This window comes from Capra hircus, chromosome 6 (genome assembly GCF_001704415.2).
Source record: "Capra hircus breed San Clemente chromosome 6, ASM170441v1, whole genome shotgun sequence".
Taxonomy (NCBI): domain Eukaryota; kingdom Metazoa; phylum Chordata; class Mammalia; order Artiodactyla; family Bovidae; genus Capra; species Capra hircus.
Genome location: NC_030813.1, coordinates 82,755,917 through 82,900,095, shown reverse-complemented (window position 1 = coordinate 82,900,095; position 144,179 = coordinate 82,755,917).

The following is a 144,179-nucleotide window of genomic DNA, read 5'->3' as shown; positions in this document are numbered from 1 at the left end:
ATAAAGAAAAATTTTAGGACATTAGCACATTGACTAAGACACCATAAAAGCTATTCCCTAGAGAGTTATCTAAACTGGGCTACAGTGATAGCTGTAGCTTCTCTTTGAATGTTAGAAAATACAGGTATTCAAAATGTTAGTTCATGAAGTTAATTAATAGAATATCATTCTGACATATAATCCTTTAAATGTCAATGACTTATCATTATATCTTTCTGGGTCAGTTAATTCAAATATAGGTGGAGGTAAAGCTATTTATAGAAATATAATGTGATAGTCAAAAACTATTGTCTCATCCCAGGTTGAGAGAGTGAAGAGAATGCCATTTCACCTCTTATTCCGCTAGTAGGTAAATCAGCCTCTTCAAGATTTTAGAAGTTTTTGGATAGTGACCCATTTATTGTACCTTTTCATTTAAATATAAGACTTGTTAACTTGTCTCATTTTTGTATATTTCCTAGTTCTGAAAACATTGTTGAGGGTTTCTAACAATCTTATGCCCTGTTTTGGAGACTGGAAAACTGAAGTGTATATGAGATTTGCTTTCAGGGATCCTTGAGTCCGTTAAGATGGAAGAGGTATAGACATTGTTAAATTTGTATTAAAAATAATAAAAAAAAATAAAAATACAAATCAGGCAGAGTTACATTTCATGAGAAATTTTAGAGATTCACAGGAGAAAGGATTAACACTCTAAACACTCTAACAAGCAACAAAAAGGGTCAGAATGTAAATGCCTATGAGAACAAATAGGTAAGGTAAAGTAGTCTAGGTGGAAAATAAGGGGATACACTGTATGTAAAACACAGGCACTTTCTTTTATTTTTTTCTTAGAATAGCTAGATATTACCTTTATTTTTTATAAAAACAGGTAAATATGCAACAATCTTTTTTCTTTCCTAAGGGAAATGTAGGCTGTTTATATTAATAATGGTCAATCTATCTTTTTGTATTGCTAAAGCACATTTGTCAAGGTTTTTCCACCTAGTGAGAAACTTGAGGAACTTGTGATTTTTAGTTTCAATAACAATTTAAATCAAGATTGGCAAAGAATTTGGGGCCCATAATCATCATTATTATTACTTAAATCCTTAACCATTACAATATATTTAAAATAAATGATTTTCTGTAATTCTGTGGATAAATTATAGGAAAATATACAAAACATACTATTATATAATGTTATTTATAATAAAAGTATTATATATATGCTTTTATTATTACATATTTAACTATTATTCTTTCCTATCTTATGTGTATTTATAAATAAGTATTAGTGATGTGGGTTTCACAGGTGGTGCAGTGATAAAGAATCCACCTGCCAAGCAGGAGACACAAGAAAGTCAGGTTTGATCCCTGGGTCAGGAAAATCCCCCAGACCTAGGAAATGGCAACCTGCTCCAGTATTTTTGCCTGGAAAATTCCATAGGCAGAGGAACCTACTAGGCTCACAAAGAGTAGGACATGAATGAGCATGTACATGCACACACACACACACACACACACACACACACATTATAGCTGTGTATTATATACATTATATATGCATATTAATGTTTATAATGACTATGACTCTTCCATATATTTCCCTTTTTATATTGTTCCACTGAAATTTTCTTTTTACTAGATTGACTCTAATATCAAAAAAAAAAAAAAAAAAGGAAAGGCACTTGAGAGGAGAAATTAGCAGTTAAATGTAGTCCCTCATTTAATGATTTGGGCTTCCTAATTGATTTTAGGGTCCAGTTCCTCACTGCCATCGCCACAGCCCTCATGTGAGATTTCCCACAAAGTGAGATACATAGCAAGGGGGCAATGTCATTTTGTTGTTGTCATTTTTTGGTCACCAAGTTGTGTCTGACTCTTTGCAACCCCATGGACTGCAGCACTCCAGGCCTCCCTGTCCCTTACCCTCTCCCAGAGTTTTCCCAAGTTCATGTCCATTGAATCAGTGATACCATCCCGATATTTCATTCTCTGTCACCCTTTTCTCCTTCTCCCTTCAATATTTCCCAGTATCAGAATCTTTTCCAATGAGTCAGTTGTTTGAAATAGGTGGTCAAATTTAAGTCCAAGGGACTCTCAAGAGTCTTGTTCAACACCACAGTTCAAAAGCATCCATTTTTTGGCACTCAGGCTTCTTTACGGTCCAACTCTCACATCTATACTTGACTACTGGAAAGACCATAGCCTTGACTATACGGACCTTTGTTGACAAAGTGACATCTTTGCGTTTTAATACACTGCCTAGGTTTGTCATAGCTTTCCTTCCAAGATGCAATCATCTTCTAATTTCATGGTTACACTCACCATCTTCAGTGATTTTAGAGCTCCAAAGGAGGAAATCTGTCACTACTTTCACTTTTTCCCCTTCTGTTTGCCATCCCTTTTCCAGGAGATCTTCCCAACCCAGGGACCAAACCCGTGTCTCCTGCTTTGCAGGTTGACTCTTTACTGTCTGAGTCACCAGAGAAGCCCTAAGTTCTTTTTAAGTACTTACTTATCTGACATGATTTTAAGTGATATTGACCCATGCACAAAAAGTTCTTCAGTTTTTAATTCTCTTTCAATCCTTCTTATTATATATAAAAAAGTCTCAGAGAAGAGCTAACATATACCTAGAACTGTCCTTTTCAACCAAGTGTGGGTAACCTTAGGCTGAAAGCTTTAGATGGCAAAGATACCTATGTAGCTAGGATTCAAGAATGTGATTCTGTTTCCTTGAATTCAGTTTCTATTTCTGACAAGTAATTCTATCATGCCATTTATAATGGTAGTAATTTAAGTTTCCTTTTAAAATGAGTCACTGAAAAGAAAAAAAAAAGTTAAGTAAATGCCAGTATTTATTATGTGTACAACACCTATAAAAATGAGAGCTGATTATTCAAGTTTAGGGAGCATAACCCTACTTCACACCTTATTTTCCCTCATAGATTGCTGTAATAGCTTCTTAAGTGTTCTTCCTACCTTTTTTTTTTTCCTCTTTACTGTATTACAATTTCATCACCTTAAACATGAACGTAATAAAGACACCTTGCTTTAATGGTTGCCTCATTGCCGGTGGAAATATCTAAACTTTTTGGCATAGTATGTATACAAGGGTGTTCAATATCTGAGCCTTAGGTCTTGTCATCACTTTCTCCTGTGTACTCTATATCTGCCATACCAAATCACCTGAAGTCCTTAATCATGATATCACAGGCACATTCTTCATGCTTGAAAATATGCATTCTTCTATTCCCTTGAATTATAAACTTCTCTAACTTTATACACATTTTCTAGTTTTTGATAGTGACAATGATACAGAGAAACATAATTTAAATATTTAAAAACAAGAGGCAAAGAATATTTGTCTTATGCTCATGAGCCCACAGGGAAGATGGAGGTAGTTGCGGTTTAGAGAAGGCTAGCCACAGGGTCTAATCGTGCTAACTGATAATGTGTACCAGATCCTGCCATATCTTCTGATATTCAAGAGAAGCTGCAACTCAGATACTGAATGTAAAACACATCAGTTTGTAAATGTTGGATCAGACACAGAGTACTATATATAAAACAGATAGCCAAGTCCCACTGTATTGCACAGGGAACTATATTTAATATCTTATAACAACCTATAAAAGAAAATAATCTGAAAAAATATATATATATATATGTATAAAACTAAGTCATCTGACTGTATACCAGAAACTGACATGACATTGTATATCCAACTTTACTTCAATTAAAAAAAGAAAGAAAGTGGGATCAAGTTATTAAAAATTGAAGAAGAATGTGTCTGGGCCACAAAAATGCATATGTTGGCTGAATTCAGGTAGAGGAAGAAGTTATTTGCAAATGTTCCCTAAGGTAATATTTTTGTTACGGTTTGAACGAATAGTAGGAATTTTTTACCTGAGTGACAATCATTTCTAACAGTCTATATTCAGCTTAGGTTCTCACTTAATACAATATATGACAAGAACCATCAAGATGACATGCACTTATATAATCTATTTCCACCTTAAAACTTTTCTTGCTATGGACATAAGAGAGAACAATGACATAGATGCCTTTGCAAAGGTGAAAACACATGCTTCTAAATTTGTGTTCTCATACCTTGACCAAAACATCAGCCCCTTCTACAGCAAATATTATTAATCAGTTAGTGGGTACCATTGCCTCCGAGAAAGAATTTCTATGAGTTATTATATATAAAATTTTACAGCTGCCAAAAAGTGATAAAACACTTTGTAAACCATGATGTTAGTTTATTCACGATAAGCTGAAGCACATTGTGATCCAGAAGCATTAACTCTACTGTAAGTTGCATTGTTTCCTTAATAGACTCCTTTCCATAAGCCTTTGGTTAAAATCCTTCAAATAACTGAACAGCCAATCAACAATAAAGCCCAGGGGGTTTCCAATAATGGTTTTCATTTTTGATTCTTATTATTTTCAAATGTTCTCTGATTGAAAAGATAAATTATTCCCATTAATTAAAGAAATCAAATTTTCTTAGTCTCGAGAAAGAAGCATGGAAATAAATGTAAACACAATTTTGAAATCATTGCCTGAGAATATATAATTGACAGAAGGAAAAATTCTCTTTTATAAAATGTCCTTTCTCTGGAGGCATTCTGTTATGAGTTCTTTTTATATAAAATGATTTTCTAAAGAATATTTTTATGAGAAATCATGGTAATACTGTTTCAGTGCTTCAGCCTCATTTCAATTGCTGTCTGACTGATACAAAATGTAATCATGATTTTACTTAATTTTGCTGGATCTTGCTTATTCCATTTCCTAGAAGGAATTTTTTTTTTCCTTCTTTCTTCCACCTCTTGTCTGCTGTCTCTGTCCCCTCCTTCTTTTTACTGAAGCACCCTTACCTTAATTTCAGTAAACCCTTGAACTTAATAGATTCTCCCAGCAACCTCCCCCTTTTACTTCTAGCTCTCTTGAGACTGTATTTCATGGCAGAACCCGATTAGCTTATTTTGATGTTTTTATCTTTCTGTGATTAGGAACCAGTCCATGCAGCCAAAACAGACAATTTTCTGAGGGCATTAAGTGGGTTTTCAGATCTCCTGTGAGGAGGGATGAGCTTCAATAAAACATTAGGGCATACCAAAGTTGACTGCCTTGAGTGATGTAACATCTTATGTGGTTCCTGCCTTTTACTGTAAGTTTACACTCCCATGAACATTAACTCTGCCTGTCTGCAGTGCCTTAAGTGAAGGTTTGCACGCAAATATGGCCTCCATGAAAGTTACCTCGGGCTAAAGTACTTCCATCATCTACAAAATTAAGCGTCACAGTAAGTCTCTGGTGGTTTAGTTGGCCTCAGATTCAGTTGTGGCTCATGTTTTATTAATGTGGTGAGATTGTCCTTTATTTTCAGCCTCCCACAGCAGGTGAGCTTGTCATATTCACTAAAAGAGAACGAGAGAAGATTGCCAACCACTTGCGCGAATTGTTTCCACTGTTCTTAATTTCTGCTGAGAGGCACGCAATATAAACAAAGTTTTACTTAACTGCTGGAACATTTGTCAAGGATTTGATACACGCAAACCTCCATTTCTATGCTATGCTATAAAAAATAGTGCAGTGGGCTTCCCTGGGTAACCCTGTGCATGCCAAGAGCAATCTCAGAATGAAGACCTTTGGCTACTTCCTCTGGCTTTAGCCTAGTGGAAAGAAATCTACCTACCCAGAAAACTAGATGGGTGGCCTGAAAATAAGTTAAAAATTCACAGTCAGCTAGAGTAGAAAGGTTCTGAGCTCTACTCATGTTTAACTTTACCCCAGCTGAGTTTCCTATGGCGGACATTTTTTTTTTTTTCTTTTCAGTATAGAAAATGCTAAATCCCTTAAAGTTATACCAGATGTTAAAAGCTAAGTCCTTGAAGTTCTAACATGCTAGAAAAACGTTAAACTTTATTCTGTTCTCTGTACCCAATACACCATTTAATACAAAGAATATCTTTCTTTTGAATTATCCGAAATAAGAAATCATGTATATTACAGTAAAAAAGATAGCTCTTACTGTGTTTAATCTCTATTAATATAAACATTCATCTTTTTTAGAAAACAATTACTTGCTATAATTATAGATTGTCTTCTCTGAAATAAAACCTACAGATTAAAAGATAAGGGGAACAAATTCTATACTGCAAATAATGATACATAACATCCTGATAAATGGATTCTATATATTAATTATATTTCTTGAGTCTTGAGAAATGAGCAAACTTATATCATTGCTTTTTGTAGACTGTTTTTCAGTTGCTAAATTGTATCCAACACATTGCGACCCCATGAACTGCAGCATGCCAGGCTTCCATGTTTTTTACTATCTTCCAGAGTTTGCTCAACTCATGTTCATTGAGTCAGTGATGCCATCCAACTATCTCATCATCTATTGCCCCCTTCTCCTCTTGCCCTCAATGTTTCCCAGCATCAGGGTCTATTATGAATATACATTCATAATCCATAATACAAATCACGGACTGCTTTCTCCAGTATATTAATATATTCATTGAATAATAGGGAAAAATACACTATTAATGTCTTAAGAAATTTTGGTCTGAAATTATCTAGTTTGATCACATCTGCCAGTATGTTTGCAAATCTGATAATTTGACTGTTAGTTAAATGTGCATGCCAAACATTCCTTCTTGTCAGTTTGTACTTTGGGGATACTTAACTGTGAAAATCATCATGCTGTTTTGATTTACTTATATCTAATCAAAATTTCTAGAATAAACACATGATATGTAGAAGCTGAAGTTCATAGTTGATGCTATTATAAACCTAAAATTGCTTTAAAATTTGCTTAATTAGCTTTAGTGATCTAAAATTACTGTTAAAAATGTCACTCCTTTACATCATTAAAATTTTTGCTTATCTAATTGTTACTAGATTATTAAAAAAAAAAAAATATGCCTTTCGGAGGGCTTTCCTGGTGGCTTGGTGGTAAGGACTCTGCCTGCAATATGGGAGATGCAAGAGATGTGGGTTTCATCCCGGGATCAGGAAGATACCCTGGAGGAGGAAATGGCAACCCACTCCAGTATTCTTGCCTGGAGAATCCCATGGACAGAGGAATCTGGTGGGCTATAGTTCATAGGGTCACACAGAGTCAGACACAACTGTGCAACTGAGCACACACATGCCTTTTGGACAATCATGATGTAATTCTAGTATTGGCAAGCACATATTTTGTTTTTTTTTTTTAATTAAATACTTAGAAACATTTTGTTTCTATATAAATGTAATATATTTTAAAAATTTCTTTTGAATGGAGAGCTGGTTTTTTTATCTAAGTAGAAAAAAGAATATTATATTTTTAAAAGGATCAGTGGTAATTTCAAATGCAATGCATTTCAATGTGGAAGACTAATATTTCCTGTTCCTGAGAGGAGTGGTTCAGGTACCTTATCTATAATCTGAATTCAAATCTGAACTTAAATTGCTTAATTAAGGTTAATTTGAGACTTCACAGGTGGCTCAGTGGCAAATAGTCTACCTGCAATGCAGTACACTCAGGAAATGCAGATTCAATCCCTGAGTCAAAAGATCCTCTGGAGGAGGAAATGGAAACCCACTCCAGTATTCTTGCCTGCAGAATTCCATGGGCAGAGGAGCTTGGCAGCCTACAGCTCATGGAGTGAAAGAGTCTGAGCACAAGGTTAATTTTGAATAACTACCTTAACTTCTGCTTATCTATGGATGACATCACCTGACATTTCAATGCATGTCATTATATGAGAAGAATCATGTAGTCTGGAATCATGCAGACCCATTGAATTTCTCCACCTGTAACACAAAGATGATAATAGTCCTTGGACTTTCCTGGTGGCTCAGATGGTAAAGCATCTGCCTACAATGTGGGAGACCTGGGTTCTATCCTTGTGTTGGGAAGATCCTCTGGAGAAGAAATGGCAACCCACTCCAGTACTCTTGCCTGGAAAATCCCATGGACGGAGGAGCGTGGTAGGCTATAGTCCATGAGGTCGCAAAGAATCGGACATTACTGAGCGACTTCACTATCACTATCACTTACTTTCTAAAAGTATGAGTAAGTAGCTGTATTTTTTTTAATGACAGCACATGCTGACATAATGTTTGAGCACTTCATGGTAGACAGTATTCTAAAAATGTTCCCCCACAATTCCTGCCCCTTGGCTAATAAACACTAACCTAGGTGCTACTGCGAAGGAACTTTGCAGCTGAAAACAAAACTACTAATCATCTAACCTTACAATAGGGAGATTATCTTAAATTGTCTGTGTAGACTCAACCTAAATACTTGAGTCCTTAAAAGTTGAAACCCCATTCTCTATGTTGGGTCAAGAAATGGAACACATGAGGGGATCATAGGTGTCAAGAAAGGTGAAGATGAAGGGAGGGCAGAGATTCAGAGTGTGTGCATTAGACCTGCTGTTGCTAGAAAGCCTACTTGTAAACCATGAGGAGGAGTGGAGACAGCCACTAAGAGCAAAGCCAGGTCCCTGAACTGACAGTCAGCAGTGACACAGGGACCCTCTCCTCTAGCTGCAAGAACAAAATTTAGCCAACAAAATTTAACCAAGCTAAATGAGCTTGACAGCAGATTCACTCTCAGAGCCTTGAGAAAAGAAAGTAGCACTGTTGACACCTTAACTTCAGCCTTGTGAGATGCTAAGCAGAGAACCAGCTGAATTGCTCATTGCCTAGACTTCTGACCACATCCCCGCTCCCCTCCTCCCCCCCACCGCAATGTGAGATAAACAGGTTTTGCCTTAAGCCACCAAGTTTGGAGTGGTTTGTTACAAAGCAGTAGAAAACTAATACAGACTTATTTTCTAAGCAGGAGTAATGGCAAGTGTGCAGTTACTGGGATGAAAGGATACATTTATTGTTATGAATAACACACAGTAAAGAAATGAATGTATTATCAGATAATACACAAATATTAAAGAAACTAATGTAGATGGAAAACGGGTAAACTCAGTTTCCAGAGAAAATGGGTAAATTCTTATCTTAAACCTGCAATGGTTACACAAACAAAAAACAGGAAGTGATGACAATGCAATTGTTCAGTCTATTTGATGTAGTGAAGAAGATTGCATTGAGGGCCTGGTTATGAAAGACAAGATGAGAGAGAAAGCCAGCTCAGAAAAGAAGTGAAGGGAATGATAAATGAGGATGAAGATGGCAAATTTTGTGCTGTATTGAATAAAGCTTTCAAGGATTTAATGACTCAAAAAAGAATTCTGCCAGACAGTGCTGCTTATGTAGCTTTAGCTGATTTTGACTTAACATAAAACTAGAATGAAAATGTTGCTGATTGTTCTCCCTAGTGATCCATGTGGTTCACTCTGTCACTTCCCCTTCGTTTCTGTTCAAATATCACATTATCAATGGGACTTTTCTAACACTCTATAAAAATGGTAAAATAACTCCCACACCCCATTTGCAACCTCTCTTTGTAAGCTTCATTTTTCTCTGCAAAACTCATGAAGAAAATGCTTACTTATTTATTTTTAATTATCTCTTTTTCCCACTTGATTCATGAGTACCGGAAGCATGTCTTTTCACTGCTCTATTTCCAACACCTAGAAAGTTATATGAGATGCTCAATAGTTGTTCGCTAAATGGATGAAAGGAAAGCCCAAACATTTGACCCCTGTTTGGAACACTGTACTCCATGTTGCCCTTCCCCTCCATCATTATTCTTTAAGCATTCCAAAATGTGAATGGAACTATTGAATCTGTGTCAGACAAACTGAAATCAAAATTAGTTTAAAATACTTTTCATTTCGAGAAATTCTAACAACCTAGTCAGTGAGAATTTATCCATTAATCTTCTTTATGTTAGTAATTTTGGCTATTTATTTTGAGTGCTTTTCTTTATTTCATCTATTATAAATTGAAGTCTAAGAAAAGGATGAATATGTATATCATAATACACTAAAGTCAAGCCTCACTTTATCATCAATGGCATTCCTAAGAATTTGTAACTTTCAGGATTTTTACTCAAATTCTAATCCAAATGAGGCATTGGTAACTCTGGATTAATACTTTAATTAAAAAAAAGAGTTTATTTAGGAACAACAGAGTTTAAAAACCTGCTTAGCATCATGCAGTAGGATTAGTATTTAGTCCACCATTCTAAGGAAATAGCAAGGCACCAATGTGTGCTGAGTAATGAGAAGGCAGATAGATTGAAGAAACTTCTCCTGAAAGAGCTGGCCCACAGATTCCATTTTTATCCTGTAGTATTGTTTTTTAGCACCTTGTATCGTTTCTGATTGCTATGTGGTCTCTTCCAGAATACCAAGCCAGAGAGAATTCAGATGCTGATGTGTCTATGTTCTTTGAAGGTTATTCCTGCGTCATTTTTTGAATCTTAATTTTGGTTTCCTTTTCTACATAGTTTCACATTTTCTTTGAAATATAAAGCTAAATGGCAGCAAGAATAATTTATGTAAAATGAATTCCCAACGTGCAGTTTCATCCCATAAACAATGCCTATGGTTCAATAAGGCAAGTAGAAAATCAGAATCACATTTTAAAATAACTGCAGAGTAACATAGACTAAAGTCAGTTCCTACTACTTAATTAGATTTATCTGTATGAGAAGATGTTCAGGATTATTTCACTGGAGATATTATTTTAGACTTTCTCCTACAGTGCAATAATTATTGACACTATTTTCAGCTAACCACAGCATTTTGACTGAGAAGTAATTCTACCATCACTCTTCTGTCACATGGTATAACTAATAGGCTAAATTTTTCCAGCGAAGTGCATTAGATATGTGAAAACAATTCAAAGCCAGTAAATGCAGTTACTTTGGAAACATTATGAGGAAATGTCACACCATAACATTTACCTACGATGTTTTATTCTTTAACCCTCAAGCGCTTTTGTTGTTTCCTGAGTCGAGATTAGTACCTTAAAAAGCTTTTATTAAACATGTACAATCTAAATGAAGCACTCAACCAACTGTAAATTCTTTCAATTAGACTTCCTGCAAACGACATATGAGTGTGAATGTTCAATAAACCTCTGAATACTAGTGATTTAGGGCTAAGCAGAGCTAGAGGATTTCTAGCAACAGATTGAATGCAATTGATTGTGTGGTAAAAGGTGAGCAAAGTATGTGGTTGTTCCTTGTTTGCCCTTTCATTTCCTTAAGTCAAGGGAGGATACTTGCAATGCAGAATTTATATTAATGTGCTTTGAGCAATAACTCAGGGCACAGAAAAGACACAACAACTCCTAGATTAACAATTGCATTATTTCAAGGCACCAGACCTCAGCTTCTTTTGAGCAATATAAGAATTACTTGCAGATAAGAAAAAAATTCACCCAGAGTGTCATTTATTTGCTTTTGTTTGTATGGAAGAACAATTTCTGTTATTTCTTTACAGACCATAATTGACTTGCTTTATACTCTCTGATGGAAGCTTAGTGTATGTAATGGAATTGCTTTGGGTCACATTAGCGATTTTAAAATCTGACGGTGACAGCCAAACATATCTACCTAAATAGGACATTTGACATTTATATTTATTTTCTGGAGTTGTATATTTAATCTCCTATGGAGTAAATTTTAGGCCCTGTAAAATTTCTGGATTAATGATATGGTCATGAAAAGTAAACAGTATTTGCTTTTTAAATAGGAGGACCATAATATTAACTTTTAAACTTGTTATATTTTATTTGGTTATATATACAGGCATACCTCAGATTATTGGACTTTGCTTTATGGTGTTTGCATATACTGCATCTTTTACAAACTGTGGGATTATAGCAACCCTCCCTTGTCAGATGATGGCTAGGACTTTTAGCCATCATATGATAAGGGAGGGTTTAGAGTATTTTAGTGGAGAAGGCAATGACACCCCAGTCCAATACTCTTGCTTGGAAAATCCCATGGACAGAGGAGCCTGGTGGGCTATACAATCCATGGGGTTGCTGAGGGTCAGACACGACTGAGCGACTTCACTTTCACTTTTCACTTTCATGCATTGGAGAAGGAAATGGCAACCCACTCCAGTTTTCTTGCCTGGAGAATCCCAGGGATGGGGGAGCCTGGTGGGCTGCTGTCTATGCGGTCACACAGAGTCGGACACGACTGAAGCGACTTAACAGCAGCAGCAGCAGCAGAGTATTTTAGAGTAATTCTAGAGTATTTTTTAATTAAAGTATATACATTTTGTAGACATAATACTATTGCACACTTAATAGACTACAGTGTAGTTTAAACAGCTCTTATATTCACTAGGAAATAAAAAACTTCAAGTGCCTTGCTTTATTGTGTTATTTGTTTTATTTTGGTGATCTGGATCCAAACCCACAGTATCTCTGAGTTATGACTATGTTCATCTTTGAAATTAAATAAAGGCCTGGAAGTCAAATCTTGATCATTTATATATACACACATTGTGTCAAGGTATGTTGTGATAGGAAGCAACTCTATATCTATGTCACTAATCAAGTTTAATTCTTATTAAAAAATAAACTGCTTCCCTTGTGATTCACCTGGTAAAGAATCTGCCTGCAAGGCAGGAGATCTGGGTTTAATCCCTGGGTTGGGAAGATTCCCTGGAGAAGGGAAAAGCTACCCACTCCAGGATTCTGGCCTAGAGAAACCCGTGGACTCAATAGTCCATGGGTTCACAGAGTCAGACATGACTAAGTGACTTTCACTTTTCATGAAAGATAAACTAAGGTACAGTAAAAATTTAAGAATCTGAGTAAAAATTGATTCTAGTCTAGCAGCACCAAACTGAAAGTTTTTAGTAGATTTCCACTGATAGGAACCAAGGGAAAGACTTTTGTAGAGAAGATGCTTAAGTAAAGCCAGGGAATTATTTGATTGGCAATAGTTTAAGCATTTGCTCTATTTGGAAAAACCTAGTTGGCTATCCACTGCAGATGGTGACTGCAGCCATGAAATTAATCGACGCTTACTCCTTGGAAGAAAAGTTATGACCAACCTAGATAGCATATTCAAAAGCAGAGACATTACTTTGCCAACAAAGGTCCATCTAGTTAAGGCTATGGGTTTTCCAGTGGTCATGTATGGATGTGAGAGTTGGACTATGAAGAAAGCTGATCACTGAACAATCGATGCTTTTGAACTGTGGTGTTGGAGAAGACTCTTGAGAGTCCCTTGGACTGCAAGGTGATCCAACCAGTCCATTCTGAAGGAGATCAGCCCTGGGATTTCTTTGGAAGGAATGATGCTCAAGCTGAAACTCCAGTACTTTGGCCACCTCATGCGAAGAGTTGACTCACTGGTAAAGACTCCGATGCTGGGAATCATTGGGGGCAGGAGGAGAAGGGGAGGACAGAGGATGAGATAGCTGGATGGCATCACTGATTCAATGGATGTGAGTCTGAGTGAACTCTGGGAGTTGGTGATGGACAGGGAGGCCTGGTGTTCTCCAATTCATGTGGTCGCAAAGAGTCGGACATGACTGAGCGACTGAACTGAACTCAACTGAGTTGGCTATCTGTGATTGGTTAAGTATCAGTTTCTCAACCTTGAGGCATTTATGGGCTTAGGTTTTCGTTTGCTTCTGTGGGCTGCTATGGCACTAAATCCACCTCACTCTAACGGCCTCACTGTTTAGTTAATTTATCAGTTCTCATTCATGTTACTTGTCCATTATATGTTAGTTGCCCAGTCCTGTCCAATTCTTTGCAACCCCAGGACTATAGCCCTCCAGGCTTCTCTGTCCATGAATTTATCCAGGCAAGAATACTGGAGTGGGTTACCATTTCCTACTCCAGGGGATCTTCCCAACCCAGGGATAGAACCTGGATCCTCCACTTTGCAGACAGATTCTTTAACATCTGAGCCACTAGGGAAGTTCTACTTGTCCATTAAGAGATCGCAATGGAGATATCAAACATTGTCACTTATGGAGTCAGGCCCACTGAGCTGTCACTACCTGACAAGTTGGTTATTACTTCAGAAGAAAGAAATAAACTTTGGTATTTCTCAGTGCACTGGTGGTACATGTTATGTTCACTTACAATTTACAAAGTAGCTAGTTTTATTTGCAGTTTCCAGAAAGCAAGTGGATGCCACCTGATTTTATAGTTCTTTCTTAGCACAATTTTAAAATAAATTATAATTGATATGGCAGAGATAAAGTGTTGCCAAAATTGAATACAGGTCGCTGAGGATCGGACACGACTGAGCAACTTCACTTTCACTCTTCACTTTCATGCATTGGAGAAGGAAATGGCAACCCACTCCAGTTTTCTTGCCTGGAGAATCCCTGGGATGGGGGAGCCTGGTGGGCTGCCGTCTCTGGGGTCACGCAGAGTCGGACATGACTGAAGCGACTTAGCAGCAGTAGCAGTTAATTATACACATGTAGGAAATGCAAGTTCCATCCTTGTGTGGCGAACATCCCCTGGAAAAGGGCATGGCATCAACTCCAGTATTCCTTTCTGGAGAACCCATGGACAGAGGAGCCTGGCTACAATCCACTGTTTGCAAAGAATCACACACAACTTAACTGACTTTGCGTGCGTGCATGCATGCATGCTTATACAGTGATGGTGTTGGACCATTCCGGACTGACGTTGTATCAGTTTGCTGCCACAAAAATAACACAAAGCTACGAAAATTTACCTCAATGGTATTTAAAAATAAAGAGCAAGTTAATACAGGGGTCAGTAAACTACAGCTTGATGGTCCAATGAGATCTTCAACCTATTTTTGCACATCTCATGTGTTAAGAATAGTTTCTATAGTTTTAAATGGTTGATAGAAATTTAAATATTTTATGACACATGAAAATAATATGAAATTCAGATTTCAGTCTCCAGGAGTAAAGTTTCATTAGAACAAAACCATGACTATTGGTTTACTTTATCTACGGCTGCTTTTGTGGTACAGTGGGAGAGTTGATAACTGGTACAGAGACTATCTGGCTCCAAAGCTGAAAACATTTATTGTCTCTTCCTTTATGAAAAAATGTTCTCTGGTACCTGAACTGAAACACTGACTGATTTAGCTTGAGTTTGCCTGGAATGGCTCTACTCATGTCTCTCATCTTTCCTTTGGAATTAGTGATCATAATCCTCTCCTGGCAATGATGACAAGTAAGAAGATGACAGATAAATATTTGTATGGAGTGAAGATATTCTGGAATACCCATACAGTGAATATTTTGGCACCAGAAAAATCTGAAATCACTTATGCTTAATAGAATTTAAATCAAAGATGCCAAAAAGAAATCTCTTGAAATAGCTACAAACCCCTGGAGGAGGGCACAGCAACCCAGTCCAGTATTATGACCTGGACACTTACATGGACAGAGGAGCCTGGCAGGCTATAGTCCATAGGTCGCAAAGAGTCAGACACAACTGAAGCAGCTTAACACACATGCACACATGCATGTACATGCTTGAATGGTTAATACATAACAGGCATCTTGAATATATTTATTTTAATTCTAGGTATTACAATTTATCTTTTATAAATGAGAAAACTAAGATGCTAGATATATTAGATAATTTCCACAATTTTTTGTAACTAATAAAGTGATAAGGATTAGAGATTCAGATATATCTGCAGTAGGCATGACAATGTTTTGGTAGACATGAAGGGTTCTAGTTTTTGTGTATTGCCAGCCTAATGATCAATAATTCCTCTTTTATCCTTAAAATTGTTTGGTTTAGATAATTAATTAGATGGTCACTATAGTCTGAAACAAACTCTTTCAACTGCATCTCTTTGAATTAAAGTAGTGTGTTGTGTGCTAAGTCACTTCAATTGTGGCCAACTCTTTGTGACCCTATGGACTTGGCCCGTCAGGCTCCTCTGTTCATGTGATTCTCCAGGTAAGAATACTGGAGTGGGTTGCCATGCCCTCCTCCAAGGGAACTTTCTGACCCAGGGATTGAACCCAGTTAAAGTAGAATAGGTAACTAAATATAAAAGCCCTGTATACCTACTAACCTGCCTTTGTCCTTAGTTAAAATATATTTATAAAAGGCTAATTTCTAGAAATGAAATATCTGCTGTTCAGGACTTAATCCCTTTATCTCCATTATTATAAGTGAGGAAAGTTTCACCACACTGATCTCAGCATTATGAGAATCATCTCTGAGTTTCCTAACATGTTGAAACATTTTTCCCACTTCCATTTTTTATATATGATCAATCCTGTATTTCTTGTATTCTGAAACACATTTTTTATATACCTTGTGTGTGTTTTGACATTTTAAAAGTTTATTACATGGCATATATATATATATATATATATATATATATATATATATACTCAGTAGTAGGAAATAATTTTGGGAGATTTTCATACTAAAGCCAATTATGACTGTTTCCTGCATTGTGAGAATTGCTCTCTTATTTCTCTAAATGAATCAAAAATGATATGTATAACTGGACAGATTTGTTATACCCAAACATTGTTAAATGGGAGGCTGTGAAAAATAAGGTTTTATTTACTTGACTTTTAGTATTATAAGGAGGGCTTCCCTGGTGGCTCAGACAGTAAAGCATCAGCCTGCAATACAGGAGACCCAGTTTCAGTCCCTGAAGCAGGAAGACTCCCTGAGGAGGGCATGGCTATCCATGCCAGTATTCTTGCCTGGAAAATCCCATGGATAGAGGAGACTGATGGACTATAGTCCATGGGGTCACAAAGAGCCGGACACAACTGAGCAACTAACATTTTCACTTTCACAATAAGATAGAGTTGAATTATTCACCAATTTAAAATCTTTGATTAATTAGTCCTTCAGTTTAACAGTTTACAATTAGAATAGCTGTAGAAATTTCTCCACTTAATTGTATTCTTGAATGTATTGTTAGTGTTAGTTTTTCTGGCCCTAAACCTTATCCTGTGCAGAGTCAGGTATTCAATTAGCGTTTATTGACTAACTGACTGACTGACTGATTGACTTAATGTACTAAATCAGTGCACTTAAAAGGTAAATTTGAGCTCTTTTATTTGATTAGAAGTCAGTGATAAATCTCTTTGTATATAACATTTGTTCCAACTTTTGGAGAAGGAAGTTTTACTAATAAAACCATAGTGATCATATGAATTAACTTAAGCAGAGAACATTGTCAGTGAATGCTGGCAGTAATATTTCTTTATTAAAAAAAATTCTCTACTAGATGCTACACAGAAAAATACCAAACCCTATTATTTTTAATAATATACTTATATTTAAGAAAGTTTGGGGCTTAGTAATCATGGCTAATAAAGGATGAAAATTTGGGAACTTAGCCAACCATGACTTTGAGAAAACGACTTCCCCCTTCGAATTATGTATTAGAATAGCCACTTGACAATTATGGGACTCAGATGCTAAAAACTCCCATGGTTGGAAAATCTTCATTTGAAAATATTTTATGTTAAAAATAGGAGTGAGAATTAAGATAAACCTATGTACATGTATGCACTTTTCTTAAGACACACAGTAGAAAAGATAAGGGAGGAAAAGCTAGCTTTGTGTATTTATTAGATTGTTTTTTCATGATTACAGGACAGTGTGTTCTCCAATATCTTATATTTTTTCTTAACCAGAGAGCAATGATGGGGAAGAATATATTAGGTTATTTTTGATGAAAGATATCGGAGGTGAAAACAGATTCCCACTGGGTGAAACATACATGTGATATAGTATATAACAAGTAGGATTCTGCTAACAGCCACATTCTAGTTGTGGCAGTTATTGGTGTTTATTTTTTTTATTTTTTATTTTTTGTGACTGTCATTTTATTTATTTAAATTTTAATTTTTACTTTATTTTACTTTACAGTACTGTATTGGTTTTGCCATTCATTGACATGAATCCACCACGGGTGTACATGTGTTCCCAAACATGAACCCCCCTCCCACCTCCCTCCCCGTAACATCTCTCTGGGTCATCCCCATGCACCAGCCCCAAGCATGCTGTATCCTGCATTGGACATAGACTGATGATTCATTTCTTACATTGATAGCATACATGTTTCAATGCCATTCTCCCAAATCATCCCACCCTCTCCCTCTGAGTCCAAAAGTCCGCTCTACACATCTGTGTCACTTTTGCTGTCTCACATACAGGGTCATCATTGCCATCTTTCTAAATTCCATATATATGTGTTAGTATACTGTATTGGTGCTTTTCTTTCTGGCTTACTTCACTCTGTATAATCGGCTACAGTTTCATCCATCTCATTAGAACTGATTCAACTGTATCCTTTTTAATGGCTGAGTAATACTCCATTGTGTATATGTACCACAGCTTTCTTATCCATTCATCTGCTGATGGACATCTAGGTTGTTTCCATGTCCTGGCTATTATAAACAGTGCTGCGATGAACATTGGTGTTTAGATTATAACCTTCAACATCATGTAGACAACAATTGGAAGACCTGTATACTGGGTCATTCAGAAAAGATAAAATCAATGCCCCTACTTACTGGAATGAGACTAGGACAGAGGTAATGGTCTTTATGGTTCATTGCTATCTTCAGGTTATTTTGTCTTTTCTTTTTTGAGCAGCTGGTAGAAATCAATTGTCAAAATAGCTACATATAAGGATATTCATATCCTTTAAAGGATTAATTTTATCATATTTTACTGTATGCCAGGCTTGGAGGCAGTACTTGTTTAAAGCTACCTTAGCAATCACAGTGTCAAAGCAGCGTGGTGAATCACTGGGTTAGAGCTCTGATGGAGAACATTATTTTCCTCAGACTCTTACTTTCCTTCCCAACAGGATGATAGGACTAAATTTTAAATGAACGTCTTTGAGAGAGGTACAGTTAAGGGGAGAGTGATGACTGCATGGATGCCTACAGGCTTCCTGTCTTCTTGTCTTCTGTCTTCCACCTTTGATGCAGCTGTCTGACGGTTCCCTTTAGCAAAGATGTGACAGGGAAGAACACGTGAGTGAGGACACTTGAATCATGGCTTGCTTCCTGTGCAAGACCTGAGCCATGACAAGACGAGTTAGTGCCAGATAGAGAGGAAATGGGAAGAGCACAAATGAAGAGAAGTATTGAGAGGGAGGATATATTTTTGTTTTCCCAGTTCAGAAATAATTGAACTAGAGAAAAAGAAAAACAGAATTTGAGGATACATGCTGCTGCTGGTGCTAAGTCACTTCAGTCATGTCCAATTCTTTGAGACCCCATAGATGGCAGCCCACCAGGCTCCATCCACAGGATTCTCCAGGCAAGGATACTGGAGTGGGTTGCCATTTCCTTCTCCATGAAGATACATGAGAGAAGTGTATTTTTTTAAACTTACCCTGAAAAAGATGAAAGTGATATCAAATTAATTATATCTCTCATTAAATATGCATTTAGTGACTGTCACTAGGGCTGTGCAAACTAAAGACATGAAGAGACACTTATGCTTTTGGGGAAGATATAAGGAATAAACAAATACCTTTAAGCCAGAAAGAAACAGTTTGTTATCAAAGGATTACTTATATTTTTCTGCTTTCTCTAAGTGCCATTAATATTTTCCTAATGATCTATTGTTACGGTCTTTGCAGACCGGGACCTAGGGACTGGAGTCAACGAAAAGAGGGACGTGGGGAACCCAAGCCTCTAGTGAAACAAAGGTACTTTATTTGTGGCAGCATGTGTTTATATATCTTTATACAAGGAAGCTTTAGGCAGCAAAAATAAAGTTGAGCAAAAACAGAAACAGGTGAATAACAATCATCACACAGTCGTCACAGGGCCAGAAGACAATCCATATCCTGAGTAATAGGGACGTGACTGAGTAATTTATAATAAAGTAAAAGGTCACTGAAGGGAATCCACGCATGCGTTCTGTTCATGACTTCAGTCCTGAGAACTGCATGCAGCTCTGCTCTTTCCTGTTTACCAGGAACTGATAAGGAACAGAGGGCCCTTGAGAAACAGCACACAAAGGAAGAAAACAACCTGTTGGATTCCTTAAAGTTGAACGTCCCCTGACGATCTATATTTGAAAACATGTAGACCTGTCCCAGCCATATTCTCCAATATCAATTTCAAACAAAAAGAGAACAGAAATAATGATATCAATTTTCTATAAAGAAATAACAGAAGAAAATCCTACCCCAACACTTTGATACCTGATATAAAAAAAGACGTATTTTGAGTCCTTCATAGAATAATCACAACAAAAGTCTGGAAAGCAAGTAAATTAATTGATAAGTAATTATTGTAATATTTAAATTGGCATCTCATTCTTGTCATATTCACTGAGCATAGTGTAGAGAATTAACATAAAGGAAATTATAACTTTCTAGAACTATAACCTTTCCCCCAAATTTAGAAAATATCTAGTCAAACTTTCGTTTTTAATTTGCAGAAATTGAAACCCTGAGAAATTAACTTTTCTGATATTAAAATTTCTGACACGGTACTAAAAGCACTGTGTTTTAACATTCAATTTTCTGTTTTGAAAGTTATTTCAAATAAACTATGAGAAAAGTCAACTAGATTATTATCTCAATATTTTTATATATTGATAACAAATATTAGAAACATGTTTCTCAAAATCTCAACATAAAAACATATATTCAAAAAAGTAAATGCACATAAAGTGAAATTCTAGAATGTGAAATAAGTATTTTTATAAAAGTTTCTCTAAAAAAAGACTGAAATCCATTAATAATTTATTAGAGTTTAGGAATTTAGGAATAATCTGTTTAAATATTTTAACCATAAAGAACACTACTGCTATAATAGATTGGAAATATAGCACTGTGCCTCATAAAACCTTCATAGTAATAAATATAGCTATATAAATAAGCATTTAAAAATCTTAACATATTTTTAGTTAACTTAAATCCTTGGGGAGTTTTTATAAGCATGTTTTATAAAATAAGAAAAAATAGTAGGTGATATTGCAACCTACTACATTAATGGAAATAATATAGCAAGACAAAAATAGAAATTCCAAAAGATCACACACAAAAAAGCAAATCTCCTTAATAATATTAAGACTAAGTATATTTTGTGATAAAAAATTGATTAGTTTTTAATATAGGTACTATGTGGTTTAGTATAGTTTGAAATTTCCTGATTTCTGTGAGACACAACTTGGAAAAATGTTGATAAAGGTTTTTGGAGAGTCTTAGACAAAGAAAAATTAATCATTGCTTTTCAAGTCTAGCAGATGATACATTGAAAAATTATGTCCAAATTAACCTTCATAGATTTGTAGTAATTATAATATGCAGATTTTTATGTTTACTTGACTAAAAGTCTGTAGTAAGGTGAGATTAACATTGATTCTAGTGCATATTATGTTTCTCAATTTGGAAAGATATATGAGAGAAGAGAAACTATTTCATAAAACAAAAAGACTTTTTCTATTTAGAAATGAAGTAAAGTAAATTTATGTTGTGTCAAGTCATTTTAGACAAAATGTACTGGAGAAAGAAAGAAAGCAAAATGATTGCTTCACAGATGCCTACAGTTCACATGAAGTGCTAAGATTGTGTGAGAGATAGACTGAAAATCACTCTGGGTTCTGTTAAATGCTTTTGCTGACATATTAAAAGAAAATAAAAACCTGTCAAAAATGCTTGAATTGATGTAGAACTTTGATAGTCACATTATTCCAGGCAAGAATACTGGAGTGGGGTGCCATTTCCTACTCCAGGGGATCTTCCCGACTAAGGGATTGAACGCCCCCTACCCCCCACCAATCCCCGCCAGCTCTTGCATCTCCTGCATTGGCAGGTGGATTCATAACCACTAGCACCACCAGGGAGGCCCCTAACAGGCCTCCAGCTGAATTTAAATATCACTCTGTATTTCTGAGGTGTTCAGTTATTATATGAGCAAAACATAATAAAAATATATCATTTCTTCAACCATGTTTTACCCATAATATTATACTTTTTTATCTTAAAGAAAATAGCATTTTAGGAGTAAAGACCAAAGATTATTTCCAAATTAAGATAAACATAATAGTATATCCATGATGCCTGTATTATCACAACATACAAAATGACACCATATAAATATATAGGTTTTTCAAAATTCCCTTTAATCCTTATTTTCAGGAAAAGAAAGCTTGATGTTATATATTTCTTGAAAAAATAAAATAAAATAACAGACTAAACCAGAACTCTAAAAAGCATTGAGAATAAATATTTAACTCTTTTGTTCCTTTCTGTGAATGAAAGAAAGGTCAAATGAATTGGTCACCATATAGGCCAGAATCTTTCTTTCTCCTCTCACTTCATCTCCATCAGTTTTTTTCTAAATTCGGTGCTTGGCTTTCTGCTTCTCTTCATGGATCAGTTCAGTTCAGTTCAGTCGCTCAGTCATGTCCGATTCTTTGCAACCCCATGAACCGCAGCACTCCAGGCCTCCCTGTCCATTACCAACTCCCAAAGTCCACGCAAACCCATGTCCATTGAGTGGGTGATGCCATCCAGCCATCTCATCCTTTGTCATCCCCTTCTCCTCCTGCCCTCAATCTTTCCCAGCATCAGGGACTTTTCCAATGAGTTAGCTCTTCACATCAGGTGGCCAAAGTATTGGAGTTTCAGCTTCAACATCAGTCCCTCCAATGAACACCCAGGACTGATCTTTAGGATGGACTGGTTGGATCTCCTTGCAGTCCAAGGGACTCTCAAGAGTCTTCTCCAGCACCACAGTTCAAAAGCATCAATTCTTCGGTGCTCAGCTTTCTTTATACTCCAACTTGCACATCCATACATGGTCACTGGAAAAATCATAGCCTTCACTAGACGGACCTTTGTTGACAAAGTAATGTCTCTGCTTTTTAACATGCTGTCTAGGTTGGTCATAACTTTCCTTCAAAGGAGTAGTGAAGTGAAAGTGAAAGTGAAGTCGCTCAGTCGTGTCCGACTCTTTGCGACCCCATGGAATGTAGCTCACTAGGCTCCTCTGTCCATGGGATTCTCCAGGCAAGAATACTAGAGTGAGTTGCCATTTCCTTCTCCAGGGGATCTTCCCAACCCAGTGGTCGAACCCAGGTCTCCTGCATTGCAGGCAGACGCTTTAACCTCTGAGCCACCAGTGAAGCCCAGTTCTCAAGGAGTAAGTGTCTTTTAATTTCATGGATGCAATCACCATCTGCCGTGATTTTGGAACCCAGAACAATAAAGTCAGCCACTCTTTCCCCTGTTTCCCCAGTTATTTGCCATGAAGTGATGGGACCAGATGCCATGATCTTAGTTTTCTGAATGTTGAGTTTTAAGCCAACTTTTTCACTCTCCACTTTCACTTTCATCAAGAGGCTCTTTAGTTCTTCTGCACTTTCTGCCATAATGGTGGTGTCATCTGTTATTGATATTTCTCCCGGCAATCTTGATTCTAGCTTGCGCTTCTTCCAGCCCAGTGTTTCTCATGATGTACTCTGCATATAAGTTAAATAAACAGGGTGACAATATAAAGTCTTGACGTACTCCTTTTCCTAGTTGGAACCAGTCTGTTGTTTCATGTCCAATTCTAACTATTGCTTACTGACCTGCATACATATTTCTCAAAAGACAAGTCAGGTGGTTTGGTATTCCCATCTCTTTCAGAATTTTCCAGTTTGTGGTGACCCACACAGTCAAAGGCTTTGGCATAGTCAATAAAGCAGAAATAAATGTTTTTCTGGAACCCTCTTGTTTTTTCAATGATCCAGCAGATGTTGGCAACTTGATCGCTAGTTCCTCTTCCTTTATTAGAACCAGCTTGAACACCTGGAAGTTCACGGTTCACGTATTGCTGAAGCCTGGCTTGGAGAATTTTAAGCATCACTTTACTAGCATGTGAGATGAGTGGAATTGTCCAGAAGTTTGAGCATTCTTTGGCATTTCTTCTCTTTGGGATTGGAATGAAAATTGACCTTTTCCAGTCCTGTGGCCACTGCTGAGTTTTCCAAATTTGCTGGCATATAGAGTATAGCACTTTCACAGGATCATCTTTCAGGATTTCAAATAGCTCAGCTGGAATTCTATTGATCTCCACTGGCTTTGTTCATCAGAGAAGGCAATGGCGCCCCACTCCAGTACTCTTGCCTGGAAAATCCCATGGTCAGAGGACCCTGGTAGGCTGCAGTCCGTGGGATCATGAAGAGTCAGACACAACTGAGCAACTTCACTTTCACTTTTCACTTTCATGCATTGGAGAAGGAAATGGCAATCCACTCCAGTGTTCTTGCCTGGAGAATCCCAGGGATGGGGGAGCCTGGTGGGCTGCTGTCTATGAGGTCACACAGATTCAGACACGACTGAAGCGACTTTGCAGCAGCAGCAACAGCAGCAGCTTTGTTCATAGTGATGCTTCCTAAATCCCACTTGACTTCACATTCCAGGATGTCTGGCTAGAGATTAGTGATCACATCATCGTGATTATCTGGGTCATGAAGATCTTTTTTGTATAATTCTTTTATGAATTCCGGCCACCTCTTCTGAATATCTCTGTTTCTGTTTGGTCCCTACCATTTCTGTCCTTTATTGAGCCTATCTTTGCCTGAAGTGTTCCCTTGGTATCTCTAATTTTCTTGAAGACATCGCTAGTCTTTCCCATTCTATTGTTTTCCTCTGTTTCTTTGCTTTGATCACTGAGGAAGGCTTTTTATCTCTCCTTGCTCTTTTTTGGAACGCTGCATTCAAATGGGTATATCTTTCCTTTTCTCCTTTGCTTTTTGCTTCCCTTCTTTTCCCAGCTATTTGTAAGGCCTCCTCAGACAGCCATTTTGTTTTTTTGCATTTCTTTTCCTTTGGAATTTTCTTGATTCCTGTCTCCTGTACAATGTCATGAACCTCCATTCATAGTTCATCAGGCACTCTATCTATCAGATCTAGTCCTTAAATCTATTTCTCACTTCCACTGTGTAGTCATAAGGAATTTGATTTAGGTCATACCTGAATGGTCTAATGGTTTTCTCTACTTTCCTCAATTTCATCTGAATTTGGCAGTAAGGAGTTAATGATCCAAGCCACAGTCAACTCCCAGTCTTGTTTTTGCTGACATTATAGAGCTTCTCCATCTTTGGCTGCAAAGAATATATCAATCTGATTTTGATGTTGACCACCTAGTGATGTCCATGTATAGAGTCTTCTCTTGTGTTGTTGGAAGATGGTATTTGCTATGACCAGTGTGTTCTCTTCACAGAACTCTACTAGCCTTTTCCCTGCTTCATTCTGCATTCCAAGGCCTAATTTGCCTGTTACTCCAGGTGTATCTTGACTTCCTACTTTTGCATTCCAGTCCCCTATAATGAAAAGGACATCTTTTTGGGTGTTAGTTCTAGAAGGTCTTGTAGGTCTTCATAGAACTGTTCAACTTCAGCTTCTTCAGCATTACTGATTGGGGCATAGACTTGGGTTACCGTGATATTGAATGGTTTGCCTTGGAAATGAACAAAGATCATTCTGTCGTTTTTGAGATTGCATCCAAATACTGCATTTCAGACTCTTTTTTTTTTTTTTTTTTTTTTTGCCTATGATGGCTATTCCATTTCTTCTAAGGGATACCTGCCTGCAGTCTTAGATTTAACGGTTGTCTGAGTTAAATTCACCCATTCCAGTCCATCTTAGTTCACTGATTCCTAGAATGTTGATGTTCACTCTTGTCGTCTCCTGTTTGACCACTTGCAATTTGCCTTGATTCATGGACCTAACATTCCAGGTTCCTATGCAATATTGCTCTTTACAGCATTGAACCTTGCTTCTATCACCAGTCCCATTCACAGCTGGGTATTGTTTTTGCTTTGGCTCCTTCCCTTCATTTTTTCTAGAGTTATTTCTCCATTAATCTCTAGCAGCATATTGGGCTCCTACCGACCTGGGAAGTTCATCTTTCACTGTCCTATCTTTTTTCCTTTTCATACTGTTCATGGGGTTCTCAAGGCAAGAATACTAAAGTTATTTGCCATTCCCTTCTCCAGTGGACCACATTCTGTCATACCTCTCCAATATAACTTGCCCATCTTGGGTGGCCCCATAGAGCATGGTTTAGTTTCATTGAGTTAGACAAGGCTGTGCTCCATGTGATCAGACTGGCTAGTTGTCTGTGATTGTAGTTTCAGTTTGTCTGCCCTCTGATCCCCTCTCTCAGTGCCTACCATCTAACTTGGGTTCTTCCTGGATACTAGTTGCTTATTCTGAAAGGTGCTCACATTGTTTCTTTTGCAGATGAAGTTCATAAGAAAGGACACTTTTTTTTTTTTTTTTAATATTTTGTCAACTGCTTCCTGATCTTGTATTGTTATATCTGAAAAACCAAAGGTTTAAACTATGGACCATCAATTTGTAACTTGTGTATTTCTTGAATTTTAGTTTCCCCAGATAAAATATAATTGTTGATTCATTTGAAGCAAGGGATGCTGTCAAGAAAATGGTATTCCTTTGCATTTTATTTAATTTTTTATTGTGGTAAATATCACATAATATAAGATGACACATACACACACAGACAATGGTTATCATAATGTATTTTTAAGGTTAACTTAATATATGCCCTCAGTTCAGTTCAGTCACTCAGTTGTGTCTGACTCTTTGTGATCCCATGAATCGCAGCATGCCAGGCCTCCCTGTCCATCACCATCTCCTGGAGTTCACTCAGACTCATGTCCATTGAGTCAGTATTGCCATCAAGCCATCTCATCCTCTGTCGTCCCCTTCTCCTCCTGCCCCCAATCCCTCCCAGCATCAGTCTTTTCCAATGAGTCAACTCCGCATGAGGTGGCCAAAGTACTGGAGTTTCAGCTTGAGCATCATTCCTTCCAAAGAAATCCCAGGGCTGATCTCCTTCAGAATGGACTGGTTGGATCTCCTTGAAGTCCAAGGGATCTCAAGAGTCTTCTCCAACATCACAGTTCAAAAGCATCAATTCTTCGGTGCTCAGCCTTCTTCACAGTCCAGCTCTCACATTCATACATGACCACAGGAAAAACCATAGCCCTGACTAGATTGACCTTCGTTGGCAAAGTAATGTCTCTGCTGTTGAATATGCTATCTAGGTTGATCATAACTTCCCTTCCAAGGAGTAAGCGTCAATTAATTTCATGGCTGCAGTCACCATCTGCAGTGATTTTGGAGCCCCAAAAAATAAAGTCTGACTGTTTCCATTGTTTCCCCATCTATTTCCCATGAAGTGATGGGACCGGATGCCATGATCTTCATTTTCTGAATGTTGAACTTTAAGCCAACTTTTTCACTCTCCTCTTTCACTTTCATCAAGAGGCTTTTTAGTTCCTCTTCACTTTCTGCCATAAGGGTGGTGTCATCTGCATATCTGAGGTTATTGATATTTCTCCCGGCAATCTTGATTCCAGACCTACAAACAGATTGTAACTTTTTCCCCCCATGCTATACAGTAGCTTCTCATTAGTTATCTGTTTTATACACAGTAGTTAATATATGTAAATCCCAATCTCCAACTTATTCCACTCCCCCTCAGTCCCAAAATGTGCATGCATTTGTTCTCTACATCTGTGTCTCTATTTCTGCTTTGTTAATAGGTTTATCTGTACTGTTTTGCTAGATTCCACATATGTGTCAATATATGATATTTGTTTTTCTAACTTCACTCTGTGTGGTACTCTCTGGGTTCGTCCAGGTCTCTGCAAATGGCACAACTCCATTCCACTTTAATAGCTGACTAATATTCCACTGCATATATGTTCTATGTCTTGTTTATGCATTCCTCTGTTGATGGACATTTAGGTTGTGTCCATGTTGTGACTATTGTAAGTAGTGCTTCAATGAACACTGGGAGGCATATATCTCTTTGAATTATGGGTTTCTGCAGGTGTGCCCATGAAGGGGATTGCAGGTCATATGGTAGCTCTATTTTTAGGTATTCAGGAACCTCTATATTGTTCTATATAGTCGCTATATCAGTTTACAATCCCATCAGCAGTGTATAAGGGTTCCTTTTCTCCACATCCTTGACAGCATTTATTGTTTGTAGATAATTTTGATGATGGCCATTGTGACTGGTGTGAGGTGATACTTCACTGTAATTTTGATTTGCATTTCTCTAATGATTAGTGATGTTGAGCATCTTTTCATGGGCTTCTTGGCCCTATGTATGTCTTCTTTGGAGAACTGTTGACTTAGATCTTCTGCACATCCTATTATTCAATTGTTAGTTTTTGGGTATTGAGTTGCATGAGTTGCTTGTATATTTTGTAGAGTAATCACCTGTCAGTTGCTTCATTTGCAATATTTTTTTTAAATTTTTACATCTTTATTATTATTATTTAATTTTTTCAATTTTAAAATCTTTAATTGTTACATGCGTTCCCAAACATGAACCCCCCTCCCACCTCCCTCCCCATAACATCTCTCTGGGTCATCCCCATGCACCAGCCCCAAGCATGCTGTATCCTACGTCAGACATAGACTGGCGATTTGATTCTTACATGATAGTATACATGTTAGAATGCCATTCTCCCAAATCATCCCACCCTCTCCCTCTCCCTCTGAGTCCAAAAGTCCGTTATACACATCTGTGTCTTTTTTGCTGTCTTGCATACAGGGTCGTCATTGCCATCTTCCTAAATTCCATATATATGTGTTAGTATACTGTATTGGTGTTTTTCTTTCTGGCTATTTCACTCTGTATAATGGGCTCCAGTTTCATCCATCTCATCAGAACTGATTCAAATGAATTCTTTTTAATGGCTGAGTAATACTCCATTGTGTATATGTACCACAGCTTTCTTATCCATTCATCTGCTGATGGACATCTAGGTTGTTTCCATGTCCTGGCTATTATAAACAGTGCTGTGATGAACATTGGGGTACATGTGTCTCTTTCAATTCTGGTTTCCTCGGTGTGTATGCCCAGAAGTGGGATTGCTGGGTCATACGGTAGTTCTATTTGCAATTTTTAAGGAATCTCCACACTGTTCTCCATAGTGGCTGTACTAGTTTGCATTCCCACCAACAGTGTAGGAGGGTTCCCTTTTCTCCACACCCTCTCCAGCATTTATTGCTTGCAGATTTTTGGATCGCAGCCATTCTGACTGGTGTGAAGTGGTACCTCATTGTGGTTTTGATTTGCATTTCTCTAATAATGAGTGATGTTGAGCATCTTTTCATGTGTTTGTTATCCATCCATATGTCTTCTTTGGAGAAATGTCTATTTAGTTCTTTGGCCCATTTTTTGATTGGGTCGTTTATTTTTCTGGAATTGAGCTGCATAAGTTGCTTGTATACTTTTGAGATTAGTTGTTTGTCAGTTGCTTCATTTGCTATTATTTTCTCCCATTCAGAAGGCTGTCTTTTCACCTTGCTTATATTTTCCTTTGTTGTGCAGAAGCTTTTAGTTTTAATTAGATCCCATTTGTTTATTTTTGCTTTTATATCCAGAATTCTGGGAGGTGGATCATAGAGGATCCTGCTCATTTGCAATATTTTTTCCTATTCTGAAAGTCTTCTTTTCATCTTGTTTATGGTTTCCTTTGCTGTGCAAAAGTTTTTAAGTTTAATTAGGTCCCAGTTGTTTATTTTTGTTTTTATTTATTCCTTTGACAGGGATCATGGCATAATAAAATATTTACATGATCCCACTTACCATGTGTGTTCAACCCCATGAATTGGACTTCACCTTTCTGTTCTCCTCATCATTTATCATGATGGTACCTTATAGCCAAATTTCTCTTAGTTTATGAGTTAGTCAGGGCTCTCCAGAGAAGTAGCATCAATAGGAGAGAGATCTGAAAGAGATTTATTATGAGGAATTGGCTCATGCTTTTATGGAGGCTGAGAAGTTCCATGATCTGTCATCTGTAAGACATAGACCGAGGAAAGCCAGCAGTATAATTTCAGTCCAATTCCAAAGGCCTAAAAGCAGGGAGCTGATAGTGTAAATCTCAGTCCAAGGGCAGAAGACTGATATCCCAGCTCTAACAGGAAGACAGCAAAAAGGTGTGAATTCCTTCTCCCTTTACCCTTTCATTTTATTCACACCCTCCAAGATTGGAAGATGCCCACACACATTGAGAAGGGTGACCTATTTTACTCATTCCACTCATTTAAATGCTAATCTTGTCCCTGCTTATTTAACTTATATGCAGAGTACATCATGAGAAATGCTGAGCTGGAGGAAGCACAAAATGGAATCAAGATTGCTGGGAGAAATATCAATAACCTCAGATATGCAGATGACACCACCCTTATGGCAGAAAGTGAAGAAGAACTAAAGAGCCTCCTGATGAAAGTGAAAGAAGAGAGTGAAAAAGTTGGCTTAGAGCTCAACATTCAGAAAACGAAGATCATGGCATCCGGTCCCATCACTTCATGGGAAATAGATGGGGAAACAGTGGAAATAGCAGCTGACTTTATTTTTCTGGGCTCCAAAATCACTGCAGATGGTGATTGCAGCCATGAAATTAATAGACACTTACTCCTTGGAAGGAAAGTTATGACCAACCTAGATAGCATATTGAAAAGCAGAAACATTACTTTGTCAACAAAGGTCCATCTAGTCAAGGCTCTGGTTTTTCCAATGATCATGTATGGATGTGAGATTTGGACTATAAAAAAGGCTGAGCACTGAAGAATTGATGCTTCTGAACTGTGGTGTTTGGAGAAGACTCTTGAGAGTCCCTTGGACTGCAAGGAGATCCAACCAGTCCATCCTAAAGATAAGTCCTGGGTGTTCATTGGAGGGACTGATGTTGAAGCTGAAACTCCAATCCTTTAGCCACCTGATGTGAAGAGCTGACTCATTTGAAAAGACCCTGATGCTGGGAAAGATTGAAGACAGGAGGAGAAGGCAATGGCAGAGAATGAGATGGTTGGATGGCATCACCAACTCAATGGACATGGGTTTGCATGGACTTTGGGAGTTGGTGATGGACAGCGAGGCCTGGCGTGCTAAGGTTCATGGGGTTGCAAAAAGTCGACATGACTGAGCAACTGAATTGAACTGAACTGAACTTGTCCAGAAACACATTCTCAAACATAGTCAGAAATATCATTTAATCTGGCCACCCCCTTGTTCAATCAAATTGACATATAAAATTAATTATTTCAATTTGTCAGCTTCCCCACTGAAAACTCCACTTCATTAATTGTTGTTCAGTCACTCAGTCATGTCCAGCTCTTTTCAATTCCATGGACTGCAGCATGCCAGGCTCCCCTGTCCTCCACTATTTCCCAGAGTTTGCTCAAATTCATATCTGTTAAGTTGGTGATGCTTGAATGCAGAGACCATATTCAGTAGGTTCCTAGTTTCATCCCTAGCACCTAGCCACACTGCCCCAGCCATTCTTTTTTGTACAGTGAGCTCCTTCCCACTCAAATTCAGCTGCTTTCTCAGGAGTGAGGAGCGGTTTCATATACAAACTCTTTAAGAAGAGGAGTGAACATATGCCGGGGTCCAGCCCCGGTGGATCCAGGGTGATTCAAAGGTGGGGGAATGGAGTAGGCGTCTTTGGAAAAATACATATTTAATCACAGATATAGAGAGATTAGAAATGGATAGTGTAGTAGGAAGATTAGTGGAGAAAAAGAGGCTGAATAACTTGGATTACGTGGAATAGCATCCATGCTCCAGATGGGAATTCAGCCAGAAAAACGGGAGCAAGAAAGAAGCGACATGGGGGAATCAGTCTTTCTGGAAACTGATCCATTTTCTTTATTTTTAGGTTTGCGTATATACCTTTTGTTACACATAGGGATGAATACAGAGTCATGGGGGGGCGGGGTCAGCAGTCCTGACCTTTATCAAAATCAGGTGCTTCACATAAAAAGGTCTTAGGGATTTTATGATCCTTTCTTTCTGATAACCAAAAAACTTATTTTTTCCAAGGGTGTTTTTTCTTAAACCAGGCACCACCCTCCAAATAAAGTTACATTCCTATAGGGTGAGGGTGTAGTGAGTTACAATCAAGAAAGGAATTTATTTAACCCAAGGTTAACATGATTAGTCTTAAAGGTTAATACTTATTTCTCCTATATGCTTAAAGGTTAATACTTATTTCTCCTATATGTTAGTTATATTCATTATAAGGGTAGGGAACATGGATATTTAGCAGCAAACATCAGCCCAACAAATGAAAATCCTTTCACCAGTGTTCCCCTTAAGATCTATTTGGTCTTAAGATAGTGATAAAGTTACATTTTTACATAACAAGGACACAGTGATTTATAACAAAGTACAGTGATCTATTACAAAAGAGAAAATCCATTAACTCAGAAAGTCTAGTATTGCTAACATCAAAACCTACTATATTTCCTTTTCTATAGTCCAAATATATTGATTAATATATTCCCAGGTGCCTAAGGATATGGAGGCCTGGCGGCAATCATTGACTCAACAAGAAAAAGCCCTATGCTAATTAAGACTCTCAAAATACCCCAAAACTCTCTGTGCTGTTTATGGTTAAGAGGTAGTAAACAATCATGTGACAGGAGTATGGATAATCCTGTCACACAAGCTAGTCTGTCAGCAGAGAGGTTTGACCTGAGACATCCTTGTCCCACCCAGAGCAGGGAATTAGCACAATTATTGACACAACAAATGAAGAACCCTTCATCAATATAATTCCTAACCAACCCACTATACTAATAATTTCTAATTCCCCAAAAGAATTTGCCTTTAGTAAGTCTAAAAAATCTCATGCCTCTCAGATTGGGAGGCTGTAAACAATCACATGTGGCCGGACGAACCTATACTGGTGGGCTAGATAACCTTCAGAGGAGTCCGTAAGCTGAAACACTCTTGTCACGCCCAAGAATTTTTATTGCCTTGGAGCTGCACATTTACTCCTTCTCCAAGAGAAACGGTTATGGGGGAGAGCCCCCCGTAAAGTCAGAGGCATAGGTGAGAGCATAAAACAGACTCTGGTTTTGGGGTTAGATGCTCGGGAACAGGGGGTTTCCTGAGGCTTGATCATGCCTTTGTGTATGCCAAGCCTCCTTCCTCATGACCTTTGCCATGGGTGGAGTTCCTCACGCTGGCTCCCAGCAAACATAGATGAGGTGAACTTTACAGCAAAAATACAAGAGAAAATGTTACTTACAAATGCAGCTTTTTATCTTATATACCCAACACATCCACATACTCTTGGCAACATGGGTGCTCAGTCATGTCCAACTCTTTGGTATCCCATGGACTGTAGCCCGCCAGGCTCCTCTGTCTCTGGAACTTTCCAAGCAAGAATATTGGAGTTAGTTGCCATTTCCTTCTCCAGGGGATCTTCCTGACTCAGGGATCAAACCTGTGTCTCTTGTGTCTCTTGAATTAGCAGGTGGATTCTTTACTACTGTGCCACCTGGGAAGCTCCCTCTTGACAACAACTTGCTATTATAAAACTTCCTCAGCTCATTTCTCTTCTACAAACCTGTTCCCTTCCTCAGTTTTTAAACTTTTAGGTAATAGAATCATGAATTTCTCAAACTACAGACATAGAAACCTGCATTCAGTGTTTTACGAAATGATATCCAATTTCAGGTTTATGTCTTCAATTCAGTCATTTTTTTTTAATGTACTTGCTTCCCCTGACTTAGCCAACACCTATTTTCTTTTGCCTGATTACTTTCAACAGCGTTTTTCTTTTTTTCAATCTCCCTATAGTTGGCCTTTCCTTTTATTATTTTCTCCACCTTAAGAAGTTTGAATTTCTTTGTATAAATGATATCTTTCATATTATTATTTGGTTTAAAAAATATGGTTTTTGACATATAGGATTCTGTCTAATTTCTCTAATTTGGAAATACAATCCTTCAGAATTTTTCTATACCTACCGATTAATTTATTTTCTATTTTGTGACTTATGTTGCAGAGTTAGTAAAATTTCTTTTATCTATGGTGTTCTTACATGATTCTTTGCCGCTCAATATACATTTGTATTTAAAAAACCCTATCTTCCTCTCTGCCTGAAAGACGCCTACTTATTTTCAAAGCAAAGATAAATTATCATATTTCATTTTGATAATGTCAGATTCTCCAGAGAATTATTTGCTTCATTTTCTCTAACAATGATATCAACAAGAATAATCACAGACTTTTATGTGCCATTTACTTCCCATCATGTCATGATTCTCTTTCAGGTGATAAAGCTGAGGTTCTGAAATACTATTTAATTCAACCAAGATAATATAAGCTGAGGCCTTACTCCTTAATCAGTCCTTTGAAAAGCTCTTTGAATGAATGAGTCCTTGAGTGAGTAGATTTGCAAAGAATTCTTTCATACTTTTATGCACATACTCACTGTACAGTGTTCATTTAGCCCTTCTGTTTCTCATGCATTTGCTTATCCCGCTATTGATTTAAAAATACATTTTCACTATTAATACATATTTTTATCCTAATTTCACCCAGATTTCTCTGAGGTATCTTGAAAAGAAGTTGACTTTCTAAAATTCTCTGTTTCATATTCTTCTTACCCATACCCCAAATATGCTGTATCCATAAGCAATGTGTAGCTTCCAGTCTCTGGTACTCATTGATACTTTATTTTCCCTACCAAATTTTTAATCTTTTACTTGCCATCTACTTCTTTTGGCTTCCAGGATCTCAATTTTGATCTTTTGCTTTAAGTTACGTACCCTCTGTCTCTCTTGATTTCTTTATTACTGTATTAGTTAGCATAATGGCTATGTATGGTTATGTATATAGTAACAATGGACATTCAGTGGCTGAAATAGATGTTAGATGATGCTTGCCTATCTTTTGCATACACCTAAGACTTTGTTGGGAGAAGGCAATGGCACCCCACTCCAGTACTCTTGCCTGGAAAATCCCATGTACGGAGGAGCCTGGTAGGCTGCAGTCCATGGGATCGCGAAGAGTCGGACACGACTGAGCGACTTCACTTTGACTTTTCACTCTCATGCATTGGAGAAGGAAATGGCAACCCACTCCAGTATTCTTGCCTGGAGGATCCCAGGGATGGTGGGCTGCCGTCTATGGGGTCGCACAGAGTCAGACATGACTGGAGCAACTTAGCAGCAGCAAGACTTTGTTGGCTTAACTCTAGGGCATTATTCATGAATTAAAACCTCTTAAAAATCTGCCATTCCTAAGGTTGTCCTGGTCTGAATGGTCCAAGATAAAGTACTAACAGGTCTGTGTTCTAACCTTTTGTTTGGGAGGAAACAGAGTGCAATGTAATGAGATGTTAAAAGTTGCACCTCCCACCTCTGTTCACATCCCATTGGTGTGGATACAGTCATAAGACCTTACCAAACTGCAAGCAAAATTCTGAAATCAAGTCACTAACTAGAACTTTTGAAGGGGAGAAAGAGAATAGAAACTAATATAAGTAGAAGTGTTCATTATAATTACTGATTATTCCAAAACCATGCTAATTTATTCTATATTAATAGTTATCCAGTTATTTAGTAGGAAATTCCCCACTTGAACTAGAAAGTTCTGAGCCATTTAAAAACATTGGATGTTGGATATGAAATTTTCTGAACCTCAGTTTTCAAACTGAAACTTGAATTTGTGGAAATGCTATCAATGTATACCTTGAGTAATTTGAAGTAGTAACCATTGTATATTTCAGGAACATCATGCATGATGACAGGAAAACTTGTTTTATATGTTTTAAGAGCATATGTTTTATGCTCTTTCATTTAACCAACTCATTTTTGTTATAGAGATCCCTATGATCAAAGGGCAGTGATTTGAAATATTGTGCAATATTCTATTACTAAAAGGAAAAGAGAGAGGATGGATATTGGGCTAATTAATATTTGAAGAAAAAAATTTAAATTACCAGTATCCTCATGACTTTTTTCCCCCATATTTTTATAAAATTTTATTTTATATATATACTCTTTCATACACTTTTGTGTTTGAAATTTTTCCCACAAAATTATATGTCTTTGCAGTTTAAACATCATTAAATCTTTTTAATGAAAGGAATATAAATTCTATACTTATGAAAATATTTGCAAATAAGACACACTAGATTTTCATAGTTGCTTTATATGTTACCAACTAGTTTATAATCTGTGACATCAGAGATATAGTTTTTTTTTTTTTTTTTACTTTACAATATTGTATTGGTTTTGTCATACATTGACTTTTTAATATCTACCATAGGTTTCTTTTTTTTTTTTTCACAATCTTAAGCATTCGATTGTCTCTTGGCCTCAACTTTATTTTTTACTAACTGAGATGGTTAGGCGAGATGATCCCTAAGTGTATTCCCTTATCTAATGTTTCTATTGCCTCATTAAAAAATTTATTAAAAGTTTCATTAAAGAATGGCATTCTTATTGCATGGCCGTTTGCTGTATATAGCTTTAAGTCTGATTGAACAAATCAGACTTAAACTAATATAATATTGTAAGTCAACTATACTTCAATAAAAAACAAAAACATGACCAAGAATCCTCTGTTAAGGAGCTTACCTTTTAATGAGAAGCTTGGTAATGATAATCAGGGAAAAATAATAATTAGGTAATTAATACCTGAAGGCATCAAAGTCACACTTAGAAGAAAAGAGAAATTAATATTTACATGAATCTGTGAGTTTCAGTAACATAAAGTATTACATTATGTATGTGGTTTCTTAAACACTTAGGTCTTTGAAAAATATATCCCTACTGGGTTTACTCATATGTTCTTCCGTATCCCATCTCTATCCCTCCCCCACCTATAAAAAATAAAACACAGCATATAAATGCATATAGAATGCTGTCAAAGAAGAACTCATTTATAATATTCTGTACCTTCCTCTGGAAGGTTTTCTGTTAAGAGTGTGCAGTGATACCAGACAGCTGTTACATTGAAGTCTACCAATGATTCATTATTAATAAGTCTCTCATACTGAATGACACTAGAAATAAAAGAATTATTTTTTATTTAATCCAAATACTGCCATAAAATATTCTATTTGTGTTAACACTTTGCCTCAAATAATCATTATAGGACATTAGTAAAACATGCCAATAAAAACATTATAGCACAATAAATTTTAAATATACATATTAAGTATAATTTGACATGGCTCAGTATTTTAAAATATGCATTCATTATATTTTTATTCAAAGACACTTATCTAATTTTGAGTTACTGACAAATTGAATGCATGAAAATTTATTATCTACTATTTAGTCCTTTTCAATTACTCCACATTAGCTTTCTTTTTTTAATTTTCATTTTGTATTGGAGTACAGTTGATTAACAATGTTGTGTTAGTTTCAGATGTACAGCAAAGTTATTCAATTATACATATATAAGTATCTATTCTTTTTCAAATTATTTTCCCTTTTAGGCTGTTACAGAATATTGAGCAGAGTTCCCTGTGCTATACAATAGGCCCTTGTTCATTATCTATTCTAAATATGGTAATAGGTACATGTAAATCCCAAACTTCAAATCTAAAGCCCATTGAGAGGAACCTGGGTATACATTCTTTATCATTTCACCTTAGTATCATCTCTAAATTAGCAATATCATAATAAAAACTAATCTTAATGGAGCTTTATGCTAGTTATAACACTGAATTATTTCTTAATACACATCTAACCCAATGAGTTAGATTCTATTAATATTATCATGCTTACTCTACATATGATGGAAGTGGAACTTGCACAGATTATGAAACTTTCCCAAATAATTTTCAGTTCAGTTCAGTCACTTAGTCGTGTCTGACTCTTTGCGACCCCATGAATCACAGCATGCCAGGCCTCACTGTCCATCACCAACTCCCGGAGTTCACTCAAACTCACGTCCATCGAGTCAGTGATGCCATCCAGCCATCTCATCCTCTGTCGTCCCCCTCTCCTCCTGCCCCCAATCCCTCCCAGCATCAGAGTCTTTTCCAATGAGTCAACTCTTCACATGAGGTGGCCAAAGTACTAGAGTTTCAGCTTTAGCATCATTCCTTCCAAAGAAATCCCAGGGCTGATCTCCTTTAGAATGGACTGGTTGGATCTCCTTGCAGTCCAAGGGACTCTCAAGAGTCTTCTCCAACACCACAGTTCAAAAGCATCAATTCTTCAGTGCTCAGCTTTCTTCACAGTCCAGCTCTCACATCTTACATAGGTACAACGTCAGATACTCTAGATCCTGAACCTTAACCACAATAAGCCCCTTCTTAGGGACTGTGACTGAGAAGTTTATACTAGTCTCTGTTTATAACTATCTGACTATGTCTTGTTGTTTACTTTCCAAGTTGTAACTAACTCTTTTGTGACCCTATGGACCGTAGCACATCAGGCTCCTCTTTCCATGGGATTTCCCAAGCAAGAATACTGTGATAGGTTATCATATCTTTCTCCAATGAATATGTCTAAGCCTATTAAAAAAAGATGCTAAAATCTAGACTTTCTCTCAGAGAAATGATGCTAATACTATGTTGATTGAAAAAAATAATTTTAGAGGATTTTTCCTACCTCGATAATGTTACTATATTAACGTTTCCCCAATTCTGTGATACATATACATGAATAGATGAGGCAACCACTCACTTAAAATCAATATACTATGCATGTTATTAATATATAGAAAATATTTTATAGTGAAGTCTAAAGAAATTCTTATATACTTAAGTATCTAAAAGTTAAGACTATCAGCTTTTTTACAATAAAATATTAGTTCAATTCTGTCCAATTTTATATTTGCTTTTTTCTCTTTTAAAATTTCTCTTTCTATTATCTGTATATATATATATATATAAAATTTTGAAACTCAGAATACAAAAAATGATCTCATTATATAAGATGTTGACTAAGTTCTTTAACTGAAAACAGATAGCAGTGACTTAAAAGAAGATAATATAATACTCTTCTGTTTTCAAAATGCTGCCATATGACATAGAGGGAAGAGATATTTTCTATATTGTGGCTTTACCATTCCTAAGGATGTTGACCTTAAAATGACACATTTGAATCAGATTGAATGCCTGAAAGCAGACTTGAGTAGTGAGCAGTTTTCTTTTACAGGAGTGATTATAAAGTTGCATTCATCATTCCTTCTCCATCTTATTGTACATAAGTCAGATTTATGACAATTCTGAGTTTCAAAGTAGTCTTCCTAGTTTCTGGAGAAGAAAAGGGCAACCCACTCCAGTATTACCAGGAAAACACTATGGACAGAGGAGCCTGGTGGGCTACAGTCCACAGGGTCATAGAGTAGGACATGACTGAGCATGCACACTCATCATCATCTTGCTAGCATAGTCTCTAATTGGGTGCTTGTTTGCCCAGTTGAAATTATCAATGCTCTGTTAGTAAAAGAAAAGGAGAAGGGGTTATTGGCATAAATAATCATTAAAGAAAATAATTTATTTCTGAAATCTTTAATGTTAATTTCTATCTAGTATGTAGTATTGAAATAAATATGTGGAATACACTAATCATTCCTCAGGTTTGATGATATCTTAAGAAAGAATTCAAAAATGTAAATTCAAGTTAATCCACATAGCAAGCAAACAGAAAAATAGAAACAGCACCCAAATACATTCTTTAAAATAGTTCAATTTATACTTGAATACAATTTATGCTTGAAACAATTATATATTCCAGGATATATTTAACACTTTAAACATGCTATAGGTAAAATTATTTCAAAGTGGACACTTGTTCCTTTTTAATTATTATACTTTTCTAAATTAACTGGCCAATTTGTATTATTCTCCACAGTGTCTTAATATATCTTCCCATTTTATGTGAAATTTAATGTTTTATACTAATGTATATGAATTTCACATATATCTTGGATAGTAATGCTTTACTAATTATATTTTTTTCGGAAGCTAATTGCTTTACAATATCGTATTGGTTTTGTCATACATTGACATGAATCCACCATGGGTGTTCATGTGTTCCCCATCCTGAACCCCCTCTCCCACCTGCCTCTCCATCCCATCCCTCTGGGTCATCCCAGTGCACCAGCCACAAGCATCCTGTATCATACATCAAACCTGGACCTGCGTTTTGTTTCACATATGATAATAAACATGTTTCAATGCCATTCTCCCAAATCATCCCACCCTCGCCCCTCCCACAGAGTCCAAAAAACTGTTCTATACATCTGTGTCACTTTTGCTGTCTCACATACTGGGTTATCATTATCATCTTTCTAAATTCCATATATATGTGTTTGTATATTGTATTGGTGTTTTTCTTTCTGGCTTACTTCACTCTGTATAATAGGTTCCAGTTTCATCCACCTCATTAGAACTGATTCAAATGTATTCTTTTAAATGGCTGAGTAATAGTCCATTGTGTATATGTACCACAGCTTTCTTATCCATTCATCTGCTGATGGACATCTAGGTGGCTTCCATGTCCTGGCTATTATAAACAGCGCTGCAATGAACATGGGGGTACACGTGTCTGTTTCAATTCTGATTTCCTCAGTGTGTATGCCCTGCGGTGGTGTTGCTGGGTCATATGGCAGTTCTATTTCCAGTTTTTTAAGGAATCTCCACACTGTTCTCCATAGTGGTGTACAAGTTTACATTCCCATCAACAGTGTAAGAGGGTTCCCTTTTCTCCACACCCTCTCCAGCATTTACTGCTTGTAGACTTTTGGATAGCAGCCACTCTGACTGGAGTGAAATGGTACCTCATTGTGGTTTGAGTGATGTTGAATATCTTTCCATGTTTTTGTTAGCCATCTGTACGTCTTCTTTGAAGAAATGTCTGTATAGTTCTTTGGCCCATTTTTTGATTGGGTCATTTATTTTTCTGGAATTGAGCTGCATGAGTTGCTTGTATATTTTTGAGATTAATTCTTTATCCATTGCTTTCTTTGCTATTATATTCTCCCATTCTGAATGAAGGCTGTCTTTTCACCTTGCTTATAGTTTCTTTTGTTGTGCAAAACCTCTTAATTTTAATTAGGTCCCATTTGTTTATTTTTGCTTTTATTTCCAATATTCTGAAAGGTGGGTCATAGAGGATCCCCCTGTGATTTATGTCGGACAGTGTTTTGCCTATGTTTTCCTCTAGGAGTTTTATAGATTCTGGTCTTAAGTTTAGATCTTTAACCCAATTTGAGTTTATTTGTGTGTATGGTGTTAGAATGGAGAAGGAAATGACAGCCCACTCCAGTACTCTTGCTTGGAGAATCCCATGGGGGAGGAGCCTGGTGGGCTACAATCCATGGGGTCGCAAAGAGTGGGACACGACTGAGCGACATCACTCACTCACTCACTTGTGGTATTAGAAAGTGTTCTAGTTTCATTTTTTACAAGTCGTTGACCAGTTTTCCCAGCACCACTTGTTAAAAAGATTGTCTTTTCTCCATTGTATATTCTTGCCTCCTTTGTCAAAGATAAGGTGTCCATAGGTGTGTGGATTTATATCTAGGCTTTCTACTTTGTTCCATTGATCTATGTTTGTGTCTTTGTGCCAGTACCATACTGTGTTGATGACTGTGGCTTTGTAGTAGTGCCTGAAGTTAGGCAGGTTGATTCCTCCAGTTCCATTCTTCCTTCTCAAAATTGCTTTGGCTATTCAAGGTTTCCTGTATTTCCACACAAACTATGAAATTATTTGTTCTAGTTCTGTGAAAAATACCACTGGTAGCTTGATAGGGATTGCATTGAATCTATAGATTGCTTTGGGTAGTATCCTCATTTTCACTATATTGATTCTTCTGACTCATGAACACAGTATATTTTTCCATCTATTTGTGTCCTCTTTGATTTCTTTCACCAGTGTTTTATAGTTTTCTATATATAGGCTTTTGTTTCTTTAGGTAAGTATATTTCTAAGTATTTTATTTTTCTCATTGCAATGGTGAATGGAATTGTTTCCTGAATTTCTCTTTCTGTTTTCTCATTGTTAGTGTATAAGAATGCAAAGGATATGTGTGTTGATTTTATATCCTGCAACTTTACTATATTCATTAATTAGCTCTAGTAATTTTCTGGTGGTGTCTTTAGGGTTTTCTATGTATAGGCTCATGTCATCTGCAAACAGGGAGAACTTTAATTCTTCTTCTCCAATCTGGATTCCTTTTATTTCTTTTCCTGCTCTGATTGCTATGACCAAAACTTCCAAAACTATGTTGAATAGTAGTGGTGAGAGTGGGCACCCTTATCTTGTTCCTGGCTTTAAGGGAAATGCTTTCAATTTTTCACCTTTGAGGATAATGTTTGCTGTGGGTTTGTCATATATAGCTTTTATTATGTTGAGATATGTTCTTTCTATTCCTGCTTTCTGGAGGGTTTTTTATCATAAATGGATGTTGAATTTTGTCAAAGGCTTTCTTTGCATCTATTGAGATAATCATATGGTTATTATTTTTCAATTTGTTAATGTGGTGTATTACATTAGTTGATCTGTGGATATTGAAGAATCCTTGTATCCCTGGGATAAAGCCCACTTGGTCATGATGTATGACCTTTTTAATATGTTGTTGGATTCTGTTTGTTAGAATTTTGTTAGGGATTTTTTACATCTATGTTCATCAGTGATATTGGCCTGTAGTTTTCTTTTTTTGTGGCATCTTTGTCAGGTTTTGGTATTAGTGTGATGGTGGCCTCATAGGATGAGTTTGGAAGTTTACCTTCCTCTGCAATTTTCTGGAAGAGTTTGAGTAGGATAGGTGTTAGCTCCTCTCTAAATTTTTTGTAGAATTCAGCTGTGAAGCCATCTGGTCCTGGGCTTTTGTTTGCTGGATTTCTGATTACAGTTTCTTTCCGTGCTTGTGATGGGTCTGTTAAGATTTTCCATTTCTTCCTGGTTCAGTTTTGGAATGTTGTACTTTTCTAAGAATTTGTCCATTTCTTCCAAGTTGTCCATTTTATTTGCATATAGTTGCTGATAATAGTCTCTTATGATCCTTTGTATTTCTGAGTTGTCTGTTGTGATCTCTCCATTTTCATTTCTAATTTTGTTGATTTGATTTTTCTCCCTTTTTTTCTTGATGAGTCTGGCTAATGGTTATTCTTAACAGTCATTTCCTAGTTTGAGTTCTGCTTCTTATTTATCAACTTACTGCTTTTCTGTGATACTTTAGAACTTTAAAAGCTTTCTGTTTTTGGTAGTCAAGTCCACCAATAATATTCCTTCAGAGTGGCCACAGGACTGGAAAAGGTCAGTTTTCATTCCAATTCCAAAGAAAGGCAATGCCAAAGAATGCTCAAACTACCACATAATTACACTCATCTCACATGCCAGTAAAGTAATGCTCAAAATTCTCCAAGCCAGGCTTCAGCAATACATGAAACGTGAACTTCCTGATGTTTAAGCTGGTTTTAGAAAAGGCAGAGGAACCAGAGATCAAATTGCCAACATCCACTGGATCATGGAAAAAGCAAGAGAGTTCCAGAAAAATATCTATTTCTGCTTTATTGACTATGCCAAAGCATTTTTCTGTGTGGATCAAAATAAACTGGAAAATTCTGAAAGAGATGGGAATACCAGACCACCTGACCTTCCTCTTGAGAAATCTGTATGCAGGTCAGAAAGCAACAGTTAGAACTGGACATGGAAGAACAGACTGGTTCCAAATAGGAAAAGGAGTATGTCAAGGCTGTGTATTGTCACCCCCCTGCTTATTTAACTTCTATGCAGAGTACATCATGAGAAATGCTGGACTGGAAGAAACACAAGCTGGAATCAAGATTGCCAGGAGAAATATCAATAATCTCAGATATGCAGATGATACCACCCTTATGGTAGAAAGTGAAAAGGAACCAAAAAGCCTCTTGATGAAAGTGAAAGAGGAGAGTGAAAACGTTGGCTTAAAGCTCAACATTCAGAAAATGAAGATCATGGCATCTCGTCCCATCACTTCATAGGAAATAGATGGGGAAACAGTGGAAACAGTCAGACTTTATTTTTGGGGGCTCCACAATCACTGCAGATGGTGACTGCAGCCATGAAATTAAAAGACGCTTACTCCTTGGAAGAAAATTTATGACCAACCTTGATAGTATATTCAAAAGCAGAGATATTACTTTGCCGACTAAGGTCCATCTAGTCAAGGCTATGGTTTTTCCAGTGGTCATGTATGGATGTGAGAGCTGGACTGTGAAGAAGGCTGATTGCCGAAGAATTGATGCTTTGAACTGTGGTGTTGAAGAAGACTCTTGAGATCCCTTGGACTGCAAGGAGATCCAACCAGTCCATTCTGAAGGAGATCAACCCTGGGATTTCTTTCGAAGGAATGATGCTAAAGCTGAAGCTCCAGTACTTTGGCCACCTCATGTGAAGAGTTGACTCATTGGAAAAGACTCTGATGCTGGGAGGGATTGGGGGCAGGAGAAGGGGACGACCCAGGATGAGATGGCTGGATGGCATAATGGACTCTATGGACGTGAGTCTGAGTGAACTCCAGAAGTTGGTGATGGACAGGGAGGACAGGTCTGCTGTGATTCATGAAGTCACAAAGAGTCGGACACTACTGAGCGACTGAACTGAACTGAACTGAATTTACATACAACACAGAATAGTTTTGATATGTACAACACAATGATTTGACTTGCATTCATTATGATATGATTACCACAATAAGTCTATTTAATGTATCATCGAGTATATATACAACAACAACAACAGCAAAGTCCTTCTAATGAAAACTCCTAGGATTTATTCCTTTAGCAATTTCTTATATGTTCCACAGCAGTACTAACTAATAGTTCTCATGTTGTACATGATATGTCTAGTGCTTACTTATAACTGGGAATTTGTACAGTTTGAGCCCTTCATCCAATTGCCTATCTTTCTACCTACTCCCTACCTGTGATAATTACAAAATTGCTTCTTTTACTATGAGTTTCTTTAAAAAAAGAAACAAAAATAAAACCAAAAAAAAAAAAAAACAAAAAAAAACTTTCTTAGTGAGATTATACAGTATTTGTCTTTCTCTTTCTGACTTATTTCACTTAGCATAATGCCCTCAAAGTCCACTGATAGTGTCACAAATGACATGATTTTCTCCTTTTTGTGGTTGAAACATACTTCATATATACATACATATGCTGGCAACTTCTTTATCCACTTAACCATTATTGCATACTTAGGTTGTTTCCAAGTCTTGGTTATTGTAAATAATGCTGGAATGAACATATGAGAAGAAGATATCCCTTTGACATATTTATTTTCCTTCAGATACGTACTAGACCCTTGAACAACACAAGTCTGAGCTATGGGTGCCTACTTATGTGTGGATTTTTTTCAATAATTACCTTCGGAACTAGGTCTGTGGTTGGTTTTGGTTGAATCTGCAGATATAGAATGACAGATACAGAACTACAGATGCAGAAGTCCTAATATGGGACCTGAGCATCCCCAAACTTTGTTATCCCTAGTGGTTCCTGGACCCCTCTTTCTACCAATGGTATCTTCTGTATACTTCTGGGTATATAGCAGTATAATTGCTAGCCCATATGCTATCTCTATTTTTAATTTTTTGAGGAGTTTTGAGTGTCTTTTAATGTTCTTTTTGGCCAAATATTACTTCTCCTTTAAAGATTAGTAGCATTCATCCATATAATCATTTTTTTTTCATATTTGGGCTTTTTGTTATGAAATAATACATGGGAATGATTAGGAAGAAAAAAGATGCAGATTAGCTCAATATAAAAAAAAGTATGACAATCATCACTTCATCTTGTCATCTATAAAAATCAAGCTGCTTGTTATTTCCTGTTTTTTTTAAAGATGAATAGAGAACATTTTATAAGATTTTTAATACAAATGATATGTTACAAGAATTAATGTAGCAATTGTGCACCATCTATTTTTAAAGGTATCTTTACATTACATGCTCTGGGAGTTGGTGATGGACTGGGAGGCCTGGTGTTCTGTGGTCCATGGAGTTGCAAACAGACAGACATGACTGAGATACTGAATTGAACTGAACTTACATTGCTTGGAGATTTGGGCTGAATACTTTTTGAAACGGAGATAACTGGCTGAGTTTTTATAAGGCCCTATATTGATTGGATTTTTATAGGAATTTTACTTAAAGATCTCTGTACTAGACTAGATATTCATAAGTCAAAGAGAAACTAGCTGTATTTTTATAATGGCTAACTTACTGCAGAGCATAAGTGAGGAGGTAATACTCTGCTTAATGCCTCATCCTTCCTGTGTACCTGGTCAGGGCTGAAGCTGACCACTGTATATGGTTGCCTGAAATTTGTCAGAGGAGTAAAGACAGACAAAGTATCAAAATTTCCTTGAAAGTGGGCTTTGAATCTTACTCCCATATGTTCAAGAGCTTTTATGTTATGAAAAGTGAAAGTGTTAGTTGCTCAGTCATGTCCGACTCTTTTTGACACCATGGATAGCCCAAAAGATTTCTCTGTTCATGGATTTTTCAGGCCAGAATACTGGAGTGGGTGACCTTGCCCTTCTCCAGGGAATCTTCCTGGCCCAGGAATTGAACCCAGGTCTCCTTCACTGCTGGCAGATCCCTTACCATCTGATCCAGCAGGGAAACCTGGTACTTTTTTATGTTACAGTGACAAATTTTATTGGCTAGTGAATTGTGCATATTGATATAGCCAAATAGATTTATTTGCTGTATTCTTTTTTCTAATTTTATTTCTTAATTATATTTAACTTAGAAAGCAGTAATTGATGAATGACCTTTACTACTTTAGAGAACTAATTACTTCAACCCACAGATTATACAAATTTTATCAAGCAGAACAGTACCTTTGTTATCAACTCAAAAACTGTTTCTTAACTCTCAGATATACTATCTAATGGAAACATCTAGGAGAGTTTTACAAATTTTTATTTCACTTAAAAATCTAGGCCTTTATGAATCTACTAAGAAATCTAACTAAAAGAAAAGTATATAAATCCAATATCAGTATCTTAACTTAGGCTGCTGTAACAGATAACCAAAGATTTGGTGGCTTAAACAATAGCCATTTGTTATTCATTATTCTGAATGAAAATTTTAAACCAGGATGCCAGTTTTGTGTGATCAAATTATGGTTAGGACTCTGCTTGTGGCTTACAGATGGCTGTTTGCTTGCTTTACCCTCAAATGGTGGAGAGAGGTGAGTAGGGAGCAAGTGAGGAGAACAGGCTCTCTACTCTCTTCTTATGAGGGCACTAATCTCACCCTGAGGATCACACCCTCATGACCTCTTCTAACCCTAGTTATTCTCCAAAGTCCCTTCCTTTAAATACCATTACATTGGGATTTATGTCTTCAACATATGATTTTGGTGGGACACAAACATTTGATCATTAACTATTAGGAATTGTGTTCATGATATAATTCCTCCAAAGATTACATATAAAGTATCATGAATAAAAATTTAAATGGCTTTTGTTTTCATAAAACACACAGACATTACTGTAGGTCTTACTGTAGAAGCATCTTTATTACTGCCTAAGTGATTTACAGTCTTGTGATGGAACTTCTACTGCTTCAGTAAACAAAAGAAAGCAATTTCAAATTCAATTATTAAAATGCTAACATTAGTTTGGTATGGAACCAAACAGAAAATCACTTTGTCCATGGCTTAAAAAGTAACATTATCCACAGTGTGAAGTAACTTGAAACCATTATGGAGCCAAATGCAATGATATTGAATAACTTTATTTTTCTTGATGTATTCCAAGAGCTATATTTTATTAAATTCAAAACTAAACTAGTTTCACCTGGGACTTTTCCAGGAAGACTCCTCTTGTAAGCATCTATCTCAAAAATGAGAGGATGAAACATTTGTTCACTTCTATTTTGTTGAACACCTCTTGCACTCTTCAAACATATGTATATTTTGCCTTTTTCATTTCTGTTTCTCTTCCATCTTTTTGTCTTTTTCTTCCATAAAGTGAACAGAGGTTTAAAACATATGTAATTATACAAAAATGCTAAGCTGCATTTTTTCACATTAATGTATCCTAATTGAGATGCACAATAGATTTGATGATAAGTCACAGCTTAGATGTTTCTTGATGTTTCTTTCTTAGTGGTTCACTAATAATGTTGAATCTTATAATAAGTGTTCTCTTAGTGTGAAATATAGTTTAATAAAACACTTAGCATAAGCACTTAGCTGTGGACATGTGCAAGGTGGCTATTGTTTGTTCTGTACTACTAATCACAGAGCAAGAAAAAACAAATGAAGCAAAATGATCTTGCCCCTGAGGGCCGATAATATAGCATCAGTTCAGTTGCTCAGTCATGTCCGACTGTTTGTGACCCCATGAATGGCAGCACACCAGGCTTCCCTGTCCATTACCAACTCCCAGAGTCCACCCAAACCCATGTCCATTGAGTCGGTGATGCCATCCAACCATGTCATCCTCTGTTGTGCCCTTCTCCTCCCGTCTTCAATTTTTACCAGCATCAGCGTATTTTCAGATGAGTCAGCTCTTCACATCAGGTGGCCAAAGTATTGGAGTTTCAGCTTCAACATCAGTCCTAGCCATGAACACCCAGGACTGATTTCCTTTACGATGGATTGGTTGGATCTCCTTGCAGTCCAAGGGACTCTCAAGAGTCTTCTCCAACATCACAGTTCAAAAGCATCAATTTTGGGGCGCTCAGCTTTATAGTTCCAATTCTTCGGCACTCAACTTTATAGTTCCAAAGAATAGCAAGGAGAGATAAGAAAGACTTCCTCAACAATCAACGCAAAGAAATAGAGGAAAACAACAGAATGGGAAAGACTAGAGATCTCTTAAAAAAAAAAAAAAGAGAGAGATACCAAGGGAATATTTCATGAAAAGATGAGCACAATAAAGAACAGAAATGGTAGGGACCTAACAGAAGCATAAGATATTAAGAAGAGATGGCAAGAATACACAGAAAAACTGTACAAAAAAATATTTATGACCCAGATAATCACAATGGTGTGATCATTCACCTAGAGCCAGCCATTCTGTAATGTGAAGTCAAGTGGTCCTTAGAAAGCATCACTATGAACAAAGCTAGTAGAGATCAATGGAATTCCAGTTGAGCTATTTCAAATCCTGAAAGATGATGCTGTGAAAGTGTTGCACTCAATATGCCAGCAAATTTGGAAAACTCAGCAGTGGCCACAGGACTGGAAAAGGTCAGTTTTCATTCCAATCCCAAAGCAGGGCAATGCCAAAGAATGCTCAAACTACTGCACAGTTACACTCATCTCACACGCTAGTAATTTAATGCTCAAAATTTTCCAAGCCAAGCTTCATCAATACATGAACCATGATCTTCCAGATGTGTAAGCTGGTTTTACAAAAGGGAGAGGAACCAGAGATCAAATTGCCAACATCCACTGGATCATGGGAAAAGCAAGAGAGTTTCAGAAAAACATCAATTTCTGCTTTATTGACTAAGCCAAAGCCTTGACTGTGTGGATCACAATAAACTGTGGGAAATTCTGAAAGAGATGGGAATACCAGACCACCTGACCTGCCTCTTGGGAAAGCTGTATGAAGGTCAGGCAGCAACAGTTCTCACTGGACATGGAACAACAGACTGGTTCCAAATAGGAAAAGGAGTACGTCAAGTCTGTATATTGTCACCCTGCTTATTTAACTTCTATGCAGAGTACATCATGAAAAAGGCTGGGCTGGAGGTAGCACAAGCTGGAACCAAGATTGCCAGGAAAAATATCAATAACCTCAGGTATGCAGATGACACCATTCTCATGGCTGAAAGTGAAGAAGTGCTAAAGAGCCTCTTGATGAAAGTGAAAGAGGAGAGTGGAAAAGTTAGCTTAAAGTTCAACATTCAGAAAACTAAGATCATGGCCTCTGGTCCCATCACTTCATGAGAAATAGATGGGGAAACAGCGGAAACAGTGACTGACTTTATTTTTCTGGGCTCCAAAATCACTGCAGATGGTAACTGCAGCCATGAAACTAAAAGACGCTTACTCCTTGGAAGGAAAGTTTTGACCAACTCAGACAGCATATTGAAAAACAGAGACATTACTTTGTCACCAAAAGTCCGTGTAGTTAAGGCTATGGTTTTTCCAGTGGTCATGTATGGGTAATATAGCGTGGCAAAAGAGTACATAATAAATCTGAGTTCACTATCTCAATAACATCTATTTTAATGTTTTCAATTGTCTCTAATCTTTTCCCTCTTAATTTCTGCCTCCCTGTTACTATGTCCTTGGGCACCAACTTCAAAGAAAAACAAAAAGAAAAGCTCTACCACTAATGTACTATCAAAATTATAGAAAAGTCACTATTATTTAGTTGCTAAGTCACATCCGACTCTTGCTAAGACCCCATGGACTATAGCCGACCAGGCTCCTCTGTCTGTGGGTTTTTCCAGGAAAGAATACTGAAGTGTCTTGCCATTTCCTTCTCCAGGAGATCTTCTTGACCCAGGAATCAAACCTGCATCCCCTGCATTCGCAGAGAGATTCTTTACCACTGAGCCAGTAGACAAGTAAAGTAAAATAAAATAATTTTATTTAAAAATGATTCAAATAACAGTTCATTTTCTATTAAAAATTGTTGAAGTAGATCTAAAGCCTTAGGTCTACTTATCATGTGTTTTTCTAAGTATATGTGACCCTTAGGGGAATATTTGGTAGTCTTAAGACTTTTGTATTTTCTACACACTGAGAACTACCAAATGAAAACACTATCCTCCTTCTCTTCTCTGAAATTTAAGATAGCTATGTCTAACTCCCTAGATAGTGTATCTCTATGAATTTTAACAGATACTTCAAACCCAAAATGTGTGAAAGTTCTTTGGGTATTTGCACTCATTCTCATCACAGAAACAGATAAAAGCTTGTTTCTCCTTTAGCGATCATGGCACCTTTATCATTCTAAGTAAACAAGGAAAAAGTCCTGTAGTAATTTTTGCCTTGTCTTCATCTCTCATATCCAGTTCATGAACAAATCATGTAAACTCTCTCTTTAAAGTGAATCCAGAGACTTTTGCTTCTGACCATGATAGGATACTGGACTAGGATTAGCCTTCCCTTTGAAAATAACACTGGGAAACTGGATAAATCTATAACTATTTTTTTTAAATATTGGAAAATAAGAGTCTTAGAAATGTGGTTCTTATGAAAAAAGAAGCAAATGAGTCTTATGTTTGCACAGGATCTTGATATGAAGGAAATTTCTAGAACACAGTGCACCAAAGAGAAATACAAGGAGGATATATGAGTCTTATTGATGTGAGGAAACGGCAATGAGTTTGGGAAGGCTGAGGCAGCTAACATTTTCAAGAAGCAGTACTGGATAAGAGGGAGCTGCTTAGAGTGCCTGGAGCTTTTTGGCTGTAAAAGTGTGTAATCTGTAAGGACAGGCAACCAACAACTACTAGGGAAATAAAATCTCAAAAACTTGAGGAACTCAAACAGGTTAAAAGATGTTAGAATTCCAACCACCCAGAATGAAGAGATGTCAGTGAGTACTCAAGCCAGTCAGGTGAAACCCAGAAAGTTTCTTCCTTAGATAGAGCATGACGATAGTCCTAGAATAATTTTTTTTTTTTTTTACCAGACCTGCCATAACAAAGGTGAAACCATCACTAACTACGGATCAAGATGGTTTTCAGATAAAATAATTGCTGGTATGAATAAAAATGTTTTAAGGAAAACAAAATAAAATATAGATACTATGTGTTATTCACAGTATTTATCATTCAGTGAAAATTACAAGTGATATGAAGAGCTGAATAATATGGACAAAGGGTATAAAATATGCTCAAGGTTAAGAGAGGAAAATTTGATTGACTAAAAGTAGGTATACACACTCAATGAAAACTGAAAATACATGAATGCTCGAAAAGTTTGAAAGAATGTCTTTTATGTTGATTTTCTAACATACAATTTTTATTCAAATACCTATGATTCAAATATTTTCCAAGACTTAAGTTCTAGGTGTTCAATTTATCTTCCAAATATGTTTTTCCCAAATGTATCTTCAGCACTTTCCAAATTATTTCTACAGCTTTAAAATAAGATTGCTGCTAAGTCGCTTCAGTCGTGTCTGACTCTGTGTTACCCCATAGACCGCAGCCCACCAGGCTACCCTGTCCCTGGGATTCTCCAGGCAAAACACTGAAGTGGGTTTACATTTCCTTCTCCAATGCATAAAAGTGAAAATCTAAAGTGAAGTCGCTCAGTCATGTCCGACTCTTAGCGACCCCATGGACTGCAGCCTACCAGGCTCCTCTGCCCATGAGATTTTCCAGGCAAGAGTACTGGAGTGGATTGCCATTGCCTTCTCCAAAATAAGATTAATAACAGATTTAATTTAAATACTTCCAGGCATACCTGAGAAAGCTATATGCAAGTCAAGAAGCAACAGTTAGAACCAGGCATGGAATAATGGACTCGTTCTAAATTGGCAAAGAAGTATGTCAAGGCTGTATATTGCCATCCTGCTTAGGTAACTTACATGCAGTGTACATCATATTAAATGTCAATCTGGATGAATCACAAGCTGGAATCAAGATTGCCAGGAGAAATATCAACAACTGCAAATATGCAGATGATGCCACTCTAATGGCAAAATAGCAAAGAGGAACTAAAAACCTCTGGATGAGGGTTAAAGAGGAGACAAAGAATGTTGGCTTAAAACTCATCATTCACAAAACTAAGTTCATGGCATCTGGTCCCATCACTTCATGGCAAATAGATGGGGAAAAAGTGGAAACAGAGACAGAATTTATTTTCTTGGGCTCCAAAATCATTATTGGCACTGACTTCAGCCATGAAATTCAAAGACTCTTGCTTCTTGGAAGAAAGTTTATGACAAAATTAACATATTAAAAAGCATAGACATAACTCTGCCGACAAAGGTCTGTATAGTCAAAGCTATGGTTTTTCTGGTAGTCATGTACATATGTGAGAATTGGACCATAAAGAAGGCTAAGCACTGAAGAATAAATGCTTTCTAACTGTGGTGCTGAGGAGATTCTTGAGAGTCCCTTGGACAGCAAGAAGATTAAACCAGTCAGTCCTAAAGGAGATCAATCCTGACTATTCATTGGAAGGACTGATGCTGAAGCTGAAACTCCAATACTCTGGCTAAGTGATGCGAAGAAAAAATCATTGGCAAAAACACTGATGCTGTGAAAGATTGAGGGTTACAGGAAAAGGGGGAGACAGAGGATGAGATGGTTGAATGGCATCACTAACTCAAAGGACATGAGTTTGAGCAAGCTCTGGGAGATGTTGAAGGACAGGGAAGCCTGGCATGCTGCAGTCCATGGAGTTACAGAGTCAGACATGACTTAGCTACTGAACAACAACAAGACACACTTTGATAAAATGTTTGTTAGATTAAATAATAATGTGGCTATAAACTGCTAAAGCATGCCAGCAGTAATATCTGCACTATGTAAGATGGCACCAGGCACTGATAGACTCCTGTTGAATGGGTATTTAGAGTGTGGTGTAAACTTAGTGGAAGAACTTTGTAAGCATCATCAGGTCAACTATTATTGCTACATACTTTTTTTGCTAAAGTAGAGTCAGCTACCTCTATCTGGAATTAGCTGTCACCTATGTTATCCTTTCCCTGTTCTCTGTTCTCATAGGTGTGTTATCCTTATATGCATTTGTATTTATCACTTGACAATATAATTGTAATTTATTATGTATTTACCACAAAGTTATGCATGGTTAGTAAATAAGAACCATCATATAGTTACCTCTATAATCTTGCAGCTAGGCCAATAATAAATCACCATAAAATTTCACTGAGCAAACAAATAATATACAAGATTTCAGAAGTAACTTGGCTCTGTGAGAAAGGGCCTTCCCTGTCCTGTTGCTTGAAGGTAGAACTTCTATGAGCACTTTAAACTTCTATTCTAAAACTTAGATATCTGTTGAAATGCAAAAAAAAAAAAAAAAGTTAGATATGTTAATATGCAGGTAGCACAGAACTTGAAACAAAATTCCCATTTTTAATTAAAATTTTATAGGGAGAAAATGTAGACTTCCATGCAGTTCTAAGAAATAACATAGATTCCAAGTACCCTTTTCCTAGTTACTCCCAATTCTAACGTCTTGGAATACTATAATATGATTTTCCTGTTGGTGTTTGGTTGAAATAGGGCAAGTATTGACAAACACGTTCTGTTGTTAGATTTCCCTGTTCTGTTTATTTGTTTGTATGTGTTGTTGTTGTTTAGTTTTTTTTTTTTTAATAAAATAGGCTTTTCTCTGATCTTTTTTTGGTTTGTATGTGTTTTTTTTCCCCCATTGTTTTTTTTTTTTTTTTTAATGTGGGGATTTTTCATAGAGATAATAGACTTTTCTTTGAACTTTTCTGTTGTGTGTCTGTTGATCTAGGTGGTGGTCTCTGCAGTGCCTTGTCTGGAACATATGAAGCAAAGGAAACACAGGAGACTCATCATTATGTCTGCGAAGTCTCTAGTCAGTCTTCTTTCTTCTTTCCATCTTTCAGAGTGTTCATATGCTTCTTTGTTTTATGATATCCAGGGTTTTTAGGTTGTAAGAATGAGGACTGGGAGGAATGACATTTGTGCATATTGGTGAGCCAGATATGTTTTCAAAATATATCAGTAGAATGGGTTTGTAATTTATGGGAATGGAAAACAGTTACAAATGAGATTTACCTAGATTAAGCAAAGAAACTGTAGGCTGTATGCTTTAAATAGCAGAAGAGGAACCACAAATGGGAAAGAAAGTAATATGAGAAATATGGCAATACAAAAGACAAATTTTGATTGCTATGCCATCCTTTTCCTAAGAGATGGCTCAAGATGACAATATTTCTAAACACAGAGATTGTCAAAGCACTGACTATAAAGAAGGAGGAAATTGTGTCCAACTATAGAAACAGAATTTAATTTGAGTGAACTGAAGAAACATCAAACCTATCATATTATACCTAGGCCTTCTTCAAGATAAAAGTGAGATTATAATTTAGATATCTGCAAAAAAACAAACATTTGCATTAAATGTGTTTGTAGAATACAATGCTACAGAGAGGGAGGGAAGAAAAAGACAAGGAAAATAAAATTTGTTACAGATTTCAGATTATTGAGCCCTGATGTACAATTTCCTTGTCATGTTAACAATTTATTGTTCAGTTGCTCAGTTGTGTCTAACTCTCTGCCACCCCATGGGCTGCAGATGCCAGGGTTCTCTGTCCTTCACAATCTCCTGAAGCTTGCTCAAACTCATGTCGATCGAGTTGGTGATGCCATTCAACCATTTTGTCATCTGTCATCCCCTTCTCCTCCTGCCTTCAGTCTTTCCCAGTAGCAGGGTCTTTTCCAATGAGTCGACTCTGTGCATTGTTAGTCACAGGAAGTCATGAACAGGTAAATCAAATAGAAAACTGTACTTGTTATTTGAGGTAATTAAAGAGGCATGACTATGGAAATAATCAGATTGGCACATCCACATTAAGGAAGATCACCCATCTGTCTGTTCAGGGACTTAACTACTGTGTCCAAAAGTGCCAAGGGATCTGATGTTTGCATGCTGCTTAATGAAACAACAATCCTGACAAATTTTTAAATTTTTAGAGTAAAAGCTTGTTTAAGCGTTGTTATAATGCTGTTCAAGTCTCATCAACTGGGAGTACAAGACCAAAATTCCCCACTGAGGATGGAGATGATTTGGTATTTATGGTCGTTCAATCAAGTTGCTTTATTTAGCAATAGTAGAAAACGCAGCTGATTTATCAGCAGTGGCTCTATGATATAATCATTCCACACTCCAGAATTCTGTAACTGGTAGGATGTTATAATTTTGTCTACAAGGAAAGATTTGGATCTTTGATTCATAAAAACTCTTCTTTAATAACAAAATTTAAAAGGAAAGTGTTCATAAAAATAGTAACAGAGCCAAACTTCAGTATTCTCAAATAAGGCGTAGTATTTTAATGAATAAACCAGTGTTATAAAGAGAGAGGAAAATAAATTTGTTTATAGATCATATGAGTAGCTGTTTCATTGACATAATTATAGATAGGAAAAATCAGTTTTCTATATAACTATAATTATCTCCTTGAAACTAGAGAAAGTGAGAATGATTTTTTTTCAAATGTGAAAATATAGGGGATATACCTAGTGCTGATTGTAATTTTTCTGGCTAGTGAATAAATTTTGGGACCAGATGGGACCAGATTCCGTGATCCTAGTTCTTTGGATGTCAAGTTTTAAGCCAGCTTTTTCACTCTCCTGTTTCACTTTCATCAAAGGCTCCTTAGTTCCTCTTCACTTTTTGCCATAAGGGTGGTATCATCTGCATATCTGAGGTTATTGATATTTCTCCTGCAATCTTGATTCAAGCTTGTGCTTCATCCAGCCCATATTTTGCATGATGTACTCTTTATATAAGTTAATAAGCAGGGGGACAATATACAGTCTTGACAAACTGCTTTCCCAGTTTGCAACTAGTTTGTTGTTTCATGTCCGGTTCTAACTCTTGCTTCTTGACCTGCATACTAATTTCTCAGAAGGCAGGTCAGGTGGTCTGGTATTTCCATCTCTTGAAGAATTTTCCTCAGTTTGTTTTGATGCACATAGTTAAAGGCTTTCGTGTAATCAATAAAGCAGAAGTAGATGTTTTTTCTGGAATTCTCTTTCTTTTTCTAGGATCCAACAGATGTTGGCAATCTGAACTCTGGTTCCTCTACCTTTTCTAAATCCAGCTTGAACATCTGAAATTTCATGGTTCATGTACTGTTGAAGCCTGGCTTGGAGAATTTTGAATATTGCTTTGCTAATGTGTGAGGTGAGCACAATTTTGTGATAGTTTGAACATTCTTTGGTGTTTCCCTTCTTTGGGATTGGAATGAAAACTGACCTTTTCCAGTCCTGTGACCACTGCTGAGTTTTGTAAATGTGCTGGCGTATGAGTGCAGCACTTTCACAGCATCAGATGTTTTTAGGATTTTAAATAGCTCAACTGGGATTCCATGACCTCCACTAAGTTTGTTCATAGTGTTGCTTCCTAAGGCCCACTTGACTTTGCACTCCAGGATGTTTCACTCTAGGTGAGTGATCACGCCATCGTGATTATCTGGGTCATGAAGATCTTTTTTTGTATAGTTCTTCTGTGTATTCTTGCTACCTCTTCATAATATATTTTGCTTCTGTTGGTTTTATACCATTTCTGTCCTTTATTGTGCCCTTCTTTGCATGAAATGTTCCCTTGGTAGTCTCTAATTTTCTTGAAGAGATCTCTAGTCTTTCCCATTCTATTGTTTTCATCTTTTCTTTGCACTGATCACTGTTACTCTTTCTTCTCTCTCCTTGCTTTCTTCTCTCTCCTTGCTATTCTTTGGAACTCTGCATTCAGGTGGGTATGTTTCCTTTTCTCCTTTGCCTTTAGCTTCTCTTCTTTTCTCACCTATTTGTAAGGCCTCTTCAGAGAACCATTTGGCCTTTTTGCATTTCTTTTTCTTGGGTATGGTCTTGACCCCTGCCTTCTGCACAATGTCACGAACCTCTGTCCATAGTCCATAAGGCATTCTGTCTATCAGATCTAATCCCTTGAATCTATTTGTCACTTCCACTGTATACTCATAAGGGATTTGATTTGGGTCATACCTGAATGGTCTAGTGGTTTTCCTTATTTTTTCAACTTAAGTCTGAATTTTGTAATAAGGAGTTCGTGATCTGAGCCACAGTCTGCTCCTGGTAATTTTTTTTTTTTTTCCCTGACTGTATGGAGCTTCTTCATTTTTGGCTGCAAAGAATATAATCCATCTGATTTCAGTATTGACTATCTGGTGATGCCCATTTGTAGAATCTTCTCTTGTGTTGTTGAAGGAGGGTGTTTGTTATGACTGGTTTTCTTTGCCAAACTCTGTTAGCCTTTGCCCTTTTTCATCTTGTACACCAAGGTCAAGTTTTCCTGGTACTCCAGTTATCTCTTGACTTCCTACTTTTGTTTTGCAGTCCCCTATGATGTAAAGGACATCTTTTGTGTGTGTGTGTGTGTGTGTTTGTTCTAGGAGGTCTTATAGGTCTTCATCAAACCATTCAATTTCAGCTTCTTTAACATTACTGATTGGGACATTGACTTGGATTACTGTGATATTAAATGGTTTGCCTTCAATGATATCAATGATATCTCTTGTGTTTTGAAGAAAAGTCACTTAATAGTTGATGCCTCAGTTTCCTATCTGTGACATGATGATGATAATTAAGCAATAAATCTACCTACCTTGTCTGTTTGCTGAAGGATTGAAATAAGAGAAGTAGTTACAAAGAGCTTAGAACAGTACCTGTTACATAGGAGTTTTTCCTTAATCTCTCCATGGTTGCACTTTTTTAAAATGATTGTCAACAAAGGCCAAATGTTGCTAAATATGCATGCCAGACTTGTATGAGTAGGAATAATATTGTTTTCTTCTTTAGATGGAAATTATAAAAGTGAAATAGAAAATGTATACCAAGGAAATAGTTATACTTTTAATGAGACAAAGTAAATGCCCATTGCATTGGAAGCTGGAGAAGATGATGTATTCTTCATGAAATGTTCAGTTCCAACTCTTATGTTGTCTTTGTTCTCCCAAATCTTCAAGGGTAGCAGTTTTATATAGCACCAAGCAGCTTCACCTAAATAAAGGAATGTCCATGTATTTTTATAAGTGAGAAAGAAGTCACTTGAACAATCGCAGTTAAAAATCTTCAAGGTATAGAAAGTACAAATTATAGTTTAAATATCATAATAACTAAAATAGCTTTTTTTGTATTTGGATAATTCATATATCCTCCTCAGAGTTTAAAATCTATAATTTAAAATTCATAAACTTTTGTTTCTAGAAAAAAGACCTAATACTCTGTTTGTTCCCAACTGTAGAGCTTTTGAATATCGTAGACCTTTAAAAAATAGATTAATGATCAATTAGAAATCATATTTTACTAGAAATATCTGTTTATTGATTATAATGGTAACTGTGAGAGAAATGAAATATTATTTATTGAATTATATAGTAAACAATAAGGTCACTGGAAAGCACAAAGTTTAGAAATGAAGTATAAGCTTAGTGGTCTTTGTTCTCCTAAAAATATTAAAATAATTTATAGTAGCATATGTTTGCATTTTTTGCTGCTCTATCTACTATAATTGAGTATGTGCCATAGATCCATAATATGTTTTCAAATGTACTATGACTGTTTCCTCTTGGCCTTTGACTAAGATCAAGTGTTATGTGTTGTCTCAAGGGACTCTAGCCTGCAAAAGCCAAGAAACAGATTGTTATCTAATAAGCATTTTAACTAAAATGATGGTAACCAATATTACACTATGTGTTTGATTATTTATGAGTAATCCATTGCTCAGTAAAGATGTTCAAAGCATTAGCCATAATGAATCTTCATCATTGTCAACCATGTCAGACAGTAATCACACTCCATATTTTTTTCTGTTCTTTTAACTCTTTTTCTCTTGCCACTTGATTTGTTAAACAAAATTAAGCTAAGTATAGCTTAAAGTCATAAACCCTATTGGTTTAAAAGTATTTGACTTTTTCTTTTCTGCTCTCAAGATATTAATGGAACACCTATTTTATTCACTGTAGCAGTTTTACAGACTCCTTAGGAGAGAGGTAATTATGTAATGTATGGATATTAGATAGTGTGTGTGTGTGTGTGTGTGTGTGTGTGTGTGTGTGTGTGTGTGTCCCTACAGAGTCCCAGAGAAAATTGGGAGGAACTGCACTTTTTTTAGATTCCCATGTTTCAGCAAATAGTTTCCTTGCCTCCATTCAACTGTCAACACTCAGGTGTAACCAATTAAGATGTAGCACTGTGTGATGGGGAAATCACTCATTTCTTACCCATTACTTGTATTTCTCATTCTTTGCTCAGATAAATCATATATTATTGGAACAAAGAGGAAATCTACTAAGCTCAAAAAATACATCTGCTGTCCTCCTTTGTAGTTAAGATTACTATTTGACCTTACCTTATAACCTGTCACTGGGGCTTCTGGGGAAGTACTTAAAAAATACACACACACTCCTGACCACTTTGACTATTGGCTACTTGTATATCTACTTCCTTCCACAGTCATGGCTGTCACTGTGTGATTGCCTGGTTTTCCCTGAGGATGGCAAAGTGGAAAGGCAAAAAGATATTGGGGGGTTACTAGACCTCAGCAGCCCTGGATTGTCTCCAGATTTATCATTCAGTGACAGATTCCTCATTAATTTTGTCTGAGTCAGTCCCTTCTAGAAATCTTATATTCACAGTGAAATCCAATCTTAGCATCTTCCTAAGCCATGTATATTTTAGAAAGTACTTTGTAAGAACATAATGCCTTAAGTATCTGAAGAAAGTGATTGATCAAATCTTAGATTCTGAAGTTGAAACTTCAGTTTTTATGACACATGAAACTTAAGATATGTTATAGCTACACTTAGTTGCCCTTATTAGGAGTATATGGTAATATAGAAAAATATTATGCATTAAACATGGACTATTCTCATTTGGGAATTAATCAAATCCTAAATTACTAACCTTGACAGATTGTACAATTCCAGGAAAGGAGGAAACATTTTTATCCTGCCCAAATATCCTCAGGGCCTAGCAAATGATTTAAAACATGGAAGATTCTAAATAAATACTTTGAAATAGTTGAGTCAGTTAATGAAAAGATGGACAAACACAGGTTGTGCTCAAACGAACAAAACTCATAAAATGTGGATCATTCTTCTTTGATGTTAAAAGACTTTTGTGAATGATTTCTGCCCTTGAATAGGCTCAACAAATAGTGCCCTGCAGTCCACACAAAGGCTTTTGTTTTCTGAGGTGTCTTTTTCTCTTCTCTTCCTCCCTTCTCCTGGTAACCTCCCCCTCTTATCCCCTTCTCATTCCTTCCTTTTTCCCTATCCTACCTCCTCTCTCCTTCCTCCCTTCTTTCCCCTTTTTTCTTTCTTTTTTCTGTCTCTCACTAGCCCTTTTGCTTACTGCCCCCAGTCTCCATTTTTCAGCAAGACTCTGTGATCAAGAATCTGACTTTTTGAACCAAAGAGATACTGAGAGTGAACAGATATGTGTGTGCCTTCTTTTCATGAGAAAAAGAAATCTACTGAATGCCATTTTTTTTCTTTATCTCTTAACCCCGTTTTCTTTTCTATGTAAGCAGAATAAAATTTTTACTGATTAGTTTACATGGCCTAGACCTCATATAAGCTTTAGAAGCAGAATCAAAATATCATTTCTTCCTAGAATATTACATTTTAAACCCGCTTAAAACATAACAACGTGTAGAGATAGAAAGTGATTTTACTACAGCATCCAAATATTAGATTGCACATCTCACCAAAATTGATTTTCAATATCTAAGTACAGGAAAAGTGGATAAAAAATATTGCAGCTTGTTTTAAAAACAAATTGATCAAGTTTACTGATTCTAGATAAATTTCAACTACTACTCCTCATATCTTTAGTTTGATCTTGAACTTAATATCATACTGACCCCTGACTCTGTCTCTGGTCAGCTAGATAAAGTCCTGGAACTAGGGTTTGTATAATTTTATGCTGTATTTGTTAGTGTCTCTTAGATGAAAGTACAGCCAATATTGGGAAATAAAAGACTTTCTGTTCTCTGGATTCACTGGAAATCTTTGCTTATATAAACACTTTTGAGATTCAACTTAGAAACTGACCTTAGTTTATCATTGAAATAGACAACTAAAAAGTGTTCAGGAGGAGTCTCTGGACTTAAAAAAATTTCCAAGTATCAGCCTTTGGCCTAACAATATTCTAGAGTCACATCACAGGTCATAGGTTCATTTCTGTATTGATGTTTAAAAACATATATGATATATATGTTTCAGGAGGTGATTTAATATTATATCCATTACAAAACTCTGAGTCACTCACAAAGTGAAGAATATTGTACTGAATTGCATGGCATTAACTGTGATATTATCACCTCTGACATCAACGTAACCTTCTCTGAGAGGCCAATTTCCAGAAAAACTGCCAGAGCCCAGGCTTGAGGAGAAAGTGGATACAAAATATATTAATTTAGAGGCATTAAAGCTGTTTCCCCAGTTTCCATGGGTGTTCAACATAAAATGGCTATCACTATTTTATTTCGATGTTAAACCTTTTAAAATTTTTCAAGTGTATAAAGTTGAATAAGATTTGAATAGTAAGACATGGTACTATAAAATTCCATGTTGATTGTATTTATATACATAAATATACAACATATTTGGAGGAATACAAAGTATTATTGAAAGTAAACCTCAGGAGAAAAGAGTTTGGTAGTCAAGAGTTTAGTGTCATTGGCTGTTTTTGCTCTTTTTCTTATATTGAAATCTATATATTTATATCAATTGTAACTTTACAAATAAAATATTAAAACATAATATAATAATATCATATCTCAGAATTGGAAAGGTGCCTTAAAGGTATTTTAGCATATTGGTGACAGAAAATTCTCAGTTTTGATAGATAATAATAGAGTTCAATCTAGAATTAAGACCATCTTTGCTAATCTCTCTGCTTTAAAAATTAAACAAATTGACATTCTGTCTATCACTACAAATTAGATGTTAGTTTATCACTATAAATTTTAAAAACTCAAATATCTGTTTAAAAACAGTTTACTAATACAGTAATTACTTAAATCTAGAGTTTTTATAATATATCAATGAGAAAAATATTTAAATAGAAATAAAATAACTAGATTCTAATATTGCCCAAATGTTTCCTTTTTTAAATAATCTTTAAATTTATCATTAAAAATATATTCTTACACCACTTTCCACATTTCTAGTGTTAAAAATGAATTTATAAATTCTGTCCACATTGTCACATACATCTTATTATTCAACAAAATAATATATGATAAATGTAAGTATTTAAAATTATAGTTTAAGTGGATTGAAAATATGCATAGCAGATTATATAAGCATATATGTGCATGCTTTTTATTTTTATATTTATTTTAGCAGAACAAACCAGAATCCAGGAAAATTTAAGTGACAGGAGCAAATATTATGGCTTAGAATTTATACATCATTTGGCAGTAACTTATCCAAACTGTCCATAGAGAGACACAAGCAACTTTCTGCTTGCTGAGAACTACATTTCTCAAACTAATAAGTTTGAGAATCTTGAAAAATTTTTGGAAATAAATTAGAGTAAATAGACGAGAAGAGAGTGATGTACAGTATGTCATGTGACAGCAGGAAATTAACAGAAAAGGGAGCATTTTTATGGAAACCTGAAAAAAATAACCATCAACATTTATGATGAGGGAAGCATTTGGTCTCATATTTCTATGACTACACTTTTTTGGCATCATACTGGCATAGTAGAAAATAAAATAAGTAAAATTACTTAGGAGATTGACGTCCAAAAAACAAACACGTGTATTTTTAAAATGCTTTTTGAGAGGGGAGAAAGCAAAACAAAAAAGTACATTAGTGGTGGTGGTTTAGTCACCAAGTCATGTCCAACTCTTTGCGGCCCCATGGACAGAAGTCTGTGAAGCTCCTTTGTCAATGGGGTTCTCCAGGCAAGAATACTGGAGTGGGTTGCCATTTCTTCTCCAGGGGATCTTACCCACAGACCCAGGGACTGACCCACCTCACCTGCATTGCAGATGGATTCTTTTACTACTGAGCCACCAGGGAAGGCCCCATGTTTTATAGATTCAGTCACTTGGAAAACACAAGCCACTTGAAAGAAACAATTCTGATTTGAGGAGAAAAAAAAAAAAAAAACCTGTGGAAAATAACAATTCAGCTAGAAAAGCTACATTTCTTTTTTCTCTTTAACTTTAGAATGCATCTTTGTTGCAAAATATTGTAATATCAATTAATTTCAGGGCCAAGTTAGAAGAAAACTAGAGGCAGAGCATCTGTTCCCAGGTTTTACCTGCTGGTTGCCTCCCTCCTGCAATTTCAGAGCAATAAAACCTATGCCATTGGATAATTTCCAGAGTAGGCTGGTTATTTCTTTGGTGGTGCAGCAATCAGTCTAAAGGGCTCTGCTCACAAGTTTTGGAGCTATGAGACTTGTTGAGAACTGAGATTTTGCTGTGCAGTGTGTTTGTGTGCCAGTGTGTAAGAGTATAAGTATAATGAGACTGGTTTTTTCACTGTGAGAATGTTTGTTTGTTATGAAAGCCTCTTTGTGTTTTTATTTTTTCCTGGGTGTATTGCATATGCAAATTATTTATACAGTTGTTTTTGTTTGTTTTACTGGTTTTGTGTGTCTTGATATTTTTAGAAGCCATAGCAGCATTGAGACATGTTTATATTTCCTTGACTGTTCATCTGATCCATAATCAATGAACCACACGGATAGTAAGAAACAATATCTGCGCTGGGGCTAGAATGTAAGTTTCTTTTTATTCCCTGTAGTTTGAGTTGCCTCAATGTGTAAAATTCTAAAAACTTCATACCTTCCTGGACTTTACAGTTAATTATTGGGGTATGTCTGGAAATATAAGTTCTATTGAAACACTCCTAGCACTTAGTCAAGGTTGAGTTGCAGCTAAAATTTTTCTCTAATTGTGTTCTAATTTTTCTCTAATTGTGGACACTGATTATGTTCTCTAAAAAATAATAAAACAGTATTTATATTCTGTTACATATGCTCTCAGAATTGGTACATGTAGAATATTCCAGTTATAATATAAGTTATATACTGTATAATATTAGATTGACAATCATATTAGTACATGTATATAATGTTGCTTATTTGTTTATATATTACGTATGTGGATAGATTGTTTAATAATTTTTAAGGTAAATAATTTTAGGAAAGTTTACATTTAATTTACAGAAATAATTCAAGTGTTTATCATATTTTCTACAATATAAACAAATATATTGTTTATATGCCTTGTAATTACTTTCAAATTCCAATTTTCTTTGGCTGATTTGCTCCAAGAATTTACTACTATCACTGAATAATAAAATATATATATATTATTGGTTATTTGCATCTATAAGAAATGAAATTATCCTCTGTACAATTATTCTCCTTAAAACATAATATTGAAGAGCATAGCTGAGTGAATATAATCAATATTTCTTGCAATTTCTAGAAAATTAGCAAAGTTTAAAAATCTATATGTACCCTGTATTACCATTTATATGTAAAATAAGACAATATATATTAAATGAATCTTTGCAGGAATCTCTCTTGATTTTGTAATCCTCTTCTCTGTCACCTAAGTCCTATGGCTTTACTGTAAACTTGTAATATATAGCAAGTTGTTATCCTTGAAATAGATTTCCCATATATGTCACAAGTATTAAAAGGGCTTCCCTGGTGGCTCAGTGGTAAAGAATCCACCTACCAATTCAGGAAATACAGGTTCGATCCCTGGGTCTGGAAGATAGCACGGAGGAGGAAATGGCAACCCACTGCAGTATTCTTGCCTGGGAAATCCCATGTACAGAGGAGCCTGGCAGGCTACAGTCCATGGGATCACAAAAGAGTAGAACATAACTTAGTGACTAACAACAAAAAACAGACATGAAATTCTAGTTTCCATAAGGCATTTTATTCTGAATTTATACCAAATAAGTCAATTAATCAAGACCCTCTATAAGATGCAATTCACTATCCTTGAGGAGGCAGGATCCCACAATCTCAACAAAACCCAAGTGGCAAAGCTAAGCTACCAGAGTAGTCCCACCACTGAAAAGTCTCTTCATATCACAGGATATGCTTACTGTTGCTCCTTTAACATGCTAATCTGCAGATGGTAAAGAATCTGCCTGCAATGCAGGAGACCAAGGTTCAATCCCTGGGCTGGGAAGATCCCTTGGAGAAGGGAATGGCACTCATTCTAGTATTTTTGCTTGCAGAATCCCATGAACAATGGAGCCTGGTGGGCTATACGTTCCATGGGGCTGCAAAGAATCAGATACAACTGAGCAGCTAACATTGTCACTTTATTTTCACCAGGTAGAACATTTCCCAATGTTCATGATTGCTTACTCATACTGTCAGCGTTTGGTGATCATGCTGGCATTTTTTCCTTTTGGGTTTTAAAGTACTGATGTATAATGCTTTGATGGAGAGTGAAGTGAAGTGAAGTGAAATGAAGTTGCTCAGTTGTGTCTGACTCTTTGCGACCCCATGGACTGTAGCCTACTGGGCTCCTCCATCCATGGGAGTTTCCAGGCAAGAGTACTGGAGTGGGTTGCCATTGCCTTATCCAGAGGATCTTCCCCACCCACGGATCAAACCTGGGTCTCACACATTATAGGCAGACGCTTTACCATCTGAACCACAAGGGAAGCACTTTTTTGGAGAGTAACATGGATAAAAGTTAATATCTCATTTCTAAGATGCTATCTTTGCAGGCTCTGATGGATAAGGTAAAAGTGTTATTAAAAGCACTGCACTCAATATGCCAGCAAAATTGGAAAACTCAGCAGTAGCCGCAGGACTGGAAAAAGGTCAGTTTTCATTCCAATCCTTGCCTATTTAATTTATATGCAGAGTACATCATGTGAAATGCTGGGCTAGATGAAGCACATGCTGGAATCAAAATTACCAGGAGAAATATCAATAATCTCAGATATGCAGATGACGCCACCCTTATGGCAGAAAGTGAAGAGGGACTAAAGAGCCTCTTAATGAAAGTCAAAAGGGAGAGAGAAAAAGCTGGCTTAAAACTCAACATTCAAAACTAAGATCATGGCATCTGGTCTCATCACTTCATAGGAAAAAATGGGGAAACAGTGGAAACAGTGACAGACTTTATTTTGGAGGGGGCTCCAGAATCACTGCAGATGGTGACTGCAGCCATGACATTAAAAACCTCTTGCTCCTTGGAAGAGAAGCTATTTCCAACCTAGACAGCAAATTAAAAAGGAGAGGCGTTACTTACCAACATAGTCCATTTAGTCAAAGCCATGATTTTTCCAGTCATCATGTATAGATGTGAGAGTTGGATCATAAAGAAAGCTGAGAGCCAAAGAATTGATGCTTATGAACTGTGGTGCTGGAGAAGACTCTTGAGAGTCCCTTGGACTGCAAGGAAATCAAACCAGTCAATCCTAAAGGAAATCAATCCTGAATATTCATCAGAAAGTCTGATGCTGAAGCTCTAAAAATTGGGCCACTTGATCGGAAGAACTGATTCATTGGAAAAGACCCTGATCCTGGGAAAGAAAGAAGGCAGGAGGAGAAAGGGGCAACAGAGGATAAGATGGTTGGATGGCATCACCAACTTGATGGGCATGAGTTTGAGCAAGCTCCAGGAATTGATGTTGGACATGAAGCCTGGTGTGCTGCAGTCCATGGGGTCTCAAAGAGCCGGACACAACTGAGCAACTGAAAACTTTAATGAATATGGATAAAAGTTAAGAAATATTTCTCATTTCTGAGATGATATTTTTGCAACTGTAATATTTATTAGATTATTTAAGTGGTGTTCAATAAATATAAGTCCCCTTTTAGATGACTTTGGAATAACTGTATGATCTGGCTCCAATAGACCTTTCTATTAAATCCTCACTAAGAGTTTGGGTGAACTCCGGGAGTTGGTGATGGGCAGAGAGGCCTGGCATGCTGCAGTTCATGGGATCACAAAGAGTCGGACATGACTGAGCGACTGAATTGAACTGAACTGAACTGAATTGCCTTAAAGAAGCATCTAAACAACAAACAATAAAGACAGCTGACAATCTGTAGTTATATTAGGATCTATAAACTTTTCTTTTTCCTATTATTCATAACTTTAACTTGAATGCTCAATTTTCATGATTATTTACCCAGTCCCCCAATCAGCATTAATATTAACCCCAATAGGCTATCTCTTATTATAGTATATTATAATATCTGTTTCCCTGAGTTACATCCACTTGTGAATCTTCTATGCTATATGAGCTGATTGTACATTTTGTCCTCTGTCTCACTTCCATCCACTTATTCTGGTACCTGACATGGTAACTTATAAATAGTAGATGTTTCCTAAAGAAATGTGATTGTGTCAAGTGTGTCATTGGAAACATCTCAAGGAGGTTGACCAAACTGGATAGTATCTTCGGTTTCTTATTAAATTTGTTACTCTTGTAAAAGTGCAGATTAAATACTGCAAAAAATATTTTAAATAATTCCATATACATCTTTATTTACATAAATATCATTCAGGCTCCTGTCAAACAAGGCACCAATGGACCTCATTACTAAGATAAAGAAAAATATAATTTCAGCATAATCTCTCAGGGTAATGAAATCAAAGAGAAAGCATGGGGTCTGAACCCTGAGATTATGATTATGGCTCTGACATAAGTGATCTTTGTGAACTTCACCAGGTCACTAACCTTCTCTTGGTCTGTGTTTCTTCTTTACTAAAATTATGACACTGCATGAGGCCACTTGCCTAGTCTTTTCATGTTTTAAGTTGGCAATTTTAATTATGAGTTCAGTTCAATTACTCAGTCCTGTCTGACTCTTTGCAACCCCCTGGACTGCAGCACATCAGGCCTCCTTGTCCATCACCAACTCCTGGAGTTCACCCAAACTCATGTCCATTGAGTCAGTGATGCCATCCAATCATCTCATCCTCTGTCGGCCCCTTCGCCTCTCACCTTCAATCTTTCCCAGCATCAGGGTCCTTTCAAATGAAGCAGCTCTTCACATCAGGTCGCCAAAGTATTGGAGTTTCAGCTTCAACATCAGTCCTTCTAATGAACATTCAGGACTGATTTCCTTTATGATCGACTGGTTGGATCTCCTTGCAGTCCAAGGGACTCTCAAGAGTCTTCTCCAACACCACAATTTAGAAGCATCATTTCTTATGCACTCAGCTTTCTTTATAGTCCAACTCTCACATCCATACATGACTACTGGAAACACCATCACCTTGATTCGACGGACTTTTGTTGACAAAGTAATGTCTCTGCTTTTTAATATGCTATCTAGGTTGGTCATAGCTTTTCTTCTAAAGAACAAGCATCTTCTAAAGAGCAAGCATCTTTTTATTTCATGGCTGCAGTTACCATCTACAGTGATTTTGGAGCCCCACCAAAATAAAGTCTGCCACTGTTTCCACTGTTTCTCTATTTGCCATAAAGTGATAGGACTGGATGCCATGATCTTAGTTTTCTGAATGCTGAGTTTTAAGACAACTTTTTCACTCTCCTCTTTCACTTTCATCAAGAGGCTCTTTAGTTTGCCTTCGCTTTCTGCCATAAGGCTGGTGTCATCTGCATAACTGCGGTTTTTTATATTTCCCCCAGCAATCTTGATTCCAGCTTGTGATTCCAGCTTCATCCAGCACAGCGTTTCTCATGATGTACTCTGCATATAAATTAAACAAGCAGGGTGACAATATACAGTCTTGACGTACTCCTTTTCCTATTTGGAACCAGGCTATTGTTCCATGTCCAGTTCAAACTGTTGCTTCCTGACCTGCATATAGGTTTCTCATGAGGCAGGTCAGGTGGTCTGGTATGTCCATCTCTTTCAGAATTTTCCCCAGTTTATGGTGATCCACACAATCAAAGGCTTTGTCATAGTCAATAAAGCAGAAATAGATGTGTTTTCTGGAACTCTCTTGCTTTTTCCATGATCCAGCAGATGTTGGCAAATTATTTTCTGGTTCCTCTGCCTTTTCTAAGTGGCTCAGAGGTTAAAGCATCTGCCTGGAATGTGGGAGACCCAGGTTTGATCCCTGGGTTGGGAAGATCCCCTGGAGAAGGAAATGGCAACCCACTCCAGTACTCTTGCCTGGAGAATCCCATGGAGGGAGGAGCCTGGTAGGCTAAAGTCCATGGGGTCGCAAAGAGTCGGACACGACTGAGCGACTCACACGCTCACACACACTGCCTTTTCTAAACCCAGCTTGAACATCTGGAAGTTCATGGTTCACATATTGCTGAAGCCTGGCTTGGAGAATTTTGAGCATTACTTTGCTAGTGTGCGAGATGAGTGTAATTGTGCAGTAGTTTGAGCATTCTTTGGCATTGCCTTTCTTTGGGATTGGATGGAAAGCTGCCCTTTCCCAGTCCTGTGGCCACTGCTGAGTTTTCCAAATTTGCTGGCATATTAAGTGCAGTGCTTTCACAGCATCATCTTTTAGGATTCAAAATAGCTCAACTGGAATTCCATGATTTCCACTAGCTTTGTTCATGGTGATGCTTCCTAAGGCCCACTTTACTTCACATTCCAGGATTTCTGGCTTAGGTGAGTGATCAGACCATTGTGATTATATGGATCTTGAAGATCTGTTTTGTACAGTTTCTGTGTATTCTTGCCACCTCTTTTTAATATATTCTGCTTCTTAGGTCCATACCATTTCTGTCCTTCATTGAGTAAAGGACCAAAAACATTATAAGTAAAAAGTACCAAAACATTTGAATTTTATATTTTTATTGAAGCATATTTGATTTATAATATTTTGTTATTTTCATGTATACAGCAAAGTGATTCTCTTTACATGTTATACATATATATGTGCATATATGTTTTTTAGATTCTTTCCATTTTGTTCTTACAAGACATTGAATATACACACTGCTATATATGAAATAGATGAACAAGGATGACCTATTATATAGAATAGGGGACTATACTCATAAAAACCTGAATTGTAGCACATTAAAAAAGCCTCAAGTCAAAAACACTAGCAACTGAAAATTCTGTGGAAATATACCATATTAAATGACCACATATTGCTTTCTCTCTCTATCTCTTTTTGAATTAATCCTCACTAGTACTTCTCTCCTGGTGTTCCATATGGTTTAACATTTTACCTGGGTTTTTTTTTTTTTTTTCTTAATGAGATATATTAGTAAGAAAGAAGTCAGAATGGCTGTGGTAGATCTCCATTACAGCATCTGCCATGGTCTCATCTGGTAGTGTGTATGATGCCTGTGCTCTGTATGAAGATTTTACTTTTATCACATGAGTAAACATGAAAGAGAACCAACAATAATCTTTTAACCCAAGAGTCCCAGAGGCAAGGTAATTGAAGTCTCTCTATCAAGACAAACAGTGCAGGGTCTCACCTTTAAAATAAGCACTTTCTGATTAATGTGGCCAGTATTGGCCAGCAGTAGGACACCACAGCCCCTGTCAGCCTCTTATAGTAAAAACTGGCTGTGCTGTCTACTAAGGCCTGCAAGATACACAAGCCACTTGGCTACTTCTTGGTAGGGTCACTGGAAACACAGACAACTATATTAGCTGTATAAAATGTGAGTGAAACAGAGGTTAAGCAGTCTTGCCTCAGAATGTACATTCTGAATGCTTTTGTTACAGTGCTTTTACCAGTTTTTATGTGGTGAAAATCTCAATTCTGTCCATTTTCTTGTTTGATGGCACTATATTGTTGACTTTATTTTAATTTTAAACTTTATTTTAGGGTAGATTTAGGTCTACAGAAAACTTACAAATGTAGTTTAGATAGTTTGCAGATGCACAAACCTGATTCCCTCTATTAGCACTATTATTAACATCTTCATCTTACATTCACAGGAGACATTTGTCACAATTGATGAGCCAATATCGACATGTTATTTTTGACTAATATCCATACTTTCAGGTTTTCTTAGTTTTAAAATGATGCTTTTTTTTTTTTTCTGTTCCAAGATTCTATCAAGGATACCATAATACATTTAATCATCTTATCTTCTTAGACTTTCCTTAGCTGGAACATTTTCTAAGACGCTTTCTCTGTGATGGTCTAGTAAGCTTTACAGGAGTGCATGTGTGTGCTCAGTCATGTCTGACTCTTTGGGACCCTATGAACCATAGCCCACCAAGCTCCTCTATCCATGGAATTTTCCAGGCAACGATACTGGAGTGGGTTGCCATTACTTACTCCAGGGGATCTTCCCAACACAGGGATCAAACCTTCATTTCTTGCATCTCCTGTATTGGCAGGTGGATTCTTTGCCACTCTAATAATGATACTCTGTATTATGTTCCTTAAGTAGGAGTTGTATGACTTTTTCTCATGATTAGGTTGGGCATGTGGGTTTGTGAGAGGAAGACTATAAAGTGCCATTTTCATAGCATACCAAAAGTGCATACTATCAACATGATTCTCCTCTTTAAAGTTAATTACGATCATGAAAGAGCCGATACCAGGCTTTTCCACTGCAAGTTTTTGTAGAATTTTTAAGGTTTTTTTACATAGATCATCATGTCATTTACAAATAAAGACAGTATTATTTTTTTCTTTCCAATTTATATAGCATTCACTTTCTTCCTTGTTGCAGTATGAAAGGACTTCTGATATGATATTGAAAGAAAGTAGTAGAAGAGGACATCCTTGGCTTGTTCTCAATCCAAGAAAAAAAGTAAGTCTCTCATTTTTTTTTTTAATAGTCATTTTGGTTTTATATTTATTAATTTATTTGCTGCCAGGTCTTATTTGTGGCACAGAGGTTTTTCTCCAGTTGTGATGCTTGGGCTCAGTAGTTGTAATGTGGGTTTAGTTTCCCTATCAGAGACAGGGGATCAAACTGGTGCCCTCCTGCATAGCAGCTGGATTATTAACTACTGGACCACCAGGGAAGTCCCTGAGTCTATCATTATTAAGTACGACTTTATCTGAAGATCTTGTGGTGGTGTTCTTTGGCAAGCTGAAAAAGTACTCTTTAATTTCTGGTTTGATGAATTTTTTTATCATAAAAAGGAGAGTGTTGTTAAATGCTTTTTCCTCTATCAATTGATGTGATCATGTATTTTTGTTTGTTTATATTCTTTACCCTGTTGGCATGGTTTTGTTGCATTAATTTGTTTTTGCATATTGAATCAGACTTGTTTACTTTGGAAAATCTCACTTGGTACTTGATCATAGTGTATATAATTCCTTTTACACATTGCTTGATTTGCTTTGCTAATATTTGTTGAGGATTTTTATGTCTGTGTTCATGAGAATTATCAGTCTGTAGTTTTTCTTTCCTGTAACATATTTATCTGACTTTTAAAATGATTATTTTAATTAATTTATCTTTTTGGCTACACCAGGTTTTAGTTGTGTTATGTGAACTCTTAGTTGTGGCATGTGGGATCTAGTTCCTGACCAGGGATGAAACCCAGGCCTCCTGCATTGGGAACACAGAGTCTTAACCACTGGACCACCAGGGAAGTCTTATATTTATCTGATTTTGATACTGGGGTAATGCTTCATAAAAAAGTTAGGAAGTTTTTCTTTTACTTCTGTTTCTAGGAAAAAATTACAGAATTGGATTTTCTTTCTTTCTTTTTTTTTTTTTTTAAGTTTGGTAGAAATCACCAACAAAGACATTCAGGCTCATTTTTTGTTTTTAAGTTATTAACTATTGTTCCCATTTTTAAAATAGATATAGGCATGCTTAATTACTCCCTTTCAGGGAGCATTCTTGTCTTGCTACTCTTTCAGCTGTAACCTTAACTGTTACTAGTCTTACTGGGGTGTTGGTCAAGTATAAAGAAGATAGTGTTCTATATTCTTCTGATTAAATCTCAGTGTTTTCTTGGGCTTAAATACCTTGGCTGTGGCCATCAGTAGTGTTGCCCTCCATCTCTTTGGTGGAATAAGAAGACACAAGGGGATGGGAACTAACTCCCCAGAGCTCTACTTGGAGTTTGTGTATTGGATGGGGGAAAAAAATAGAACAGTTATTAACTAAATTTGTATTTCAAGGTACTGATCAACTGATGTAGAACCGCTATCATGCAAAAATCTGTGCTGTTTTTTATCTGCTAATGGAGTCACTAAATTAACACTTACTATATCATTTGACATAAAAAATATGTGAAATTAATTGACATTTACAATCTAAATAAAAATAATTTCTCCAATGATATAAAAACATAATTTTTACAGTGGTAATATTAAATAGCTTTTATTAAATCAAAATCTTATAAATTAAGATGACCTATGATTTTGTAGCACCTAATGATGATTTAATAATAATTGTACCATAAACAAAGATAAGTTTTTGGAGATTTTCATTCATAAAATTATATATCAAAGGAATGTATCTTGAGTGGAGACAGAATACAGTATGTGCATTAATATATGAAATTAAATATTTAAATATATTTGCTTAAAGTTAATTAGGCTTAGAAAAATCCTTCATTTAGCTTAGTTTGCTTTGAGCTTATCTGGTATGTTAGCTCTTAGAAAAGCAATATTTTTCAATTAAATATGTTGTGATCTGCAGAGAAGTGTTAATTGAAGATATGAACTTTGGGTTACTCATTAAATTGCAACTTTGAAGTAGATTGTAGTCATGCATGTTTGAAAAAGACCATAAAAACGTATTTACACAAAACCTCATATATTTTTCATAAACTTTTTTTTTTCTTCTGAAACTGACATTTTATTAGTGACAACTGTGACTAAGAAACTGATTGCAGCATGTGACGATGTAACCATAATATTCTGGGTCTATATTATTTTAAAATGTTCTAAAATTTGCAAAAAAAAAAAAAAGATTTTAAACATGTTTCTTTAATGTGCATGGACTTATCTTTAGAAGGAATTTTAATTTTGAAATTAGATTTTGAATAGTGCTATTGAAGAGATTACCAATATAATCAATTAATCAAGTAAATAGATATTTAGAAAATGGATTCAATTTTTGCTCTTTGTGTTGCTCTTCCTTCTGTTAAAAGCTCAGGGAAAAAATAAGTCAAACCAATGAATCACTGAAATAGCAAGCACAAGTTTATTGTGAACACATCAAAAATAGTTCTCCAAACCAAAGTACTCAAACCAAACATGGAATGAAGCCCAGAGATATTTTGTTATACAGCAGTTTGTGTAGTATGGAAGCAGTGACTATTCTTCACAGTGATTGCGTATCATGCTAGAATTTCCTTAAATGCAAGGACATTGGTTAGTGGTTATCTCATTTCAACCTTGAGGGATAATTTAAGTTCCACTTATAATTTTCAGAGTGATAACAAGAGGTCACCTAGGTCAACTTAGCCTTGCTTGTCTTTCAAAATAAGCTAAATTAAGCTTTGCTTGTATGACTAAACTAGTTTTGTCTTAGGAAATTTTCAAGTCTAGTTTCCATTTGTGTTTGATTTTAACACCACTATCTGAAGTGTTTGTACAATAAATTATGCTATTACCCTATTTATTGAATACATACAAAAAGAAGTTTTAAAAGTGGTATCTAAAATGTATTTAAAATCGTTGTGTTGGGATCTAATATTTAAGATATAAAGCTATTAGAAAAAAAAAAGATTGCATGGTAATTTTTGTCTAATTAAAATTAGACCTCCCAGTATTCAATGCACATCCTCTTCAGCTTAATACAGTTTTCTTCATAAGCTTTCTAGGCCACCAAATGCAAAAGCTACTACTATCTTCTCTCTAAATTTGTCTATATCAACAAATTATGCAACAGTGAACCAAGATTCAGGTCTTTGTAGCAAAAATAAAAATAAAACAGAAAGCACCATATGTTTAAAATAACCAATACTTATTTCACGATCTGAGCTCTATTCTAGATACAAATTATGATCACATTGTAAGAATAACCTGCACTTCAATTATTGGAAGTAAGTGTTTTATATAAACAAACAAAGTAATTCATTGGACTTTTAAAACTCTATTCACCTAAACGATTTAAAACTGTGTCTTTAAAAAATACAATTTTCCACACCAAAGAGATTAATATTATTACAGGGTTGGTGATTCAACATTAAAGCACAAAGAGTTTCTAGCCTATCTTTGTACTCATCAACCAAAAGAAGAGACACAAATTTAGACAGACTTTGTTCTGCTGCACCCTGCTTGTTTGTAAAGCCAGACACTCAAACATCCAAACTTTTGGGTGCCTCTTAAATATTAAAGTGGAAGAATTATTGGCAGAGAGGCCAAAGGCACTGAAGATGTGAAAACTGAAGTGCACCATCCATTTGAAATGCAATGAATAATGTGCAGCGTGCTGATAGTGATGAATGGTGATGGCTCCTCAGTCAGCACTAGCCACTTGGCTGAAAGGCAAATTGAGAATGTGAGGCAAACTCAAAGCTGGGCAGGCCATCAAAATAAATAAGTAAAAAGAAAGGACACTAAAAGGCAATGGATTGTTAGGATGAAGGCTTGTAATAAATGATGATGTCAGTGACAAATTAAAGTTGCTTATGTCATGGTTAGAATTTTGGGGAGGAAAACAGATCGGAAAACTTAGCATTATCAGCTACTAGAAACTAGCTGTCAGACTGCTGAGTTTTAAAATGTAACTTTCTGTCAGAAATGCAAAGTTAAGATTTAGGTGATACCAGAGGATATAGATCAATATCTATTCTCATTTATTCTTCACATACCTGAGGAAGTTGATTATCAAAAAAAAGATAAATATTGAAGAGAATTAGGATGGGCATGGGAAATGGATGACACATGTGAAGGGGATTAAGAGGAACATAATTCCAGCTATAAAATAAACAGGTCATAGGGAAATAATGTACACATAGGAATTTTTTAAATTTTTTTTTAATTTTAAAATCTTTAATTCTTAAATGCGTTCCCAAACATGAACCCCCCTCCCACCTCCCTCCCCATAACATCTCTCTGGGTCATCCCCATGCACCAGCCCCAAGCATGCTGTATCCTGCGTCAGACATAGACTGGTGATTCAATTCTTACATGATAGTATACATGTTAGAATGCCATTCTCCCAAATCATCCCACCCTCTCCCTCTCCCTCTGAGTCCAAAAGTCCATTATATACATCTGTGTCTTTTTTCCTGTCTTGCATACAGGGTCGTCATTGCCATCTTTCTAAATTCCATATATATGTGTTAGTATACTGTATTGGTGTTTTTCTTTCTGACTTCACTCTGTATAATCAGCTCCAGTTTCATCCATCTCATCAGAACTGATTCAAATGAATTCTTTTTAACGGCTGAGTAATACTCCATTGTGTATATGTACCACAGCTTTCTTATCCATTCATCTGCTGATGAACATCTAGGTTGTTTCCATGTCCTGGCTATTATAAACAGTGCTGCGATGAACATTGGGGTACATGTGTCTCTTTCAATTCTGGTTTCCTCGGTGTGTATGCCCAGCAGTGGGATTGCTGGGTCATAAGGTAGTTCTATTTGCAATTTTTTAAGGAATCTCCACACTGTTCTCCATAGTGGCTGTACTAGTTTGCATTCCCACCAACAGTTACACATAGGAATTATAGTCAATAATATTGTAAAAACTGTGTGGTGGCAAGTGGTAACGGGACTTCCATATAATGCATGTGTACTCATATATAGAATCCCTATGTTTTACACCTGAACTAATATGTCATATTTATAGCTCAAAATATCAAAAATGCATTTTGAACTTCCTCTAGAGAAGTTTAATGGCACATGTATTACTGTTACAAAACTTATTTGGCTCAATCTCATCCTAAACTAGGTTTCTGATCCCCCAGAGGGTATTTGGTTCCATTTATTCATTTATATGCAGAGTACATCATGAGAAACACTGGGCTGGAGGAAGCAGAAGCTGGAATCAAGATTGCCAGGAGAAATATCAATAACCTCAGATATGCAGATGATATTACCCTTCTGGCAGAAAGTGAAGAGGAACTAAAGCCCCTTGATGAAAGTGAAAGAGGAGAGTGAAAAAGTTGGCTTAAAGCTCAACATTCAGAAAACTAAGATCATGGCATGTGGTCCCATCACTTCATGGCAAAGAGATGGGGAAACAGTGGAAACAGTGTCAGACTTTATTTTTGGGGGGCTTCAAAATCACTGCAGATGGTGACCGCAGCCATAAAATTAAAAGATGCTGACTCCTTGGAAGGAAAGGTATGACCAACCTAGACAGAATATTAAAAAGCAGAAATATTACTTTGCCAACAGAGATCTGTCTATTCAAGGCTATTGTTTTTCCAGTGGTCATGTATGGATGTGAGAGTTGGACTATTAAAAAAAGCTGAGTGCTGAAGATTTGATTCTTTTGAACTGTGGTGTTGGAGAAGACTCTTGAGAGTTCCTTGGACTGCAAGGAGATCCAAGCAATCCATCCTAAAGGAAATCAGTCCTGGGTGTTCACTGGAAGGACTGATGTTGAAGCTGATACTCCAATACTTTGGCCACCTGATGCGAAGAGTTGACTCATTTGAAAAATTCCTGATTCTGGGAAAGATTGAGGGCAGGAGGAGAAGGGGACGACAGAGGATGAGATGGTTGAATGGCATCACCAACTTGATTGACATGGGTTTTTGTGGACACTGGGAGCTGGTGATGGACAGGGAGGCCTGGCGTGCTGAGATTCATGGGGTTGCAAAGAGTCAGACACGACTGAGCGACTGAACTGAACATTCATTTACATGGGTCAGTAGGTCAATTAATGAGTCTACTACTTGCTAAACGCTGCATGTGTGTAGTGGTGGACTGGGCTTTGTGTTAGGTGCTGGCGAAAAAATCAAAGTCCTTGCCTTAAAGCTTTCTAGCAAATGGGGTGAAAAAAGTTTTTATTTCATATTTCAACAATGAACTTTACAGTGTTTTACCGAAATTCGACTAATGTGACTTCAATAACAGAGAAGGCAATGGTAACCCACTCCAGTCCTCTTTCCTGGAAAATCCCATGTACGGAGGAGCCTGGTAGGCTACAGTCCATGGGGTCGCTGAGGGTCGGACATGACTGAGCAACTTCACTTTCACTTTTCACTTTCATACATTGGAGAAGGAAATGTCAACCCACTCCAATATTCTTGCCTGGAGAATCCCAGGGATGGAAGAGCCTGGTGGGTTGCTGTCTACAGGGTTGCACAGAGTCAGACACGACTGAAGCGACTTAGCAGCAGCACATGGTGATTTTTGTGTTTGAAATGCCTTCCTAGACAAATAGGTACCTGGAAGCCAATGATCTGAATGGGAGTAGGGGAACTGAAAACACTGGGTCTGTTACTTGGGCAGGATTTAAAAATCCTCAGTTTGAACATCCTCGAGAAAAACTCAAAGACAAGGTCATGCAAATCAAAGCTAAACAAAAAATCTAAGAGAAATCACATATGAGGAAGAAAACAATGAGAACAAAGCAGCAGGAAAAAAAAAAGAAACACCAGAACAGAACAAATTTGGTATAGGGTAGAAGGCAGAGTCTAGGACAAAAACTTTTAAGGAGCTAGAACATAACAATGGAGTCTTGTCTTATGCTTACAGCCTCACCAATAGGTGTGAAAAGATCTCACAAGTAGGCTCAGATGAGTATATTATATATCTCATCTATATAATAGGTGAGAATCTATGAGATAAGATTTAAATAAATTTATTTAAATTCATAAATTTCTTAGATAAAATAATCAAGCCTAAAAGTATTCAGCATTGAGAATATTTTGTTGCATCAGAGTTAACAGGAATAAAATATGATAAATGCATTGATTTATACTTAAAATTTTTCTTTTTATCTTGAATTAATTTTCTATCTAACATGTTCTTTGTCCAGCCCTGTTCATCCTTTTATCTGTGTGTTCATTTTGGACCAATAAAAGGACCAAACCTACTCTATATTAACAAATCTCTGCTGTTTAGATGCAGCCTGGGATGTTTCTGCTACTGAATGATCCAGTGTCCCTGAGGCAAAGCCCTATTGTGTGCGAGCATCATGCTTTAGGCATCCTCTAGTCTCCACTACATTCACTGTGCTTTTTCTCTCATTCAAGGTATAATTCCCTGCTACAGTGACCTCAGTCTCAGGTTACTTGACTGGTATCACTGAGGTGATGCTCAGCTGTAGGTGGGGAGAGCAACTTTATTCCCCACCAACTTTGTTCCTTGATCCACCTTGGCTTTCACTAAATCACAACAGTTTTTCCAATACAAAAACATATTGTTTAAAAAGTACTCTAATACCCCTTTCCAACCACATGTGGACACTTTTCCTACTCATTCCAGCTTCCCAGTAGAAATTGAATACTATTTTCGATCCTGAAAATATAATAATTCTGCATTGAGCTTTCACTGTTGCTTGATATCTGGATGTGTGCTGCTCTGTCACATCCGAAAATGTCTCTGAGTTTTCTTGCTATGATAGCCAAGTTTAAGCCCAAGTTGCTCTTTCCCTCTGAAACCTTAGAACTCATGGAACAATTATAACTCAGAGGGAGGACACCCTACAACTTGGTATTCTCCCCAAGTCCTTTTCTCTCTGGCCTCTCCATTTGTTTTTCTGGGCTTTCCTATCTCCATTGCATCTCAGAACTGAGTTTCCCCAATTCCACCACAAGTCTGCCTTAAAAAGTGTGAAGCATAATCTCAACAAACTAATTTTTATTAGGTATTTTAGTTCTATTTAACACATTATAAATAAGTGCAGGCTTTTATATTTTGAACTGTGTTGATTAACAAAATTTATTCCTGAATTGAGGGTCCTCCAAAAAAAACTGGTGCTTCTGTCAAATACAAGTCAGTTTGCTCTTTTGAAAATCATTTTTTTAAATTTATAAACAATGTTATAAATGTAATGTTTTGTAGAGATGTAAAACAACAAGAACAACATCACAGCCAATATAAATACGAAAGCAGAAAGCATCTTCATTCAAAGCATGCGTTTTTGACCTAGAAATAATGCAGAAGTGTGTTTGTGTCTAAAGACACTTTTTATGCAATAGAATTTTTTCAGTGAAACATTGAACGTGTCTCAGTGCTAGCACTTTAAACCTCACAAAACCTTGTGATAAGATGCTGTGTGTGAGTGTAACAATGTGTGTGCATAATCTCTCTCTCTTGCTATCCTCTGTTTGCTCCTGTTAGTTTATTAACTCCTGGAAAAGAAAAAAAAAATTTTTTCATTTCTCACTCGTGATTCCCCTTTCTAATTATTCATACCCCAGAATACATGGAAATTCATAGGACTCTTTTGATATCACTGTTTAGAAGACAGTTTTTGGCTACATTGGTTAACTGAAAAAAGAATACTAGAATCTCATTCTGTTTATTCATCTCCCAGTATTATGGCACTTTTTCTCTTAGCTTCATACTCCCAGACTTAAAATGAGTATTAAAAAAGTAGATAGGTATTGAGTACAGAAATGGAAATACTACTGTAAAGCCAAAATAAGTATATGGAGAATGAGAAAAAAATTAAATGAGGAATATAAATTAATAGTTTCTTTTATTAATGTATGAAGTATGCCTATAAGTTTGTAACAACTTCACTTGATCTCAGAATAATATCACTAAGAAAGTAGCTCACATCTGGAGAAGAGAACAAAGGCCTTGAAATGTTAAGTAATATTCCCTCAGTTGCTAAAGTGGACAGGAGGCAAAACTTGAACCTAGTACAGTCTGTTTCCAAAGATACCCCTTCCATTATATACCTGTCCCTGAGTTCAATCATGCCCTTGTTCTATATTGTATTTTCTCAAATGCATTTCCCCAGTCTCTAAGTATCCTGAATTCAATCAGTCCTTCAAATACAGCCCAAAACTTGTTCCTCCAAGAAACTTCGTTGATTACTGTACATTAGCTTTCAAAGAGTCACTAATCCTCTACATTTTATTTCCTCTTTATAACACCCTGCTTATTTAACTTATATGCAGAGTACATCATGAGAAACACTCGGCTTGATGAAGTACAAGCTGGAATCAAGATTGCCAGGAGAAATATCAATAACCTCAGATATGCAGATGATATTACCCTTATGGCAGAAAGTGAAGAGGAACTAAAGAGCCTCTTGATGAACGTGAAAGTGGAGAGTGAAAAAGTTGGCTTAAAGCTCAACATTCAGAAAATGAAGATCATGGCATCTGGTCCCATCACTTCATGGCAAATAGATGGGGAAACAGTGGAAACAGTGTCAGACTTTATTTTTTGGGGCTCCAAAATCACTGCAGATGGTGATTGCAGCCATAAAATGAAAAGACGCTGACTCCTTGGAAGGAAAGCTATGATCAACCTAGATAGCATATTGAAAAGCAGAGACATTACTTTGCCAACAAATGTCCATCTAGTCAAGGCTATGGTTTTTCCAGTGGTCATGTATGGATGTGAGAGTTGGACTGTGAAGAAAGCTGAGTGTTGAAGAATTGATGCTTTTGAACTGTGGTGTTTGGAGAAGACTCTTGAGAGTCCCTTGGACTGCACGGAGATCCAAGCAATCCATTCTAAAGGAGACCAGTACTGGGTGTTCACTGGAAGGACTGATGTTGCAACTGAAACTCCAATACTTTGGCCACCTCAGGGGAAAACTCATTGGAAAAGACCCTGATGCTGGGAGGGATTGGGGGCAGGAGGAGAAGTGGACGACAGAGGATGAGATGGCTGGATGGCATCACTGACTCTATGGACATGAGTTTGGGTAAACTCCGGAAGTTGGTGATAGACAGGGAGGCCTGGCATGTTGCAATTCATGGGGTTGCAAAGACACGACTGAGTGACTGAACTGAACTGAACTCCTGTAACATCCATCACACAAAAAACATTTGTCCAATCATATTGTGCCCTGCATTATTACAATTTTTCATATAGACTTTTAAATCTTCAGTAAGATTGTAAATTCCTTCGGTTTAAAGCTGAGAATCCGTAAGTGAACAGATTTACTGTGACTGAGACATTGTGTGAGGTGAAATGGTGTATAAAACAATTTGAACAGTAAATAAGCCAAAGTCTTAACAGACAGTAGGTGTCTTGGTATCCTAATGGCACAATAAGTCTTAATAGCGTGCCATCACAACACTCATGGCTCATGAAAGTTAAGGGTCTATTCTCACCCTCACTGTGTGTTGATTGACTGTACTGAGGCTGTTTTCTGGCCCAGTTTTGTTCCAGCTATGGTCAGGGCTTCACTGATGGTTCAGACGTTAAAGAATCTGGCCGCAATGAGGGAGATCTGGGCTTGATTCCTGAGTTGGGAAGATCCCCTGAAAGAAGGCATGGAAAGCCACTCTAGTATTCTTTCCTGGAGGATCCCCATAGACAAAGGAGCCTGGTGGACTACAGTTCTTGAGGTTTCAAAGAGTCAGATATGACTGAGTGACTAAGCACACACACATGGTCAATTCCATAGATGCCTCATTCTGGGGCATAGGCTCAGGGAACTCTGTGTAGGTAATACTTGTCCTTAGGAATTTGAACTACCATGTTTGACATTCCCAAAGGATCCTTTATTAATATACTTCTTAAATTACAATATTTTTTATCAATGATATTAAAGAATCATGTATTCATCAGTAATTATCTGTATTTTTCCTACACATTAAATTGCATAATATTGAAATTCAGTGAAACATTTTATATTAAAACTCAAATTTACCTTTGTAAAGCAAAATACTTACCCTTCAAAGTTTTCTTTAACTTAACAATTTTGCATGTAAATACAAACTCTAAGTGGTCACATGCAATGGCATTAGTAACTCAAGTTGTGTCTACATTTTTATAATTACTGTGAAACTGTTACTTAAAAATATCTCTTGGTTAGAAGCAGGGATAAGTAATGCTAGTGGCCTTGGAGGCTCAAACTGCTTCTGAAGTGAAGTTGAGTGATCTGACCAATTATCAATTTACTCAAAATGAATCCAAATAACATAGTCTACTATGCTAATGGCTGAATATAACTTCAGTAACTATTCGGAAACAGGCCACCAGGCTTTTTTTTGTTTGTTTTCTGTTGACTAAGTATTTCATCCTTTGTAAAACTTTCTCTGTTTCTGCAGTACATAGGTAGGATTCCTGGACTTCAAGAAGTTAAACTCAGTCATACAATCTCAATTCAACTCTCTGTTCATATCATGTCTACTAAATTCCCATTAGTCAAACAGGTCACATGGTTAGGCCTAAAGTCAAGAAGTAGGTATGGAAGTATACTTTCTCATGATAGGGTCATGGCATGGATGTGAGGAGTTAGAATTGAGATGAATATTTCAATCTACTCTAGTAAATAATAAAATCAGTAATATATATTATGATTAAGGAATAAGTAACTTGAAGACAAAAAGGAAATTCTGGTTACAAAAGATAAAAAGGAAATTTTGGTTATAAAAGGATTTCTTAGTTCAAGAAAATACTCACAGTCATGTGTAACTGGCATCTTTGAACAATTTCTAATCATGCATTTGCAAGAGTATCTTTTATACACTATATACATGATTTATAAAATCATATATTAGCTACATACAGTAAATTATTTTTCTTTCTGTGGATCTCTTTTGCTCAGCCACAAACCCTGCAGTAAACCTTGGCATAGTACATAAAAGTATAAAAGTAGATTCAGGACGCTATTTTGTACTTAAAGTATATAGAGCAATGCTGATTCATCCCTAGTAATAGAAACCATAAAGATCTTTTGACAAAGGCCTTTTTTCCAATTTTTTTTATGGCCAACTTCTATGTATGTTTTAATTAACAATGAAATAAACTGAAAATAAACTGTAAAGTTGTATGGTTTCTTTAACAAACAGAAAAATTTAAAAACCAATAGATACACATTTGGAAATGATAAAATGTCAGATGCCTCATTGTTGATGTACTTAAAATATTCATAGTTCATTATAAAAGGTCCGTCTAGTCAAGGCTATGGTTTTTCCAGTAGTCATGTATGGATATAAGAGTTGGACTATAAAGAAAGCTGAGTGCTGAAGAATTGATGCTTTTGAGTTCTGGTGCTGGAGAAGACTCTTGAGAGTCCCTTGGACTTCAAGGAGAGCCAACCAGTCCATCCTAAAGGAGATCAGTCCTGGGTATTCATTGGAAGGACTGATATTGAAGCTGAAACTCCAATACTTTGGCACCTGATGCAAAGAGCTGATTCATTTGAAAATACCCTGATGCTGGGAAAGATTGAGGGCAGGCAGAGAAGGGGAAGACAGAGGATGAGATGGTTGGATGGCATCACCGACTCAATGGACATGAGTTTGCATGGACTCTGGGAGTTGGTGAGGGACAGGGAGGCCTGGTGTGCTGCGGTTCATGGGGTTGCAAAGAGTAGGACACAACTGAGTGACTGAACTGATCTGATAAAACTTAAAGACTGTATTATAAGGAATATTTGTCTTATACTTGTGAAAATGCATGTATTTATAACTCAATTTTTTTGTTATAATAGTGGCCATAAAATAAGTGATTGAAATATACAAACACTTGCAAATTAAATCCTTTATTATTGTAGTTCTAGATATTTCTACATCACTTCGGTATGTCCCCTGCCTGGCTCACTCATACTTGCTCTATCCAAAGAAACTTACCTTTGTCTCTGAGCTTTGTCACCAAGTTTCAGGAATATTCATTCAGTTTACAATTGATTGCTTACCAACAGATGGCTCAGTCAATAAAGAATCTGACTGCAATGCCTGAGACCCAGGTTCAGTCCCTGGTTTGGGACTGGAGAAGGGAACAGCAACTCACTCCAACATTCTTGCCTGGAGAATTCCATGGACAGAGGAGCCTGGCAGCCTACAACTCATGGATTCACAAAGAGTTGGACATGACTGAGCAACTAACATTTTCACAGTTGATTGAAGTTCATATTTATAATGTCTCCCTTCATTGGTGGTATTTGCAAAGAGAAGTTTTTACTTTTCTATTTCTACTGCAGTTTCTACAGAATGTCCAGTCTTTTCATGATGGTCACTTTTCCCCTGCTGCTCATTTCTTGACACATCTTGACTTCTCTCTGACTTATGCTATGGTTGCTAAATGGTTTTCCATCTCTGACTATTTGGATGGGAATGGGGTTTGGCAATCAGTGTTCCTTTGAGTTGGAGAAGGAAATGGCAACCCACTCCAGAGTTCTTACCTGGAAAATCCCATGGATGGAGAAGCCTGGTAGGCTACAGTCCATGGGGTTGCTAAGAGTGGGACACAACTGAGCAACTTCACTTTTGCTTTTCACTTTCATGCATTGGAGAAGGAAGCGGCAATCCACTCCAATATTCTTGCCTCGAGAATCCCAGGAACAGAGGAGCCTGGTGGGCTGCCATCTATGGGGTTGCACAGAGTCGGACACGACTGAAGTGATTTAGTAGCAGCAGCAGCAGCAGCAGTTCCTTTGAGTCATGCCTGAAAAAAATCACCTTCTTCACAAAAGTCATGAGATCCAAGTTACATCCAGTTCAGCTTCCAGATGGCTGAATAAGCTCTTAGTTGTTTCATTTATTATGTAGACTTCAAAAGCTCTCCAACTTCAGTTCCCAAACCAGGAGCCCTCACTGAACTTAGCATTATTAATTTTGCACATTCAGAGCTCTTTTTTTACTTGATGCTTCCTCAAAAGATTTTCAAAATTCTTCTCTGGAATATCAGTGGGACTTTCTAGAAAAAGATATAACATATGCATTATAGATTTACTTAGGCCTAATTATATTAAACTAAGCAGTATGTTGCTACTTAACTGTGTAGCTTTAATACTTTATTGTAATACTATAAGTGTAGTTAATACTTTTATAGCTAAAGATAATTTCTCTGTGCTCATCACACAAGGACCATTTCAGAAAATTGTTTCTGTAGCTTTGTTTTTCTCTACCACTTGTAAATTGCTTATCACCATCAAAGCAGCAAAGAAAAACTGAATACTGTTTGCTCTTCAGAATATGGTAACTGCCTTAGGAGTGTCCTGTGCTCTGGGACCTATAATTGCAATGGAGAAAATTGGTTTAGTTAGATTCATTGTAACACTGTGAATCAAGCTAATTGCTGTTTTCAATGTAGTCTCTACAAGGCTAATAAGACAGGCAAAATAACCATTTATTCATTCAACATGTGTTTACTGACCAATGATGATTTTGGAACCAAAGAAAGGATCAGCGGACAAGGAGAGAATTCAATAGAGTAGATCCTTGTTAAATTAAAAAAAAAAAAAATTAAAGAAAATCTAAATTAGGAATGATCACCATATCTAATAATTTTAGTAAAATATAGGCAATGCTTAATGCCACATTTTAAAAGATAAAATTTAAATAATGATGCCAGACATTTGACTTCTAATTAAGCTTTTCTTCTTCACCTATCTTATAATACATGGTATTTAAATTTCTAGTCCCCAAACTTGTAGATTACTAACCATCTTTTTTTGCTTGAACATAAGCTCCTTGAAGGTAGACACTGTCTTGTTCGCCAGTAATGTTACAAATTATGATACATAGGAAGCACTCAACAAATACTGGTTGAATTAACAAATTAATTAGCGTTAATGGGATCAGAAAACAAAGATCATGGCATCCGGTTCCATCACCTCATGGGAAATAGATGGGGAAACAGTGGAAACACTGTCAGACTTTATTTTTGGGGGCTCCAAAATCACTGCAGATGGTTATTGCAGCCATGAAATTAAAAGACGCTGACTCCTTGGAAGAAAAATTATGACCAACCTTGATAGCATATTTAAAAGCAGAGACATTACTTTGCCGACTAAGGTCTGTCTAGTCAAGGCTATGGTTTTTCCAGTAGTCATGTATGGATGTGAGAGTTGGAGTGTGAAGAAGGCTGAGCACCGAAGAATTGATGCTTTTGAACTGTGGTGTTGGAAAAGACTCTTGAGAGTCCCTTGGACTGCAAGGAGATCCAACCAGTCCATTCTGAAGGAGATCAACCCTGGGATTTCTTTGGAAGGAATGATGCTAAAGCTGACACTCCAATACTTTGGCCACCTCATGCGAAGAGTTGACTGACTGGAAAAGACTTTGATCCTGGGAGGGATTGGGGGCAGGAGGAGAAGGGGACAACAGAGGATGTGATGGCTGGATGGCATCATTGGCTCGATGGACATGAGTCTGAGTGAACTCCGGGGGTTGGTGATGGATAGGGAGGCCTGGCGTGCTGCGATTCATGGGGTCACAAAGAGTCTGAGCGACTGAACTGAACTGAACAAGATGATAAAGTCAATCTAAACCAGGAAAGCTAAAATCACAAACAACAAAGGTCCTCTGTGTAAGCTTGTAAGAGAAATCCAATATGTGGATATCCAAAGAAACTTCAGGTAAAATCAAAAGAAAGAAAGTGATAACAGTACTTCCATAGTGTTTTCTTGTGCCCAGGGAATCCTCTAAACATTTTACATATAGTCACTCCTTGAGTCTTCACAATAACCCTTTGAGGTAGATAATATCATTATTTGTATTGTTTCACATGAGTAAAATGAGGGATAGAGAGATTAAGAAACTTGCTGAAGGTTATACAGCTAAATCTTGGTTAGTTTGGGATTTTAATCCAGTTTGGTTTCAGAGTTTACTCATAAGACATAAAGTTCCTTGAGACTTCATGTGGAGAGAAGTGAATGCTGGCAGGGGTACAAGTAAAACCCTTTCTGATAATTTATATTAGATTTAATCTCATGGGAATAACCGGATCTGCAGAAAAGTGATCATCTAAACAGTTACTTAAAAAGTTTTAGAAAAATTATGTTGGTTTTGATGGAAACGGATGACAGACTAGTTCTGTATCTGCTCTACTTCTGGGATGATTCACAGGTAGTAGGATATTAACAATTGAAGTATATTAACAATTACTTAATGCAGTATATACTGTGTGCTGTTTTTGTTCAGTTGCTCAGTCATGTCTGAATCATTGCAACTCCATGGACTGCAGCACCCAAGGCTTCCCTGTCCTATACTGTGTAATCAATTCTTTTTCACTGCTAAAAGTACAGCAGTGCAGTGGAAAGAACACTGGATTTTAAATAAAATAATAATAATAATTCAAACTTTAATTTCTGTAATCTACCATCTCTGTTTTTCTAAAACCTGAGTAAGAGCCTTGATTTGGGATGTGGAATAGACAGAAAGCCAACTGATTATCCCTCTTCTCAAAATCTGAAGCAACTGAGAGATGGATACCCACATAGGGCACAAATGTGATATATGGTGCTTGCCGTCACAAGGAAGTGAGAAGAAAGCATTCAATATACAGGCCATTAAGTCCAAAACTGATCAAAGGCCATGAAAACACAGGATCTTTTCTTCTCTTAGGGCTTCCCAGGTGGTGCTAGTGGTAAAGAATCTGCCTGTCAATGTAGGAGATGCAAGAGAGGCAGGTTTGATCCCTGGGTTGAGAAAATCCCCCGAAGTAGGAAATGACACTCCAGTATTCTTGCTTGGAAAATTCCATGGGCAGAGGAGCCTGGCAGGCTCCATGGATTCACAAAGAGTTGGACACAACTGATCACTTGAGCACTGACATTGGTCACCCCAAGATATAGCAGTTTCCCAAGTCACTTCTTATTGCACATACCCTAATCTTCAGACACAACCTATGTCAAGAATAGTAACTAACAAACTCCATCCCACTTTCTAAAACTCTCCCACTTTGTCCTCTGGAATACATAGTTATCAGCCATTTCCTCTCTCTTCTCAAAGTCTTTAAGGTTCCTTTCACTTTCTTCCTTTAACTGAAATCTGATTATTTTCTACTCCTCTTACATTTCTTTCAGGAGATGGTTGTTTTTCCTCCCATCCTGCAGAACTACTTGGCCTGGACTGAGTCTGGGTATGACTTCTTTCAGTCCCAGATTAGTCTCCCTTACTCCACTATAACTGCACTCATTCTGAACAGCATGTCATCAGATTCTAAAACCTACACCTTTCCTTGCTACAGACATTTCCCAGCCCTTTAAAGCATTCTTCTTGCCTTCCATGTATATAGCATTGGCATCACTGTCACTTTAACACTGCTCGTGACCCAATTTTATTGTTTTCAGTATCTGTATGATGATATGTCTAATATCACATCCTCTCAATTTCATGACCAGATCCTCTCCTACAAATATCTTGTCCTTTGTCCTTCCTCAGCTGCTCACATAAAGGATAATTTGTCTCACACTCCAGTGTGTGATTTATGAAGTTGAATACCATCTTGCTCACAGTTGAATCATTAATGCCTGAACAGAGTCAGCAAATAGGAGCCATTCAATACTCATTTACTGAATGAATAAGTGGTTTAAAAGATATCAGAAAATATTTATTGAATAAGTCAATGCTGTCAGTGTCAACAGGATGCCAGTCTAACCCAGTTTTCCAGCATCCACAACCTACACACTTAAATGTAATTAGGAGGAATCTCTGAATAAGATTAAGGTGAAAGCTTATGTACCATATAGAGGCGGTAAGAGCCAAACACCCTGGTCACACTGCTTTATCAGACAGGGTAAAGACAAATATTTCTGAGAGTATAACTTAAATAAATACATAACCAGATAATCAGTCTGGTGTTCCACGCATAGCTATTTCTGGAGGTTTTCTTATTTTAGTATTTTAACATCCTTTTCACTTTTAATTTATTTTGCTTGGGAGAATTTTCTTCCTAAATGATGATACCACCATGATCCATGATCTTTTGTTAACTGTTATCCTACAATTAAAGCAGGTATCCCTCAAATTAAATGTGTTCATTCACAGCTTCATCCTTGCATTTTTCCTAGTCTCTATGACTTTTTCAGTTTTCAGTGAAATTTAGCACTACACCACGAAGACTGGAACTGACTGCATTCTTTTACTCTAAAAGCTTCACATCCAGTGGAAGGGCTTTTTGTTTTGTTTTGTTTTAAGTCCCAAACTTGTCTCCAATGGAGATTCTTTACTAGCAGGTTTCTACTTGACTTGAAGCTGCTTTGAGCTTTGGTGTTTACAATGCCTGGTATCTAAGCAATGGTGTTACAGCGTGGGGATCTCCCGCCTTCACTCATACCTTTCCAGAAATTTCAATATGCCAGACTTTGAGGAACTTAAGTTAATTTATTGACAGCAGAAATATTTATTCCTGTTATATGTTTTTCTTATTAAGGGTGCTTCATTGTTTTTTGTTGTTTCCTTTTGCCTTTAGGCAAGTTTTGTGGTTGTTCTTCATTCACTAAATCATGTGTGACTCTTTGCCACCCCTTGCACTGCAGCACACCAGGCTCCTCTGTCATCCACCATCTCCCAGAGTTTGCTCAAATTCATGTTCATTGAGTCAGTGATGCCACTGAAACAGCTCATCCTCTGCTGACCCCTCCTTCTTTTCCCTTCCATCTTTCTCAGTATCAGGGTCTCCAGTGAGTCAGTTCTTCACTTCAGATGGCCAAATTGTTGGAGTTTCAGCTTCAGTATCCATCATTCCAATGAATATTCAGGGTTGATTTCCTTTAAGATTGACTGGTTTGATTTCCTTGTTGTCCAGGGGACTCTGAAGAGTCTTCTCCAGCACCACAGTTCAAAAGCATCAATTCTTCATTACTCAGCTCTGTGTTCCAACTCTCACATCCGTACATGACTACTGGAAAAGTCATAGCTTTGACTATGAAGATCTTTGTCAGCAAGTGATGTCTCTACTTTTTGATACACTGTTAGACAAGTTAAGGCAAGTTTAAACAAATTAAGCTGCTTTGTATGTTAGCTCCTTTCCTGTTTCAGTATGACATGAGATGCCATTATTTGCAGTTCCAGAGAAACAGTATTTAATGTCCTTTTTCTTTGCTTTTTGAACTAAACATTTCATCTTCTAACGTCTGATTTGGATACTCTCTTGCAGAGGTCCTTATAGGAAGCAATACAGAGCAAATTTCTTCTTTTGGCAGGCATGCGTTTGCCATTCCAGCTCATCCAGTTTTGGGTACTGCCAGCTGGTATGTAACCTTTGATGGATCCAATACCTACCCATCTTTGAATTTCATCTATATACATTTGACCCTTGAACAACATAGGTGGGGACTACTTGGATCCACTTGTAGGTAGATAGCTTTCAACAGCAAGTACTAAAGTACTATACAGTTGGTGGCTGGCTGAATCTGCAGAAGCAGAACAGTGGTTACAGAGAAACAACGTAAAAGGAGGACTGACTACAAGGTGTAAGTGGATTTTCTACCACATGAAGAGTTAGTGCCCCAACCCCCACTTTGTCCAAGGTTCAACCATATTGTGCCCCTGTCTAGCAACATTGAGTGTATCTCACTTTCTTTGAACACTCCCTCAGTGACACTGATTTACAATAATATATATCATGAACATTTACTTCACAGACAATAACTTGAAACACCCCCAATTTCACTGTCATATTAAAACTCTTCTGCTAAGACTTCAAATGAACTGTTTCTCTCCTTAGTCTCTTCTCTCCTTAGTCTCTTCACTCCATTATCCTCAAACCTAACTATACATTAATGAAATACAACTGTCCTTGTCTATAGGCAGTAGTTCCAAAATGTCTGGGACTTCCTTGGTGGCTCAGGCAGTAAAGAATTCACCTGCAATGCAGGAGAGCTGGGTTTGATATGATCCTCAGGAGAAGGGAATGACAACCCACTTCAGTATTCTTGCCTGGAGAATTCATGAACAGAGGAACCTGATAAGCCACACACCATGGGGTTGCAAAGGGATGGGCACGACTGAGCAACTAACACTTTCCAAAATGTCTTACTGACTGTCTACCTGCAATTTTAAGAGAAGGGCTCTGACTTGTTTCTTATAGGTGTTTTGTTTTTTTTTTTTTCCTTGGAAATTCCTTTTGTTTCTGAGGCCTTTGTTTTCTTCTTCTGTTAGATTTAATTTAGCTGTAGTCCTCCTCTCTAACCCAGAAATAACTGAAATATCTTCTCATCATTTGATCCCACATAGAAATGTAGTTGGTCAGTTTATGTCTTCATACTCCCTTCACATCCATCACTGGGAGAGCCTCAAATTATCAATCAGGGAAATTTTTGCTTTCCACCATCAACAGAAGGCATCTCTCTTTTGTTTTCTGACCATATCAAAACTTTTTTTAAATAAACATCCTTGATTATTTATGCAAATCTAATTCCTAGAACAAGCTGTTATAGGCATCAGTTCAGTTCAGTTCAGTCTTTCAGTCATGTCTCTTTGCGACCCCAAGAATCACAACACACCAGGCCTCCCTGCCCATCACCAACCCCCGAAGTTCACTCAGACTCACGTCCATCGAGTCAGTGATGCTTTCCAGACATCTCATCCTCTGTCGTCCCCTTCTCCTCCTGCCCCCAATCCCTCCCAGCATCAGAGTCTTTTCCAATGAGTCAGCTGTTTGCATGAGGTGGCCAAAGTACTGGAGTTTCAGCTTTAGCATCATTCCTTCCAAAGAAATCCCAGGGCTGATCTCCTTCAGAATGGACTGGTTGGATCTCCTTAATTTCTTTCTTAGCCTCTGGGTTCATAATAATTTCACTGAGCCTTTACTCAATCTAAACTAACAACACAATTTGTCTTTCACATAATAAGGTCCTAGTCTTTATGTCTCTGTAGATAAGACCAGCCACACTTTTGAGGCTAAATTATTAATACAATTTGAGTGATTAAAATAGATATTCTTTATTAAAATTTATAGTGAGCTCAAGATACTTTAAAATTTATATGTAGATGTGTATATACATGCATACTTTAAATTATAAGATTATTAAAGTCAAGATTTACTTAGTCCAATATTTATTAAGGGCTAACACTGGGTTTAGTTGACTTGGTTTCGTAAGTCTTGAGGTTTCCAATTTAATTCACCTGACCCTATAAAAAAAAGCTTATATAGTATATATCTTTTCTTATTAAAGTAAATTTTATCTATTTATAAGATGTTTAGTCTGTGAAATGCATTTCATGAAGGTGTGTGAGGAACTAATAAATTTTAAAATTCTGCTAAATTACTATGAATGACTGTTTTAACTTTGCCTGTGGAAAATTATATTAAATTTGTACACACTTATGTGGAAATACACAGAAAGAATACTGAGTTTATATATCATATATAATTTCATTATTTTTATATATGAGACTAAGTTGATAACCAGAACATGTTGAAGTATGTACAGCACTATAAAGCTCACAAATTTTAGTGATTATCATTTACACCCACCTACTTCTGCACCATATAGTGTACTTTGGGAAAAAACAAAAAACAAAAAACGGTCTGTCAAGTAAGTTATTTTTATATAATATATTTTCTTTCTTCTTCTTCTTCTTCTTCTTTTTTTTTTTTTTTTTTGTATAAGGTAATTGGCTTCCAAACAAGAGAGGTTGCACTGTTAATAAGAGGCTGCTGCTGCTAAGTCACTTCAATCATGTCTGACTCTGTGCAACCTTATAGATGGCAGCCCACCAGGCTCCTCTGTCCCTGGGATTCTCCAGGCAAGAGTACTGGAGTGGGTTGCCATTTCCTTCTCCAATGCATGCAAGCATGTGTGCTAAGTCACTTTAGTCGTGTCCAACTCCACGTGACCTATGGACACCAGCCCTCTAGGCTCCTCTATCCATAGAATTCTCCAGGCAACAATACTGGAGTAGGTTGCCACTTCCTTCTCCTTAGTAATAGGCAGGGCTTGAATTTGATCTTAGCTCTGTTTGATTGCACAGAACATGGTCTATGATGTAATTTTGAATTCTTTGGAGATGCTAACAATATATTCAGTGTCCTAAAGTTTAAGATTATTGAATATGAAAGAAACACTATTTGTTAACTGATAATTATTTTTCTTTAGGTAATTAGACTAAATTTTATCTTAATCTCTTTGTGTGTGCACATGTATATAAGTGATCACTAAATGTGTCTTGAAAGGAATGGCTGTTTTTCTTACCCACCGTTTTGAGTATATACTTGAATGAATATAATCCCCTTATATAGATACTCCCTCTAGAAATCTATCTTAAATTTAATGTGTCAATTTCATTTGATCCATTTTTTAATTTTAAATTTCAACACATCATCCTTTTTTAATTCTGATTCTGATAATGACTTTTTCCCATGCTTTTCTTTTTTTTCCTTCTTACTACAGCACTCATTCTTCTATCATATTCTTGTGTTCAATCCTTTTTGGACTCTTTATTATAGATTTCCTAATTTCATGAAGAAAACTCACCACATAAAATATGTAGATTCTTTTTACCTCACTTTAAAAAGAAAGTGAACTTTCTTATTGTGTTTTACAGATAGGAAGATGTTGTACCAAAAGAGTGATCTCATTTTGCCTTAATTATAGTGAATGATTTCCCCAGAAAAGAGAACCAGTAAAAATTATATCTTCTAAGAATTCCTCTTTGTCATCAGAGAACACTAAAGGATATTTACAATATATGTTTTAAAATTTAAAACAAGGACTTAAATGTTTAACTTTTGTCATTCTAAATGATGTAGAATCATTGTCAAGTAGTAATTCCATTTCCAGGTAGTAGTGATTCTCTTTAGCTCAGTTCAGTCACTCAGTCATGTCCGACTCTTTGCGACTCCATGAATCACAGCACGCCAGTCCTCCCTGTACATCACCAACTTTCGGGGTACACTCAGACTCACGTCCATCGAGTCAGTGATGCCATCCAGCCATCTCATCCTCTGTCCTCCCCTTCTCCTCCTGCTCCCAATCCCTCAGAGCATCAGAGTTTTTTCCAATGAGTCAACTCTTCACATGAGGTGGCCAAAGTACAGGAGTTTCAGCTTTAGCATCATTCCTACCAAAGAAATCCCAGGGCTGATCTCCATCAGAATGGACAGGTTGGATCTCCTTGCAGTCCAAGGGACTCTCAAGAGTCTTCTCCAACACCACAGTTCAAAAGCATCAACTCTTCGGTGCTCAGCCTTCTTCACAGTCCAACTTTCACATCCATACATGACCAAAGGAAAAACCATAGCCTTGACTAGACTGATTTTAGTCAGCAAAGTAATGTCTTTGCTTTTCAATATGCTATCTAGGTTGCTCATAACTTTTCTTCCAAGGAGTAAGCGTCTCTTAATTTCATGGCTGCAGTCATCATTTGCAGTGATTTTGGAGTCCAAAATAATAAAGTCTGACACTGTTTCCACTGTTTCCCCATCGATTTCCCATGAAGTGATGGGATGAGATGCCATGATCTTCGTTTTCTGAATGTTGAGCTTTAAGCCAATTTTTTTCACTCTCCACTTTCACTTTCATCAAGAGGCTTTTTAGTTCCTCTTCACTTTCTGCCATAAGGGTGGTGTCATCTGCATATCTGAGGTTATGGATATTCTCCCAGCAATCTTGATTCCAGCTTGTGTTTCTTCCGGTCCAGAGTTTCTCATGATGTACTCTGCATAGAAGTTAAATAAGCAGGGTGACAATATACAGCCTTGACGTACTCCTTTTCCTATTTGGAACCAGTCTGTTCCATGTCCAGTTCTAACTGTTGCTTCCTGACCTGCATACAGATTTCTTAAGAGGCAGGTGAGGAGGTCTGGTATTCCCATCTCTTTCAGAATTTTCCACAGTTTATTGTGATCCACACAGTCAAAGGCTTTCACATGGTCAATAAAGCAGAAATAGATATTTTTCTGGAACTCTCTTGCTTTTTCCATGATCCAGTGGATGTTGGCAATTTGATCTCTAGTTCCTCTGCCTTGTCTAAAACCAGCTTGAACATCTGAAAGTTTATGGTTCACGTATTGCTGAAGCCTGGCTTGGAAAATTTTGAGCATTACTTTACTAGCATGTGAGATGAATTTAATTGTGTGGTAGTTTGACATTCTTTGGCATTTTCTTTCTTTGGGATTCAAATGAAAACTGACCTTTTCCAGTCCTGTGGCCACTGCTGAGTTTTCCAAATTTGTTGGCATATTGAGTGCAGCACTTTCACAGCATCATCTTTCAGGGTTTGAAACAGCTCAACTGGAATTCCATCACCTCCACTAGCTTTGTTCATAGTAATGCTTTTTAAGATCCACTTGACTTCACATTCCAGGATGTCTAGCTCTAGAAGAGTGATCACATCATCGTGATTATCACAGAAATAGTGATAATCACACATTGTGATATCACAGATAATCATACATGGCGATTATCACAGAAAACTAATCAGTCTAATCACACTAGGACCACAGCCTTGTCTGACTCAATAAAACGAAGCCATGCCCGCAGGGCAACCCAAGACGGGCGGGTCATGGTGGAGAGGTCTGACAGAATGTGGTCCACTGGAGATGGGAATGGCAAACCACTTCATTATTCTTGCCTTGAGAACAACATGAACAGTATGAATAGGCAAAATGATAGGATACCAAAAGAGGAACTCCCCAGGTCATTAGGTGCCCAATATGCTACTGGAGATCAGTGGAGAAATAATTACAGAAAGAACGAAGGGATGGAGCCAAGCAAAAATAATACCCAGCTGTGAATGTGACTGGTGATAGAAGCAAGATCCAATGCTGTAAAGAGAAATATTGCATAGGAACCTGAAATGTCAGGTCCATGAATCAAGGCAAATTGGAAGTAGTCAAACAAGAGATGGCAAGAGTGAACATCGACATTCTAGGAATCAGCAAACTAAAATGGACTGGAATGGGTGAATTGAACTCAGATGACCATTATATCTACTACTGCAGGCAGGAATCCCTCAGAAGAAATGGAGTAGCCATCATGGTCAACAGAAGAGTCCGAAATGCAGTACTTGGATGCAATCTCAAAAACGACAGAATAATCTCTGTTCGTTTCCAAGGCAAACCATTCAACATCACAGTAATCCAAGTCTATGCCCCAACCAGTAACACTGAAGAAGCTGAAGTTGAATGGCTCTATGAAGACCTACAAGACATTTTAGAACTAACACCCTCAAAAGATGTCCTTTTCATTATAGGGGACTGGAGTGCAAATGTAGGAAGTCAAGAAACACCTGGAGTAACAGGGAAATTTGGCCTTGGAATGTGGAATGAAGCAGGACAAAGACTAATAGAGTTTTGCCAAGAAAAATGCACTGGTCATAGCAAACACCCTCTTCCAACAACACAAGAGAAGACTCTACACATGGACATCACCAGATGGTCAACACCGAAATCAGATTGATTATATTCTTTGCAGCCAAAGATGGAGAAACTCTATACAGTCAACAAAAACAAGACCAGGAGCTGACTGTGGCTCATATCATGAACTCCTTATTATGAAATTCAGACTCAAATTGAAGAAAGTAGGGAAAACTGCTAGACCATTCAGGTATGACCTAAATCAAATCCCTTATGATTATACAGTGAAAGTGAGAAATAGATTTAAGGGCCTAGATCTGATAGACAGTGCCTGATGAGCTATGGAATGAGGTTCGTGACATTGTACAGGAGACAGGGATCAAGACCATCCCCGTGGAAAAGAAATGCAAAAAACCAAAATGACTGAGGACGCCTTACAAATAGCTGTCATTCTGTTACAGATATATAAGTCATCTAAAGATGGTAATTTTGATTTTGGTGAAAAATCATATTTGTACAGCAAGATTATTTTTTCCCCAGTCAGGTACTGCCCACTGTAAGAAGCATATGATGTATTAGACCTGTTGTGATGCAGAAGGAAATGACAACCCACTCCAGTGTTCTTGCCTGGAGAATCCCATGGGCAGAGGAGCCTGGTAGGCTACAGTCCATGGGGTCGCTAAGAGTCTGACACGACAGAACGACTTCACTTTCACTTTTCACTTACCTACATTGGAGAAGGAAATGGCCACCTACTCCAGTATTCTTGCCTGGAAAATCCCAGGGACAGAGGAGCCTGGTGGGTTGCCTTCTGTGGGGTCACACAGACTTGGACAACATTGAAGCGACAGCAGCAGCAGCAGCAGACCTGTTGTGAAGGTACTTGATAAAGATTTAGAAGTTGATTTTGCTTTAATGTTCTGAGAATGAGTTAGAGAAACTATTTATTTATTAAGTAGCTACAAATGGAACAAAGTCCTTAGGACAAATTTGTGGAAGATTTGCCCCATCACTCTAAGCTCATCCAGCAGCTGAGACACCGAGATTCACTCTAAGCATGAGTGGAAAATCATTACAAAAGCCCATAGTAACGTCACTGAATTCCATGAGTTGCCTGGCTTATCTTCTCCAGAGCAATGCCACGTGCTAAGTTCCAGGCTCTCAAGTATTTATTTTCCAGCAGATGCACTCCTGAATCATGTTTGTGCCAAGTTTTGCATAATGTTTTATGTTCTTTATCAGTACAACAATATTAAAATTTAATAGGAAGTTATCACTGTGGCCAATATAAAAGATTAAGTAGGCTTGTCAGTCTCTTTTCTAGAAAAGAAACCATGGTATTCAGAGAGAATAAAAAAAAGAGAATCAGACAACCAGATGAGGATTCAAATCAATATTATATTCTTCATTTTCTATATCATAAACTGTTTTTCTATCATTCTTAACCACAATGAGACTATAAGAAACTCAATGAATTTATATGTATAAAGATAAAATGTTTTATTTTTTTTTCAAAAATAGTGAAAAAGACTTGCCAAAAGTAAACACACAAAAAGTAGGAAACGTATATTGGAAGTTAGGACTTGATGATGAAATAGTAATTTTTAGAAAATATATTTTACAATCTTAGGACTTAAAATATGATATTTAAATGTGAAGGTATGAAGCTAATAGAATTAAATGAAACAGAAATAACTTGAAAATGTATTAAGCCTATAGGTTTATGAAAATAACAATAATAGATGTTACACATTTCATCAGAAAATAATGAAAGTTACAAATATGGTTCTCATTTTTCTTTTCTTTTCATACCTTATCTCTACAAGGCAGTGATAAACTGCATCAGAAAGCAATTCATCACTAAGATAGTGACTTATCAGAGCACCTGGAGTTGTTTCTACTTGTTCATTGCATTTTGGAAAGTAATAGCCTCCTATCCTTTCTAGGCAAACTGGCTAATTATTTGAGATTATTCCTTTTCAGTATTTGAGGTGGTCATTCAGTCCTACTGTGCTCAGGTTTAATAAGTAAAGCAAGGTGTAGCAGATAGCCTATATTACATTAACTGAATTACTTTATTTTCATTGACTTCACTGCAGTTCCCTCATAGTTCAGTTGCTAAAGAATCTGCCTGCAATGCAGGAGACACTGGTTCAGTTCCTGAATCAGGAAGATCCCCTTGAGAAGGGATAGGCTCCCACTCCAGTATTTTTGAGCTTCCCTTATGGCTCAGCAGGTAAAGAATCTGCCTGTAATGTGGGAGACCTGGGTTTGATCCCTGGGATGGGAAGATCCCTGGAGAAAGGAAAGGCTACTCAGTTCATCATTCTGGCCTGGAGAATTCCATGGACTGTATAGCCCATGGGGTCACAAAGAGTCAGACACGACTGAGTGACTTTCACTTCAACTTCACCACATCTTTCTCAGCACACCCTAGCCTCTGACCCTTCTTTAAAGCAGCATGTAAAGCCATAATTATTCACTAAAACCATCAAGAGATTGATCATGTGCTGTTAATTCTATTTTTGTCTCAAGTCCTTCTCTACTCCACCCTGTAGTTTTGTTGCCATGGCAAATTATTTTACCTCAAATTATTTATGGTGCTCATTCCTTTTTGTGAGAATTGAACAAAATCTTGGTGTATGTCTCTAGATATTCAGTATAAATTACCCTCAATAAGAAAATACATCTCAGGAAAAAAAAAAAAAAAAGCAAAGTGAATCCTAGTTGACTCATGAACCTTGAGTCTTGCTTCATGAAAAATTAGAAAGCCAAAAGGTAATTCTTTGAAAATAAACATATGTTTTGGATGGGTTGAGCTTTAATCAGCCTAAGGGCCAAAAGAGAGTTACATGAAAAGAAAATAAAGCTGTACTGAAAAGTCATTTCAGAAGACTGTTTAAAGGAAGGAGAGAATGAGGCTTAGAGAATAAATAAAGGGCATATTTTTGGAGAGGAAAGGTCTTCACATATTTAAAGAGATATTCCCTCTACTTTTTTTTTTTTTCTTTGTTACTGATGGACAAATAAGACTAAGGGGGTAAAAAATTCTTAATAATTATGCCTCCTCACATATTATTGAATTACTCAAACATAATTTTTTAAACAGTGATTTTTGAAAATAATTTTATTTATTTAGCTGTGCTAGGTCTTCATTGCCGAGCAGGCTTTCCTCTAGTTTTCATGAGCAGGGTCTACTCTATTTGTGGTGTGTGGGTTTCACTTGTTGATGAGCACAAGCTCTAGAGAGCTCTGACTTCAGTAGTTGCCACCTGTGGGCCCAGTAGTTGCAACTCCTGGGCTCTAGAGTATAATCTCAGTAGTTGTGGTGCATAGGCTTAGTTGTGGGATGTGGGATCTTCCCAGGCCAGTGATTGAACCCATGTCTCCTGCATTTGCAGGTGGATTCTTTACCACTGAGCCACCAGGGAAACCCTGAAGCATAACACCGGGGAGTCTGGTGGGCTGCCCTCTATGGGGTCGCACAGAGTCACACACGACTGAAGTGACTTAGCAGCAGCAGCAGCAAAAGGAAGAGTGCATTGGGTGAAATCTAACTAGACAGGTTTTGATTTTGTATTTCATTGAGCTTCTGACTCAGAACCGCCTATTCTAAGTTCCTTAGGGACAAGGTCACATCTGTTTATGCTTGAAAGTGTTTTGAGCCTTAGCTTATAAATAACTCTTTAGAAAGGTAAATAGATTGTAAACTATCTACTACTTTTTGTTTGCCCATGGCGACTATTTCAGTGTGTTGAATATATCAGAGACTCAATAAATACTTTATGGACTAATTGGCACATGAAATTTTGAAAAGCATGTTCTTAGAAATGCAGCCAATAGGACTTCACAGCATACTCAACTTTGTCTCTGCAGATGTTTGGACTTAAACTAATGTGATCTGTCGAAATTGGCACCTTGGCTTAGAAAGGCTTTTTCTACTCCAGGTGGCAATGCCTTGAAGTAATCGCAAATGACTGTTTCCCAGCAACGAGGAGAAGAGCCTCCTGCTGCACAGTAATTTCCTCAGTTCTTCTTAACACAAATAAAAAAAAAAAATGGAGATTAACCCTGTTTATTGAGTTTATCATTTCTATCTTTTGCCCTTCCTGATAGTCTATCATCAATTAAGAATGTATGGAGGAAAATCTGTTTCAATAAAAACTTTGTTATACATATATATATAGCATACAAATGTGTATGAATATATACTAGAGTGATTGTGAGTAATAGCAAAATCTCATTCAAATTAGATGAAGGAAAAAAGATTGATCCAAAATTGGATTCAAGTATGTTTGAATTTTATATGTATTTATGATGTACATATTTTTATTATATAATATATACTGTGTGATGTTCATATTTATATATTTGATGATATACATTTTTTGATGTACATATTTCTATCTAACACAAAAGTTTTTATTAGTGGTTAAAACAGTTTGATTTTCTGAATAACATCATAATATCTCAGTCTACTAAGTGTCAATCTTAAAAATGTGTCCATTTAAAAATATAACACATTCCTGCTCTAATGATTCTTCTATGTATGCAGTCAAGTTACAGAATCTCCATCTGTAACTCAGTGAAACTGATCAGTTTATGATTTTTCACATGGAGGTATCACTGAGAATGCTAGGAAAGGCATTAGCTATTAGCTACATGACAGAATAAGAGGAAGAGACAGAAGGATCCAGTATAACACAATGGCCAGGATCCCAAGCTCTAGAGACAGACTGGATTTGCATCTCAGGTTCAACCACTTATTACATGTATGATTTGAGGCCAATTATTTAGCAATTCTGTAACTTAATTTCCTCATCTGTAAGTGATAATGGTGACTTTGATGGTAAGTCTCTGCATTTTAATATTTATTTTAATGAATTGATATGTAAATATGACTTAGAATGGAAACTTGGTAAAATAAGCTTCAGATTATTCTAAGCACTTCAGTTATACATACAATTTACATTTATGTGTATGCTCAGTTGTTTGGTCATGTCTGAGTCTTTGTTACCCTATGGACTATAGCCTGCCAGACGCCTCTGTCCATGGAAATTTCCAGGAAAAAAAAAACTGGAGTTGTTTCTGTGCACTGCAATATGCTCCTGGGATGCCCTTACATTTACATACCTATAGGTAAATTAATAGTTGCCTCAATCAAATGTTAGTCAGAAGAATAATGGAACATTTCTATCATCTGAGTTAAAGACCTAGTCAACACTTTCTTCCCTATGTTCCATTTAATAGTTAATAACTGATATTGAAAAAATTATGATAATTGTGCTATGTATTTGCATTGTGAATTAATAATGCATATTTTATAATATACTTTATAATGTAATTGTACTAATAGGTTCAATACCAATATGAGGTATTAAGTTTACATTTTTGCATATCCTTAAAGAGCAACTCTCTACAAAAAAAAAACACATTTTTCAAATAGCGTAATGGAAACAGGATACACAACTTCAAAAGCAGAGGCAGACAGATATCCTACTTTTGATTTGCACAACTAATGTTGAACCAATGAAGATGAAAATAAAAAGAGAGTTTATAACCTGAGGTAATCATAGTCCTCTGCATTTGTATGAAAAGATACGAAGTGCTAAAATCCATTCAGCCTACTAGACCATCTTCTGAAGCTTCACATCACAGAGCTCTTGGATTAGACCATACCTATAGGAAACAAAAGGGTTTCTTTCTTCCAGTTACTGTGCTAAATCTACTGAAAACTCCTGAAATTAACCCCCCTACTAGTCTTTTCTGTCTGCCAAGAAAGACCATACTGGGCAAAGAGCAAAACATTGTGATGGCTGTGTAGGACAAAATAAATCTTTCCTTCAGAAAGGAAATTTGGATAACAGAGGACTTAAAAAAAAAAAAAAAAAAGCTTCAACAAGTATAGCTGAAACTTTTGCATTGTTTATCAATCTTTGTCACTAATTCTATGTATTTTCTTATGCCGTTGGAGGAAGGGATCTAGCTACAACAGGTAAAGAATTTCAAAAGGTGTGAAAATGTGGGTCATTTGGATGCCAATTAGAAATTAAACTGGTCAGACTTGACCCCTGTCAGTTTCACTGCTTTTGTAAGCTTTCTATATTAAATTTCATGACTTGAAAGGACAAAGAGTGGATGTGCTGTTTTTCAAAAACTTTTTATGATAGAGGGGAAAGGGAGAGGAGAGAATAAAGAAACTTCAAACTAAATGAATCTTTATATATTCGAATGATTGGAAAGTTAGAATTGTACTTTGTGAAGAATATTTTAAGTACTGTGAGTACATATTGAATATGAAAATAAGATTAATTTAAATAAGAAAATATGATTTGATCATGTATTACATATCTGGACTTCCAATAGGTGCTTTACATTATGGTAAATATAAGTTGAATTATACATGTCCTCTGATCTTGGAACATAAACATCACAGATGAACAAAAATAATAAGGTAGGGAGTGATATATGCTATTGAACAAGGTTTTCAAGCTATGTATTATTTTTCATGTGAAAAAGAGGAAGACTAGTTTACCCAAGGCTGGAGGAACCACAGAGAATTTCTTTCAGGAGGCAGAATTTGAGATAGAGGTTGCAAAATGGGTAGACCTTTGTTGATACATATGGTAGGGAGTAATAGTCCATATAGAGAAATGTGTGATTAAAAATATAAAGACAAATTTTGACCTGTGTTTCTGGATCTCTGTAAAGTCTATATAAGTCAAATGCATATAAAAAGGAGGAGTGGGAAAGAAACCATATTTAAAAAAAAAAAAGACAGTTTAAGTCAAAATTATAGAAGTCCTATTTTGATAAGAAACAGGAAAAAATAAAGTTTTTACATTTTCTAGGCATAGAAACCATTGAAAACTGAATTAGGGTGCCATGAAACGAGGTATGTCTAGGGGGAGAATATACCTAGTAGTTACTGCAATGGTTATGCCATGCATAACAATATTTTATTAATCAAGGCTACAAAATATCTTATATTCAAAATGATTAGTTCTGAAATCCATAAAGATGTATTTTGAATTATTTTACTTAAATGTCAAAGCATACATGGTTTTGCTACCTTTTTGGTTTATGTTGTTCCTCGCTATCAGTCACATTGATATACATATATATATATATGTTTGTGTATATATATATATCCTATATAGTATATCTATAACTATATGTTATGCAACTCTTAGTAGCACTAGTTGTTAAGAATCCACCTGCCAATGCAAGAGACACAAGAGATGCAGATTCAATCTCTGGGTAGGGAAGAACCCCCGGAGTAGGAAAAGGCAATCCACTCCAATATTTTTGCCTTGAAGATTCCATGAGCAGAGGAACCCTGGTGGGCTACAGTCCATGCAGAGTCAGATATGATTGAGCACCTGAGCATATACATACACACATCTATGATATAAGTATAGATATACAGATCTTTATTCACCTTTAACCCAGTCACAGTGTTTTGAGGAAACTCTATCCACATGGAGATGACATGTGTATTTTCTCTCTGACAGCTACAGCTAGATCCCTTGATAACATCAACTTTAAGATTTATAGGTCAATGAGCATCCAGATCATTTAATCACCCAGGTTTTAGATTTCTCAGGTGAGGCCTCAAACACATTGGAGCAGAAAGAAACCATCTCTGATGTACCCCTGTCTGAAATTCTTACTGACACTGAGTATAGTGTTCTAGTTTGGCTAAAAGGGGACGACAGAGGATGAGATGGCTGGATGGCATCACTGACTCAATGGACATGAGTCTGGGTGAACTCCAGGAGTTGGTGATGGACAGGGAGGCCTGGTGTGCTGCAATTCATGGGGTCGCAAAGAGTCGGACATGACTGAGCGACTGAACTGAACTGAACTGAACTGATTCATTGGCTTGTTTAAGAATTATTTATGTTTATTGAAATTTTTCCTGCCTAATCCATCATATTTTAAGAAAGATTTATTTTTAAATCTCTCAGTATTATGTGGATTTTACTACCTATACTTCTGGTTGTAAGAGACCTGTGTATGTGGAAAATTTGTTACTGAGGATTTATGTTATAGAAATTATCATGTCTTCTGATGAAATAACCCACTATCATTAGATAACTGCCCTCTTTATCTCTGGTAATGTTGTATAACATTTTGTCTGAAATTAATGTGACCATTCCAGCATGCTTTCTATTATAATTGCTTGTTTTTTTTCCCACTCTTTCACTCCTTCAGTTTACATACATTTTAATTCAGTTGTTTGTAAGCAATATCTAGCTGTATTTAATATTTCATCCAATGTAACATTTTCTTTGGATTATATTCCTTATTTTCATTTATCATTACTACTGATATACTTGGATTAATTTCTAAAACCTTATTTGTTTATGCTTATCTTACCCTTTTCCCTTTGTTTTTCTATTTTTGAATAAATACTTACTTTTATTTCATTTTTCCCTTCAACTAATTTTTAATATGTTTACTAGTTTTGTTATTTCCTCTTGCACCACTGAACTTCGATCTGGGATAGTTATTCTTCTACTTATCTTAGGAATTTTCCTAGAGATAATTTATTACTTACAAACTGCTTTCTGTATTTGGAAGTTGTTTTATTTTTTTAATATTACTCTTATTCTTGAAATATTTTCCCAGGATGTGTACTTGATGGGACACATCATTCTGTTCTCAACACTGTGAAGATATTTCCCACTGTCCTCAGGCTTCTGTTGCTGTTGAAAAATTACTGGAAAGTCAGGGATTGAATAATGGTTGGTCTTTTGAAAACAGCCTACTTGCTTTTTCTCATCAGCTAAGTCAAACAAAGTCACCTTGCTATCTCTGATACCCTGATGAACCATCATACCAATACTACACTCAGTCATTTTTTTTATGAGACAAATACAGCTGAATAATTTGAAAATACTCTAATAGAACACTTGTTATTTGAAGGCTAAAAGTTTTAATTTGAAAATGTATGTTGTTGTTCAGTCACTCAGTTGTGTCTGACTCTTTGTGACCCCATGGACAGCAAGCACACCAGGATTCCCTGTCCTTCACCATTTTCCAGGGCTTGCTCAAACTCATGTCCGTTCAGTCGGTGATGCCACCCAACCATCTTATCTTCTGTCATCCACTTCTCTTCCTGCCTTCAATCTTTCCCAGCATCGGGGTCTTTCCTTATAAGTAGTCTCTTTGCATCATGTGGCCAAAGAATTAGACCTTCAGCTTTAACATCAGTCCTTACAATGAATATTCAAGATTGATTTCCTTTAAGATTGCCTGACAATGTATATATAGTGTTTTAGAATTCAAGTGAATTTTTTCATATGATAGATTTGAGTGAATGACATTGGCTCTGTCTTTTAAGCTCCTCCCTAAAATAATGGAGAAATCTTTGGCAATTTTTTATACTTGGGATGTTTTAAGTGTATGACTTGTTTGAGGACTGGATTTTACAGTCTAATTTTTATTTTAAAGTAAGATTTACTTTACCCCTTTATAATGAAAAGATGATATTTTTCTATATATGAAGTACCATTTACAGTCACTTTCCAGCTACAGGAATATCCACTGTCAACATTGCATTTAAAAAAATGCAAGAACTTCAACAATCTTCACATAGAGCTCTCTGATGAAATATTAACTGCTGTTTGTATAGTGCTAATAAATATTTTTGTATAAGTCATTTTGTTTGATCCTTTAGGAAACCTATGCTTTGTGTATTACTCTTGCCATCACATTTTCCATAGCACAGGAAAAGATTAGTAAGATTAAATGCTTTCTTAAACTGTATAAAAATAGTACAAAATTGACACAATCCTTCTAACTTCAAAACTGATGCTTTTATCAGCACATTTTAACATTATTCTCCTAAAAATGTGGAAGCAAATTTCTCCCTGTATTTGATACTTGTGAATACTTTTGGAACCTACAAATTATTCTGAGATATCCTTATTTGAGATTACACTTGAGAGAAAGCCACAGTGACATGAATGGGTATTGTTGCCATTTGAATAATAAACATTTAATATAAAATGGTATGTCTTGGTGAAGGGGTTAATGGCTTAATATTTTGAAACTATTTTTCTACCTGCAAAAATTCATAATTTGTGCATTGTTTCTTCAGTGAAAAGATAAATAAATAAATATATATATATATATATATATATTTACTTAATCAATATCCCATCATCCAGGCATAGAGATTCATGCAAGTAACAAGTGTTTATTGAGTGTATGTTATGTGCTAAACACAGGAGGCATAGCAATAAACAAGAGAGATAACATGTAATTATTTTGTGGGTTAGAAAGTTTTAAAAAGTCAATAACATTTCAAATGATAATAAGGATATTAATGGCTACTGGTCTGCCCCACTCTGTTTAGTTTCACAGAAAAAGTTTTATTTTCATGAATGTTTTTGGCACCTTGCCTTAATTGTCACTACTCCATGTGAAGGTGGAAAGTATCACAGTCTCTTATTCTTATCTACTTTAGGAATTAACCTACTTCCTAAAGTATGTGCCTTATGTTGTCTTCTAAGTAGGCTAAATTTTACATGAGATATTTCAATATTCACTCGTGATAGGTGAATGTTTTGCCTTTAATTTTCTTCCCCTTTAGAAGGATTTGTTAAAGTCCTTACCTCAGTGCCTCAGAATGTAACATTATTTGGAAATGGGGTTTTTGTAGAGAAAATCAAGTTAGAATGCTGTCATTATGGTGGGCTCCACTACCATATGACTGGTGTCATTAATAAAAGGAGACATGTGGATACTGAGACAGACGCACATATAGGAAAGGCAACGTAAAGACCCAGGGAAAATACTAAGTGAAGATGGAAGGTTGGAGGGCTACATCTTCAAGGCAAGAACACCTGGTGGTGCAAGAGCTAGGACAGAGGCAGGGAACTGATCATTCCCAAGAGCTTTCAGAGAGCCTGCAGGTCTGCCAACATGTGGCTCTCAAGACTTCTGGCCTCTTGAACTGTGGAACAACAAACTTCTGTTTTAAACCAGTCAGTTTGTGGGACTTCATTATGGTATCCCTAGGAAACTAATCTAGTGAGTAAACTGTCCACATTATGAAATTCAGCAAAAAAAAAAAAAAAAGAGAGAGAGAGAGAGAGAGATTCAAAAAAATAAAAAAAGAAATACACTTACTTTCAAATAAAAGGTGAGATTTCCAGCATACTAGAAGGGAAAGAAAAGTATCACAAATAGCACATGATGCTCTTTAATCAAGTGCGAGAAATGCCTCATCATTGGGTTGTGGCTTTCTCTTACACATGTTTGGCTAAAACTGGAAAGCTAGTGGGACTGAAAAACCACAGAATGGCCTTAAAAATGATTTATTTATTTTACTGGCTAGGCCTGAATTTCAGAGTCATCAAGAGACTTCTATAACTAAGACTGAACAAACAGAGTAACATATGAGGAGGATAAATTCCAGGTGTTTTTTTTTTTTTTTTTTTTTTTTAACTTTGATGGAGAAGATTTAAAGGATGTTGTTTAGGCTTTATGTCCTTTGGGACTTTATTTCCCTAGGAAATTTATAGTAAAAAGGAGTTTTTATTCAAATTTTTGGAAATTATATATCAAGTTTTATGATCGAATTGCCTTTATGATTTTATTTGTGATTCACAATTATACTCCTGTGATAAGTGATGCCAACTGAAGACTAAATAGCATACGACATTCACGCTTAAAATAATGATGGTAAATAATGCCCTTCATATATTTTCTTTAAAAATATATTTTACCAATTTTTAATAAGTTATTTTTACTAAATATTGAGACTATTTTTCCCTATCTTTTTTTGCCATTATTTTTGTTCACTACACTGATTATTCTTATTTTATATTTGAAAACACTTGGTAGGTGAATACAAAAGCATTTTTACTTGAGTGTGATGAGAAAAGGAATGAGCAAGCTGGGAGCTTAAAAGTAAATATTCTGGTGTTTCTCAAATTGTTTTCCTCAAACAGTAGACTGTTGTGAGGTGGTAGTCTTCAATGATCTGATTAAATAATGCAAGTTTCCAAATTTAATGAAAAACTTTATGTGATGTAAGCTAAGGCTCGGTCTATCCAGTATTATGAAGTCTTATAATGAGTAACAGCACTGACAAAAGGAAAGGAAAGGAAATGTAGCACAGTCGTGTCTGACTCTTTGTGATCTCATGGCCTGTAATCTGCCAGGTCTTCTGTTCGTGGAATTCTCCAGGCAAGAGTACTGGAGTGGGTTGCTATCCCCTCTCAATGGGGTCTTCCCAACACAAGCATCAAATCTGGTTCTCCTGCATTGCAGGCAGATTCTTTACCAACTGAGCTTTTAGGGAACCCCCAAATAACACTGAAATATCCACTAGATCAAAATATCCAATGAAAAATAAATCATTTTGTTAGTATGACTCATCCTTTCTCCACTGTTGATTCCTCTTCCTCAGTAAGATACCTTTCAATGAAAGACAAAAAAGATAAGGAAAATGCTAGAAAGGCAAAATAAGTTTTCAGGTTTTATGTAGTGGTAAAAAGATACTATATTACAAATATTTAGTGATTTTGAACTATGAAAGTGACAATAATGTACACCTCTAATTTAAAATCATTTCCTTTTCTTGAATACTTACTTGTATATCCAGTCCTATGCCAGAAACATTGCATAGATTGTTACATTTGTGAAAGAAAGTGAAGTCGCTCAGTCGTGTCTGACTCTTTGCAACTCCATGGACTGTAGCCCACCAGGCTTCTCCATCCATGGAATTTTCTAGGCAAGAGTACTGGAGTGGGTTGCCATTTCCTTCTCCAGGGGATCTTACAGACCCAGGGATCAAACCTGAGTCTCCCGCATTGCAGGCAGACGCTTTACTGTCTGAGCCACCAGGGAATCCCTATATTTCTTCAATACTTTCTAGTATATCCAGACCTATGCCAGAAACATTGCATAGATTGTTACATTTAATTAAAAAGAAAATCCACATTAGTATTTCTTTCTTAACATTTTTCTTCTCTGAAATTCAGAAGGAAAAGTTACTAAAGGATGATTATTTATAATGTCTACAATAGATGATTTTAAAGCTAAAATTTGAACCGCTTTCATTGCTTCTAAAGCTTATATTCTTATCATATAGTTATCCTGACTTTATTATGTAAAATCTCAATGATTTTAATAACTGATTATGCCAATTTGGTGTGTTACACAAGCTTTATTTCTCTCTGGTACTAACTATTCAGTTCACAGCTCATTAGTACCTTAACTTAAAATGTAGAAAGGGAACTAGAGCACTATGCAACAGATGAAATTTGCATTTGTAAAAGATTTAGTATGAATGAACATGAAAACTAATTGCTAACCTAAGACCTCTTTTTTTAACTAATGTTTTATTTGAATTTTGGGGTTATAGGTGCAGCTCAACTTTCTATTCTATTTCTTTCTCTGATAACCATACAGAATAACTGAATTATGGGGGTTAGGCTTTTCCAACAATTATCAGTTATCTGGCTATCTATCAATTTCACAAACATATACCCACAAACACCAAATAATAGACATTGTTTTTCTTTCAATATGCTAGCTTGTAATGTGTCATATTTTACTCTTAAATGTCAAAATATAATATATTTCTTTAAATTCTTACAATTAATTTTTGGCATTTATGAATGAAATAAAGTGAAAGATTTTCATTTTAACAACATGCATTTTTTTTAAATTTCCAGCTTCATATTTCTTTTTATGAATGCAATATTCTGTAGCATGTAATACCTCTAAGATCACTGTTCTAGTTTATAAAAATCCATATTACACTCTTAGGCTTCATATAAATGCAATAATCACTTCATTTCTACTTTAGAGATTAAGAGCTTTAGATTTGTGATTTTCCCACTGCAAGAATGATCAAGGACTTTATTTTACTTTATTTTCTATGCATGGGGTAAATTAAGCAAGCTCATGTTGTAACCAATATGTTACTTTCAGTTACAAATAGAGCTAGGCAAACATTTGAAAAAAGTTAGAAATTTTGACTATGCTTTGAGGACTATTGCTTAAAATTATTTCTAACCTCAATTTACTTCACTCTTTTTTGTTTCCTTATAAAAGAGCCTTATAATTACAAACATGCAGAGAAAATTTAAAATTCAGTTTTATATTGTTAGAACTATCATTATGATAATAGCATTTCTCAGAGTTGGACTACATCTTAAGACAGCCATACCAAGATTTCAATAATAACCAAATTCCATTTGTTTCCTAAAATTACTTGAAATCTCTTTCTCAATATTATTATTTCACAATATTATTGCTGTATTGAGCATGTTAATAACAATGTAGATATCTTCACAACACTGTATATAACTATAGATAATCCTATAGGACAGACCTAATACAATTTGGCACCTATTTACATAGTGTTGTTAAATGAAATTTTGATTCAGTACATACATGTATATATTAGGTGGCCATTCAAATTTTTACTTGTATTTAATGTTCTAAAATAACTGCCTTTGAGATTTTGCCTGAACTGGTAAAAATTATCCATCTTGTTATGGAATGTTACCTTCAAATTCATCATGAGAGAGGAGATAATGAAAGTAATGAAGGAGAGACATTTGAAGGAATAAGTCAACAAGGCTTGGGGAAGGAAGAGAAGGAAAAGGAAACTAGAGAAAATGAGAGAGCAGAAAAGAGATACTGGGAGAAATATTTTCAATCTATTGTGTTGATAAGAATATAATCATAAGGATTTTGCTAAGACTTTTAATAATTTTACATGAAAGTAAATAATGTGTCCCCCCAATACTAGAAATATCAGTATTAGATGGCTTACAGCAATATTTGATAACATCAAATTAAGTTGAGAATAACGGATGATAATTTGCAAACCTCAGGAACTTTCTAGGTGTTATCTAAAACTGGCACCCATATGCAAAGGGCAGCAAGAAGACAAGGAAAGAGGCAAACCCCTACAGATTGGTTGGGGTCAGGTTTAATAAGTAGCAGAACTTACATATGAGGATTGTCTTATGAGAGACCCCCAGAGGTATAGATTTCTGCATCTGCCTGGAAACCTTGAAAGTTTATATAGAGTTATAATTGGGTTCAGTCATGTATGCTATCCAGATGATCTCAGCATCACATTTCTATCTCAGTGCTGTACCCATGGGGCAACTTCTGGGACCTGGGAAGGCAAACAAAGCACATATTCTAAAAACAGGTGAAGGGGTGGGAAGCCTCCAACTGCCAGGGTCCAACTCAAGGTCAACCAATGGGTCATGTCTTTTCAATGACCTGCCCCCAAAATAGATTTTATTAGAATTAAGCGTTTATTTTGTGAGCAAAGGCTTATTTACTATTGAGCTATTAGAACATTTTCAGCAAAAATAATTATCTTATCATTCCAGTTATATTTGAAAGTGAAAAAAATCAACATAATGGTAATCAGTGAATTGTAAAGTACTTAGTAAATCCTGCAAGGTGACAATATTGATTGATCAAAATCATAACTAGTATGTAGGAAAATTCTTACACTCAAGTGAGCCTATGTTTATTATCTATGAACATATAAAAGTGTAGGTCAGGTAAGCTTGCATATTTAAATTTATTTTATGTTTTGTTTGAAGTAGAATACAAATGAATTGCAGGAATAGAGTGGCAGAGGTAGAGAATTGCCAGGGTCCAGCGCCGGTGGATCCAGGGTAATTCGAAGGTGTGGATGGAATCAGCGCCCTGGAAAAAACTTATTTAATTACAGATATAGAGGGAGATTAGAAACAGATAGTGTAGTAGGAAAATTAATGGAGAAAAAGAGGCTGAATAACTGGTTTACGTGGAATACTAATCACCACCTACAAAGGCCACAGACGTTTTCCATTCTCCCGAGGGAGAGGAGGCACTGAGGTCTCCCTGGTCCGATCTTGGAAGCCCTGGCAAAGTTAGTAGGCTTGGTGCGTACCCTTGTACCAGATGGGAATTCAGCCAGGAAAATGGGAGTGAGAAAGAAACGACACGGGGGAATCAGTCTTTCCAGAAACTGATCCGATTTCTTTATTTTTCAGGTTTGTTTATATACCTTTTTGTTATACGTAGGGATGAATACAGAGTCACGCGGGGGTCAGCAGACCTGACCCTTGTCACAATCAGCTGCTTCATATAAAATTATACAAAAGTCTTATGGGTTTTTACATCATCTTCTAGCCATGAGGTTTTCTTAAATCAGGAAACCCTCCAAATAAAGTTACATTCCTATAGGGTGAGGGTGTAGTGAGTTACAATCAAGAAAGGAATTTACTTAACCTAAGGTTTAACATGATTAATCTTAAAGGTTAATACTTATTTCTCCTATATGCTGGTTATATTCATTATAAGGGCAGGAATATGAAGATTTAGCAGCAAATATTGGCTCAACAAATGTAAACCCTTCACCAATGTTCCCCTTAAGATCTATTTTGTCTTAAGATAGTGATAAAGTTACATTTTTACATAGCATAGTGATTAATAGTGATTTATAACAAAGTACAGTGATCTATAACAAAAGAGAAAATTCATTAACTCAAAAAGTCTAGTATTGCTAACATCAAAAAACTATAATATTTCCTTCTCTATATTCCAATACATTGATTAGTATATTCCCAGGTGCCTAAGGATATGGAGGCCTGATGGCAATCATTGACTCATCAATGAAAAAAGCCCTACGGTAATACTCCAAACTCTCTGTGCTGTTTATGGTTGAGAGGTTGTCACACGAGCTAGTCTGTGAGCAGAGAGGTTTGACCTGAGACATCCTTGTCACACCCAGGGCAGGGAATTAGCAGTAATTATTGGCACAACAAATGAAAAAACCCTTCACCAATATAATTCCTAATCAACCCACTAATACTATACTAATGATCTTCTAACTTCTCAAAAGAGTCTGTATTTAGAAAGTTTTAAAACATCCCATGCCTCTCACAGTTGGGAGGCTGTAAACAATCACATGAGGCAGGAAGAACCTGATCAGGCAGGCCAGAGAACCTTCAGAGTTCCTAAGCTGAAACACTCTTGTCACGCCCAGGAATTTTTATTAACTTGGAGTTGCAAGTTAACTCCTTCTCCAAGAGAAATGGTTATGGGGGAGAGCCCCTCGTAAAGTACCCTGGTTTTGGGGGTAGATGCTCAGGAACAGGGGGTTTCCTGAGGCTTGATCACGCCTTTGCGTATGCCAAGCTTCCTTCCTCATGACCTTTGCCATGGGCGGAGTTCCTCATGCTGGCCCCCGGCAGAGAATGGACTTGTGGACACAGTGGCAGAAGGCAAGGAGGGGGTGGATTGAGAGAGTAGCATTGACATATATGCACTACTATGTATAAAATAGCTAGTGAGAAGCTGCTGTATAGCACAGGAAGCTTAGCGAGCTGCTCTGTGAAGAAACAGAGAGATGGAATGGGGGTGAGGGATGGGAGGAAGGCTTAAGAGGGAAGGGATATATGTATGCTTATAGCTGATTCATGTTGTACAGCAGAAAGTAATACAACATTGTAAAGCAGTTTTTCTCCTATTAAAAACAAAGAATATGTACCACAGCTTTCTTATCCATTCATCTGCTGATGGACATCTAGGTTGTTTCCATGTCCTGGCTATTATAAACAGTGCTGTGATGAACATTGGGTGATACTGGATCCTTGGGGCTGGTGCACTGGGACTACCCAGAGGGATGGATGGTACAGGGAGGGAGGAAGGAGGGGGGTTCAGGATGGGGAACACGTGTATACCTGTGACGGATTCATGTTGATGTATGGCAAAACCAATACAATATTGTAAAGTAATTGACCTCCAATTAAAATAACTAAATTTATATTAAAAAAACACAAAGAATACAAGTGAATCTTTTGAGTACTTATAGACAATTTTAACAAAAACTTAGCAGCTGCTAACTGTACAAAGACAAGACAGACCAAGGAATAACATGCAACACAATGGCTTAAATTATTCTGTGAAAGTGACATTAATATGTAGACCTTTATTTACTGCTGGAGATTTTATTCTACAAATGCACCATTGCTTTGGAGATTAAGCTAATGTAAACTTTCCTTATAAATACAATGATGACTTTCAAAAAGAAAATACTTTTCTAATAACCTCACTATATAAGAGAAATCTGAATTATAAATTTTAATGATCATCCCAATCAAATTTAATTAATTTCCATTACCTTGGTTATTAGGTAAAACTAATAATATTATATTTCATGTAAACTAGCATTTTCCATAAGCAAAAAGCCTGGATAATATGAGAGATACTTATTATACTAGTTATGTTTCTAATCAACTTCCAACAGGGAGTCCTTTTAGTGTAGGTAATTTTCCTTGTAGAAACATCAGTTAACTCTCTCTGATAAATCTACCTAGAAGTGGTGAGCCACTTTAAATCTCCAACTTCTTAAAGAGTTTGCGATATGGCCATTAATCATTATCAGCTAACAGATGTATTAAAATTTATCACTCTTCTAAAACTCTCCTGTCGATTTGGACCCAGGCCAGGGTGGGCCCTTTTCACATAAAATGGAATAAAACAGACATGCACATAGACTCATTTCAATTCGGCCTGTCTCACCGCAATGACTTGAAAAATGTATTCAATAAATTGTGTTCACAGATTTATGACCACCGGATCTTTCCCCTTTTGTCTAGAACTAAAAGCAGATATTTAACTGAACTAGATTCTTGTGCTGCTTTCAGTGCTCCATCTAAAGCAATATTTGAAGGATGCAATCACAGAAGAAAAAAAAAGTAAAATAGGAAAGAATACCAAGTATGTTTGATGTGCCCTTCATACACATTTTTTTTCCCACAATGTCATGACTGCCAACTGCATTATCAATGGCTTCAGGAAATGACTAAAAGGTGAAGGGAATAAAAAATTCAGTTTAAAAGGGACAAAATTAACTCATCTCAAGTGTTTTTGATGCTTCTTTGTTATTTTATGGTCATATAATTGATATTGTCTCAATCTCTGTGATCTCTAGATCCAGGTTTTGCTTTTCTCAGTTTCTTTAGAAAAGAAAGAAATGCTGTCTATTTTTCATGCATAAAGAGCTTCATAGCTTGTGTGTAAATATTTGTATCTCTTTACCGAATGTAAACCACAGTTGAAGCTTTTCTTGTGTTTCTTTGTACATTCTCAGATGCAGTGTTTGAGAGTCATAGTCTCACATCACTGAAATTCTTCAGCTCCAGAATAATAGGTAGCAATTTTGTTTAATATCTAGAGAAATTATTTTTTATCCTTACAGAGATTTAATACATATACATACAAAGGAAGTGTATAATTTTTCTCCCCTCTTTAATTCAAATGGTAGCACATTCTATTCCTTGTTGCATTTACATAAAATATACATGTTGAAAAATTTTCCATATGGCTACATGGAGTGCTCTCCCCTTTGCTTTTCTGTGGTAGAAAACACATAACATAAAATTTTTCTTCTTGACTATTTTTAAGCATGCAACAGATCTCTAGAATTTTTTTTTTTCAAAACAGAAACTCTGTATTTATTGAACAGCAATTCCCTATTGCCCAGCCCATGACAACCACAATTCTAATGTCTAAGAATAGGTAACTATGCTGTTGCTGCTGCTAAGTCACTTCAGTCATGTCCGACTCTGTGCAACACCATAGATGACCTCCTACCAGGCTCCTCTGTCCCTGGGATTCTCCAGGCAAGAACACTGGAGTGCGTTGCCATTTCCTTCTCCAATGTATGAAAGTGAAAGTGAAGTCTCTCAGTCGTGTCTGACCCTCAGCGACCCCATGGACTGTAGCTTACCAGGCTCCTCCGTCCATGGGATTTTCCAGGCAAGAGTACTGGAGTGGGTGCCATTGCCTTCTCTGTAGGTAACTATAGACACCTATAGATACCTATAATATGTGAAATCATGCAGTATTTGTCTTTTTGTGATTGGCTTATTTCATTTAACCATATATAGTCCAGTTTCATCCATGTTGTATCATATGACAAGATTCCTTTCTTTTTAAGGCTAAATAATATATACTGCATGTATGTATTAACACCACAATTTCTTTATCCATTCCTCAGTCAAAGAACATTTAGTTGGCTTCCATATCTTGGCTATTGTGACTAATGCTGAAATAAACGTGAGAGCACAAATTTGTCTTTAAAATCCTGAATTCAGTTTCTTTGAATATATACCAGAAATGAGATTGGTAGATAACACCGTAGTTTTAATTTTTTGAGAAAATTCCACACCATTTTCCATGGTGGCTGCACCATCTTACATGCCCACCAACTGAAGCCAACAGTTCCAGTTTTTTCACATTGCTGCCAACACTTGAATTTCCTATTTTTGTGATTCAGTTCAGTTCAGTTCAGTTACTCAGTCATGTCCGACTCTTCACGACCCCATGAATCACAGCTCACCAGGCCTCCCTGTCTATCACCAACTCCCAGAGTTCACCCAAATTCATGTCCATCGAGTCAGTGATGCCATCCAGCCATCTCATCCTCTGTCGTCCCCTTCTCCTCCTGCCCTCAATCCCTCCCAGCATCAGGGTCTTTTCCAATGAGTCAGCTCTTTGCATGAGGTGACCAAAGTATTGGAGTTTCAGTTTCAGCATCAGTCCTTCCAATGAACACCCAAGACTAATCTCTTTTAGGATGGACTGGTTGGATCTCCTTGCAGTCCAAGGGACTCTCAAGAGTCTTCTCCAACACCACAGTTCAAAAGCATCAGTTCTTCGGTGCTCAGCTTTCTTCACAGTCCAACTCTCACATCCATACATGACCACAGGAAAAACCATAGCCTTGACTAGACGGACCTTTGTTGGCAAAGTAATATCTCTGTTTTTGAATATGCTATCTAGGTTGATTATAACTTTCCTTCCAAGGAGTAAGTGTCTTTTAATTTCATGGCTGCAATCACCATCTGCAGTGATTTTGGAGCACCCAAAAATAAAGTCTGACACTGTTTCCACTGTTTCCCCATCTATTTGCCATGAAGTGATGGGACCAGATGCCATGATCTTCATTTTCTGAATGTTGAGCTTTAAGCCAACTTTTCCATTCTCCTTTTCACTTTCATCAGGAGAGTGCCAGGCTGCATCGGCACAGGAGTGGCCAAGAGGAGCTACCCCATGCCCGAGGTCAGGGCGGCAGCTGAGACAAGCTACCACACACCTGAGGTCAGGGGAGGCGGCCAAGAGGAGCAACCCCACATCCAAGGAGCAGTCACTGCATGGGCGCAGAGGGGCCAAGAGGAGCTACTCCACGTTCAAGGTCAGGAGGGGCAGCCGTGAAGAGATACCCCTCATCCAAGGTAAGGAGGAGCGGCTGTGCTTTGCTAGAGCAGCCGTAAAGAGATACCCCACATCCCAGAACAACAGAATGATCTCTGTTCGTTTCCAAGGCAAACCATTCAATATCACAGTAATCCAAGACTATGCCCCAACCAGCAACGCTGAAGAAGCTGAAGTTGAATGGTACTGTGAAGACCTACAAGACCTTTTAGAACTAACACCCAAAAAAGATATCCTTCTCCTTATAGGGGACTGCAATGAAAAAGTAGGAAATCAAGAAACACCTGGAGTAACAGGCAAATTTGGCCTTGGAGAATGGAATGAAGCAGGGCAAAGGCTAATAGAGTTTTGCCAAGAACACACTGGTCATAGCAAACACCTTCTTCCAAGAACAGAAGAGAAGACTCTACATGTGGACATCACCAGATGGTCAACATCCAAATCAGATTAATCATATTATTTGCAGCCAAAGATAGAGAAGCTCTATACAGTTAGCAAAAACAAGACCAGGAGCTGACTATGGCTCAGATTATGAACTCCTTATTGCCAAATTCAGACTTAAATTGAAGAAAGTGGGAAAACCACTAGACCATTCAGGTATGACCTAAATCAGATTCCTTATGATTATACAGTGAAAGTGAGAAATAGATTTAAGAGACTAGATCTGATAGACAGAGTGCCTGATGAACTATGGATGGAAGTCCATGACATTGTACAGGAGACAGGGATCAAGACCATCCCCATGGAAAATAAATTTTTGTGATAGTGGCCATCAAACAGGTATGAGGTGACACCCCATTGTGGTTTTAATTTGCATTCCCTGGATACTTAGTTATGTTAAAGAAATTTCATGTGCTTTTGGGATACTCATTCTTTTCTCCATGTCTATTCAACTCCTTTGGCCATTCTACAGTGAAGTTTATGTTGTTGTTTGTGTAATTATTATGCATTTATGTTGTTGTTCTTGAGTTATAGAAATGTATATATTCTGGATATTAAATTCTTATCAGATACATGGTTTGCAAATAATTTCTGCCATTCCATAGATTGCCTTTGTTCATTCTTTTCTTGGCTTCACAGAAGTTTTTAAGATTGATGTAGTCCCACTAGTGTATTATTGATTTTGTTGCTTGTGTTATTGTGATATCCTATAAAGGTTTGCCAAATCCAGTGTCATAGAGCTTTTCCCCTACGTTTTTTCTAGGAAAATTTAGCTTCAAGTTTTAGGCCTTTAATGTATTTGTAACTTCTCATATATGATGTAACCTAGGGTTCACCTTCATTCTATTGCATATGAATATCCAGTTTTCCCAACGCCATTTGTCCAAACAATATCCTTTGCCCATTTTGGCAACCTTGTCAAAGGTCATTTATGAAGTGATGACATTTTTCTGGGCTTTCTATTTGTTTTCATCTTTCTGTATATCTGTTTTTTATACCAGTACCACAATATTTAAATTACTGTAGGTTTGTACTAGGTTTTGAAATCAGAAAGTGTAATTTTTGAACCTGTGTTTTCTTTCTCAAGATTGTTTTTGATATTTGATATTCTTTGAGATTCCATATCAATTTTAGAATTTTATTTCTATTTCTGCAAAAAAAAAAAAATTCCATTGAGACTTTGATAGGGATTCCCTTGAATCTGTAGATCACTTTGGGTAGTATAAATATTTTAACAATATTTTTTCTAATCTATGAACATTGAATGTCTTTCCATTTATTGGTGTCTTCATTAATTTCTGTTAGCAATATTTTGTAATTTTCACAAGTCGTTTACCTTGTGATTTTTTTTCTTTTGTTGTTAAATTAGCGTATGTTAAAAAGAGTCTTGGAATCGTGAGTGGAGAGTGATGGTTCAAAAAAGACCACAAAGGAAGGTGAAATAGGGGTTTAATATTCACAGGTCCTGAAGAAGGTACACAGCATGCCTTGAGGGGCATTACAAGGAGGTCCAGGCAAAGCACTGGCAGACAGTGAGCCACAGGACCTGGGAAACATTCCTTTATTAGGGTTTGCAGGTAGAATGCTTTGTGGTTCTGGACTAAGCCTGGATTTGTCAATTCAGAACAGAACAGAAACGTTCTGGTAATATTCCAGGGGCTATTATTTAAGGGATACACAAGGGAAAGAGCTAGAAGACAGAAGAGACTGTTTATTACAAGGGGCATTGAGGAAATCATATCAAGAACTTATATTTACCTGTGACTCAATGAGATGTTATCTAAGGCATGTCCTTGACAGGGAAAGAATGCCATGTCAAGCCCCCTGCAGGCTACTTAGCTTCACAAAACGAACACAATATTATAGTGAAAGTGAAGTTCGCTCAGTCTTGTCTGACTATTGAATTCTCCAGGCCAGAATACTGGGGTGGGTAGCCTATCCTTTCTACAGCCTATCTTCCCCACTCAGGAATTGAACTGAGATCTCGTGTATTGCAGGTGGATTCTTTACCAACTGAGCTAAAGGGAAGTCCTTATGGGGTAGTTTAAATTCTCAACATGCCTCTTCATTAAGTTTATCCCTAAATGTTGTGTTTCTTTTTCTTTCTTTTTTTTTTTTTTGATTCTGTTCTAAATGGGATTGTGGTCTTAACTTGCTTTTCAGATAGCCCATTGTTAATGTATAGAATTATAAATAAATTATAAATACTTTGTTGTGTAGCCTGTTAGTTTGTTGACTTTGTGGACTAATCCTCCTAACTTTGTGTGTGTGTGTGGAATATATAGAGTTTTCTACATGTTCAGTTCAGTTCAGTCACTCAGTAGTGTCTGACTCTTTGCGACTCCATGAATCGCAAAATGCCAGGCCTCCCTGTTCATCACCAACTCCCGGAGTTCACTCAGACTCACGCCCATTGAGTCAGTGATGCTAACCAGCCATCTCATCCTTGGTCGTCCCCTTCTTCACCTGCAGCCAATCACTCCCAGCATCAGAGTCTTTTCCAATGAGTCAACTCTTCTCATGAGGTGGCCAAAGTACTGGAGTTTCAGCTTTAGCATCATTCCTTCCAAAGAAATGCCAGGATTGATCTCCTTCAGGATGGACTGGTTGGATCACCTTGCAGTCCAAGGGACTCTCAAGAGTCTTCTCCAACACCACAGTTCAAAACCATCAATTCTTCGGTGCTCAGCTTTCTTCACAGTTCAACTCTCACATCCATACATGACCACAGGAAAAACCATAGCCTTGACTAGACGGACCTTAGTCGGCAAAGTAATGTCTCTGCTTTTGAATATGCTATCTAAGTTGGTCATAAGTTTTATTCCGAGGAGTAACCGTCTTTTAATTTCATGGCTGCCGTCACCACCTGTAGTGAGTTTGGAGTCCAAAAAAATAAAGTCTGACATTGTTTCCACTCTTTCCCCATCTATTTGCCATGAAGTGATGGGACCAGATGCCATGACCTTCGTTTTCTGAACGTTGAGCTTTAAGCCAACTTTTTCACTCTCCATTTTCAATTTCATCAAGAGGCTTCTTAGTTCCTCTTTACTTTTTGCCATAAGGGTGGTGTCATCTGCATATCTGAGGCTATTGATATTTCTCCCAGCAGTCTTGATTCCAGCTTGAACTTCTTCGAGCCCAGCGTTTCTCAGGATGTACTCTGCATATAAGTTAAATAAGCAAGGTGACAATATACAGCCTTGACGTACTCCTTTTCCTATTTGGAACCAGTCTGTTGTTCCATGTCCAGTTCTAACTGTTGCTTCCTGACCTGCATATAGGTTTCTCATGAGGCAGGTCAGGTGGTCTGCTATTCCCATCTCTTTCAGAATTTTACACAGTTTATTGTGACCCACACAGTAAAGGCTTTGGCATAGTCAATAAAGCAGAAATAGATGTTTTTCTGGAACTCTCTTGCTTTTTTGATGATCCAGTGGATGTTGGCAATTTGATCTCTGGTTCCTCTGCCTCTTCGAAAACCAGCTTGAACATCTGGAAGTTCACAGTTCACATAGTGCTGAAGCCTGTCTTGGAGAATTTTGAGCATTACTTTACTAGGGTGTGAGATGAGTGCAATTGTGTGGTAGTTTGAGCATTCTTTGGCATTGCCTTACTTTGGGATTGGAATGAAAACTCTCCTTTTCCAGTCTTGTGGCCGCTGCTCAGTTTTCCAAATTTGCTGGCATATTGAGTGCAGCACTTTGACAGCATCATCTTTCAGGATTTGAAATAGCTCAACTGGAATTCCTTCACCTCCACTGGCTTTGTTCATAGTGATGCTTTCTAAGGCCCATTTGACTTCACATTCCATGATGTCTGGCTCTAGATGAGTGATCACACTACTGTGATTATCTTGGTCTTGAAGATCTTTTTTGTACAGTTATTCTGTGTATTCTTACCACTTCTTCTTAATATCTTCTGCTTCTGTTAGGTCCATACCATTTCTGTCCTTTCTCGAGCCCATCTTTCCATGAAATGTTCCCTTGGTATCTCTAATTTTCTTGAAGAGATCTCTAGTCTTTCCCATTCTATTGTTTTCCTCTGTTTCTTTGCATTGATCACTGTGGAAGGCTTTCTTATCTCTCCTTGCTATTCTTTGGAACTCTACATTCAGATGCTTATATCTTTCCTTTTCTCCTTTGCTTTTTGCTTCTGTTCTTTTCACAGCTATTTGTAAGGCCTCCTCTGACAGCCATTTTGCTTTTTTGCATTTCTTTTTCCTTGGGATGATCTTGATCCCTGTCTCCTGTACAATGTCATGAACCTCTGTCCATAGTTCATCAGGCACTCTATCTATCAGATCTCGTCCCTTTAATCTATGTCTTACTTCCATTGTATAATCATAAAAGTGAAATCGCTCAGTCGTGCCCAACTCTTTGCGACCCCATGGACAGTGCCCTGCACCAAGCTCCACCATCCATGGGATTTTCCAGGCAAGAGTACTGGAGTGGGTTGCCATTTCCTTCAAAAGGGAATCTTCCCACCCAGGGATCGAACCCAGGTCTTCCGCATTGTATACAGACGCTTTACCATCTGAGCCACCAGGTTATACCTGATTGGTCTAGTGTTTTTCCCCACTTTCTTCAATTTAAATCTGAATTTGGCAATAAGGGGTTTATGATCTGAGCCACAGTCCGCTCCTGGTCTTGTTTTTGTTGACTGTATAGCGCTTTTCCATCTTTGGCTGCAAAGAATATAATCAATCTGATTTTGGTGTTGGCCATCTGGTGATGTCCATGTGTAGTCTTCTCTTGTGTTGTTGAAAGAGGGTGTTTGCTATTTTCTTGGCAAATCTCTATTAGCCTTTGCCCTTGTTCATTCTGCATTCCAAGGCCAAATTTGCCCGTTACTCCAGGTGTTTCTTGACTTCCTACTTTTGCATTCCATTCCCCTGTAATGAGAAGGACGTCTTTTCTGAGTGTCAGTTCTAAAAGGTTTTGTAGGTCTTCATAGAACCATTGAACTTCAGCTTCTTCAGCATTACTGGTTGGAGTATAGACTTGGATAACTGTGATATTGAATGGTTTGCCTTGGAAACGAACAGAGATCATTCTGTCGTTTTTTAGATTGCATGCAAGTATTGCATTTCAGACTCTTTAGTTGACCATGTCTGTGAGCAGAGACAATTTTATTTCTTTCCTCCCCAGCCACATGTCTTTTGTATCTTCTTTTTTTCTTGGCCAATTTCTCTGGGTATAACTTTCACTACTATGTTGAATAGAAATGTGAGAGAGGTCAGTCTTGCCTTTTTCCTAATTTTAGAAAGACAGCTTCTCAATGATGAATGTCATGTGGACATACATGAAAAGCTGTGGACTCTTCATATATGCTTTGACTATGTTGAGATAATTTCCTTTTACTCTAGTTTGTAGTGTCTTTTTTATCATGAAAGTATATTGAATTTTGTCAAAGCACTTTCTGAATCAAATAATCTTCTGGGTTTTGTTTTTTATTCTGTTATTGTAGTACACCACATTGTTTGATTTTTTATATGTTGAATCATCTTTGCATTCCAGATCATTGGAATGTGTTGTTAGATTCAATTTGCTAATATTTTGTTGAGGAGTTTAGCATCAATATCCACAGGGGTGGTCTATATTTTTTTTGCAGTGCTCTTATCTGCCTTTGGTATCAAGGTAATATGGACTTTGCAAATTAGTTTACAACCATTCCATCTTATTCAAGTTTTTGGAAAGGTGAGAAAGATTGAATGATTTTCCTGATTCTGTCAAACCGTTTATCTGTGCTTGCTTGTAGCTTTCTGATCTAACTCAGGACAATTATTTTAAGTTTTTGTCAGGAAATTTGTGAATCTTCATTTCTTTGGAGTCGGCTACTAGAAGCTTATTATACTCCTTTGGTGGTGTCATGTTTCCTGTGTTCTTGTGATCCCTTTAGCCCTGTGTGAGTATTTACACATTTAAGAAAGTAGGTACCTCTTCCAGATTAATGGAATGGCTTCACTAGAGACATTCACTTGTGGTGGAATACACTGGAGCTTCTGTGGCCTTGGGTCTAGTGGTATAGAACACCAGTTGCAGGGACTGTGTGATGGCTCCCAATTTGTTGGAGCATGGTGCCTTAGCTCAGACAGCTGGCTCCATCACATTGACAACATTGCAGTTCTTGATGTTGAGAGCCAAGGAGTGTCCATCATGGTTGCCAGGGTTATCAAGATCCTCAGCAGTGCTGCTAGTTGCAGTGGTGAGGACAGGTGATAGTGGTGGCTACAGCTAGTGGTTTGCCCCTGCTAGTGGCATGAATTTTATACAGGTATGCACAGAGTTTTAAGGGCCAGGACCAGGGCCTGTTGTGACACATAAGACAGTTATGAGGGTTCAGGCTGTAATTATGTACTTATTCAGCTGTAGAGACTGACTACAGATTCCCACATGGTAATTGTTGCTTGTTACAACAGAACTGGCAAAGTGCAGGTGTGTAGCCGTGGTTGTGTAAAGCAACGCAGGCTAGTGACAGGAGTTGAGGCCATCTCTTGGTGCCCAAGCAACTGTTAGAGCCTCAGCTTTTTATGTGCACTCACATACTGTAGGGACTAACTGGGGACATATGCATGGCAATAAGGCCAGCTGTGGAGAAATGGGCTGGTGTGATTCATAGATGCTGCCACAGGGCCTGAGGCCAGCTTCAGATGGGGTAGCCACAATGAATCCTGGGGCCTGAGGTATTCACAGCAGCTCTGAATGGGGCTGCTACAGTAGGAGTGGGTTAGGGGAACAATCAGACAGCTGGAGTCTGTGGGGCTCTTCATGGCAAAAGCTAGAGGGGACTTTTGCTGGCCAGTGATTTCCTCAGTGGCAAATGCCGCTGGTGTCCTCTTGGAGTAGTGTACTGAGGTCCACGACAAAATCCTTTGTGTTAAAACCTGCAGATGTTCTGCCATGTCCACAAAGTCTGTAGAGGTCCTCAGAAGTGAGTGCTGCTTGATCCTCTGCAGATCAGGCTGTTGGGAACCCTGGTCACTTCTTCCATGTGGCTGATACTTACAGCTCTTCCCCTTCTTCTTTATTCTTAGTCATCACTATGCATCTTTGCTATCCCAATCTTTGGGTGGTGTGAAACTGAATTGGAGTCTTCATACAGTACTCTGAAAGAAGGGGGAGGCTGATCATTTAACTGACTGTGCCTTTCTCAGTGAGAGGAACACTCTGGGGCTGAGGAATTGCATTTTGGTACAGAGTTGTGCTGGTCTGGGGGTGAGATGATGTATACAAAATAGAGTAGGTCTCCTACTCTATTATCTTGCTAATAAAGCTCTCCCATAACAATGTATTTGAAACTGATAACTTAACTAAAATTGTATAAAAAAAAAAGCACTTCAACCCCTGGATTTTATGTTATCATTGTCACAAATTCTAGATTTTTATATTTTGCATTTGTTAACATAGTCTTATAGTAATTTATATAATAAATATGCTTTTATTTTCAAGTCTACACCATATTTGAAAGGGATTTATGCATCATAATTAGAATATTATAGGATTCTGTACTTGTCTATTTATTTATCTTTAATAGAAAACCTTATTTTTTCATATGTCAATTTGCTGTCTAGCATCCTTTAATGTGAAATAGGAATTTCTTTAATGATTCTTATAAAGCCAAGAAAGTATACATTTCTCCTTCACTTTTAAGAATAGTTTTGCCAGGTACAGAATTCTTTTTTGGCAATATTTCTTTTCTTTCACCACTTTGAATATAATGCCACATGCCATTATAGTCTGAAATGTTTCTGCTTAGAAAAAAGAACTAATAGTCCTATGAGAACTCATTTATATCTGATAAGTTGCCTTATTTTTTTTTTTTCTGGCTAGTTTCAGAATTCTGTCTTTGTCTTACATTTTCGATAGTTTGATTTTAATGTGTCTCAATATTGCCTTTGGGTTTATCGTTGTTGTTTGAATTTCTGGCTTTGAAGGTTCATCTTCTTCTTCATGTTGAGAATTTGTGGGCCACTATTTCTTCAGAAAAATTCCCTAAGCTTTTCTCTTTTTTCTCCTTCTGAACTCTAATAATATGACTTCTTGATGTATAGTAATTTGACTTCTTGATGGTATACCATAGTGCCTTAGGCTTTTGTCACTTTTCTTCATCTTTTTCTTTTTGTTTCTCTGATTGGATAACTTCAGAAGACCCATCTTTAAACATCCTTATTGTGTCTTTTGATTGATCAAGTCTGCTATCAAACCCCTCTGGTAAATTTTTCAATTTATTGTATTCTTCAGCTCTAAAATTTTTATTTTTCTCTTGGTATACTTTCTATCTATTATTATTATTATTTTGTTCATATATCATTTTCTCAATTTAATTTATTTGCCTGTATTCTGTTGTAATACACTAAGCCTCTTAATGTCTATTATTTCAAATTCTCCATAAGGTAGTTCATAGAACACCTTTATTTATGGTCAGTTTCTGGAGATTTATTTTTATTATTTGATTGGGCCATATTTTCTGCCTCTTCATATACCTTGTTATTTTTTGCTAGGATATATGCATTTGAAAAAACAGTTACCACTCCAGACTGTCTTTGTACAGGAGACAACAATCAGCCCAGCTAAAGCTACTCTACTACTACTACTAAGTCGCTTCAGTCGTTTCCGACCCCGTGCAACCCCATAGGCGGCAGCCCACCAGGCTCCCCCGTCCCCAGGCAAGAACACTGGAGTGGGTTGCCATTTCCTTCTCCAGTTTTCCTTTAAAATTGGAGGAAGTTACAGTTCAGTACACACAGGCAAAGTCATATCTGACTCTTTGTGACCCCCATGGACTGTAGCCCACCAGGCTCCTCTCTCCATGGAATTCTCTAGGCAAGAATACTAGAGTAGGTTGCCATTCCCTTCTCCAGGGAAACTTCCCAATCCAGGGATCAAACCCAGGATCTCCTGCATTGCAAGCAGATTCTTTACTACCTGAGCCACCAAGAAAGCCCTTTCACACACAGGCAAAGAAGCCACAGTGGACTCCTAAAACCTGTAAAGTCATCCTCCTGTTCCTTTAATGCAAGATATAAAGACGTTTCCTATCTAACATCTCTTTTCTGTTGAAAGAAATCTGATAGATTTTTCCGTCTAAACCTATAATTCTTTCTTAAGTTCAAGCTGGTTGGCTCCCCATTAAGTATAAAAGTAATCTGTTTAGACAAAAATGAAGTTAAAGTGGCTATGAGCTCGGATGTCAGATATTCGTTTGTTTACCTAGCTCTGTTAAAGCATATTTTAAAGCATTCTGCATACTCAGAGACCCTCAAACCCTTTGCAGGGATATGTCTTTTTTCAGCCTGTACATATAACTTCCTAATTAGAGAGGTTTACTTGTGTCTTTTTAGACGAGTTTACAGTCTTCTAAGTGAGGGAGGTCAGTGGGATTCTTCCAAGGTTATCCATTTTTGTCTTCTGTGTAATCTGGTTTAGATTTCCTCTTTTCATTGTGTTTTGTCTTACACAGAAGCATTTTTCCATAAGTTATAACATAATGTCTTATTATTCATCATTAACATCAGGTAATGGTATATAATAGGATTAAGTTGAAATATATAAATGTGCTTTTTTGTTTGGCCATCCCAAGAACAAAAATTCTTTGCCATTGTTTACTCCTTCTGCCTGAGAGATTACTTTGAGTGCTGTGTTTAATTTAGACTGTAGTGGTAGAAAATGGAAGAGAAAGTTTAGAAAGGTAAATCTTAAACTTCATGAGGAATAATTAAAGCTTAGACAAGTCTCTGAATATAGGTCATATATAGTCTATATTTTTGTAATAAGTGATTTCTGATTCTGTTGTAAAATATAACAAATGTAATTTCATTATTTTGCATTTCTATTTAGAGCTTTATTTAAATAAATAATCACAGATTTTATCACATGATTCCTTCATGTATTTTATACACAATGACATTTTAAATAAGGTTCAGAAAACCTGTTTGCATCTCTGCATGTGTGCTCAATTGCTTCAGTCATGTCCAATTCTTTGTGACCCTGTGGACTGTAGCTCACCAGGTTCCTCTGTCTTTAGGATTCTCCAGACAAGAGTACTGGCGTGGGTTGCTATGCCCCCCTCCAAGGGATCTTCCTGACTCAGGAATTAAACCTACATCTCCTCCATTGCAGAGAGACTCTTTACCATCTGAGCCACCCGGGAAGACCAATCATTATTGTAATTACTTACGGTCTCCCAAGGTATTCATAGAGTTACCTACTTCTAGATATTTAATGCTTTCAACATATTATTAGTATTATCAATCACTTTTTCAATGACTTCTGCTGGATCTAAATTTATTAAACTCTTCAATTAAGCCCATTAAAATGAACAATGACCATGTATATTTCACGCAAGTGTTTTGGTGGTCCCAAGTGATGTCTAAAGAGCACTTTTCATATCATAAACAACACTTCTTAAGGTATAAGTTCCTCCCAGTTGCCACTACTGTATTCTGAAATTTTCAGTAAATTTTACATATACAGCAGTTAGTATGTACTTTCCAAATACTATCCCATTCACCACATTTTCCTCTTACATTTATTTTTAATTTAGCCATTATCTGTATGAGTGTTAATATACTTTTCAATCAAAGGGTTATCTCATCTTTAAAAACTGATGGAATCATACCTGATGTCTGTGCTCTGAAGTTAATTATCAATAACCTGATCTTAAGTCAGTTTCACTGTTTGAAGCAGAGTCTTTTAATATTAAAATTAGTTTCTTATGTAAGACCTGTTAGATATTCTCAAGTAGGAAGTCAAGAAACACCTGGAGTAACAGGCAAATTTGGCCTTGGAATACAGAATAAAGCAGGGCAAGGCTAATAGAGTTTTGCCAAGAGAATGCACTGATCCAAGCAAACACCCTCTGTACAACAACACAAGAGAAGACTGTACACATGGATATCACCAGATGGTCAACACCAAAATCAGACTGATTATATTCTTTGCAGCCAATGTTGGAGAAGCACTATATAGTCATCAAAAACAAGACTGGGGGCTGACTATGGATCAGAGAACAAACTCCTTACTGCCAAACTCAGACTTAAATTGAAGAAAGTAAGAAAAACCAATAGACTACTCAGGTATGACCTAAATCAAATCCCATACAATTATACTGTGGAAGTGAGAAATAGATCCAAGGGATTAGTGATAGACAGAGTGCCTGATGAACTATGAGTGGAGGTTCATGTCGTTGTACAGGAAACAGGGATCAAGACTATCCCAAGAAAAAAAATTCAAAAAAGCAAACTGGCTGTCTGAGGAAGGCTTACAAATAGCTGTGAAAAGAATAGAAGCAAAAAGAAAAGGAGAAAAGGAAATATATACCCATTTGAATGCAGAGTTCCAAAGAATAGGAAAAAGATAAGAAAGCCTTCCCCAGTGATCAATGCAAAGAAATAGAGGAAAACAATAGAATGGGAAAGACTATAGATCTCTTCAAGAAAATTAGAGATACCGAGGGAACAGTTCATGCAAAGATGGGCTCAATACAAGACAGTAATGGTATGGACCTAACAGAAGCAGAAGATATTAAGAAGAGGTGGCAAGAATACACAGATGAAGTATACAAAAAAGAACTTCACAGCCCAGATAATCACAATGGTATGATCACTTATCTAGAGCCAGACATCCTGGGTGAAGTCAAGTGGGCCTTAAAAAGCATCCCTACGAACAAAGCTAGTGGAGGTGATGGGATTCCAGTTGAGCTATTTCAAATCATAAAAGATGACGCTATGAAAGTGCTGCAATCAATATGCCAGCAAATTTGGAAAACTCAGCAGTGGCCACAGGCCTGGAAAAGGTCAGTTTTCATTCCAATCCCAAAGAAAGGCAATGCCAAAGAATGTTCATACTACCACACAATTGCAGTCATCTCACATGCTGGTACGGAGAAGGCAATGGCACCCCACTCCAGTACTCTTGCCTGGAAAATCCCATGGATGGAGGAGCCTGGTGGGCTGCAGTCCATGAGGTCGCTAAGAGTTGGCACGGCTGAGCAACTTCATTTTCGCTTTTCACGTTCATGTGTTGGAGAAGGAAATGGCAACCCATTCCAGTGTTCTTGCCTGGAGAATCCCAGGGATGGGGGAGCCTGATGGGCTGCTGTCTATGGGGTCGCACAGAGTCGGACATGACTGAAGCGACTTAGGAGCAGTAGCAGCAGCAGCAGCAGCAGCACATGCTGGTAAAGTAATGCACAAAATTCTCCAAGCCTGGCTTCAACAGTATGTGAATGGTGAACTTCCAGATGTTCAAGCTGTTTTTAGAAAAGGCAGAGGAACCAGAGATCAAATTGAAACATCATTGGATTATCAAAAAAGCAAGAGAATTCCAGAAAAATATCTGTTTCTGCTTTATTGACTATGCCAAAGCCTTTGACTGTATGGATCAGCACAAACTGAAAAATTCTGAAAGAGATGGAAATACAAGACCACCTGACTCCTCCTGAGAAATCTGTGTGCAGGTCAGGAGACAACAGTTAAAACTGGACATGGAACGACAGACTGATTCCAAGTAGGGAAAGGAGCACGTCAAGGCTGTATATTGTAACCCTGCTTATTTAACTTATATGTAAAGTACACCATGAGAAATGCTGGGCTGGGTGAAGCACAAGCTGGAATCAAGATTACTGGGAGAAATATGAATGACCTCAGATATGCAGATGACACCACCCTTACAGCAGAAAGCAAAGAAGAACTAAAGAGCCTGTTGATGAAAGTGGAAGAGGAGAGTGAAAAAATTGACTTAAAGCTCAACATTCAGAAAACTAAGATCATGGCATCCGGTCCCATCACTTCATGGCAAATAGATGGGGAAACAGTGGAAACAGTGGCTGACTTTATTTTGGGAGGCTCCAAAATCACTGCAGATGGTTACAGCACCCATGAAATTAAAAGACCTTTACTTCCTGGAATAAAAGTTTTGACCAACCTAGACAGCATATAAAAAGCAGAGTCATTACTTTGCTAGTCAAGACTATGGTTTTTCCAGTAGTCATGTATGGATGTGAGAGTTGGACTATAAAGAAAGCTGAGCACTGAATCATTGATGGTATTGAACTGTGATTTGGATAAGACTCTTGAGAGTCCCTTGGACTTCAAGGAGATCCAACCAGTCCATCCTAAAGGAAATCAGTCCTGAATATTTATTGGAAGGATTGATGTTGAAGCTGCAACTCCAGTACATTGGCTACCTGATGCAATGAACTGACTCATTGGAAAAGGCCCTGATGCTGGGAAAGATTGAAGGCAGGAGGAGAGTGAGACGACAGAGGATGACATGGTTGGATGGCATCACCAACTCAATGGACATGAGTTTGAGTAAACTCCGGGAGTTGGTGATGGACAAGGATGCCTGGCGTGCTGTAGTCCATGGAATCAGAAAGAATTGGACATGACTGAGTGACTGAACTTAACTGAACTGTACTGAGAGGTACTCATAGCTCAGCTTTTATTCTTTAAAAAGAGGAATCTGGATAAATCCTTCCTGTTGTCTGTTTTTGCACATTCCATGAGCACAGAATGACTTTTCTATTTATAATTTTTGAAAAAAATATATCAAAAGAGTAATAATACATTGTGACATGTGAAAACTGCATGAAATTCAAACATCAGTGGTCAAAAGTCCTATTTTAACCCAGTGATCACTCATTTATGTACCATCTGTGGTTGTTTTCACTACTACAAGGGCAATCCTGGATGGGCACTTGTGATAAAAGCCATATAGCTACAAAGAGCTACAAAGTCAACACTACTAAGTCTCTGATAGTTTAAAAAGTTTTCCAACCACATTCTAATGGTGAGAGCTTAGAGCTTCAGTGTATCATAGTCCCTTTTCTAGGACCAATATTCACTTTAGGCAGGAAGTATCTAAAATACTAAAACCCAACCTTGCAATTCAACAGTAAGGCTCCCTTATGTCCAGTCTGACTTCTGACCATACTCCTCAGAAGTCATTATCAGCTACCAAATGAGTTTCTCCCAAGCTTCTGCCACCAGTTAGGTCTCCCTATTGCTTTGACATGTGCTCCAACCACAGTGGGTAGTCTAGCTTCAGGTCCCAGGAACTTGTCTACTTCATGACATTTCAGCTAAAAGAGGATACTTTATTTTTGATAATACGTACTAGGATCCTTCTAGGACAGCGTTTTCCACAGTGTGTTTCATGAAACGTTAGTTTCCCAGGATGCTCCAGTGTGTTGCTAAATGGATTCATATTTAAAATAAGTTAGAGAATCTCTTGACTGAATAAATTTACAGTTTCTCTTCAGAATTACTTCTTTGTCATCTGATTTAACATGCAGAATTCCTCAAACTTACTTGACTGTCAAACATCTTTTTATGTGAAGCATGTCATGGGACTTCAGTTTTCTCCAAGGTGTCTTAAGTGTTTAGAAATGCAAAATTAAAAATCAAGCTAATGATATGCCAATATTAAAAGTGAGGAGATTTTTCACCTTTAATCTATATAGTAGTTTTCCACTTCTAAATTTCTCAAACGGATCCATTGTCTATTTTTATTTAGTGACTAACACATAAATAACACTCTGTGTCAGACATTGTTTTAGACACTTTTCATATACTGATTAATTTAAAACTTGCATAACAACCCTATGACTAAGGTGAATTATTATCCATGCTTTACAAATGAGAAAACTAACACAACAAAAATATAAGGTCATTTTACCGGGGTCATTTGTTAAAAGGTGGTAGAGCTAGAGTTCAAATCCAAACAGATTGCTCTCAGAGTCTATCTCTTTAATCCATAAACCATACTGGCTCTCCTGAACCAGTCACAAAATTTCTTCAAATGCAGAAGTATACTCATCTATGACATATCTATTTTTGACAAAGGAACTTTCTAATCAAACTATATGGTCTGCTCTGCATTTGATTTCCCATATGTAGAAGGAGACTGTAAACAAAAATAATAATAACATAAGCCAGAAAGAAAAACACCAATACAGTATACTAACACATATATATGGAATTTAGGAAGATGGCAATGACGACCCTGTATGCAAGACAGGAAAAAAGACACAGATGTGTATAACGGACTTTTGGACTCAGAGGGAGAGGGAGAGGGTGGGATGATTTGGGAGAATGGGAATTCTAACATGTATACTGTCATGTAAGAATTGAATCGCCAGTCCATGTCTGACGTAGGGTGCAGCTTGCTTGGGGCTGGTGCATGGGGATGACCCAGAGAGATGTTGTGGGGAGGGAGGTGGGAGGGGGGTTCATGTTTGGGAACGCATATAAGAATTAAAGATTTTAAAATTTAAAAAATAAAAAAAAATTTAAAAAAAATAAAAATAAAAAAAATAAATTATGACCTCTTCTGAAAAAAAAAAAAAATAGTAACAATAGCAACAATAACAAAGAAAAAAAGAGAGACAACAAACCTTTCATTATCCCTCTGCATTAGTTTGGGCTGTCATAATAAAATATCAATAGCACAAACAAGGTGGCTAAACAACAGATTTCTCATTATTCTGAAGGCTGAAAGTCAGAGGTTAAAGTGCTGGCAAGCTAGGTTTCATTCTGAAGCCTCTTCTCTTGGCTTGTAGACACCCATCATGGCACTGAGTACCTACATATTCTCTTCTTTTTACACACATAGAGACATAGAGATGGGGAGAGTGAGATCTCTTTGTCTCTTCTTATAAAGATACCAATTCTCCTGAATCAAAACACCATTCTTATGACTGCATTTCACCTTAATTGCTTCCTATAGATTCTATCTCCAAATACCTTTACTCTGGGAGTTAGGCCTTCAACATAGGAATTTGTGGGGGGACAGTGATTCAGTCCATAGCAGTCCACTATGGACATCTTCAGAGGTACCTTTACAGTTAGGTAGGAGTCAGTTGACTGGTTCTTTTCAATAAACTGAAAACAGAAGTATTGTGCAGGTCAATGTAATTAGGAACTATTCTTTCCAACTCCTTCCTGATGTGGTAACCTCAAATGCTACTTAATTCAAATGATGCATTTCACATTGTAGGAGAAGAGTGGGTATGTGTCACGTACAGTAGAACAGAGTGTAAAAGAAAAACGTAACACTATTCCCAAATTAGTTTCACTATAAAATCTAGAAGCCATAATTTTTTCATCTTTTTGAATCTATTTAAAACTTAACTCAGTTTTTTCCTGGAAATACAAGTGTTTAAGAAAGCACCTGTAAGGAATATGTACTGGACATAATAGGTTGGTTATAATCTCCTATTTGTCAAGACTTAACTCTGACCTTTAAGAAATCATTTAACTTCTCTGCACCTTGATGTCCTCTTATAAAAATATTTGCCAGATGGCCTGGATATCTCTAAGACTATTTCAAATCTGTTTTAAAACATAACATAAAATCAGAGAAAATATACTTTTACCAGGATAAAAATATTCTAAGAATATTGTTTTTTTCTTTTTCTCACATTATTTTTATTTGAAAGACACATAGCCCCTCAGTACCAAGAGTATTAAACTCATTAATAAAAACAAATAATTTTTATTGTGTCAACAAAATTTGAAACTTTAAATTTATTTCCATAGAGTCTTTAAAATACTTTAACAATAAAAATGTAAAAATATGTGAAACATTCCTTGATGCTGGGAAAGATTGAAGATAAAAGGAGAAGAGGGTGGCAGAGGATGGCATGGCTGAATAGTACCATTGATTCAATGGACATAAGCTTGGGCAAACTGCAGGAGATAGTAAGAAAGAGGGAGGCCTCATATGCTTCAGTTCATGTGGTCAGAAAGAATGGTACATGACTTAGTGACTGAACAACAACATTGTGTAATATTGCAAAGTCATTTTATTGTCTGATTTAGTTCAGTTTCTCATAAAAGAATACCACAGATTGGGTAGTTTAAACAAAAAATTTATCTTCTCCAAGTTCTGAGCCTCAAAGCCCAAGCCCAGTGTGCTGGCAGGGTTGGTTTCTGGTGAGATCCCCCTTCCTGGTTTATGCATGACAACTTTTTGCTGTGTCGTCAAATGCCTTTTTATTTCTTATATGAACACTATTCCTATTGGATTAAGGTCCTACTCTTACGACTTCATTTAACCATGATGACTTTAAGGATCTAGCTCCAAATACAGTCACAGTAGGAGTTAAGGCTTCAACATAAGAATTTTGGGTAGAAAAAATTCAGTTTATAACATTGCCATTTAAAACCTTTTACTTTTCAATAAACTTCATTGTTATAAATATAATGAAATATGCCTAATTCCTTAATTACAGATTAAGATATCTGTATAGCAGTGCAAGTCAAGTTTTGAAATTCAGTATCATAAATTTTACCTGAAATTATTTTCAGATAAATTATTGTAAGAAAAAGTTATTCCATTTTGAAGACTGTGTTTTTCTCCCTTAAGCATCTCTAAGCCTCATTTTTTCATTTACAAAATGGGAATAAAATGCCTATATCATAGAGTTTTGTCTCATTAGATTTAAATTTGTAGTAGCTCTTTACAAGTGATGAACATACTAAATGCAAAAAAAAAAAAGTATTATCTTTATTCTGCAGATTAAATTATGTGTTAGTTTGAATTTAAACCATTTATGGTAGACCAAAATGCTTTCCTCAATCAACTAAATAGTAGGATAAGAGCTTAAACTTCCGAAAAAATGTATCAAAATTTTCAATTTCAAAAGAAACACAGTTTGAAGATGCATTATTCTGCTTGCAGTATGAAATTTGAAACTGTAAATTTACGATGACAGTAAAATAAATTATTATTTACATTTTTTTCTCCATACTCTATGTAAGACTTGCATGCATGGTTGTCATCAGTGAAGATCAGTAGCAGCCTTTGAAGGCGTCAGTGGAAGCCAATATTCGTGATAGACATGACGGAGGAAGCAATGTCAGTAGTGATGTAATCAGCATGCGATACATGAAGTTAGGGTACTTCAGAGGGAAGAAGATCTATACTGTTCCATTACAAATAGATTACAAAGAGCATTTCACTGTGAATAACAGCATTGTTACTTTTTTTTAATTTTTTTTTATTTTTTAAATTTTAAAATCTTTAATTCTTACATACGTTCCCAAACATGAACCCCCCTCTCACCTCCCTCCCCCACAACATCTCTCTGGGTCATCCCCATGCACCAGCCCCAAGCATGCTGCACCCTATGTCAGACATGGACTGGCGATTCAATTCTTACATGACAGTATACATGTTAGAAGTCCCATTCTCCCAAATCATCCCACCCTCTCCCTCTCCCTCTGAGTCCAAAAGTCCATTATACACATCTGTGTCTTTTTTCCTGTCTTGCATACAGGGTCGTCATTGCCATCTTCCTAAATTCCATATATATGTGTTAGTATACTGTATTGGTGTTTTTCTTTCTGGCTTACTTCACTCTGTATAATTGGCTCCAGTTTCATCCATCTCATCAGAACTGATTCAAATGAATTCTTTTTAATGGCTGAGTAATACTCCATTGTGTAAATGTACCACAGCTTTCTTATCCATTCATCTGCTGATGGACATCTAGGTTGTTTCCATGTCCTGGCTATTCTGAATAACCAACAAATCACAGAAGAAATCAAAAAAGAAATCAAAATATTCATAGAAACTAATGAAAATGAAAACACAACAACCCAAAACCTGTGGGACACTATAAAAGCAGTGCTAAGAGGAAAGTTCATAGCAATACAGGCATACCTCAAGAAACAAGAAAAAAGTCAAATAAATAACCTAACTCTGCAACTAAAGCAACTAGAAAAGGAAGAGTTGGAGAACCCCAGAGTTAGTAGAAGGAAAGAAATCTTAAAAATTAGGGCAGAAATAAATGCAAAAGAAACAAAAGAGACCATAGCAAAAATCAACAAAGCCAAAAGCTGGTTCTTCGAAAGGATAAATAAAATTGACAAACCATTAGCCAGACTCATCAAGAAGCAAAGAGAGAAAAATCAAATCAATAAAATTAGAAATGAAAATGGAGAGATCACAACAGACAACACAGAAATACAAAGGAACATAAGAGACTACTATCAGCAATTGTATGCCAATGAAATGGACAACGTGGAAGAAATGGACAAATTCTTAGAAAAGTACAATTTTCCAAAACTGAACCGGGAAGAAATAGAAAATCTTAACAGACCCATCACAAGCACAGAAATTGAAACGGTAATCAGAAATCTTCCAGCAAACAAAAGCCCAGGTCCAGACGGCTTCACAGCTGAATTCTACCAAAAATTTCGAGAAGAGCTAACACCTATCCTCCTCAAACTCTTCCAGAAAATTGCAGAGGAAGGTAAACTTCCAAACTCATTCTATGAGGCCACCATCACCCTAATACCAAAACCTGACAAAGATGTCACAAAAAAGGAAAAATACAGGCCAATATCACTGATGAACATAGATGCAAAAATCCTCAACAAAATTCTAGCAATCAGAATACTTTTTTTTTTAAATGACAGATGTAAAATTATCCAGGAACAGCATATTTGACAAGAAAGAATACAAATCGCATCAATTTCTTTTTCTTTTCTTTTTTTTTGCCAAGTAACTTGTATGTCCTAAGGGTGGCCCTAATGTTGGACTTCCCACAAGACTTGGGAAGGAAACTGGAATTATTTAATATTAAGAGAAAATATAATCCCAATAGTTTAGATGCATTGGCTACTTCTAGTTTTTGCTAATAGTTTATTTTCACCTTATTAACTTAATCTTCTCAGCAAGCATTTTAATTCCTTGCTATCAATTAATACTTGATAAATATTCATTCCACTGTCAAAAAACAAGTAAGTAGAAAATAGTTCACAGAACTCAGGTATTTTTTTTTTTTTAACTTTTGTACTCTTTACACTGAAATAAGTGATGACTTGTTGGGAAGTTTAGCCTTGTCAACATCAACAAATAGTCTTACAAGTCCTACTTATTTTTCTCTATCCTGAGCATAGATCATGTGGCCATAGGGTTATCTGACTTGTGGAATTCAACAAGATAGAGAGATACTTTAAAAAAGGTAATAAAGATAAACTTCTCACCCTGAGCTCACATGCACTATGCTTTCCAAACTGTCTACAGGATTATTAGCTGCTCGATTTTGACAGGCCTCAGTGAGATTCATAGATCCTTGACTAGAACACTGCTTTACAATTTAATAGCAGCTCTTCCTACATCAGCCTTGCATTAAATAAGGGCACAGCAAGATACGATAGCAGCTGGACTGGCTTCACAATAATCACTGAAATACCAGACCCAGAAGCACATATTTCAATGTCTGGGATTTTTGAATACTAAACCCAGATTCTCTATTTTTTATAAGACAACTTTTACATACTTTTCTGAATATTAGTGAGTTATTCAGAAATGCATATGAAGTGCATAGTAAATATGCTGTATGCTATGTGTGGTCCCAAGAGATTAACTTTTTAGAAACAAATGCAAAATCAGGGGATTCCCTAAATGTACATAGAAAGAAAGAAGGGTAATTGAAAATGAAAGGCAATTTTTATTGGTAATCATTGAGACCAGCTCAATCTGCAGATACAATGCATTGTATTTCTCCAAAAGATCAGACATACTATAAATCTAACAAAGAATAACTAAGGTAAATAACATAATACTGAATCTTTATTTCTGAACTTCTTTATGGCTCCATTATTCTTGGTACACATACAGAATGCTTTTTAAAGAAATTTAATTTTCTAACTCAATGCTTGTGTGTTGGGGATATAGATTTTAAAAATATTATAGAAATTGTTCCACAAAATTGGAAAAAGTAGAAAAATTTGGATTACATTTAAAAAAAAAGTAAAATTGGATTGTAGAATTGTAAAGGCAAACAAAAATCTAAGGAAGGGTTATTTTATCAGCACAGTGATTGTCATGGAGTTATATGTTAAATAAAAGTTGAACCAACAACAAATAAGAATAAATAAGTGGTTCAGGAGAATAAGAGTGAACACTCAGATGATATAAATAAATGGGGATCTGGAGTATTTTAACTTTCCCATGACAAGTAAAAAAGTCAATGACTGTTCTACATGCATATAATAATTCAAACTGCATAAAATTCAGAAATGCTTGCATTATTTTAGTTGTCTTAGACTTTTCTGCTGAAATTTACAGACTTGCTAATATGTCACCAAAGTTATCATGATATTTGCATTACTAATACACTCTGGAGTGGCTATAAAATATTTTAAAACTATCTAAAATTGCATTTATGTATAAAGTATCTACTTAGAAGTCATGGTGGTTTGCCCCAAGCATCTGTGTAATCTCAGAAGGCTCTTCGTAGCCAGTCAAATGAACCTCTTTTTCTCTTCAGTGACTATGATAGGAGTAAATATGTGTTCTAATTATTTCAAAATCATAAATTAAGATATATTAGGTGTTTCCAAAATTTTTTCTCGCTTCTAATAGAAAAACACAGGAAGAGATGGCTTCTTGATCATTAGGATATTGGTTATTTATATCTGACTGTTCAGTTCAGTTCAGTTCACTTGCTCAGTCATGTCTGACTCTGCAACCCCATGAATCACAGCACGCCAGGCCTCCCTGTCCATCAGCAATTCCTGGAGTTCACCCAAACTCATGTCCATTGAGTTGGTGATGCCATCCAGCCATCTCATCCTCTACCGTCCCCTTCTTCTCCTGCCTCCAATCCCTTCCAGCATCAGGGTCTTTTCCAATGAGTCAACTTTTCTCATGAGGTGGCCAAAGTTCTGGAGTTTCAGCTTCAGCATCAGTCCTTCCAAAGAACACCCAGGACTGATCTCCTTCAGGATGGACTGGTTGGATCTCCTTGCAGTCCAAGGGACTCTCAAGAGTCTTCTCCAACACCACAGTTCAAAAGCATCAATTGTTCAGAGCTCAGTCAAAATCTCACATCCATACATGACCACAGGAAAAACCATAGCCTTGACTAGACAGACCCTTGTTGGCAAAGTAATGTCTCTGCTTTTGAGTATGCTATCTAGGTCGCTCATAACGTTCCTTCCAAGGAGTAAGTGTTCATTTCATGGCTTCAATCACCATCTGCAGTGACTTTGGAGACCAAAAAAATAAAGTCTGACACTGTTTCCACTGTTTCCCCATCTATTTGCCATGAAGTGATGGGACCAGATGCCATGATCTTAGTTTTCTGAATGTTAAGCTTTAAGCCAAATTTTTCACTCTCCTCTTTCACTTTCATCAAGAGGCTTTTAGTCCCTCTTCATTTTCTGCCTAAGCATGGTGTCATCTGCATATCTGAGGTTATTGATATGTAACCCCCCCCCCCAAATAATGACAGATATTGGGCAACCATAAGGAAAAATAGGGCTTACTGACAGGTGGCTCAATTGATAAAGAATCTTCTTGCAATTCAGGAGGGCTGGGTTTGATCCCTGGGATGGGAAGATCCCTGGAGAAGGGAATGGCTACCCACTCCAGTATTCTTGCCTGGGGAATTCCATGGATAGAGGAGCCTGATGGGCTTGAGTTCATGGGGTCACAAAAAGTCAGACATGACTAAGTGACTAACACTTCCACTTTTTTCAAGGGAAAACAGTCTTAGAAAGGAAAAAGCTGATGATGAGAACATTATGAACTAAAGATGAAAAGGATTTACATCATTGACATAATTGAATTGCTAATCAAATTATCTGAGGGTCTATACTAAATTTGGGAACTTTAAGACAGAAAATAAATTTTTTGGAGTTTTAGCTGTTTTGAAGTAGGATTTTCAGATTATACCTATTTAAAGAATTATGCTGTATATAGACAAGTTTTAAGTGTAAAATCTGCCAACTCCTTCCTTACTTACAAAGACAATTAGGAAGACATAAATTTAAATATATATACAGGTATACTTATATATATTTATATATGTAAAACACAACATCAACATAACCATTATTTTATTTTAATCTGATTATTTGGTACATTGCTTTTTGAGAGGTATTTCTCAAAAATATAATAGCAAAGATGATCCAGCCTAAAATTGCCTCTTCTCCTTGGATGTTCTCTGCCCCCTGATCTATCAAAATTTTTTTTTAAAGGGTGAAAATTGTATTCTTGTTTGTTATTCCTTTTGTTGACAATGTCTGTATCCACACTCAAGCCTATTTCTGAACCATTTCAATTGGTATTCGTTCCTTCTACACCCCTGCTGTCCTTGCAAATAAATAGCTTTGTATAAGAGACAATCAGTTCAGTTCAGTCACTCAGTCGTGTCTGATTCTTTGCGACCCCATGGATCACAGCACGCCAGGCCTCCCTGTTCATCACCAACTCCCGGAGTTCACTCAGACTCACGCCCATTGAGTCCGTGATGCCATCCAGCCATCACATCCTCTGTCGTTCCCTTCTCCTGCCCCCAATCCCTCCCAGCATCAGAGTCTTTTCCAATGAGTCAACTCTTCACATGGTGGCCAAAGTACTGGAGTTTCAGCTTCAGCATCATTCCTTCCAAAGAAATCCCAGGGCTGATCTCCTTCAGAACGGACTGGTTGGATCTCCTTGCAGTCCAAGGGACTCTCAAGAGTCTTCTCCAACACCACAGTTCAAAAGCGTCAATTCTTTGGCGCTCAGCTTTCTTCAGATTTCCTTAAATCCAGATAGGTTACCTCTAGTATAGTGTCCATTTCACTGTTTGTTTATTGTGGGGAAAATGCATAATAAGTTTATCCTCTGAGCTTTGCTTGATTATATTTTAGTACTCAAATAAGACTACTTATCACAGTGAACATTCTCCTTTAATTTAATCAATTTTTGGGAATTGATGATCAATCTTTATAGGGGAAGAGGACTATCTGTCACAACAGTTCATTTTCTAAGAGGTCTCAGGATGATTCTGTGAAGATGAGCACAATATTCCATTTATTTACCTTTTCAATTTCTTCATGGTACATAAAAAAGATAGGGTTGTTTGGGGAGATATAAAATATGAGAAAGTACTTTAAAAGGCTTTTTGTTGTTTTAGATAATGACCTTAATAACTTTAGTTACAACTTTTCTTGTCCAAGCAATTGGGAAATGGGGACTATTAGAGTTTTTGTTAACATCATGCTATATTTTATAACACTTTATTTTAATCTATTATCCTTAATCTATTGTAATTTAAAAAAGTCTTTTTCTTCGTGTAAAATGGGCTATATATCTGCAGTTTTGTATATATCAGAATTAAGTTTGATGACAATTTAAGGATAAAAAACAAACTAAGAAACTAAATACCTATATATCATTAAACCAAAAACAATGATAAAATAAACCAACAAAATGAATACCTACGAAAACAGGACAAGAGTCTGGAACTAATGCATTGTTTCGGCCAAGAGGAGCTACCCAGCGTCGGAGGTCAGTGGCGGCTGGGAGGAGCTACCCCGTGTCCGAGGTCAGGGGTGCCGGCCTGGAAGAGACACCCCACGTCCGAGGTCAGGGGTGGCGGCCAAGAGGAGCTACCCCACCTCCGAGGTCAGTGGCAGCCGGGAGGAGACACCCCGCTTCCGAGGTCAGGGGCAGCCTGGAGAGGCCACCTCGCACCTGAGGCCAAGGGCAGTGACCCTGAGGAGCCACCCCAAGCCTGAGGCCAGGGTCTGCAGCTGGGAGGAGCATACCGAGGAGTGGTGGCTGCACAGGCGCAGGAGGGCCTAGAGGACCCACATTGAAGGTCAGGAATGGTGGCAGTAAGGAGATACCCTCGTCCAAGGTAAGGAGCAGCAGCTGTGCTTTGCTGGAGCAGCCGTGAATAGATACCCCACGCCCAAGGTAAGAGAAATCCAAGTAAGATGGTAGGTGTTGCAAGAGGGCATCAGAGGGCAGACACACTGAAACCATACTCACAGAAAACTAGTCAATCTAATCACACTAGGACCACAGCCTTGTCTAACTCAATGAAACCAATCCATGCCTGCGGGGCAAACCAAGACAGGCGGGTCATGGTGGAGAGGTCTGACAGAGCATGGTCCTCTGGAGAAGGGAATGGCAAGCCACTTCAGTATTCTTGCCTTGAGAACCCCATGACCAGTATGAAAATGCACAATGATAAGATATCAAGAGAGGAACTCCCCAGGTCGGTAGGTGCTCAATATGCTACTGGAGATCAATGGAAAAATAACTACAGAAAGAATAAAGGGATGGAGCCAAAGAAAAACCAATACCCAGTTGTGGATGTGACTGGTGATAGAAGCAAGATCCGATGCTGTAAAGAGCAATATTGCATAGGAAGCTGGAATGTCAGGTCCATGAATCAAGGCAAATTGGAAGT